The sequence below is a fragment of the Schistocerca americana genome, chromosome 8, assembly GCF_021461395.2.
Source record: "Schistocerca americana isolate TAMUIC-IGC-003095 chromosome 8, iqSchAmer2.1, whole genome shotgun sequence".
Taxonomy (NCBI): domain Eukaryota; kingdom Metazoa; phylum Arthropoda; class Insecta; order Orthoptera; family Acrididae; genus Schistocerca; species Schistocerca americana.
Window position 1 is genome coordinate 100,551,212 of NC_060126.1, and position 129,012 is coordinate 100,680,223.

A 129,012-nucleotide genomic window follows, 5' to 3' on the forward strand; every position below is an offset into this window, starting at 1 on the left:
AAACCTCCTTCATGAGTAGGGCTTGATACATATCCTCAGCAATACCCTTCATGAGATGTGCAACCTTATCTTCCTACTTCATTCTAGGATCCACTATTTTACACAGCTCCAAGACGTCTTGAATGTAGGATGCTGTAGTTTCTCCTGGACGCTGTGCCCTATCCTTTAATGTATCTTCAGCCTTGCACTTCTGTCGTCGTGTGTCACTGAAATACTTGCGCAGTTCCGCCTGGAATACTTCCCAGCTTGTGAACTTCTCCTCGTTGTTCTCATACCATTGCTTGGCAGTGCCCTCCAAGTAGAGAAATATGTTAGCTAAACACACGGTGTCATCCCATTTGTTAAATTTGGCCATACGCTCATATACCTTCAGCCACCTGTTTGAATCTTGGCCATCATCACTAGAGGAGGTCTCATGTGGTGACACACTGTTGCTGTCATCATAATGTCCTCTTCCTCTTCTGTCTCCAACAGATTGTGATCTGTTGAATATGGCTCGAACTCTGGCTTCTCGCCACGTGGTCTAATGGGAGCCACAGTGTCGTCAATAACGTGCGCTATCACAAGTTCCAATACCCAGCGTCTCCACCAGAATAATGTCACGTACAAGGTGTAACTAGATGAATGACGAACACTAACTTCACTTAACGAAAGTTTATTCAGCACTTGCACATACAGGAACATGGAGCGAACTGCCTCCAGCCAGAACACATACAGTATATATACAGCTACAGAACATTCCAGTACAGTGATTCTTGACATTTGTGGATACTTCTAGAATGTACTCGAACTGAATATAGAAACTAAAACTGTACAGCAACAGTTTAATATCATAACCACTATACCATGATGTTATTCAACTTCTTCTGCAACATTATCAGTGGTAAGATATGTATATTTTACACAGAAAACGAAAACTTACAGTGCAGTGATTGTCCAGGTGATTCACACTATTACAGCCGACCACAGTTTTCTTAAAGATATTGTGGAGTCAAGTGACTTCTTTGACACAGTGCCTGAGGCCTGTGGAGTATCAGATAGGCACCATATGAAGGTGGACATTCTAGCTCTCAGGGAACAGCACATTTTCTGCACTGTCAAACCGAATGGTGTTTAGCTGCACGGTGCATAGTGGTGATGGACTCCTGGTTAACATTTGCTGGTGTTGTTGTGATATTCAAGTGATTCCCAAATAGGAACAATTCTTTCCAGATATGTACTACAGCATACGGCTGAATGTGCTCGTGCTTGTGTCTATGAGGAAGTAACAGCCACATTCAGCAAGCAGTGCTGCACTACGGCAGCGGTGAGAGGGCACATTCGTGTGATGCTTGTTGGGTCACCTTGGAATTCGATGGTGATGTGATGATGGGACCCAGGTTTGGAGACTGTTTTATGGTGTGTTGTTGTCACGTATTACTGACATTTACTCTATATGCTTGTGCATTTTAATCTCAAGATTATTGCTGTCCTGATAACTAACATGAATAGTAATTATTTCTGCTTGCTTCAGGCTGACCAAGGATTACAGTGGTTTGTCTGAGCTGATTTTAAAAATAGTGTGGCACTTGTCCTTTTCAGTATTATTGATTTTTTAATTTATCTGAGGCACCATGTAAAGTTGTGGTCTATGATCTGTACTGCTATGGAAAATGTAAAGCTCATCATGTAAACGTAAGGTTCGTGTTAAGGCTGAGGTTTCACTATGTTTTTCTAGGAGATATTTGAAGTGCCTTGTATGTCTCACTGGACCTTAGAATGATTTATTGGAACTACTGCACCTCACCTTAAAACACTGATGTTGTGGTTTCTTTTTTTTGGATGAGATTTAAAAAGTTCCTGTCATGAATCAACCACTACCGTCGGTCTCTTGCGCATAATTTCCCATTAGCCTGTGTCTAAAGTATGCATGTTTCGGGAAATGGACTGCGTTATGCCCAACAATACACTACGAAGTTCGTTTGTGTTGTAGCAAAAGCAGATGTCAGGATCCCCACTGGTTATTAAGCGATGTTCAGCATTCGTGGTATGTATGACACAAAGGGTGCTGTCATTTCGACAGATAAAGTTGCCTTTCAGCCAGCCTATAACTTTTTGTAAACTTCGTTATTGCTCTACTGAAAGGTTTTGTATTTATTAATGGAATTGAACAGGCTCACCTAAAGTTTTTGCAGCTTCATATAAAGTTTTATACTTCTTGTTTTAAAACTTGTGTTGGCATTCTACTGTAATTAACATTTGATGAAATTGTTGGGTCACTGTGGGGGTTCTCTGAGTTTTGGTAATACACGGTGTACATAAAGTCCGGGAACACTTTCAATTATTTACTACACAAGAACCAAACATTGTACAGATATCATACATATGTCAGTTTTAAGAAAAACCCTGAAAGTTTTTTTTTTCCATGTATACCGCCACAGCGTAGTTTGGTAATTTGCCGATTGTCAGCGCTAGTTGCAAACATTGCGAGTTCAGGTGTGGAGCAAGTTTTCTGTGTGTTGGAGTGTGCTACAGCTTTTCAATGGATGTTTAGAACCAAGTATGGTATGAAGCCACCAACAAGAAAGGCCATTTACCATTGACACAACAAATTCGTTATGACTGGTTACTTGTGCCCAGCAAAGAGAAGCAGATGTCCCAGTGTGACTGGGTTGCTTGAGTCCAGCAAAGAGAAGCAGATGTCCCAGTGTGAGTGAAGTGAATGTTGAGCACGTACAAGAGACATTTGTGGCCTCCCCTATCACCACATCTCACTCTGTGTGACTTTTTTCTATGAGGACACATTAAAGATTTGGTGTATGTACCGCCTCTACCAAGTGATGTAGCAGAGCTCTGGGAGAGAATACGGGAAGTGACTGCCACAGTCAATGACTTCATGCTGGGACGGGTATGGCATGAATTCAGTTACCATATTGACATCTGGTGGGTCACTCATGGTTCATATATCGAATGTTTGTAAAAAAAACTTTCAGAGTTTCTCTTCCAAATGCAATATGTATGACATCTGTACAATGTTTAGTTCTTGTGCAATAAATAATTGAAAGTGTTCCTGGACTTAACGTACACCCTGTATGTACATTGTCACAGATATTGGCCAGTATCTGCGAGCTGTACTGTTACAATGATGTTATAAACTTCTTGGCTTAATATTTTGAGAGTACCATTTTCAATTCTGAAGAATATACAAATAAGTGTTAATTTCAGAATGACTAAACTACTTTATATGAACACAAATACCTTTGGTCGTACTCTGGTCCTAACACCCGAATCGTCCACGATAATTTGGGTAGGGAGCTTAGAAATTAACTAACGGGACACCATAAATGGAAAACTATGAGCACAGACTACCACTTATCTAAAGGACAAAATAGTATGTGGTGATATGTACACATAAATTATGAGGCAGAATTGATGACCATCACTTATATTCAGGTGGCAAGATACTGCACACTGCCAACACATACATATAAAAATACAAGTAATGACACAAAACTATAGTTTTGAAAGCTAGGTGTGTTTAACTTCCCCTTTTATTTGTCTCTAGCAACACTACTCATTCATCTCCTGAAATTTAAGTACTGGTCAACAATATAAGAAAATTTTGGATTGCTACTCACTGTAAAGGTGACACATACCAGTCCGAGCTGTCAGGGATGGTGGTCACGTATGCATGAGGGGGGCTTACTTGTATGAGAGTGAGTGAGTGAGTGAGTGTGTTTCCTTTTCTGCAAAACGCGTTGACCAAAAGCTAAATACGTAACAATCTTTTCATTGTGCGCTTCTGCAAATGAATGTGTCATCTTTAGGCTGACTATCAATCTACATACTTCCCTATATTGTTGACATTCCAACTAGGAGTTTCCATTATTTAAGTACTGGGTATTACTTGTGTATCATTTTTTTTATTTTTTTTTTTATTCCGATTTTGGCCGTCTAGGGACCGCGTTAAACAACTATTTTTCAATGTACATTTCTCCTATTGCGTTCCTCCTCTTTTCTCTTCTGCCAATATGTCTTCATCCTCTCTCTGTGCTGCTCCCTTCGGTCTTCTGTCCACACTGTTCCTCCAGTTCTTCTCTTCTTCACTTCAAATCCTTCAAAATGTTGAATTTTGTCTCTCATTAAGTCTCTGTTGGTTATATCATCTTCTCCTATACCCATCTCCTCTAAGTCTGCTTCGACTTCTTTGAACCAGGTAATTTGGGTTCTGGGGTTCTTGTCAAAAAACATGAATATTTTCTTTGTCAGCCTTTCATCATTCATTCTTTTCAAATGAGCGTAAAAGCTTACTCTTCTCTTCCTCATAGTATCTCCCACTTTCTCAATTTTGTCATACACTTCTCTATTACTTCTAAGCTTCCAAGTCCCATTCTCAAACCTCGGCCCAAGTACTCTTCTAATGATTTTTCGCTCCTTTTTTGCTATAGCTTCCATTTCCTTGTTAGTGTTCATTTCTAAACATTCAGATGCATACAGACACTCTGGCTTAATCACAGTGTTGTAGTGCCTTATTTTTGCGTTAATTGATACTGACTTCTTGTTGTACACATTCTTTGTTAGCTGGAATGCCATTTCCATTTTTCTTGTTCTTGTTTTATTTCCTTCTTTATCCGAAGCATTGGGCTGGATGATTTCCCCTAAATATTTGAAATTAGAAACCTTCTTTATCTGGCCATACTTTGTAATCATATTGTTCGGTGCCTCTTTTACATTGGTTAGGTACTCTGTCTTTTCAAAGGAGATTTTCATTCCTGCTTTTTCTGCTGTTTCATTCAGAATATTGATCTGTTTGACTGCTTCTTCCAAACTTCCTGCCAGAATCGCTAAGTCATCAGCAAAAGCGAGGCAATTTACTTCTAATCCATCCTTTATTCTTCCTAATCTGATTTTTTGTATTCCTTCTTCAGTCGTTTTCTTCCTCCACTCTCTAATAACTTTTTCTAACACACAGTTGAATAGGGTAGGTGAGAACCCATCTCCTTGTCTTAATCCTGTTCTGATTTTGAATGGTCTGGATACCTCACCACGGAACTTTACTTTTGCATAGGTATCCGTAAGTGTTTCTTTGACGATTGCGACTGTTTTCTTGTCTGCTCCAAACTCACTAAGGATGTTAACCAAGGTTGTTCTGTCAACGGAGTCGTACGCCTTCTAGAAGTCAACAAACGTGATAAAGATGTCTTTTCCTCTTAATCGTCTATATTTAATAATTAACTTCAAGTTTAAAATTTGCTCCACACAAGATCTTCCCTTCCTAAAGCCTGCTTGGTATTCACCAATTTCTTGATCAAGTTGTTTCTCCAATCTGTTTTGTAGGGCCTTAGATAGAATTTTATACGTTACTGGAAGTAAAGATATCCCTCTGTAGTTATTTGCATCGGTTTTATCCCCTTTCTTGAAGATGGGGTGGATTAATGCAGTTTTCCACTCTTCCGGTATACGTTCCGTTCTCCAAATCTCATTGATTATTCCCAGTAGTTTTTCTTGAGTTGTATTATCCACACTTTTCCACATTTCTGCAGTTATCATGTCTTCCCGTGGTGCTTTATTGTTCTTAAGGTTTTTAATGATTTCTCTGATTTCTATGAGGGATGGGGGTTCAGAATTATTGTTTACTGTGTTTGGGGTGTTGGCTGGTAATTTTTCAATAGGTTCCTGACAGTTGAGGAGTTGTTCAAAATATTTTGCTAATATTTCACAATTTTCTTCATTATTCATTGCCAGTTTTCCACTGGTATCTTTAAAACACAGATTTGGTGCTACATATTTTTGTAGTTTGTCTGAATGTGCTGTAAAAGGATCTGTTATTGTTTCTCTTAAAATCTTTATCCATTTGTGTAAGTTGGTTCTTTTCAAATAGTCTTTTTACTGATCTAATGAGTTTTGCTGTAGAAGATCTTTGCTGTTTGAACTCCAGGTAGTCCTTATCACTTTTGGTTGAGTGCCATTTCTTCCATGCCAAAGTCACAGGATATAAGAAATGAGCAGTCAACATATAAGAGATAGCATTAGAAGGCAGAAAGTCTTATGAATAATGCATTTCACAAGTATCTTGTGTATCATTATTTAAATATTCAATCATAATGTTAAAAAGACAGGCATAACATTCAATGAAATTACACAAATTTTAACAAGCAAGGAGCTTTCTCAAAATTTATTTGATGCCACTGTCAATACAGGCAGAAAAACAATATCTGTTTTATGTAACTTACATGATAATGAAAATAAAGTAAAAAAAGTTACAAAGGTGCATTTCAATACAGAACAGTGGAGGTTTCTCATTATAAAACATACAATATTCAGTAAGTTCAATCACAAAAAGAACTCATTTCATTGTACAGTATAGAAGCCTTATTTTACCATGGCACAATAACGACTAGTTTTATCACAGTCATGAGCTACTCTACACTAGCTCTATTTCAACAGAAGCTCAAGATGAGTTGCATGAAAGTTCAGTCCATAAACTTCAAGAAAATTTAAGCATAAATTGATGTATGGATTAACAATTAGGTCTCTCAGGTTAAAATTCCACATCACCAACAATAAAAGAAAGATTCAAAGGAAATAATAAAGCCTGTGAAAACATTTTGTAATTCCTATAAAGACACATACTTTAAATATCAATACCAACTGTGAAACAAGGTATTATATTTAACAAAATAACAATAGCTAAGATTTGTCTCTTAGCACATAGCAAAAGTAACAGTAGTCATGAGAAACATTTTCCTCCGTTTAAAGGGGATAAATGAGTCTCACAATGTATAATATCCACTCACGTCAGATCAAGGGTCAACATGCAGTAACAAACAAGGATTGACAGCACAACAGGAGTAATTGATTGAGTATTAAGGTTTCAGCATTTGTTCTTTCTTTACCTAATAAATGCTCAACTACCACTTTTTATAGGAAAAATAAACTTTCCCTGGTTTGTTAACACTTCATTTTCTTTTACTACTATTTTTTTGCAATAACCGAATGCACTAAAATAGGATATTATTTCCCCATACACCCATCTGAATAGCAAACAGCCAAAGTCACAGGATATAAGAAATGAGCAGTCAACATATAAGAGATAGCATTAGAAGGCAGAAAGTCTTATGAATAATGCATTTCACAAGTTATTACAACAGCAAAAGTTCATAAAAATGTGAGAACCTAAACTTTATTCAACACCAGTGCACCACATACACCAAGATAAATTAGATAATTATTTGATTTTAGGGCAAATCAGTTAATAAGAATAACTTAGTTTTAGATTGCACAACCAGGAGCTGTTAAGTAAGACTTACAACTTAATCTACACATGCTAGAAATAAGTGTGCTTCATTCGCTGAAAGCTGTTATCATCTCTTCTATTGTTTGCACTAAGTTACATAATTAAATTTCAGTGTTTCATCATATTTAACCAAATAAACTTAAAAGCAATATTACTCTGCAATAAGATCAAATTGCCAATCAAATACTTGTTACATCTGCAAGACTTCACTCGGGATACTGAATAATTACTACTCACAAAATAGGCTAAGCAGCTTTACGTGACTTATCTATCTGTAGAACACATTCTGAACTTCTAAATTTATAGCAACCTACTGCTTTGTGGGGATTCCTTCTCATTACCTACTCTTTTCTAAGAATCTCTACGATTCACATCTTAAATGGCACCTGGTTTACTTACTGACCTTTCAACTCAGTCAAAAATCACCCAAATCTTTTCCACACAGTTAATTGGATAAATTTCAATTTTCAAATGTTATCATGCATATATCTGTGATTTATATATGTTGACTTTTGAGAGTTTGATGTTTGAAGAGGAATGTAGTACACACAATGTCACTTATGGTTTGACAATTTGAATTACATTCTGTCTGCCCATTACTGGATACTTTTCTGCATGTATTAAAAAATGTGGTGTGGAATTTCGAGACTTAAATTTACTGTTGGCTCAAGCAACTGGGATGTCAACAATCAAAACTGTTTCTAATGCATTAAAAAAATCTTTGACGAGCACCAAATAAGACCAGGTGTATGTCAAAGTAAAATATTGGTCCTAAAACACTGACACGGATATATCAGTCTTAATTATTCACAAATATACAAGAATGTCTATAAAATTAAACAAATTATTACAGAAAATGTGGTAAGATATTTCTATAGCAGCAGCAGAAGCCTACATCACAGAAGGGGAGCAAAATCTTGCTTCTAAATTCTTTTTAAGATCAAGTTTCAAAGAGAGATAACATACATAATTAAGAGACAAGGAATGTGCATTACAACAAAACATTCATTATTGGAGAAATAAAACTGTCCAGCATAAAGCATAAAGAATAATTTTCTTAGGTACATTTCAATACAAACACTTCATTTTTATCTTTAACAATTTATACATTGCAATAAATTAACCATCAAAGAGCCCACAAAAACATGAAATTTTGATTAATAAACGAAAGTTTATGGTAAACTTATTGCATAGCCCTTCTCAAGGAAAGTTTGTCATTCTCTGTCAGACTGAGAGATCATTCTGAGACCAGACAAAAGCTTTTATTATTTTTGTGGCTTAAGTATTGTAAAATATGGTTTTTAGACTTTATGTGACTATGTTGCAGATAACAGTTTATTGCTATTAACAGTCTTTATACCCATGTATTCCTTGAGATTTGTGCAAGATTATCTGATTTTTTAGCAATTAAATGCTCCAATAAAAGCTTCATATTCTGACGAATGGCTTCAAAGCAGCATGAATGTGGTCCACAGCAGGATTGTTCAACTTTTTATTACTCCATAGGAGTACATTAGAAATGCAGCAAGTGTACTGTACTCTATACTCTGAACAAGTCTTCCGTTCACGACACTTAAGGTGGTGGACTGTAAATTGAGCTTCCGCTGCCAGAATCAGAACTGTGTCTGGATCTAACTATAAGCCACACCACATATGCAGTTAATGCCACACCCTGGATACCAGCCAACAGGAAGAAGTAATAATCGAGGTGGCCTTGGAAATGTTGTGCATCCTGGCGGATCCAGACTGGAGAGAGAGCTGAGATGAGAGCTGTTCCCAGGAGAGAATTCACTCCCTCCGTTGCAGAGAACAAGCCCATGGCAACACCTTGCAGTGGCCGTGGAGCTGCTGAATAGGCGAACTCGAGACCTAATGAATCATTATAATATCAGTTACTTTTATTTTATGATAAAACGGAGAAACTTGGAAAGCATTAACTACATATTATGGGGCTATGAGGCAGGTGAAATGAACATATTTTATTTGAAACAAAGGGCAATTCAAAATGAGTATAGTGATTACAAACAGCTATAACTATTTAATGCATAGTGGTACATCAACGAGTTGCAGAGAATTTAAAAGAAAATTCACACTTTTGACCACTGTGCAAGTGCTGTGATTCTGAAGTTGAAGCAGAAGCATGTACAGCGTAAGTGAAAAAGTGTGAATTCCTTCATATTAAGGCTTTTTTTTTTTGGGGGGGGGGGGGGGAGAGGAGGGGTCATCAGCCTTCTGACTGGTTTGATGCGGCCCCCGAACTCCTCTCCTGTGCCAACCTCTTCATCTCAGAGTACCACTTGCAACCTACATCTTCAATCGAAAGATAGGAGATGAGGTACTGGCAGAACTGAAGCTGTGAGGACAGGTCCTGAGTCATGGTTGGGTAGCTCAGATGGTAGAGCACTTGCCTGTGTAAGACAAAGGTCCTGAGTTCGAGTCTCGGTCCTGTCCACAGTTTTAATCTGCCAAGAAGTTTCATATCAGCGCACACTCTGCTGAAGAGTGAAAATCTCATTCTACGTCCTCAATAATTTGCTGGATGTAGTCCAATCCCTGTCATCCTCTATAGTGTCTGCTCTCCACAGCTCCCTCTAGTATCATGGAAGTCATTCCCTTCTCCTTTTCACCGTTTTCCACATACTCCTTTCCTCCATGATTCTGCACAGAACCTCCTCATTCCTTACCTGATCAGCCCACCTAATTTTCAAATTTCATCTGTAGCACCATATCTCAAATGCTTTGATTCTCCTCTGTTTCAGTTTTCCTACAGTCAACTACCATACAATGCTGTGCTCCAAACGTATATTCTCAGATATTTATTCCGCAAAGTAAGGCCTATGTTTGATACCAGAAGACTCCTCTTGCCCTTTTTGCCTGTGCTAGTCTGCTTTTGATGTCCGCCTTGCTTCACCCATCATTGGTTATTTTGCTGCCTAGGCAGTAGAATTTCTCAACTTCGTCTACTTCATAACCACCAATCCTGATGTTAAGTTTCTTGCGGTTACCATTTCTGCTGCTTCTCATTACTTTCATTTTTCTTCAATTTACTCTCAATCCATATTCTGCACTCATTAGATTGTTCATTCCATTCAGCAGATCATGTAATTCTTCTTCACTTTCTCTCAGGGCAGCAATGTCATCAGCAAATCACATCACTGATATACTTTTTAATCTCAGCTCTTAGTTCTTGGTCGTCCACTCTTATTATCCATCTTGGCTCTTGTAGATATTGTATATTAACCGCCTCTCCCTGTAGCTTAGACCTATTTTTCTCAAAATTTCGAACATCTTGCACCATTTTACCTTGCCAAACGCTTTTTTCAGGTCGACAAATCCTATGAACATGTCTTGAGTTTTCTTTAGTCTTGCTTCCGTTATCAACTGCAATGTCAGAATTGCTTCTCTGTTGCCTTTACCTTTCCTAAACCCAAACTGATTGTTATCTAACACATCCTCAATTTTGTTTTCCATTCTACTGTATATTATTCTTGTCAGCAACTTGGATGCACGAGCTGTTAAGATGATTGTGCAATAATTATCACACTTCTCAGCTCCTGCAGACTTCGGAACTGTGTGGATGATATTTTTCCAAAAGTCAGATGGTATGCCACCAGGCTCATATGCTCTACACACCAATGTGGATAGTCATTTTGTTGGCACTTCCCTCAATGATATTAGAAATTATAATGGAATGTTGTCTATCCCTTCTGCCTTATTTGATCTTAAGTCCTCCAAAGCTCTCTTAAATTCTGATTCTAATACTGGATCCCCTATCTCTTTTAAATTGACTTCTGTTTCTTCTTCTATCACAGGAGACACATTTTTCCCTTCATAGGGACCTTCAATGTACTCTTTCCACCTATCCACTCTCTCCTCTGCATTTAATAGAGGAATTCCCATTGCACCTTAGCTTTTAATTTCACCAAAAGTTGTTTTGACCTATCTATATGCTGAGTCAGTCCTTCTGACAATAATTTCTTTTTTGATTTCTTCACATTTTTCATGCAGTCATTTTGACTTGGTTTCCCTGCACTTCCAATATATTTCATTCCTTAGCAACTTGCACGTCTGTATTCATGAATTTCCCTGAACATTTTTGTGCTTCCTCCCTTCATCTATCAACTGAAGTATTACTTCTGTTACCTTTCTTGTACCTACGTTTTTCTTTCCAACTTCTGTGATTGCCCTATTTAGAGATGTCCATTTCTCTTCAACTGTATTGCCTACTGAGCTATTCCCTATTGCTGTTTCTATAGCCTAAGAAAACTTCATGCGTATCTCATCATTCCTTAGTACTTCTGTATGCCACTTCTTTGCATATTGATTCTTCCTGACTAATCTCTTAAACTTCAGCCTTCTCTTCATCACTACTACATTGTGAGTTGAGCCAATATCTGCTCCTGGGTATGCCTTACAATCCAGTACCTGATTTCAAAATCTGTCTGATCTTGATGCAATCTAACTGAAATCTTCCCATGTATCACCTCCTCTTGTGATTCTTGAACAGAGTCTTTGCTATTACTAGCTGAAATTTATTACAGAACTCTCTCATTCTCTGTCCCAAGTCCATATTTTCCTGTAACCATTTCTTCCACTCCTCCTCCTACAACTGCATTCCAGTTCCCAATTGCTCTTAGAATTTCATATCCTTTTATGTACCGTTTACCCTTTCAATATCCTCGTATGCTTTCTCTATCTCTTCATCTTCAGCTTGCGACGTCAGCACGTATTTATGAACTATCGTTGTTGGTGTTGGTTTGCGGTCAATTCCGATACAATATCACTGAATTATTCACAATAACACACTCTCTGCCCTACCTTCCTACTCATAATGAATCCTACTCCCATTATACAATTTTCTGCTGTTGTTGATATTATCCTACGTTCCTCTAACTAGAAATCCTTGTCTTCTTTCCATTTCACTTCACTGATCGCTTCTATATCTAGATTGAGCCTTTGAATTTCCCTTTTCAGATCTTCTAGCTTCCCTACCATGTTCAAGCTTCAGCCATTCCACGTCCCGAGTCATAAAACATTATCATTGGTTATTCAATCTTTTTCTCATGGTCACCTCCCCTTGGCAGTCACCTCCCGGAGATCAGAATGGGGGACTATTCCAGAATCTTTTGCCAATGGAAAGATCATCATGACACTTTCTCAATTACAAGCCACATGTCCTGTGGATGCACTGTGACATTCGCCTGCTTTATTTCTTTGTTGATTGTCCTCGGTCTTGACGTACTACGTTGCTACACTGGCTGAAAAATGGGGTTTGTAGTTTCAACACTGACTACAGGTGCACAGTTGCGTTTCACAGTTCTTTACTTTCACTGTTCACAACCCTCCAATAATACACAGTTATATGTCCAGTGCACAATTGTTTACCTTTCGATAAGCCTCATTAATAGTTTGCTGGCAAATGTCCACATACTGCTACAACAGTTTACTGCTGAACATCTACAAGCAGTAACAACCTAACCACACAGTTCACAGTCTTTCAAATAAATTGTTTTAACACACGACCTATTCTTGTTACACTTATTTCATGGTTAAGTTGATGCACTGTTGTCGTTCTAACCAACACAGGTTTCTTGTCTGAAACTCGGCCGTGGACTGATTGTCTCGGGCCCAAAAACTGGACCTTTATGTATCCTCACAATAATAGGTACTGAAAATACACATTGTTCAATGTTTACAAAAATTACAATTAAAACTTAACTCATTGAATTAACTGAATACATCAAAAAATTGGTTATTTTAGCAGTTTCTTCTACTACAAGAATTAGGCCAAATTATTTGTTTAAATGATACACACACACACACACACACACACACACACACACACACACACACACACACACACACACACACAAAAGAAGATGTGACTTACCAAACGAAAGCGCTGGCAGGTTGATAGATACACAAACATGCACACAAAATTCAAGCTTTCACAACCAACGGTTACTTCATCAGGAAAGAGGGAAGGAGAGGGAAAGACGAAAGGATGTGGGTTTTAAGGGAGAGGGTAAGGAGTCATTCCAATCCCGGGAGCGGAAAGACTTACCTTAGGGGGGAAAAAGGACAGGTATACACTCGCATACACACACATATCCATCCGCACATAGACAGACACAAGCAGACATCAAAGGGGGGGAGGGGGGGAGGGGGGGAGGGGGGGAGGGGAGGGAAGCAGCAATGTATGGTTCAGAAATATGGAGCATGACTAAGCGAGAAAGGGAAAAACTATTAATATTTGAAAGAAGAGTAATGAGGAAAATATGGGATCCAGTTTCAGATAACGGAGAATGGAGGAGGAGGAAAAACGAGGAAATCTGCCTTCTGATGCGACAACCAACTATCCTACAGAAGATAAAGAGCAAAAGAATCCAATGGGTGGGCCATGTAGCCTGTATGCCAGATGGAAGACAGGCGAAGATGGCACTAGCGGGGGAACCAAACACCAAACTCCCCACTGGACGACCAAGGCAGTGCTGGATGGACGACATAGCGAAGGACCTAGCAGTCCTTGGAAATGAAGACACCTGGATGAACCTGGCCCAAAACAGGAAGGAATGGAGGCAGTTTGTGGAAGCAGCACCTGGTCTGCAGAACCTGTGATCGCTGAATATCTATCTGTCAACAATAGAATTTAAGTTACGAAACAATTACTGATTTCACTCTATAACAAAAGATACTAACTAGGAATAGTCGAAATAAATTAGAAAACCAATTGCATACATAAAACTAAGCACGAAATTAGATCTGGTGGTATATTCTTTAAAAATGTGGGCCACCCTCTCTCTTTTATGAAAATGCAGATTATACTCATGTATGTTAATGGTAATTAGTCACACATGAAAAAAAGAATCTTAAGGAGGCAGATGGCAGAACAAGAGGGGAAGTAAAAATATCCCAGCTAGCTTTGTCACAACACATTATGTGTCTTTAATCCAGAGGTTTCCATTGCCTTCTGCATCCACATGCCATTGACCATTAATGATTCTTCTGCCTTTAGGGCAGTTCCCCCCTCCCCCATTCCCCTCAACAAGAGATGACAGTGCCCTGAATCTCAGTCTCTCCTCCACTGTTGGCAAAATGAGGGTGACTTCTTATGCCAGAAGTTTTCGGCTGCCAATGCTGATTATTAATCAAAATTTGAGTGTTAATGAGTTTGAAACCTGTGACTGAGAACGTTTTTATTACTAATCAAGACGTTACCCTTAGACTAAGGATGCAATACATACTGCTTGTTTAAATCTAACAGCTATTGTTCTGTATCACAGAGCAAAGATGATTTCATCAGCGATACAGTCACTGTCTTCCAAATGCCAACATTATTCCCAAATGTGTCTTGCCATACAACATTGAAAGGATTTGCCTTTTGTTTGGACACAGTCCAGGGAAACCTTTGCATGAATGCAGTACCTCTATCTATCAATAAAACGTGATATGCCCACACTGGGTAAGGAATTTTTTAAATTGACATTTTCCCAACCATTGTGTCAGTCATACTGGATATGGTGAAGCTGTGTTCAGATTTTGGTCCTCTAGATCTCCAGATCTGACATCCACGGATTTCTTTTTAAGGGGTTGTGTTAAAGAACCTTTGTATGAGCTTCCTTTACCAAAAACAATTCTAGAAGTCGAAGAACGCATCTGTAATTCGTTTGCATTCCTAACTTGACATACACTTCTGAATCTATGGTGTAAAATGGATTATCACTTAGTTGTCCATGATTGACAGGAGTCTTATAAAATATCTATAAAGCACATAAAAAGTATATACACTCCTGGAAATTGAAATAAGAACACCGTGAATTCATTGTCCCAGGAAGGGGAAACTTTATTGACACATTCCTGGCGTCAGATACATCACATGATCACACTGACAGAACTACAGGCACATAGACACAGGCAACAGAGCATGCACAATGTCGGCACTAGTACAGTGTATATCCACCTTTCGCAGCAATGCAGGCTGCTATTCTCCCATGGAGACGATCGTAGAGATGCTGGATGTAGTCCTGTGGAACGGCTTGCCATGCCATTTCCACCTGGCACCTCAGTTGGACCAGCGTTCGTGCTGGACATGCAGACCGCGTGAGACGACGATTCATCCAGTCCCAAACATGCTCAATGGGGGACAGATCCGGAGATCTTGCTGGCCAGGGTAGTTGACTTACACCTTCCAGAGCACGTTGGGTGGCACGGGATACATGCGGACGTGCATTGTCCTGTTGGAACAGCAAGTTCCCTTGCCGGTCTAGGAATGGTAGAACGATGGGTTCGATGACGGTTTGGATGTACCGTGCACTATTCAGTGTCCCCTCGACGATCACCAGTGGTGTACGGCCAGTGTAGGAGATCGCTCCCCACACCATGATGCCGGGTGTTGGCCCTGTGTGCCTCGGTCGTATGCAGTCCTGATTGTGGCGCTCACCTGCACGGCGCCAAACACGCATACGACCATCATTGGCACCAAGGCAGAAGCGACTCTCATCGCTGAAGACGACACGTCTCCATTCGTCCCTCCATTCACGCCTGTCGCAACACCACTGGAGGCGGGCTGCACGATGTTGGGGCGTGAGCGGAAGACGGCCTAACGGTGTGCGGGACCGTAGCCCAGCTTCATGGAGACGGTTGCGAATGGTCCTCGCCGATACCCCAGGAGCAACAGTGTCCCTAATTTGCTGGGAAGTGGCGGTGCGGTCCCCTACGGCACTGCGTAGGATCCTACGGTCTTGGCGTGCATCCGTGCGTCGCTGCGGTCCGGTCCCAGGTCGACGGGCACGTGCACGACCACTGGCGACAACATCGATGTACTGTGGAGACTTCACGCCCCACGTGTTGAGCAATTCGGCGGTACATCGACCCGGCCTCCCGCATGCCCACTATACGCCCTCACTCAAAGTCCGTCAACTGCACATACGGTTCACGTCCAGGCTGTCGCGGCATGCTACCAGTGTTAAAGACTGCGATGGAGCTCCGTATGCCACGGCAAACTGGCTGACACTGACGGCGGCGGTGCACAAATGCTGCGCAGCTAGCCCCATTCGACGGCCAACACCGCGGTTCCTGGTGTGTCCGCTGTGCCGTGCGTGTAATCATTGGTTGTACAGCCCTCTCGCAGTGTCCGGAGCAAGTATGGTGGGTCTGACACACCGGTGTCAATGTGTTCTTTTTTCCATTTCCAGGAGTGTATTTCTTTTACATTACTGGTAATTCTTACTGATACATTTGTAATGGCTATATTCATTTTGAACTGCCCCATGCATTGCAATGCAATACACTATTTGAATGTAAGTGGAGAACCTTTTATCTATAAATGTAATTGCACCAAAGGTAGAGTAACTTGCGAAATCCTGCATGTTGTTTACCAGCTGACATGTCCTCATTGCACAGCAACCTACACAGGAATGACCACCACTAAACTGGCTCACTGCATAAATGGACACAGCAGGAGTAGCTTCAATGGGGCTCTCAGTACTCAGTTGCTGAGAATAATCTACAGCACCTATTCTGAAACTAACTGAACATAATACTTCTGTAACAATTTGACACAGTTATGATAGTGTTTGCTGTCTCAGACAGGAAATGGAGAAAGAATAACAAGAGCTTGGTATCTATGTGGTAACAAAGTCCATAAATTATGCCATTCCACTGAAGAGATCCAATATATCCCAATTTCTGCCACTGACAACTACTACTGTCAGAGACATCTACTCTCCAAAAGGTCCATGTTCTCAAACATTTGTCTCACTGAAGGTGCATTTAAATAAACATGTTGTTGTTGTTGTTGTTGTTGTGGTCTTCAGTACTGAGACTGGTTTGATGCAGCTCTCCATGCTGCTCTATCCTGTGCAAACTTTTTCATCTCCCAGTACCTACTGCAACCTACATCCTTCTGAATCTGCTTAGTGTATTCATCTCTTGGTCTCCCCCTACGATTTTTACCCTCCACACTGCCCTCCAATACTAAATTGGTGATCCCTTGATGCCTCAGAACATGTCCTACCAACCGATCCCTTCTTCTGGTCAAGTTGTGCCACAAACTTCTCTTCTCCCCAATCCTATTCAATACTTCCTCATTAGTTATGTGATCTACCCATCTAATCTTCAGCATTCTTCTGTAGCACCACATTTCGAAAGCTTCTATTCTCTTCTTGTCCAAACTATTTATCGTCCATGTTTCACTTCCATTCATGGCTACACTCCATACTTTCAGAAATGACTTCCTGACACTTAAATCTATACTCGATGTTAACAAATTTCTCTTCTTCAGAAACGCTTTCCTTGCCATTGCCAGTCTACATTTTATATCCTTTCTACTTCGACCATCATCAGTTATTTTGCTCCCCAAATAGCAAAACTCCTTTACTACTTTAAGTGTCTCATTTCCTAATCTAATTCCCTCAGCATCACCCGACTTAATTAAACTACATTCCATTATCCTTGTTTTGCTTTTGTTGATGTTCATTTTATATCCTCTTTTCAAGACACTGTCCATTCCATTCAACTGCTCTTCCAAGTCCTTTGCTGTCTCTGACAGAATTACAATGTCATTGGCGAACCTCAAAGTTTTTATTTCTTCTCCATGAATTTTAATACCTACTCCGAATTTTTCTTTTGTTTCCTTCACTGCTTGCTCAATATACAGATTGAACAACATCGGGGAGAGGCTACAACCCTGTCTTACTCCCTTCCCAACCACTGCTTCCCTTTCATGTCCCTCGACTCTTATAACTGCCATCTGGTTTCTGTACAAATTGCAAATAGCCTTTTGCTCCCTGTATTTTACCCCTGCCACCTTTAGAATTTGAAAGAGAGTATTCCAGTCAACATTGTCAAAAGCTTTGTCTAAGTCTACAAATGCTAGAAACGTAGGTTTGCCTTTCCTTAATCTTTCTTCAAAGATAAGTCATAACGTCAGTATTGCCTCACGTGTTCCAGTGTTTCTACGGAATCCAAACTGATCTTCCCCGAGGTTGGCTTCTACTAGTTTTTCCATTCGTCTGTAAAGAATTCCTGTTAGTATTTTGCAGCTGTGACTTATTAAACTGATAGTTCGGTAATTTTCACATCTGTCAACACCTGCTTTCTTTGGGATTGGAATTATTATATTCTTCTTGAAGTCTGAGGGTATTTCGCCTGTTTCATACATCTTGCTCACCAGATGGTAGAGTTTTGTCAGGACTGGCTCTCCCAAGGCCGTCAGTAGTTCCAATGGAATGTTGGCTACTCCGGGGGCCTTGTTTAGACTCAGGTCTTTCAGTGCTCTGTCAAACTTTTCACGCAGTATCATATCTCCCATTTCATCTTCATCTACATATATATAGAGGGTCTATACAAGGGCGATGTACTTGAGGACAATATTATGGAAATGGAAGAGGATGTAAATAAACATAACATTCTTGAAAATCCCACAGTTGAATGCTGGTGTTTGTTCTGCCATGCACTCACCTGCAAGTTGAGAACAGGGATCTCTTTCAGGGTAACTCTCATGGCAGCCTACATGTTCCTAACTCTCATTATAAACATCATTTGAAGCTGGATTTTACATCTTGTGTGGTAGAGGGTATGTAAGGCCGACATTCTACAACCCTTAATTAATCAAATAGTGTTCACTGACCACCACCAACACATCAAACTTCACGCACAATGGATTTCACAATATATTCTCTTGATCCATTTATAATTTATAATGAACTTGCACTTTAGACCCCCCCCCCCCCCCCCCCTCCCCCAGCCCTTCTCTCTTTCTCTCTCTCTCGACAGTTACACATTGTAACAGTACAGTTTTGATAGACAGACTGTGCTAGCACCTTGAAACAGCATAAATCCTGCGTGAGGATGGCTTAACCTTCGCAATAAAGTAGGGGTACTATGCTAATGACATATCAGACTTCTACGCTAAAATGGGAATATGAACTGTCCCATATGAGAACAATCTGCCCATGTTCATCTTCAATTAATTGAAAAAACAATGACCAGCAACATGTCTAGACTGCTGGAAAACTCACTTTTTCTGGAAAAAGGAATGTGGCTCTGTAATATTTCAAAACTTCATACACACTAAACTCACACTTTGGCTGAACCATAGACAAATTTATCTAAAATGTAACTGCTGATTTATGTCTTTGTCTCATCTGTGAAAAAACATAGCTCACATTTGGTCATAATTTGTCTTCATTACCATAAAAAAAGCAATTTGCCGATCTATGTGATTTCAAGCAATGGACCAAGCGAAGATGAACATTCTGTGTTTCATGGAGGCATTAGTCAGTCAATAAGCCCATAAACAAGAACCTCAGACTGTAAATCTGCTTTCAAGCTTGAATTCTTTCACAAATGTGGAGGCATGCCCCCAACACACACACACACACACACACACACACACACTTTTTCATACGGCACTATATCAGTTATAACCTCAATAATATAACACCAGAGACAGTTGATTTCCTCTTTACTGGTTCAAGGTATTCCAGTTAACTGTTTTCAGTATTACCAACTACCTTAAACTTAAAAAGCAAAGCATTTATCATCTTGTACATTGATTTTACTGTATTACAAGATGTGTAAATTGACTAAATAATATGGTCTTTTCTTGCAGATTCCCTCTAATCAATTTTCTGCTGTTAGTGCAGATCAAGCTATTTGTTATGTCAACAGATGATGTTATTCCATTTTTGAAAAGCACTGTATTTTTAATACATCAGTTAAAAATACAAGGTTATTGTGACTCCTGGAGTCCTCAGATTGTAACATCCACAATATTACAACAGACTATACAAGTGTGAGCATACACTTTTCTGGCTACTGTCATCCTCAGTAGAACTTTTCAGGGTATGTGACACTGTTGTCATGTTTCAGCCACTGTTGCAAGTAACCTTCATAGAGGTAGTACATCTACTACTGGGCCAATGCCATATTAAGATGTCCCTACACGAACCTCTGATAGTCTGGTTCCAGCTGCGGTGCACTGTTCAACTGAACAATGGCGAACAATCAAATTTTGATTGACGAGTGGAAGTCCAAGCGAATGCTTATCTGTGATGAACTTCTGGAATTGTGTAGAAATTATGTTACTTTCTTGGACAATGTTGTAACTGGGGACAAGTCATGGGTTTTGAAATGTAACACTGAGAAGAAGAGACAGAGCTCTGAGTGCCACACCTCCCACTCTTCACTTCCAAAGGTGGCATGCATGAGCAGATCCACATTAAATACAATGCTCACTATCTTTTCATGGTAATGATATCATTCACTACGAGTTTATACCTACCAACAGACTGTCGATGCTGTCTTATGTCCACATCAGATCACACTCTGCCAGTTCCTGGAAACTCTATCAATGCTTTCACACCCAGCCACACAGCCTTCTAGATACAGGATTATCGGTGCAAAAACTATATGGCAATGCTGCCCCACATTGTCCACACTCCTGACCTCACTCTGGCAGACTTTTTTTCTTTCATTTCCTCAAATCGCAACATCCTTGACGGGACATCAGTTTGAGACTATCAACAATGTAAAAGCTGCTGTTATGTGTGTCCTAAATGCCATTTTAACCCAAGCCTTCCAGGATGCCTATAATGCTTGGAAATCTCACCGGAAAAATTTATTGATGCATTGTATCCCTCTGACCAGTAAATTACTTTTTATGGACTTAGTGACATTACTTTCCAGACAAACCTTTACTTGAAGAAAATGGTAGTTTTGAACTTTTATCCCTATTATTCTTGTTATAACAAGTTTTTTGTTATAATTTTGAATAATTATGAAAACTCTTGTGCATGCATATTTTTCACTAGAAGTATCCTAATAATGTTTGGAGGACATAGCTTATACTGTTTGTGTCTCATGTGTACATATTTTCTATGTAATTCTGAGAAAAACTGGAGTAAGCTAGAAGGAAAGATGTATAATATATATGAACTAAGAGGGAACAACAAGAATACAAGACCAAGAACATAGTGCTCCAATTAAAAAGGGTGTATGACAGATAAAAAGTCTTTCACCCCTATAGTTCAATTTATACATCAAAGAAATAAAAGCAAGATTTGAGATTAGCATTAAAATTCGGGGTGAAAGGATATAATGATAATAATATTCACTGACATTGCTATTGTCAGTGAAAGCAAAGAAGTAATAAAGGACACATTGTATGGAATAAACTGTCTAATGAGTAAAGAATATGGATTGAAACTAAACCAGAAAAAGACAAATGTAATGAGAAGTAGCAGAAATGACAATACCGAGAAACATAACATCAGACTTGGTGATCACGAAGTAGGTGAAGACTTTTGCTGTCTTGTAAGCAAAATAACCCATGATGGAGCAAGCAAGGATGACATACAATGCAGACTAACACAGGCAAAGAAGGCACTCCTGGCAAAGAGAAGTCTACTAGTATCAAATATTGGCCTTAATCTGAAGAAGAAATTTCTGAGTATGTATGTGTGGAGCATCATAGGCTATGGAAAAACTTGCAAAGAAGGGAATCTAAGCATCTGGGATGTGGTGCTATAGAAGGATGTTGAATATTAGGTGGACTGATAAGATTAGGAAGGTGTAGAATATGGAGAAGAAAGTGACAAACGGAAAACACTGACAAGAATATGGGACAAAGACATCAGGAAATAATTTCCCTGGTACTAGAGGAGCTTCAGAGGGTAAAAACTGCAGGGGAAGACAGAGATTGAAATACAACTAACAAATAATTGAGGATGAAGGGTGAAAGTGTTACTCTGAGATGAAGAAGTTGACATTCCCGGCACTCTCCCTGTATTACTTATATAAATCACAGAAAACCCAAATCAGTATTATGGGAAGGAAAGTTGCTACTCACCATATAGTGTAGATGCTGAGTCACAGATAGGCACAACAAAGAGACTCAAAGTTATAGCTTTAGGCCGTTAAGATCTTCGTCAACAATAGACAATCTGTCTACTGTTGACAAAGGCCTAACGGCCAAAAGCTACAATTGTGAGAGTCTTTTGTTGTGTCTATCTATGACTCAGCATCTCCATTACATGGTGAGTGGCAATTCTCCTATTCATAATATTGTTACATTCCATCCTGGATTTTCCATTGTTTGAAAACTCAAATCAGCATGGCCGAATGTAGATTTGAGCAGTTATCTTGAATATACAAGTCCAGCGTCTTATCCCTGTGCCATCTTGCTCATTAATTAGACAAACAGAAGCACATTTTAGTAGAAACAACACAAGAAAATAAAACATGAATACCCCAATTAGTATTTTTAAAACAAGTTACAAATAATGTAAGAGTAAAAAGTATACTCAAATGAAAGAGTTCATTTGTAACATACACAGAAAACTGCCAACCAATCTAAAGATTAATGATGAAAAATACAAACACAGACCCAAAACGATTTTAAATATCCCCGAAAATTTATCTGCTAACTATTTTAACTGCAATTTTCTCCATACCAGTATTTCTGTCTTCTAAATGCCTCTTATACTAAAAAGCAAATATAAATATGTAAGTGAAAGGTACTCATACCTGCAACACCTGCAAAGACTTCAGCACTGCCAACTAGGCAGTACTGTGGGATCTGCCACAACAAAGATATGTCACTTGCGTTGTACGTAGTGTTGTGTATAACTTGTTGAATGGCATGCCTGCAAATAAGGAAATTTGTGTATTTGTCCAGACATTTTGCATGAATGACATATCAAATATAGCGACATATTTTTTGAATGTATTTACCCCTGCTGCCAGCGTTTCAGCGAAAAATATTCCAGGACACCTGCTGCTACGGCTGCAGAAAAACTGAACCCCATTCCTAGACCTGGTTAAATAACACAGAGAGAGATTTCATTTCTTAATTATATGCTATGTAAAAATTTTAATGTCGTTCAAACTCAAAGATGAACATTACATTAGTATTTCTTTAAGCAATGACAGCCGAGTAACTGTTAAAACAGAACACAGTAGTAAAAGCAACAGAAAAATCATATAGAAATAAAGTATTTCAGGTTTCCAGGGACAATAGCTTGTTTTTAATAATAAAAGATGGTAATGAAAAGTCCTGGTGGAATGTAAATAATTTAAGATATGAAGGTAACAAATGACCAGAGTTGAGGTGCTGAGTCATTGAAAGGCACATAAGAATGATGACTTACATCACCATATAGGTTGTGTGTGTGTTGGGGGGGGGGGGGGGGGGGGGGATGAGGAGGGTGAGGGGGAAGGGGACGGGAAGTCTTCACTCTTTAAATTATTTAATGATAAAACACTTATTTGTCACGCAATATATCATATTATATAAACACCTATCCGTGAGAGGTAGTCAGAAAGTACTGCCTCTTATTTCACATCATGTAAAATATTGTAGTAATATAACAAATTTGACTTTCATGTCTCTATTCCAACGTCATCAAAAGCATTTGACTGTGTAGTTTATGGTATTCTCCTAGAAAAGCTAATATTACAATGTCAAGGCTCTTGCTGGTAAATGTTTTTCATCCTGCTTAACTAAAAGATGCAGAGTGCCACATTAAGAAATCAGACAATATAAATAATAAAAAAGAATCCTTAAAGTGGGGAATAATCACAAGTTGTACAGCAGGGATTGATACTGGGGTAGCTATTGTTGCTGTCATCAACTATCACTGAATGTAAATAAAACACAATATGTGCCATTGATTATAACAAAGGATGTGATGACACTGCAAAAAATACTTCACGAGGGAAAGCGTCATTAGATCCAACAGAAATTCCAAGTTCTTGAGTGTTGATAAGACCCCAAAGCAGAAAACGTGTTACAATCATCTTATGATTCTAAGCTCTGCTATTTTCCTTTATGGACAATAGTAGACCTCAGCTGATTTACTTTTTCCTTGTATAGGGACTAATGTCTTGTGGCATCACGTTTTGGGCTACTCTTAATTGGAAAAAAAAAAAAAAAAAAAAAAAAAAAAAAAAAAAAAAAAAAAAAAAAAAAAAAAAAAAATGTTCATTACACAGAAGTATGTAATCAGAACAATATGTGGTGTCCAATCAAGAACCTCTTGCATACAGCTCTTTAAACTGTTGGACACATGTCACAACTGTGTTAAGTACATTTACCCAATTATGCAATTTTGTGTATACCTCAGTTCAAAAACAACAATAACATTGAAGAATATAATACTAAAAGGAGAAGTATCTTACACTGTCCAGCACTCAGCTTTATTGTGCACAGAAATGAGTGATGAAGATACAAGATTTGCATGGAACATGCAAATAACCTATTTTCCTTGGAAAGATGAATGTATTCAATCAACAGCTGGCAGCACTGTAATGTTTGTGAAAATGGCTTACATTGACATGAATACCAAACAACAGACAGTGACAATGTCTGAATGGTGAAGGTAAAACCTCAATGCCTGTTAACAAAAGTTTGAAGAGTTTTATAGGATGCTACACGATGTATCAGCTTAGTAAGAAGGTGAGTTTATCATTGTATGGAAAACACAGGATGAATGTCACAGCCAACAAAAGTTGAGTATACAATGGGGCACCAAACATCCGATCATATGCCATTGTCAACTGTGTGATACATAAAGACATTGATATTTTGTAACACCAGACATAAACTGAGTAAGCTTTATGTCTGTGTGTAATGCAACACTCTAATGCTTTTGTATGGCAATATAAGAGCGCTGCTGAAGTAATACAACTTTGGGACAGTATGGTCCATTCAGTCTTCTTCTGTTTAGCCTACTAAAAGAAACTAGTTCTGGCACACATATATATGATGCAGCATTAATACCTTGTTTTTAAGCAGGATAAAAACAGATGAAAAGGGTGGAGATTATACTGAAAGGTGAACAGTCTGTCTGAAGATCATAATTTTGCTCTGCGTACTTTTTTTCCTATATTAAAATAGAAATACAAAGCCATTAGTTTCTAAGCAATCCTCAGCCTCTTATTACTAACCTTTCAGGTAAGTTAGTTATAATTTCTATGGTATTCTTATCACTTCCACCATAACTCTCATCTGCTCGGGACAATATGTCTAAAAGACAATATCCATACTTTACTCCTGAAGGCTCTTATTGCCACACAAAAATACTCTCTCTCGGTGAGTCTCTGAATGTACTCCTAATTTCATATAAGATCAAAAGTAAACGAAATGAGAAAGATACAGTGGCCTTCAGAAACGGAGTTACGTGAATCCAGTAAAAGGGGGAAATATGTCAACAGAACCAGGATAGTGAGAGATTGAGTAGAAAGTTACCTAAAACCTCTGGTCAAGGGAAACACACATTTCTTCACTGAAAACAGCAAGAGCCATATAATCTCTTTTTCCCTGCTCCAGAGTGCACACAGGGCTGTAGGCGATACCTGAATTTGCTTGTGTTGTGCATAAAAATTCATAGCTGCCATTGTGCTTAATGCGCTCTATCCAGAAATATCTAGACTGAAGAAGGAAAGACGTCAACATTTTGCTATCATCTTGTTATTGGATTCTGACTATCTTTAGTTCACAACCATATGTTGAATCTGCTGTCTTCTGTTGGATCTCATGTTACTTTCAGTGGCTACCTTAGTTCTTTTGGTCCACAGCTCATGCGCTGCTACAATTCTGAGATGATGAAATTCGATGTTTACAGTATCCTGGAGTAAGTAATCAATGATTCTACTCCAGAAGGAGAAATGGACTATTCCAACACTGAACCAGATTTGCATACAGTTGAATTCTTTGATAAACGATAAAGAAAAGGAGTAATGTAGTGAAATGTTTGCAATAAAGTATCAACTGAAGGAACATTTGTAAAATTATTTGGGTACTGAAACATGTCATAATGCAGTGCAGTCTTTTGAGTCACAGTGACTGCCTAAGACACCAAGACAACAGATGTAAATCTGGAGGATGTGTGGCTGATTACTTTCCTCCCCAGCACCCATTCCACAGAATTTCTAGTATACACCCATTCCACAGAATTTCTAGTATAAAAGCACCACATGATCCAACTTCCAACTGCAAAAGATTGTGCATGCAAGAATTCAACAATGGAAAATCCAGGATGGAATGTAAAATATAATGAAAAGAAAAGTTGCTACTCACCATACAGCAGAGATGCCGAGTCGCAGATAGGCTCAACAAAAAGAATCTCACGATTATAGCTTTAGGCCATTAAGGTCTTTGTCAACAACAGATGACAGACACACATACGCACACACACACACACACACACGACTGCAATCTCAGGCAACTGAAACCACACTGCGAGCAACAGCACCAGGGCATGATGGGAGTCGCGACTGGGTGGGGATAAGGAGGAGGCTGGGGTGAGGAGAGGTGGTGGTGGTGGTTGTTGGGGTGGTTAAGGGGGACTAAACAGCTAAGGTCATCAGTCCCCCATTCTAAAAAAAAGTCGAGACAGAAATGCACGAAACAGGTAAAACCCCAAGGGGAACGAGACTCCCCCCCAGGCCCTAAAAGAACACAAACGCGGTAACGAACACTACAGACATGAAGACACCAGACAAAAGGAAACAGAACAAAAGAAGATGACCGGAGACTGGTTGACTGACCACGACAACAAAAAAAGGGAAAGAGTCAACCAACCGACTACACACTAAAATCTGCAACCAAATACGAGAGACGCGAGGACAAGAGACACACAAAGGGAAAGGAGCAGGACCTCCCTAAATGGAACAATAAAAAGGACTACCACGGATAAAATTTAAAACGTCATCAGCCACAGAGACATTGTCGCTTAAAACCAAAGGCAAAGTGCCCGGGAGATTAAAAGACTGCCGGAGGGTGCGCAGTCGGGGACACTCCAATAAAATGTGGGCGACCGTCAGCCGGGACCCACACTGACACAGGGGAGGATCCTCCTGACGCAAAACATGGCCGTGCGTCAGGTATGTATGGCCGATGCGCAGCCGACACAGGATAACAGAGTCCCTGCGAGAAGACCGCAGGGAGGAGCGCCACACATCGGTCGTCTCCTTGACAGCCCGCAGTTTATTAGGCGCCGTCATGCCTCGCCACTCAGCAGACCACACCCCAAGCACCTTACGGCGCAACACCAGTTGCTGATCGCGAGCTGTGAGGCCGATCTCCAAAGCTGGGGCGTCGATCGCCCCTTTGGCCAGCCTGTCAACACGTTCGTTCCCCGGGATGCCAACATGACCTGGCGTCCAAACCAAGACCACCGAACGACCAGAACGGGCAATGGCGGAAACAGACTCCTGAATAGAGGACACCAGAGGAGAAGAGGGATAGCAGCGGTCGATGGCCTGAAGGCTGCTCAGGGAGTCACTGCAGATGACGATGGACCTACCTGAGCAGAAACGCATATGCTCAAGAGCGCGTAAGATGGCCACCAGCTCTGCAGTAAAAAGACTGCAGCCAGCCGGCAAGGAGCGTTGCTCAACATGGGCAGCATGAGCAAAAGCGTAGGCAGTGCGACCATCAACCAGGGAACCATCAGTGTAGACAGGCTCACAGCCCGGAAATGAGGCAAGGAGCGCAAGAAAACGGCGATAGAGGGCCACAGGCGGAACCGAGTCCTTGGGTCCCTGCGCCAAGTCCAGACGGACGGACGGCCGGGGCAAACACCAGGGAGGTGTAGGTGCACGGACCTGGAAGGGAGGCAGAAGAGGGAATGACCCCAGTTCCGACAGTAGGGACCGGACGCGGACAGCTACGGAAAGCCCAGACCCAGGTCGCCGTTCGGGCAGATGGAGGACCATGGCAGGGAAAAGCAGGCGACGATTGGGATGGCCTGGCGAGCAATGCACGTGGACAGCATAGTCGGCGAGCAGACGATGGCGGCGAATCCGCAGTGGGGGAACCCCGGCCTCCACCAATAGACTATCCACGGGGCTAGTGCGAAAAGCGCCAGTGGCAAGCCGAACCCCACAGTGGTGTATGGGGTCTAACAACTTCAACACTGAGGGTGACGCAGACCCATAGGCCAGGCTCCCATAATCAAGCCGGGACTGCACAAGGGCTCTGTACAATCGCAGCAGCGTGCAGCGATCTGCACCCCAAGATGTGTGGCTAAGGCAGCGGAGGGCGTTGAGGTGCCGCCAGCATTTTTGCTTCAGCTGAGTAACATGAGGAACCCATGTGAGCCGGGCATCAAACACGAGTCCCAAGAAGCGGCAAGTGTCCACCACTTCAAGCAGGTGGCCGTCGAGGTAAAGTTCAGGATGAGGGTGGACCGTCCGACACCTGCAGAAGTGCATAACTCGAGTCTTGGGTGCAGAGAACTGAAAACCATGAGTCAGAGCCCATGATGCTGCCTTGTGAACGGCGACTTGCAGCCTGCGGTCGGCGACTCCCGTAGTCGTGGAGCTAAATGAGATGCAGAAGTCGTCGGCATACAAAGAAGGAGACACCGACAACCTCACTGCTGCAGCCAGACCATTAATGGCCACTAGAAATAAGGAGACGCTCAACACTGAGCCCTGCGGGACCCCATTTTCCTGTATATAAGATGAACTAGAGGTGGCACCAACTTGCACCCGGAAAGAGCGGCGCAATAAAAAGCTTTGAAGGAAAGCCGGGAGCCGACCACGAAGACCCCACTCATGCAACGTGGCGAGGATGTGATGCATCCATGTGGTGTCATACACCTTCCGCAGATCGAAAAATACAGCAACGAGATGCTGACGTCGGGCAAAGGCCGTACGGACAGCAGATTCCAGCCGCACCAAATTGTCCACTGCAGACCGGCCCCGACGGAAGCCACCCTGGGATGGAGCGAGGAGACCGCGCGACTCAAGGACCCAACACAAACGCCGCCCCAACATACGTTCGAGCAATTTGCACAAAACGTTGGTGAGGGTAATGGGACGATAGCTGTCCACCGCCAGTGGGTCCGCACCGGGCTTCAAGATGGGGACAATAACACCCTCTCGCCATTGCGACGGGAACACGCCTTCACTCCAAATGCGATTAAATATCATGAGAATGTGTCTCTGGCAGTCCCTGGAGAGATGCTTCAGCATCTGCGCGTGGATGCAGTCTGGGCCTGGTGCTGTATCAGGACAATCGGGGAGGGCAGCGAGGAATTCCCTCTCGCTGAAAGGAGCATTGTATGTTTCAGAACAACGCATGTGGAATGAGAACGGCGTCCGCTCGGCTCACTCCTTTAGAGAGCGAAAGGCGGGGGGATAAGATGCAGTCGCAGAGCTCTGAGCAAAGTGCGCGGCAAGCCGTTCAGCAATGGCGGCAGCGTCCGTGCAGACAGCGCCGTCCAAGGAGAGCCCAGGGACACCCATATGGGTCTGGTATCCATAAATCCGCCGGATCCGGGGCCACACGAGTGAGGGGGAGACATGGGAGCCCAAGGATGAGACATACCTCTCCCAGCACTCCTGCTTACGCCATGCAATAAGACGACGGGCCAAGGCACGGAGCCTCTTAAAGGCGATGAGGGTCTCGAGAGACGGGTGCCGCCTATGACGCTGGAGAGCCCGCCGACGGTCGCGAATAGCCTCAGCAATCTCCGGCGACCACCAGGGTACAGCCTTCCTCCGAGGGAGGCCAGAAGATCGGGGGATGGCAGCCTCGGCCGCTGAAATGATGGACGTGGTTAAAACACGGACCACCTCGTCAATGTCACCCTGTGGGGGAGACTCAATGGCTGCAGCAGAAGTAAAAGCCGGCCAGTCTGCCCTGTGGAGAGCCCAGGGGGGCAGGCGCCCAGAAGAACGACACTGGGGTAGTGACAAATAGATGGGAAAATGGTCACTACCGCACAGGTCAGGGTGCACCCTCCAGTGGAGGGATGGGACAAGTCCGGGGCTGCAAAGAGAGAGATCGATGGCCGAGAACGAGCCATGGGCAACACTGAAATGCGTGGGAGCACTGGTGTTCAAGAGGCTAAGGTCGAGCTGAGCCAACAAATGCTCCACGGCCCGACCGCGGTCATCAGAGACAGCCCCACCCCATAAAGGGTTGTGGGCATTGAAATCGCCCAGAAGCAGCAATGGTGGCGGGAGTTGAGCCAGCAGTGCAGCCAAGACATGTCGGGGGAGCTCCCCATCCGGAGGAATGTAAACAGAGCAAACAGTAATAGCCGGCGAGAGCTCAACCCTGGCAGCAACTGCCTCTAAAGGTGTCTGAAGGGGTACTGGCGAGCTACAGACAGAGTGGTGAACAAAGAGGCAAACCCCCGATAACCGCGAAGGGCGGGGGTCCGCAGTGCAGGAAACCAAATTTCCTGCAGAGCAATGCAGAGAACAGGGGAATCACTCAGAAGCATCCGGAGCTCAGGCAGGTGGCGGAAATAACCGCCGCAAATTTCAGGTGCGGCTTAGATTCGGGAAAAATTTTTTTGCTTGATTTCGAGTCTCATTTTTCAGGTGCGGCTTAGATTCGAGTAAATACGGTACTCTCCTAAAGAAGCTCAAATATTATGGCACCAGAGGTCTTGCTGGTTAATGTTTTTCATTCTATCCCACTACAAGGTTGCACTACAGCTATACCACAGGCATTGGTTTTGTGTCTGCTCTTGTTTTTGTCATATATAAATGATCTATCATCATCATCATCATGTATGTAAAGAAGCAGAAATTGTTATCTTTGGTAAAGATGCAAGTAGTATATTCAAGGCTATTCTCAATGTTATTTTAATGTTCTGCCGCTAATCGTCATTTGCCTTCTTGCTTCCCTACACAGTGTTGTTAAGTCCAAATTACAAGCATTTAATTTTGTACACTCTTTTAAATGCTCTTTGTTCAATATCGAACTAATCTTGTGACATAGAAGACATTCAGGAGATGGCAGGATGGAGATCTTATGCAGATGGGCAGTAGGACAGGGGAAGAGGTGTGGGAGAGGGAGTGGGAGTGGTACAGGGATAGAGGGAGAAGGAGATACTGAACAGAGTTATGTATGGAACACTGTATGCATCAAAAAATTAAGAAATTATGTAAATGGTACGCATGCTGATATATTTCTCATGAACAGATATGCTATACTTGTAAAAGTGACTTTTTTTATATCATGGGGTTACTATTATGATTCACAGTCCATACAAATAACTGACTCTTACTGTTTATGCAAATGTACATAATAAGATCAACACTAACCAAGATAAATGATATGCTGGATCACTAATAATCACACAAAAGTGTCAAAATACGTTAAGAGCCCACAGTGATTGGAGGAAGTGGCTTATGGAAAAAAACTGAAGATATTTACTCATTTTTTGGTAGTAATAATTAATACGGGCCTTGCAAGGAAACCAAAATTCAGTGAGTATTGGCCAAAAGAAGTTGCATAAATATTCAGTCAGATCTTGATAATATTTCAAAGGAGTGCAAAGATTGGCAACTTGCTTTAAATGTTCAGGAATGTACAACTGTGCACTTCACAAAAAGAAAAATGGTTCAACTACGACTATAGTAGCAATGAGTCACATTCAGAATCAGCAAACTCATACAAATATCTGGGTGTAAGGCTCTGTAGGGATATGAAATGGAGTGATCATGTAGACTGTGCTGTGGGTAAAGCAGATGGTAGACTTCAGTTTAGGAAACTGCTTACAAATAACTCATGTGACCCATTCTCGAATATTGCTCAACTGTGGGAACCCATACCAAATAGGACTAACAAAGAATATTGAAGATATACAGAGGAGAGCAGCACGAATGGCCACAGGTTTGTTTGACCCATGGCAGAGTGCCACAGAGATGCTGAAGAAACTGAACTGAGGCTCTTGAAAATAGATGTAAACTATCCTGAGAGAGTTTGCTGACAAAGTTTCAAAAACCACCTTTCAATGATGACTCTAGGAATATACCACAACTCCCTACATATCACTCACATAGGGATCAAGAGGACAAGATTACAATAATTACACCACACATATAGGCAATCAAACAATCATTCTTCCAGCAATCCATCCATGAATGTGGCGGGAAGAAATCCTAATAAATGGTACAGTGGGACATACCCATTGCCATGCATTTCACAGTGGCTTGCAGAGTATAGATGTAGATGAATCAATATTTCTTAATTCCTTTCCTGTAACCACTGCAAGCCATGATAGGTCCAAAGCAGTTTCACCGAACTTGCACCTCAATAACAATGAGATGTGTCTTCCTTGTAGCCAACCTAATCATGATTCATTTCTGACATTCGCCATTTTTAGTTCATTTTAATTCTGTGCTGAAAAGAAACACTTTGACTCTGTTCAAATCATGATGCTGCTCTTTGAATACCAATGTGTATCAAAACACAATACTCCACAGCAAATTGTGTATAAAAATTGTTTGTACAAGACTCAGTAAACTATGTTGTTAATAATCTCTCATGAACAAGTAGACCACAGTTTTTGAACTACGGTTATACGAAAGCTGAATTTTTTTTCTTTCATGGGCATATTGAGCTGTGTCATGGGCACAGTGTAAGTTTGCCTCTACTCTTGTTCAGTATCCGATTTCATACAGATCTGGCAACAAGATTTATGTATGTAAAATGTGTGTATTATATATTGTGTATGTTTGTTGTAACAATGTTTTAAAGACTTGGTTTGTTGGAGCCCAAAAGGAGATTAATGCATGAAGTAGCAGTGAGGCAGCCTCTGGTCTTCACAGAAAGCAGAGATGTAACAACACTGCAGAGTAGCTGGCCACCACGCAAGCTCCCCGAAGGCTGAGAATGACAATGAAATCTTTCTCAAAAGTCAAGGTTGTTCACAATGATGGTTCCAAATGACTTTTACTTGAGAAGAATAAGCAGTCCACATACAAGCTTCATAGGAGTCAGTTTAGCAAAAGACAACAGGTCATTGCCCATGGTGGGGTCAGACTTTCTGATAAGCAGACTTACAGGTTCGGTAAGTCTAATTTTTTGAATACTACCATGAACTGGTGTGGCTCCAAGATTTTTTTCTCCTAAGACAGATATATGACCAACTTTGAGTAGATTCAGCTGATAATGTTTGCTCCTATGAATTGTTTAGTTCTGCCAAGGAAGATTTTTATTGATTAATAGTATTTTCTGTGCAGAAATAATAATGAATGGTTTATGTGGAAGGAACTGTAGTAGCCAAGTCTTCATTCTGTGGTAGTCAATGATGTAATTGATTGTACCACAAATTATCCTAATTTCATCCAAGTTGCTCTGATAGCTATCTGAAAGCGCTCACAGAGGTAATTAGATTGATGCTCTTATTTTGTGGAGCGTTGGGTGCTTTTGTGGTGCCTTGAGTGAGGAATTGACTCGTGTGCGTATTATTGGATGTCTGGGCACTAGCAGATTATGACTGGAATTACTTGGCTTAGCATGTGTAACAGACAGCCAACCAGTTGCAATAAATCGTGGTTTTCAATTAACCTTTAGCACGGGTTCAACAGATTTAAATTTGTCTTTCTCAGGACAAGAAACCTGCATACACTGCAATAACACAACTTGCAATCAAAACACCATGGACCAATATTACATGTATAACAGAAACTACTATCTACAGCAAGTGCAGGCATGTCACAAACAACATGATATATACCAACATAGGACAAGTAGTACTCATAAACTTCACATTAGGAATCAGTCAGTAAAGTTATTTCAACATGAATTGTGTCAGAAATGGTCTGTACATCCATATGTAAAAATTAAGGCCCCTAAAATCTAGAGCCTGTCACATCAGTAAAACCAACCTAATAAAATACTAGAGCATTTTAAGAGCTACATGCTGACTCAGGGGGAGTGGAGAGTGACACCAGGAAAACAAATCTTGTGGCGCACGCACTGATAAACATGTATACTTTGTGGCATAAACAACCAATAAGCATAAGCACATAGAAATTACTAACAGAAATACATCATGCAAATCAATGAGTATAGAATAAGATGTTTAAAAAGACAAATATATAAAATATGCTAGCATATGTTAAGACCCTTATAGGACTATCTGTAATTATCATACAAAAATAGTGATGTCTGTGCATAAGTACGTCATTACAAGCATAATGACAGCAACGACATAAATATAAATTCCAGTATATCATCATATGAAAAGTAATAGTGCCAGCGCATAAGCATGCTATTAAAATTAAAGACAGTAAAGAGCAAAAATTCATAGTCTCTGGATAGTGGTAAACATAACAAAAGTGGGTGGCATCAATATGTTAGTACAACATAAACTGACAAACTAAACTGTATGCACAAAAATTATATAATAGAAATTTGAGGAACTGAAGCACTCACAAAGGCTACCGGCAGTTGTATGAAGATTTTTTTGCGAACAGTATGGTTTTGAAACCACTGAAAAATTGGCTACAGTGAGCTGCAGCAGGTCTTTAGTAAATCTCATCTTTGCCTTCAAAATGTTTATAGATCTCTAATTCTTCTCAAAGGTCCATCCTACACCCTTTGATTTTGCTGTAAAGAATAACCATGTCTTCCAAATTTTTCACAGTATGGTTGGCAATCAGTAGATGTTCAGCAAACGGAGTTGTGCATGTTAGCTCCTTTCTTTCCTAACAGATGCTCTTTGTATCTTCTCCTCACAGCTCTGCCTGTTTGACAAATGTAATAGCATAGGCAATTGTTGCACATTAATTTATAGACACCTGAAATGGAAAATGAGTCGCCAGTACTTTCCACTGTATGCAAAAGTTGTCTCTGCAAACTATTGTATGAAGAGAAAATTACATTACAATTATATTTATTAACTAGAAGTCATTTAATTCTATACAAAATATTTCCCAAGACGGGACTGCATACAAATTTGTTACTGTGGGAGGAAAGGTCAGTCCACAACATCGAACATTCTTGAGGTTTTCTTTCTGAAGATCTACCATGCCCTGGTCCACGATGTTTTCGTTGTAAGTTATGTTATAGCATTGTATGCAGGTTTCTTGTTCTTATATGGAAGATGGGTTTAAATCTGTTGAAACCATGATAAAGGTTAACTGAAAACCGCCATTTATTGCAACTGGTTGGCTGTCCAGTACATCTACTGTTCTGTAGCCATTGCTGTAGTGCAGCTCTGTTCAAAATATTACTTGGCTTGTCATATTGACTTTGTCCACAAGCATCTAAATTGATCATCCCCTTGACCACTGTTTAAAGTGAAACCCAGTATGGAAGAACCATCAAACAAACAGCACATAGCAAAACTGTGAATATGTTGACTATTTAAGACAAGTGGGCAAATTTCATTTAAGGAACTATAGTGAGTCGGGATTTGCCAACACATGAAGAGGCAGAGGTTTGCTGAATTGTCTAATTTTCAGGAACCAAAGGGACTGTGGCACGAAGGACTTTTTCCTTTGTTTTTTGTGTTTCATTGCTGTTCATGAGGGGAATTAATAGTTTCGTTGCTGTCACTTACACACAAGCTACATTCATCTGTACTGGAATACCTAACATTCTTAACAAAGAAAGCTAAATGCATTGCTGAAGAGTACACTAAAATAAAGAACTTGTGTTGACTGTTCATTGCAGTAGAAAGTAATACTTCTCTGGCTGAAATATTTTGATACTACATCCTAGGCAATGTAATTCTACTGAGAGAAAAATATGCTTACAAATTTCACATTCGCCTAGGAAAGCAAAAGTCACCATTATCGATGAGTTAATTTGACCAAAGGTGGAGAAAACCTACAAGGAAAGTAACTAATAGGAATTAGATAATGAAAAGTAAAGAATATTTATATGTTAGGCTGATCAAAAGTACAGTGGTCATATAATTGGCTATCAACATAGTTACAGCAAGGAAGAAAAGATAATTACACAATTACTAACTGAATAAAAAAAAACTAGTTAACAGAAAGGAATTGAAATCACCCTCAATTGGGAATTGAGTTTAGTATAGAAAGGTAACTTTTGTTTATGCAATTCCTTTCCATAGTTACTGAGTATATTCGCGGATAATCAGAGGTTGCATTATCACAGCGTTACATTATGACCAGCTAAGAAATTCACAAATATTTTGAATTAAGGAGAGAGAGTTTCATAATAAACAAATAAATTTTAATTACATCATATTGTAAAGGAAGAGAAATTAATTTTTCTCATACCATAGTTAAGGGAAAAATAATCCGCATCACATTAAATCGCCAATATTATGTAGCAGATGAGGATTACCTCAGATAAATGCTTGATGATATAATTTATGAGTCACAACTGAGTTTATCGCCACTGACAAAAAGCAATTTTCACATATTTTGTTAGGAAGAGTTTTTTCAAAGTTTTTTCTCAGAAGTAAATTTTTGCCTATGAAGGCGTTGCCTCTTAATATTAGTCTGAGTTGAGCCTATTTGCTAACTGTTCATTAGTCTCATTAGTTTCGGGCAAGATGTGGTAACTAAGTTTCTGACATAAGTCTTAAGTCTGCATTGCGTATAGTAAAGTACAGTATGTTTTCTTATTTTTTATTTATTTATTTATTTATTTCTGAAAGTATTTGTATGGAGTGTGGCCATGTACGGAAGTGAAAATGGACGATAAATAGTTTGGACAAGAAGAGAATAGAAGCTTTCAAAATGTGGTGCTACAGAAGAATGCTGAAGATTAGATGGGTAGGTATTGAACAGAACTGGGAAGAAGAGAAATTTGTGGCACAACTTGACTAGAAGAAGGGATCGGTTGGTAGGGCATATTCTGAGGTATCAAGAGATCGCCAATTTAGTGGTGGAGGGCAGCGTGGAGGGTAAAAATCGTAGAGGGAGACCAAGAAATGAATACACTAAGCAGATTCAGAAGGATGTAGGCTGCAGTAGGTACTAGGAGATGAAGAACCTTGCACAGGATAGAGAAGCATGGAGAGCTGCATCAAACCGGTCTCAGGACTGAAGACTACAACAACAACATTTATTTTTGAGGGCCTTAGTTTCCCTTCCTTACAAGAAACAATATATATAGTCATTAAAAGAGTAGGATTGTGTATTCAACTTTCGTTAAGAAACTGTAAGGACTTTCAGCAATCCTGGAATCTAATGTGGAAAGTCAGGTATGGCAATTTATGAAATCTCCTATTATAATCACTGCATAAATTTCTGGTGTGCTGGATGGCAGATGTACCTGAGTAGTAGCGCAACAGGAAGCTAGTTAAACACAGTGTGGTGGCTTGTGCAGTGGCTCACTCTTTTGTAACATTTAAATGTAATTAGAACTCTAGTCTACATGCCAGCACAGTACAATATACACCGATGAGCCTAGGCCTAAACATTATGATGAGTGCCACCTGTTGGCACTATGGGCATGACACAGTATGCAAGGCATGCAGGTGGAGAAGCAACAAATGGGGAATCATTCAAGCAACAATACAGGCCAAAAACAGAGGAGCTCACCGACACAAGTGTCTTCAACAAAGGGAAGACTGTTATGACCTGGCAACAGGGACTGAGCATCTCAGAAAGCGCGAAGCTTACCGGCTGAATGCTACTCTCGTAAGCATCCATGGAAAGTTAATGATGGACAGTGAAACTGCGGATAGGTAACAAGGTGTTGGCTATCCACACCTCATCACAGATTGTGTAGGTCAAAGGCTTGTCCCCTCTGTAAAGCCCAATCTCATAACTTGTCCAAAACATCATACAATAGGAACAATGACATTATAAAGCAAACTTATAATTTACAGAACTAAAACGAACTTAGTTAACAAAACTGAATCAAGACATTAAAACATATTAAATAATGTTGTAATATATTGTGTGGTAATGAAAATGGTGTCCATGAAGGGTTTAATATGTTCAAATTCCAAAACAAGTCCAGGAAATAGCAGCCTGAATACCTTTGTTATTTTCTGCAAGCAAATTGTCTAAGGTACACAGTTCATCCAACTTTATGTAGATTAGCAAGTGGAGTGGATCCTGAAATTCACCATGTCCACAGCTTCATCAGTACTTATGTAGTGCCATTTCTCCGAATTTTCTTTTCACTGGAATGAGCCAGTTCTTAGATGATTCAGGATTTTCAGTCATACAAAGGAGTTCAAAACCCCCAGAAAATTCCTCCTTCAGGATGTTCCATGGCCCTATTGCGGACAAGTTCTGCGAGAGTTATACTTAATTTTTATTAGGTGATAAAGAAACTGCTTTGGTCAATTTTAAGAAGCTCTTTCTTTATTTCAGTCTCATTGGCTGAGGAATATGTCCAGATATTGTGTGTCTGGGGTTTGTTTCTTGCATTTGTTTTCCAAGAGTACCATGATGGTGTAGGCACAAGTGTTTTGGAGCACATAGCTCAGCACACACTGTTGAACGTGGAGCTCTGCAGCAGACAATTCCTGTGTGTTTCCACGTTAACCAAACGACATCGTCAGTTACATTTGCAGTGGGACTGGGATCACTGAGATTGGACCATGGGTCCATGGAAATGTGTTGCCAATTAGATTATTCCCATTTCTTCTTACACCAGGTCAATGGACTTGTCCGGATATGCTGTGAACCAGGCAAATAGCTGCTCGAAATCTGCACAGCGAGACGGATGTGGGCCAGTGGAGGACAATATTATGGTATGGCCAACATTCACCTGAGCTTATATGGGACCTGTGATACTAACCAAAAAGACCACAAAAGATATGGGCTAATGAAGATTACAACAGGCCAACTGTATCCCTTCACAGTTGATGTATTTGCTGATAGTGATGGCAGGATAACCGTTACTGTTACAAGGCCAGAATTGTGCTACAGTGGTCTGAGAAGCATGATAATGAATTCAAATTGATGTCTTCGCAAACAGAGCTCTCCTGATCTTAACCTGATGGAACACATCTGTGGCACTGTTGGGTGCCAGCTCTACATGCACAAATCACTGGTCTGTAATTTACAGGAATTGTGTGACCTGTGTGTTGATATCTCGTGCCACATACTTCTAGAAACCTACGAAGGACTTGTCGAATCTGCACCGCACAGAATCACTGCTGTATTGTGATCCAAAGGTGAACCAACACTATTGAGTAATTATATATTTTGACTTTTAAGTAAGAGCTTGACGTGCAACTGGGGTTGGCAGGAGGTGAGTTGGTGGGGCTGGGATTTTCAGGCTTATTATTATAAGTAAATTAGCTGATACTACCTGTATACACATACTAATATTCATGATAGTGCTTGATACAGGTTACTGTAATTTGTGACAGACCTGATCACATCTACATGAGTCATGTTTATATTAAAATGTGATGTTCACATCTAGTGAACTGGTCAAAACATTTATTTGCCTTCAATAAGGATTTATTTGTGTCTTTTGTGAGACATTTGCAGGCAGTGAGTTTTGTAACTATTAAAAGTATTTTTACTGGGTGACTGTCGTGTCCATCAAGAATGATTTGTAAATCTTAGAGAAGGTTTGTCATGACATTACCAACCTGAAAATTACATATGTAGTTAAGGCAAGGTGGAATACCTCCACATGCTATACCTTCATTTCTTGCATAAGAACTATTTTCTATGTTACTTGCATAATACACATATGCTTATATAAATTATCAAACTTCTTATTCCAGCTGTATTTTTCTAAACTTTGTCATAAGGTACATAGTTAACAACCTGCTGATAACACTGCAATTAGTTGATATTGAAACATTTAAAAATACTAAAAAATTCCAATTCATTGTAATGATTTGCACCTCAAAGTATGACCCACTATACAGGGTGATTCAAAAAGAATACCACAACTTTAGGAATTTAAAACTCTGCAACGACAAAAGGCAGAGCTAAGCACTATCTGTCGGCGAATTAAGGGAGCTATAAAGTTTCATTTAGTTGTACATTTGCTCGCCATTTCAGCCAATAAAGTTTTTGGTCCCTTTTTCTTCGAAGGTGCTACTGTAACTGGACTACAGTATCTGGAGATGTTAGAGAATTGGCTGTTCCCTCAGCTCAAACAAGAAGCACAACAATTCATATTTCAGCAAGATGGAGCGCCACCACATTGGCACTTATCTGTCCGTAACTACCTGAACGTCAACTACCCGAGGCGATGGATCGGCCGCCAGGCAGCCCCTGACAGAGCACTTCATCACTGGCCTCCAAGAAGCCCTGATCTTACCCCCTGCGATTTTTTCTTATGGGGGTATGTTAAGGATATGGTGTTTCCGCCACCTCTCCCAGAAACGAGAAATAACAGCAGCTATCCAAACTGTTACGCCTGATATGCTACAGAGAGTGTGGAACGAGTTGGAGTATCGGGTTGATATTGCTCGTGTGTCTGGAGGGGGCCATATTGAACATCTCTGAACTTGTTTTTGAGTGAAAAAAAACCTTTTTAAATACTCTTTGTAATGATGTATAACAGAAGGTTATATTATGTTTCTTTCATTAAATACACATTTTTAAAGTTGTGGTATTCTTTTTGAATCACCCTGTAGTTGGAGTGACAAATGATGGTGGTCTAATTTAGGCTTGTACTGTATACCCATGTCACACATTCTCCGACAGCCAGTGAGTGATCAGTAAAACTCCAAGTGGTCTTCTGTGAATGTTGTACCCAATAGAAGCATTAAACTGAATCACATAAATATGTTAGGAAAAAAAAACAGCTACTCTAAATAAAGCCAATGGATCCAACTCTGCCTAAATTATTAAGCTGCTGCTATTATACAAATCTTCAGACAAAGTATTTACGTAAATTTTCACATACCCCTCTCAGCTGTCTATATAGTGTCCAAGTAAGGATCAATCTGATAGAAATACAGGGATTGGACAAAAATATGGAAACAACATCAGAAATGGATGCTTGAACATAAATGCAGATGCCAGCCAAGCCTGAAAGTTGTGCTGCTGTATTTGACCATGGGCACCTGAGCAACCACCTCAGTATGTTGCAAATGTCAGTCATGGTCAGAACAGTGTCCTGTGTAGTTGTGACTGCATTATGTCGGAGCTAAGTGAATTCGAACATAGGTAAATTGATGGTGCTCGTATGATGGGTGCTTCTGTAACAAGGTAGCTGAAGTATTTGGTGCTTCACAAAACACTGTATTGAAGATTTATACGACATAAAGGGAAAGTGGAAAATCAACATCCACTCAGTCACAAAACGGATGAAAGTGTGTGTTAAGTGATCATGACAGACAGTTGCTGAAGAGGATTGTGATGAAAAATAAAAGGCTGACAGCTTCAAAAGTCACTGCAGAACTGAATGCAGCAGTCATAGGTGGTGCGAAAGACATAAAACCTGAACTATGGCACAAGGGAAGGCAGTCATTTTGTCAGATGAGTCTTGTTGCATGCTGTTTCCAACTGCTGACCAAGTTTACATCCCAAGAGTGAATCACGGTCAGAGGGGAGGGGGGATACAGGGTGTGGGAGGTGGAGAGGGGGTGATGATTTGAGGAGCCATACTGTGGTATTCCTGCCAAGGGTTTTGCGACCATTTTGGCTGATCAGGTCCATCCCATGCTACAATGTTTGTTCCCCAATGGTGATATCAAGTTTTAAGACAACAGGCTCCTGTTCACACTGTCTGCATTGTCCAAGATAAGGTTTCGTGAGCACGAGGATGAATTTTCGCATCTCCCCTAGCCACCACATTCACCATATCTCAATACATTTTACCCTCTGTGGTCTACTTTGGAGAGAAGGGTGCATGATCGCTACCCACCTCCATAATCATTACCTGAACTTGCCACTTTTGATGGAATAAAGGTATACGAGTCCTTTGAAAATCATACAGGACCTGTATTTATCCTTTCTGAGGAGAAAAAAATGTTCAAATGTGTGTGAAATCTTATGGGACTCAACTGCTAAGGTCATCAGTCCCTAGGCTTACACACTACTTAACCTAAATTATCCTAAGGACAAACACACACACCCATGCCCGAGGGAGGACTCGAACCTCCGCCAGGACCAACCGCACAGGCCATGACTGCAGCGTCTTAGACCACTCGGCTTCTGAGGAGAGTGGAAGCTATTATGAATGCCAACAAGCATAATGATGTGTTGTGTTTTTGGTGTTTCCATATTTTTATCCACTTCCTGTATTAGACATCTGCAGAATTCTGATAAATTGTAGACGAAGAGGCTAATGAGATATGGAGTATTCGTATTGGCATGTAGGTTATCTACTTTATACAGTAGTTTTAATGTACATTTCTGTAGAATGAACACTTTTATCACCTATGCTGCAATGTCCCAGAAGATAATACCATACGATGGAACTGAATGAATATGGAAAGTATAAGAGCAACCCTGTCTGCACGTCAACCGAGTGAAAACATACATTGCGGACAGTTATTTCCTGCACTGTCCTTATTCTGACAGCCACAGCCTCAAGAGGAGTTTGAAGGAGCACAGGTTCACTACACACCGAATTCAGGACATAGGTGCATACTCCACCTGACACACTATTATATTTGCTATAGTTTTTGTAATATCCCCTATAGCTGCAAACGGCAGGGATCCGCACTGTCAGGAATCAGGTTTCCTGGAGCATAAAGAAGAAAGCAAGTGTAAAGCTTAACAGTTGTCACATTTCAGCCAGGTGGTGAAAACAAGTGTCGCAGATCCACTGGAGGATGACATTGGCTGGAGGCTGGAAAGGCATGGAGGGATCAAGGAGCCAGTTTACACCTCAAAGTCCCCTGCTGCCACTGAGTACCTGTGTGATATTCATAGGGTCTGAGGGTCTGGCGAGATCTCAGTCGTCAGGAGACACCAGAATTCCACCTCGTCCTCAGATGCAGAGCTTATCAGTAACAGTGGTGTGGGGGCCACTGCAATTTGGATGTCTCTCACTGCTCCTGGAACTTCTCTGGCTGGTAGGACTTCACTGATTCAGTCTCAGCGACTGAGGAGGATCTTGAAGCACTATGACTAGCTGCCTGTGAATTCTTCAGCCACTGGCTGGTGTCCTCTTTCCCACTGGTAGGAACCTGGGAAGGGAGTGATCCAAGGGACCCCTTCCTAATGAGAGGAGCCGAAGAAGAATGATGTTTCTCCTGCTGAGAAGTGGGGACTTATGTCCCCAATGATTATGGGGTGGGGGTGGGGCAGGGCATTGCTCACGAAGTAGGTGTTGCGAGAGCAACAGGCATAGGAGTGCCCCCTCACCGACCAGGGGGCAGATGTAGTCTTGAGACCCTATGGACCAACTATAAATGGCGGAACCGATGAGGCTGGAACTGTTGTTGTAGCTGCAGCGTAAGATGATGTCATGCTCACAGGGTTTAGCCTTTCAAATTTCCTCTTAGACTTTGTGTAGGTCAGTTGGTCCAGGGTCTTGTATTCCATGATTTTTCTGAGAATCCTGCAGTCCAGCAAGCAAGGGGAATGGTGCTCACTGCAGTTGACACAGACGTGAGATGGGGCACATGGAGCATTGGGATGTGATGGACATCCACAATCTTGACATGTGATTCTGGAAGTACAGCGAGAAGACATATGCCCAAACTTCCAGCACTTAAAGCACCACATCGGGTGAGGGATATATGGCTTTAGATCACAGTGGTATACCATCACATTGACCTTATGGCGTAATGTGTCACCCTCAAAGGTCTCGATGAAGGCACTGGTGGCAACCTGATTATCCTTCAGACCCCTATGGAAGTGCTTGACGAAATGGAAACCTCATTGCTCTAAGTAGACACACAACTCATTATCAGACTGCAAAAGAGGTCCCTGTGGAATGTAATACCCTGGACCATATTTAAGCTCTTATGGGGTATGATGGAAACAGAAACAGCCCCCCCTCCCCCCGGCTTGTCACAGGCAAGTAATGCCCATGCCTAGGCAGAGGACTCTGTTTCTATCAGGACTGACCCAGATCACATTTTGGACAATCCCTCTATGTCCCCAAACTTGTCCTCTAAATACTCCACAAAAAACTGAGGCTTCATCAACAGGAAAGATTCCCCACCAGCTCTTGTACATTCTAGGTACTGGGCAAATAAGGTTCTCTTCTATCTTTAGCCTGCCATTCCTCCCATGGTGTCGCCAGGGAGGGAAATGATTTGAGGTCATACTGCCTTGCATGGAACTGAGACCTTGAAAGCTTAGAGATTGCTGGTGTTTGACCACCTGCAAGAGATGACATAGTCTGCTTCATGGTGGGTCATCTGCCCTCATGCCATCCACTTCAACCAGGTGCCCTCCCCATGGGTGTCATCCAGCCTCAGCAAAGGCCACCTGGCAAGATGACCATTGCCGGGGTCCTGGTACCCCGGGTAGATGGGCATCTACTCCTTGGCATACATGGGGAGTTAATGGCGCAGAGCAATTGCTGTACAGTCAGGAGGCTACAACCAAGAGGGTACATGGTGACCCCATCACAACAGACTGGCCACCATGCTGGATATCAGGTGCAAACAAGTCCATTATCATCGTCAGTGTAGAAAAAGACACTGCACAGTGGTTGGAGGAAACACGACTGGGAAGCTGTCCTTTCCCAATGGATGGAGAATGAGTGGAATTGCAGATCCATGATGATGAAGGTGGCCGCCTCTTCGCAATAATTTTGAGGTTAAATCCTATAGGAGACCATTATAGACAGGCCAAAACATTTGAGACTCTGTTTAGTCACCTCTTACGAAAGGCAGGAATACTTCGGGCCTATTCTAACCCCGGAACCCGCAGGAGGAGAGGAAGTCTGTCCTGGTGACACTGAATGACAGACGGACGTAAACAGTACAAAGGGAAGAGGTGAAGTGAGGGAGGAAAATTCAGATTGCAGCTGCTTGGAGCTGGGTGCTCAGGGAGATGGTTTGACTGTGAATCACATCCTAGAAGATGGAATGCCATCCTCAGAAAGGGGGGGGGGGGGGGGGGAGAGCCTGTCGGTTGTGTAGCAGGTGACATCACCATGTTGTGGCTAGAGGGATGGAGCAAGCTTTTGCAGGAGTACTCCTTCTGATCTTTCCAGCCTGCCGGTTGTGTAGCAGGTGATTTTGTTACATGATGTGAAAATTTGGTGGCCTGTAACACCGCTGGAGTAGGAGGAGACGGGGATGCTACCATAACACTGGGAGATTTTACAACTGCGGTGCTAAATTTGAGATCACATGTCTCCTTGGCCATGTCCTTCATGGAGAGAGATGTAGAAAGAGCAGTACTGTAACTGCCAGATGGTAAAATGCAGGTTTTCAGCAAGCCAACATCTAGTGAGTGACAGGGTAAGGCACTTTTTCCTTCACCCTGATCTCATTGAGACACATGGGACAGTCTCAGGAGGAGGCTGCATAATCGCCATCGCAATTCATACAGTGGGAAGAAGGAGGTGCACGAACACACTCGTGAGCATCCCTGTCACAGGTTACACATTTGCTGGGTGTCGACAGCACATTCGAGTGTGGTTGTAACGATGACAATGGTAGCAGCGCATTGAGTTCGCAATGTACAGTCGGACTATAACAACTTCATATCCTGCTTGATAGAAAAACAGGAAAAAAAAGAGTGCATGTGGGCACTGGGATGTATCTGCCTTTTTCATCGTCCGATGCACTGCAATGATCCCCTTATCAGAGGTAGGTTTGGATTTCTGTCTCGTTCAAACCATCGAACAGCCTACAGTAAATAAATTCAGCATTCGATGGGCCTCGACACAAACAGGACACCATGAAGGAGCGAAGTTGTAAGCAGTTGTTGTGCTTGGGAATCACTAGTAGTCTCCAAAAGCCATTGCGTAAACGAGAGCACGATTTCACAGGACTGGGAATTGCATCAACACCTTTCTGAATAATAAATGGATTATCTGTAGAAAACGACCACCTGTCTTCAGTACATGATACCACAAAGAACAGAGGTGCAGCTGGCAGGATCTTTGAATTGTTAGCCTCATCCATTTATGTTTAGCAGATGTAGACAGAGATGATGATGTTGGGTTCATTGAGAGAAAATTCTCCACGACAGCTAGCACCTCCGATAGCATGCTCCTTCAGGTCACACCCCATAAACACCTGACAATGGGACCAACTGACAATTTGGGAATGTTATAGACCATGCAATCACTCCTTCCTGGACCTGGCCTGTACTAGGGCATATGTGCAAACCCTATCTGTCGACCCACGGCTGGAAGTTGTGTTACTCAGTCACCTGTTACACGTAAGATACATGGTCCCACCTTCAGGAGCCCACAGGGAGGAAGAATTAAAAGAGGAACCTTGAATGCCAAAGGGGAGGAACAAAGACAGAAAAAAGAACAAAAAAGCAGTGGAGAGACTGTTCTGATGTCAGGGTACTGAAAATGCACAACACATTCCCAAATATACCGACATGTTCTCCAAGGGAGGGGAAAAAGAATAGCAAGAGGAGAGACATGCAGCATGGAAGGGAAAAGATGCTGCAAAGGCTAGGGCCCCATGGTTGCCAAGCAAGAACTTGCCAAAGTGTGGTGAGGCCCCTGGGGAGATTCGGTCTTGCGGTCAATATGGATGGTTTACCTGGGTCTACCGATGATTTTTTGCACTTGGGATTCTCAAAATAAATCCACTTTTCATCCCCTGTAACTACATGATGTAAGAATGACTTTTGTACCGAGTGAGCAAAATGTCACATGTGTTTTTGCTCTTTTCCATTTGCCTGTCATTCAATTCATGTGATACCCACCTATGGGTCTTCTGAATCTTTCCCACTTGTTGAGTAATGCCCAATTGCTCAGAAAGTTGTTTTGTGTTTACAAATCATTTTAGTTCAACAATGCTTCCAGTTCCATATCTTCCTTTTTTTGGCGATTTTCCACATTCCTTGTCTGCAACATCAAACCCACCATTTTTGAAATGCCGAAACCATCATTCACATATATCTTGCAATGAAACATGTCCGCCATAAGCTTCCTCAAGTAATCGATATGATTCTGCAGCAGTTTTATTCAAATGAAAACAAAAAATTAATGCTTCCACAAACGCCCTTTGTTCGGCATGAATTTTGACATATTGAACACAACACTATACACACACTTCTCTAATTTATCACTCATGCACTTGCTGATGACACAACAAAATGATGCAATGTCAAATCTTTATAGCACAAACTACAGTGGTACGACATCTGTTGTCTGAAATCTGCATTTCATACTTGTACACCTGGTAATGAGATGGTTGCATACCTGAAAATTTGTCATCTTATTCCAGTCAAGAATCTGAAATTGGGACAGTGTTATCTAGGGTGCCCTTCCTCTGTGGAAAAGCATCAGTTTTGTGTAGTAAACATAAGGACACATTTAGGTAACCAACAAGAGATGAAAAAGCAGGTGATATATTTTGAGTACCCTTGATATCCAAAACCACACCTTATAAATTTGCCAGGTGCTGCTCCTAAGCATCTCTGGTGTTTCAACAGATATTTGCAACTTTGTTTTTGGAATGTGTAAAGGTAGTCATTGTGTGCAAGGTCCAATGTAATGTGTAATGAAATGCATCAGTTTGTTTCTCATCACAAACTAAATGAATTTACAACTGAAATTTTACGTTCCCATTCTACAATATAGTTCCAAATTGTTTTAGTGCAATATTTGTTCTAATGATGTGTTTTAACAGGCGTAGCTAAACACTTAGAATAATGGGAGACAGGCAAAAGTTGGTATGAAAAAACAATAATAACTGGTATACATCCGACTACTTCATCTTTTTTACCTGAATTTCACCTTCTCGTCTCATGCACTGTCCTGCACCACTGTCTATGTGCTAGGTGTCACATGAATAAGTGATGAGTGGTATGTTTCAGTTGACTCCATCTACATATTGCTAAAATGAAATTGCAAATACCTTCCAAAACACCATGGAATATCCACATGATGAATCTCAGGGTACAGACTCAGTATATATGTTACTAATCATTTGGAACAATGGTTGTGGTGACAAACTGATCTGTAGTGTAGCCCAAAGTCTAGGTTGGATTAGAAGGTCATAATCTAGTTGCAAGTTGGTAAAGTCAACAAATGTGATGTGAGAAGAATTTCAGCTACAGTTACTAAACAATAGTGATTGAGAAGGATGTTGAGTGATCAGGTGTTACACAACAAGCAATAAAATTTTTATTCTTGTGGTGAATACCACCTAAACTGTACGCGTGACAACTGTTTGTTTTTGTTAATACATTGTGCATTTTGTGAAACTATTCACTTCACCATTTGACACAATTACTTTACGCTGAAGCTGCTATGAAACACCTTGTCTGCTGCTTTCTCATTGAGCTCTTATTAGTGATAAGAAATGGACAGAGTATGTGTCTAATGTTGAGGGTTGCATACCTTAGAAATCAAGTGCTGCATGTCAGAAGGGGACTGTTCAAGCTGGTGGAGGCTCTGTAATTGTGTGGCGCATGTGTAGTTGGAGTGATATGGGACACCTCATACATCTAGATACAACTCTGACAGGTGACACCTACATCAGCACCTGTCTGATCACCTGCATCCATTCATGTCCATTATGCATTCCGACGGACTTGGGCAATTCCAGCAGGATAATGTGACACCCCACACATCCAGAATTGCTACAGAGTGGCTCCAGGAACACTCTTCTGAATCTAAACACTTCTGTTGGCCACCAAACTTCACAGACGTGAACATTATTAGGCATATCTGGGATGCCTTGAAATGTGCTGTTCAGAAGAGATCTCCACCGCCTCATACTCACAGATTTATGGACAGCCCTGCAGAATTCATGGTGTCAGTTCCCTCCAGGACTACTTCAGACATTAGTTGAGTCCATGCCATGTCGTGTTGCAGTAGTTCTGCATGTTCTCGGGAGGCCTACATGATATTGAGCAGGTGTGCCAGTTTCTTTGACTCTTCAATGTACAATATTCACTGTTAACAAGTCATTGTCTTGGTATATAATAATTGTCATGACCAACAGTTGGTAATATAAAGACAAAGCAGTGAGTCCTTTGTTCTACTTGCAAACTCATGTTATCATTCTCCTTTCCATGTTGGTACAGTTCACCATTACTTGACATGACTGAAGCAGCAAGTTTATGGGTATAACTGGGCAGTGGCAGAGACTCGCGAATCGAGATGGCAAGCTCAGAGATGCCATCATTGCACCTGCTGGCAAGTTTGAAGTGGGTACGGAGCTCATTTCTGATCTCCAATACTCATGAGCCTACTTGCTTTCCCGTCACACATTCCAGCAAGCACAGCCAACATTGTTGTGTGAAATGCTTTAGTTACGGAATTGCACATGTTCTACATCTGAACTGTTAAACCATCTAAAGAAATTGCAAAAATAAAAAGTGCACTAATGCTACTAACCAATTCGCTTCAGAAGAGTTACTCTGAGGCCCATACGATCTAAAGCAGGGTATATGACGCTATTCATCATTGGAATAAGAGCCAGGATGAACACCTGATCGAAGAGGCTCAACCACGCTGTTGGCATCTAAATAGAGAAGACATCAAATTACACCAGTGAACAAAATTTACACAAGAATACACAGTATAATTAATTTTTAAATTTACTTACAAATAAAACTTAATTTTTGAAGTCTAGTAACAAAATATGTTACCACACTAGTAGGTAAGTTACTTTTAATCAAACAACAATATGTTTCAGCAAAAAGTGTTGAAAGATTTTATAAACATCAATCAGATGTCAGATTAAATAATTCATGCAAAAGTAAAATCTTAAAGCTTGTAAATCAGCAACAACTGCAAAGTTCCCATGGTTCCTGTGACTGAATCCACATACATTATTGAACCTGGAAGTACACCCACTACAATGCTTCAGAGGCTCATACTAAGAATGCTTCAGTCAAGAGACCAGAAACAATAGTTTAAATCAAATCAAACTGTAATTTAATAAGTTCTGCTATCATCAATATGGGCAAAACTTCCAGGTACAAATAACATAGAGCTGTTACCTAGTCTATATCATGTTTTGATTTTATGGTCTGTTGTTCTACACTAGCTCATGGATAATATGGGTCAAATTTAAAGTCCAATCAACATCTATGTCATCAGAGATGGAACAGTAACTTTATACAACATGGAAGGGGGATGAAATCAGTCATGGGCAAGCAGAAATAGAAGAAGAAGAAGAAGAATTTATAGTAGTAGTCGGGGGGGGGGGGGGGAACTGGAAACTTACATTAGGATTGCTAAAGTTCCTAAGGCCTACTCCTTTCATAACATCAGTCCTGCATCTGCAAAGTGTATCACCTTGCTCAGCCAAATAGTTAGAAATAATTTTTAATGCACTGAATCAGGATCTGATGCATTATCTTAATTATAACATTTCCTAATACAGAACTGCAGACTGTGAAGCATTTAATTTGAATGTGACACTGAAGAAAGATAATAGCCTGTATTCAGCATCTGGGTTCTCTGCAGACCCAGTTCTGCTTGTTCTACAGTTAACACATGCATCACAGTTTGAAAATGAAATGGTGCAGCAACTGAAAACATACTCCAAAGTTGAAGTATTCAGGACACTACCATTCTTGTGGGGAAAAATGTCTAAACTGCACACAGTTTCACCATGAAATTCTAGCAATATGTGGACCATACATAATGTCACATCCTGCCACAGCAAAATGGGTTTCATAAATTTGACCAAAGCAACATGGACGTGGGAGATGCTGAACAGGGAGGGAGGCCATCAACATCAGCCACAGATGACTATGTTCAAAAAATCAGGGAACTAATTAACAGCAATCAAAGATTGAGAATTACAGGGAAAGATAGGAAACCAAACAAATAAAACAGGGAAGAAACTAGAGTGGAAGATGTAAATAAAACTGCAATGAACAGAAATTTGAGATGGGCAGGAAACGTAGCAAGGGAAATTGATGGAAGATGGACAAAGGAAGTTCTTTGCTGGATTTTGAGATATAAGAAAGGGACAAGAGCTAATGGTGGATAGATGAAATCAAAGAACATGCAGGGGCCAAGGGGTTGTGTATGGCTGAAAGCCATAAAGCGTGGAAAATTCTGAAAAATATCCTTCATCCAGAAGTGAATGTCACTGGGCTCATTATGTATTGATAAACAGAAACTAAATATAAAACATTTTTAAACTCATCAACAGAGTCCTGAAATTACATGCTATTATGGATTTCTCCTTCTTGCTAGTCCTGCAGGATACAGAAAGTTAATAAGAGCACTAACTAGAAAGACATTACATTTTCCTCACAACATTTAGAGATGTTATCCTGATATGAGAGTCTTGTTTGCTCCAGCTACACTGTTACCAACTATGATTATAATTTGATATTTCTACCATTTTAGCGTCCCAGCCATATGTATAGTAATCAGATAATCGCACAAGAAAACAAATATTAATGAATATAGTGTCTGCCACCCCTACCTGCAAAATTAATTATTTATGTTAATTAGAGGTTCTTTTGTGTTTATTGCTGTATCACTGTCGCCTGAAAGTGAGATTAGTACCCTGCAATGTCCGGTATCAACACTTCCGGCAGCCATTAAGAGGTGCCAGGGGGCTGTTACATGTGCCTGGCTGCAGACATCGAGCTGGACATAACACCCAGCTGCCCGGTGGCTGCAAGACACTTTGAATTGTGGTCTCCCACTTCACTGCCATACCCCAAGCTGACTCTACAAATTGGCAGACCCACATCCCCAGGTTCAGCAAAGTCAGAGGGGCCCCCATGGAACAGAATCCTTCCATCTCCAGCACCACTGGCTTCCAGCAAAGATCTGGAGACCAGAACAGGCTCCAGCTGGTTCCAGCAGCAGTATGCCACCTTCCCCACTGCAAGTGGTGGACACAGCAACACCAGGCAGTGAAGTGGACAGCAAACACTTAACTGGCCACACACACCTTCACCCTACCATGCAGAAAGGGACACTTCTGGTTGCACAAACAGATTAAAGAGGGGAAGGATGCTGTATCCCCGTCCTCTGACAGTGAGATCAATACCCCATGGCAACTGTGTGGCACATGGACCCTAACACTGATGTGGTACCACAGATAAATCATAGCTGCCAGGCAGCTACAGGACACTTCAACCCTTGCTGGGCTTAAATCTGTACCTCACTTACAAGGCACTGTAGTAGGCTGGCTGTTTACTGGATTTCAACTGGACTGTATTTTGGATTACCGTTCTACAATTTACTTGTGGTTTTACTTGATGCTGGACTATTCTGTCACGACTTCACATTTTTCAATGACCCAAGGCAGTCTGGAATTGCAAACTATCAAGAGATTACGCCATATCCATATTTTCTGTAGTAAAGAGTGTGTTTCACATTAGCAGGTATAATACTTATCATTTTCACTTCATTTGCAATACAAAATAAATACTTACATTGAAAACATGCGAATTCTCACCAAATCCAATCTTTAAGTGTACCCCCTGTTCCTGGAAGCCCGTTTCAATCTGTGAAAGAATTGAAAACATACCAAAATTATTGATAGCATAACAGCAAATGACCACAGTAGCTTATTGATTACATTCAAGACGATGTGACCTTTTGAGTAAATAATGCCCCAGATGTATCAGAAAGATTTTTTGTAGTATGTAGAAGAACATATGAAGGGCTTGTTTCAATAGTGGTACAAGTCCATTACCTCCACTTTTCTTCCTATAATGCTTCTAAATTAATGATCCAAACAGAAAGAAAGGTTCATCTCTAGCAAGAAGCCATATGCTTGAATATTTCTGGTATCTCAACTGCAGATTTTTCAGCACTCATTTAACTTTAGGACTCTGTATCTCACAATGAACAAAAATGGACTTGTACCACTATTGAAATAAGCCCTTCATATATCACTTCTACAGAAGACGATACATCACTTATTCTGCAAATTGCGCCCCCAAGGAGGAATGGATACAAGTTGTGAAAATCATGTGATAGAATTTCAAAGTGACTGCACTTGTACACGATTAGGCACGCCCCTTGAAAGTGTCATTATGTAATGTAAATCTGTAGCTATAGACCATTCTGCTGTAGTGTTTGTCCTACCACACCACATTCTATAATGGCAACCACTATTACTTTATTCACCAGTCTATTTTATTTTATGCTAATACACCACAAACTGTTGCAACTGTCAGTTGCTTTCAGGGTGTGACCATGTGTACTATTTATTTTTCTGCATTGTGAGCATTTTTGTACTGCAATTATCTATAGTTTTTCCAAGGCAGAGCTAGGTAACAAACCGAGAAACAAGTAAGTAAAATTCCCCAAAAAATTAGACTCAGTGGCCACTTTACCTTCCGGTTCTCAGATCAATTTGTATCTGGACTTCTATCTTGCAAGCCAGCAGGCAGGGCATTATGTTATCTGTATAAGATCACACAAGATGGCCTCACTAATATCAAAAAGTGAAACAGTGAACTGATTGTTACAAATGTGCTTTATCAAACCATCAAATTGAAGCCAGTATGCAGGGTAATGCAACTGCAGCAGAAAGTTTATAGAACATTGGCCTGCATTGAATCAAACACGTTGAGCATGGAACATCTACATTTACATAATTACTCTACAATTCACCACTAAGTGCCTGGCAAAGGGTTCATCGAACCACCTTTAAGCTACTTCTCTACTGTTCCACTATCAAACAGCACACAGGAAAAATGAACTCAAATTTTTCCATGTAAGTTCTCATTTCTCTTATTTTATTTTGATGATAATATTATTGATGATAATAATATTTTCACACTCTGAGGAAACAATAGATGATTGAAATTTCATGAGCAGGTGCTGATGCAGTGAAAAATGCCTATGTCTTGATGAGTGCCACCCCAATTTGTTTATCATATCCATGGTACTTTCTCCTCTATTTTGTGATAATACAAAATGAGATGCCTTCTTTGAACTTTCTCAATGTACTCCCTCAACCCTTTCTGACATGGGTCCCACACAGCACAGCAATAGTCCAGAAGAGGATGGACAGGCATAGTGTAATCAGTTCTTTCGTAGACCTGTTACATTTTCTAAGTGTTCTGCCAATATATCACAGTCTTTGGTTTGCTCTGCCCACAACATTATCTATGTGATCATTCCAATTCAAGTTATTCTTAATTGTTATCCCTAAGTATTCAGTTGAGTTAACAGCCTTTAGATTTGTGCGATTTATCATCTAACTGAAATTTAGTGGATTCTTTCTAGCGTTGATGTGGATTATTTCACACTTTTCATGGTTTAGAGCCAATTGTAATTTTTTGTACCATGCACACAACTTGTCTAAATAATTCTGGAACTCGTTTGTGTCATCTGATGACTTTACATGTTGGTAAATGATAGCATCATCTGCAAACAATTAAGAAGACTGCTCAGAATGTCTCCTAAATCGTTTATGTAGATCAGGAACAGCAGAGGGCCTATGACATTTCCTTGGGGAACACCAGATATTACTTCTGTTTCAATTGATTTTCTGTCACTTATTATGAACTGTGACCTTTCTGGTAGGAAATCACTAATCCAGTCATACAACTGAGATGATGCTCCATATGCACGCAATTTAATTAGATGTCGATGTGAGGAACAGTGTCAAAAGCCTTCTGTAAATTTAAAAATATGGAATCAATTTGACAACCCCTGTCAATACAACTCGTTACTTCATGAGAATAAAGAGTTAATTGTTTCACAAGAATGAAAATTTCTGAATCCACATTGGCTATTTGTCAGTAAATTGTTTTCTTCGAGGTGATTGATAATATTCAAGTACAGTATAAGTTCCAAAACACTACTGCAAATTGATGTTAGTGATATGGGTCTGTAATTCAGTGGATTACTGCTATTTCCTTTCTTGGGTATTGGTGTGACTTGTGCAACTTTCCAGTCTTTGGGTACAGATCTTTCTACGAGCGGGCAATTGTATACAATTGCTAAGTACAGAGCTAGTCTATCAGCATACCCTGAAAGGAACCCGACTGGTGTACAATCTAGACCAGAAGCCTTGTCTTCCTTACATGTTTTAAGCTGCTGTACTACACCAAGAATATGTATTTCTAAGTTATTCATGTTAGCAGTTATTCTTGATTCAAATTCTGAAGTATTTACTTTGTCTTCTTTTGTGAAGGGATCTCAGAGAGCCACACTTTTAGTAACTCAGTTTTACTGATGCTGCCGTCAATAACATTGCCATTGTTAACACACAGTGAAGGTTTTGATTGCTTCTTTCCACTGGTGTACTTTATATACACCAAGTTTGCCATCCACACACAATGGCAAACATCTCACTACAGGTTAACCACATGCGCTGCATATTTCCCGTTTGAGTATTGCCTCAATAATGAAACCCTTGTCTGTCAATGCCTTCAATACCATATTACGAGGCACGTTTAATAAATAAGTGTACTTGATCATAATATGATTTTTTTTTTTTTTTGTGGGTTGGCAACACCGTAGAAGGGTACCCATGTCAAAACTGTGGAACACAAAGACAAAGAGAGGAGTTAAACATGACCACATATCAATCCCAATTGATGGAAGAGAAGACAGCTAAAAACAGGGACAGGGAGAACAGTCTATAAAATATGTCATAGAGAAACAGAGATCCAGAAATAAAAATTAAATGTCCTTCACCCATAGTGCTACGACGGATAAAAAGTTAAACATAGTCAACAGCCCGCATGTCATTTGCTAAAATGGCCAATAACTCAGATGGCAAACACAAACGAGAACAAAAGCAGTTTTTAAAAAAAAAGGGGGGGGGGGGGGCATTCCATCATGAAATGGCGGCCCATCGAAAGTTGAGTGCAATGTGCACAAAGTGGTGGGGGAGCACCACTTAACAAATGGCAACGGCTAAAAAGACAGTGCCCAATATGCAACCTAATTAAAATGATCTCTTCACGGCAAGAGGACCAAGAGGAGGTCATCCAAGTCACTGGAAGATGCTTCACAACCCAGCGCTTGTTGCCATGAAGGGAGGACCAGCGGTGATGCTAAAGTAACACCACCTGCTGACAGACAGCAACACAGAGATCATTGGAGGGCACATAAGAACTAGTGGACTGAGGTAAAAGGACTGCAGCCTAGGCAGCAGCATCAGCAGCCTCGTTTCCTGCCAGGCTAATGTGACCAGGAACCCACAAAACACAACAGAGGCTCCATCAAGAGTGAGCAAGTGACAGCTTTCCTCGACCCGTTGCACTAAGGGATGGACAGTGTACAGCACAGCGAAACTTTTAAGGGCACTAAGAGAGTGAGCAGATGATGCAACTGAAAAGTCTGTGTTGCCAGATTTACCACATGTCCTGATACAGGGCGAAGTGATCTGCTGTAAATACTGAGCAGTGTTGCGGAAGCTGATACCGAAAAATGTCAGTGCCAATGACGAAGGCACACCCAACACCACAGTCAGTCCGATAGCCATCAGTGTACTCAAAGGAACTATCATAAAGTTCCATGTGAAGGTCATGAAACTGAAGGCGATAGTGGAAGATCAAAGCAAGTTAGTGAAACGTAACACAAAGGATTATAAACATAACTGATTTGAAGAGGTAAAGGAGAAGATGACAAAGACTCTAGACAGCATGGTTTGTGAGACAGTCACTAAATGCACTACACTATGATGAGTGACATGTCTAAATGGGCAGTGACGATTTTGCCCCTTGCAGAAGTTTGGCAATGGCAGCTGTTTTGTGATCTTGTGCACAAAGAAACATTTTCCAGTGGTTGAAGCAATGTTGATATATATGATATATCTATTGACATAGATGGACATGCCTTCAGACAACAGAATGTGCCACTCCTAGCAGTGGGATTGGTTATGTTGACGATGTGTGTGGAATAGGTCTTGTGTCCAATGGTTGGGAAGATAAGTGGCATAATGGTAAAATAGGATTATTTTTTCCACCCTGGTATTGTTTAACTCTGTACTTGTTATTCAATATGCACCTGTTGAAACAGACTGGCCACAACAGTGAAATAAAGCTTTTTAAAAGTATTTCCGACAGGTTGCTGTCTCGCTCAACAACCTTTAAATAAATTAGGATACTCAAATGGGCTCACAAGGAGGTGGAACTGCTTCTTGGGAGGGATAGGGATGACTACTTCAAATCTGAACATGCCTAATAATAGACAAAGTTACACTGTAGGACATAAAATTTTGATGAGCACTGCAGTAGCCACCAGGAAGATCGCAGGAGGCGCACATCAGCACAGCGTGTCATGGACAGTAGTTGCCACAAGTAAAGTCCTGTCCACCAGAGGGCACGCGGGAATTCGGCAGCGCCCTCTGCCGGCGGAACAACAACAACTCAGGCAGCACAGGCCGTGCCCAGTCAGTTTTACATCGAGCATGCCTAGCAGATAGTTCCTGGTCTACACTATGTGAAGTGTGACGGACAAGATGAATCGTGTTAATACACAATTGGCGATGAGTAGGGTCGTTCTTTCGCGTGTTGTGTCGTCGTTCCGGTTTCGCAGCTTATCCACGGCACGGAGGATTTAGTGCGGGTTTTGGTTGAGCAGCGGAGTTCATGGCAACTGCGGAACAAGCACTTCAGGCATTGCTCTCCACGCAGTCTGCTCCAGCGCCATTCCCTCCTCCCTTTCCGCTGTATGACGAGACGGTGGAGGATTGGGACGCATATGAACATCGCCTTCGGCAGCATTTCCAGGCATTTCATGTTGCCGATGCGGAGGTACGTCGTGCTCTTTTCTTGTCTTGGATATCTCCCTTGCTGTATCAAGTTTTGTGGCAGCTATCGCCATTGCAGGAACCCTCGTCCTTGTCTTTCGATGCATTGTGTTCATTGCTGTCTTCATATTATCGCCGCCGCACGCATGTTGTGGCGGCTAGGGTAAGTTCTATCAATGCAAGAAACAGCCCCATCTGTTTTACTGGGCGTGGGCCACTACCCTGCACGGTCTTAGTCGCAAGTGTTATTTTGTCACAGAGCAGTCGCGAGAGTCGTACGCCCACATTATGGTGCGAGACGTCATTGTTCGTTCAGCCCCTGATAGGGAGGTCCGGCAATGGGCCCTGGAGTTGGAAGACCCTTCCCTTGAGGAAGTCCTGTCCATCGCTCAATCGTATGAAGTCTCTCATGCCGCAGGTCAACAGTTGGAAGTGTGGTGCGACGTCGCAGCGGTTCAGGATGGCGCGGCCGTGCCCACTGCGTCCGGGGTGGATGACGTGCGAGCGGTACAATCCGGCCGTTACGGCCGCTCCCGCATGGTGCATAAGCAGAGTTCCAGCCGCCGGCCCCCGTTACCGTCCTGTGCGTCGTGCTATATACATCATGATTGGTCAGAGTGCCCCCAGCGTTGGGCCATTTGTCGCAAATTTAATAAAAAAGAACACATTGCTAAAGTTTGCCGCTCAGCCTCAAAAGAATCGAAGGAAGCAGGTACAGAGGACACGGATGTTGACATTCAGGAAGTTTCATCGGGCCAGGCTCCCGACGCATCGGAACACACTCTCTTTATTGAGGTGTCGGTTCGGCCGCGCCGATTACAACTGCAAGTAGATACGGGCGCGAGAGTTTTCTTGTTGAATGCACAAACTTACTCCAACCTTGGGTCGCCCCCGTTGGCGCCAGTTTACCGGTACCTCCGCGGTTATGGTGAACAGTTCATTCCCCTACTGGGTCAATTCACTACCGACGTTACTTATAAATCAGTCACTCGGCCTCTTACTTTCATTGTTGTCAGTGATGCGAGCTCCGCTAATCTTTTTGAATTGGATGCATTTCAAGCTTTCGGTTTTTCTATCGCAGACACCATACAGTTGGTCCCCGAAGACGTTCCCTATCAGTCATTGGAATCTTTGACCTCTGACTTTAAGGATATATTTGAGGAGGGCCTGGGCCGTGTTTCAGACTTTGAAGCTCACTTAACGTTGAAGGCATCAGCTCGCCCGCGTTTTCTATGCACGAGGCAGATCCCCTTGGCTCTCCACCCTCAGGTAAAAGCAGAGCTAGACCGGCTGACAGCCCTCGAAGTCGTTCTTCCCATTTCTTCTAGTGAGTGGGCTTCGCCCCTCGTTATTGTCAGGAAACCCTCGGGGAAATTACGTCTTTGTGGCGATTTCAAGGCTACCATTAATTCCCAATTGGTGGTGGACACCTACCCCTTGCCTCGTTCTGATGAATTGTTCTCCGACACGGCGGGAGGCCAATATTTTTCGAAAATCGATCTTTCAGAGGCTTATCATCAGATACCACTTGATGAGGACTCCAAACGGCTGGCAGTCGTCAACACCCCGTTTGGCCTTTACCAATATCAGCGGTTGGCCTTCGGAATATCCAGTGCCCCGGCGATATTTCAGCATTATCTTGAGCACGTCACGTCAACAATCCCTCATTGTATTAATTACCTGGACGACATAATTGTCACAGGCCACAGCATGAAGGAACACTTGCACAACCTTCGAACCCTCTTTCTCAAATTCAGGTCCGTGGGCCTGCGTTGCAACCTACATAAGTTGAACTTCTTCCAACCGTCCATTGAGTATGTGGGCTACACCATCTCTCGCCACGGTGTCCAGCCACCTAGTGGTCCAAGGTATCGTCGACCTTCCGCAGCCCGCTTCGCTGAAGGAGTTACAAGCTTTTTTAGGCAAGATTGCCTATTACCACCGGTTCATTCCCAGGGCTTCCACCATAGCCCGCCCCCTGTACTGCCTTCTGCGCAAGGGTGTTCCTTTTGATTGGTCGCCTACATTCGAGTGAGCGTTCACCTCGTTGAAGGGCCTTCTCACATCAGCACCTTGTTTGGCTACTTTTGACTCCAATAAGCTGTTGGTCCTGGCTACAGATGCTTCGCAGTATGGGGTGGGGGTGGTCCTGGCCCATCGCAACTGGGATGGCTCCGAGCACCCACTGGCGTTTGCACCTAAAACTCTTAGTCCTGCGCAGGCCCATTACCGCTAGGTGGAAAAAAGAGGCTTTGGCCATTGTCTACACTGTTACCAAGTTTCACCCTTTCTTGTATGGCATGAAGTTTCAGTTAATCACTGACCATAAGTCATTAATATCGTTATTTGGCCCTGCCTCTCAGATTCTGGATAGGGCGGCCCACAGACTGCAGCGCTGGGCCTTGTTCCTCTCTAAGTACCATTATGACATTCATTTTCGCCCTACCGGACAGCATGCCAACGCTCTTTCACGTCTTCCGCTGGGCCCAGATCCTAAGTTCGATCGGGAAAAGATTATGTGTTTTCATTTGGATGTGGCGTCCCGCCTAGTTCTAGAGTCGCCACGGAAATGGCAGCTGATCCAGCTCTCTGGCAAGTAGTTCGCCTCGTTCAGCAGGGGGGGTCGTCCCGACCTCCAGGCTGGGCCTCGGACCCTCTTTGTAATTATTTTGTTCTACGAGACCAACTCCCAGTCTTGGAAGGAGTTCCTCGCATGGTTGTTCCTGCAAGTTTGCGAATGGAGGTCCTCACGTTATTACATGAGGGGCACTGGGGTGTTTCCCGTACTAAAACCTTGGCTCGCAGACATGTGTACTGGCCGGGTATTGACAGAGAAATTGAGCACTTGGTGGCCGCCTGTTCCCAGTGTGCGAGCCAACAGGCATCTCCCAGGTCAGCGTTCTCTTCATGGCCGCCTGCAACCCAGGCATGGGAACGTGTTCACATAGATTTTGCGGGCCCGTTTCTCAATGGCTTTTGGCTCATTGTCATTGATGCTTATTCCCGATTCCCATATATGGTTCGTTGGTCCTCAACCACTTCAGAAGTTGCAATCCAAGCACTCGCAAAAATCTTTTCTGTGGAAGATCTGCCAGTCACCCTGGTATCGGACAATTGACCTCAGTTTATTTCGCAGACCTTCCACGATTTTTGTAGGCGCTTCGGTATTCGGCACCTTTGCTCTCCCCCCTTTCATCCACAATCGAATGGGGAAGTCGAGCGCATGGTGTGCTCATTTAAGACGCAGATGAGGCGTTGACGTTTTTCTTGACGGCATACTGGACCACACCGATGGGAGAACGTAGCCCCGCAGAGCTCCTCCACGGGCGCCAACCAAGGACTCTGCTGCACCTCCTCTGGCCTGGTCCTCGCCAGTCTTCGCAAAACGGGGTACCCAGCTTTCCACCGAGTATGTCGGTGTGGGCACATGGGTTTGGTCGCAATCCACGTTGGATACCGGCGGTGGTCCTGTGCCGCAATGGCCACCGGCTCTATACCTCACAGGCGGGGAACTGGAAGGTACGTCATCACCAAAATCAGCTACGTCCACATTTGGGCAGCCACCCTCCCACCCCTCAGGCGCCGGCTTCCCCACTGCTGGCACCCGTGTTGTTTTCTCAGGGGACGCTACCGCCCCTCCCACCTGTGACTCTGCCACAGCGATGGTTCTCAGCCTTGGCGGCCTCCAGGAGCTCCAGCACCGGCATCGCCGTCGTTAGAGATGCCCCGGCAAAAGCTGCCCCCCCTCGCAGGCCCGGTTTCTCAGGAGGCTGGTTCACCTGTGGTCAGCCTTCCCCATCGTCCCTGTCACTGGGTCTTGCCCCTCCCAAGGTGGAACGGGATCAGGAGTTCGACAGCTTGTCGCCCATTATGTCCCGGACTCCGTTGGTGGGACGTCAGGGGCCTCTTCGTGTGGGTCAGTTCCAACTGTATTCGAAGGTTCCGGCTCGAGGGTTGGCAGATCCCCCCCGACTCCAGCATTCCAATAGACGTGGAGGTCATCGCTACTGCATGACGCTCCACCTTCCGACGCAGTGGATCACAGTGGCTTCGCCCCCCGAAGGAGGAGGAGTGCAGTAGCCACCAGAAAGATCGCGGGAGGTGCACATCAGCACCGCATGTCACGGACGGTAGTTGCCGCAATTAAAGTCCTGTCCACCAGAGGGCACGCGAGAATTCGGCCGCGCCCTCTGCCAGCGGAACAACAACTCAGGCAGCACGGGCCGTGCCCAGTCAGTTTTACATCGGGCATGTCTAGCAGACAGTTCCCGGTCTACACTATGTGAAGTGCGACAGGCAACGTGAATCGTGTTAATACAAGCACACCTTCTCCCAGGCCAACATCATTTCTCTGAGCTGTACAACTGATCTTTGTCACTCCAAAAGTATATTTGAGTTCCATCACCATCCCAGTTTCAATTCCTACCAGTCCTAGTATTTAATTTCTCTCTGTCCACTTTCTAGTCATATGTCTCTGATTTCAGTCCCATTTCTTGCTCCCTTCCTCCCCCTCTATCGCCATCATCAAGATCCATATTTTCCTCTGTTCCTCAAACTGCTTATATCCGCACTTATGAGCAACTGAATTAGTGATCACCATTATGTTGGAGAAATAGTATTCATGTTGCCATACAGAATAATTTGGCCCATCACATGACTGGGTTACCACCAGACCCTGTAATGGACCATTCAGTGTTTTTTGGATGTGGTTGCTTTGTAGGTCCCCCTCCCATGAACCATGGATCTTGCTGTTGGTGGGGGGGCTTGCGTGCCTCAGCGATACAGATGGCCATTCCGTAGGTGCAACCACAACGGAGGGGTATCTGTTGAGAGGCCAGACAAACATGTGCTTCCTGAAGAGGGGCAGCAGCCTTTTCAGTAGTTGCAGGGGCAACAGTCTGGATGATTGACTGATCTGGCCTTGTAACATTAACCAAAACGGCCTTCCTGTGCTGATACTGCGAACGGCTGAAAGCAAGGGGAAACTACAGCCGTAATTTTTCCTGAGGGCATGCAGCTCTACTGTATGGTTAAATGATGATGGCGTCCTCTTGGGTAAAGTATTCCAGAGGTAAAATAGCCCCCCATTCAGATCTCCGGGTGGGGACTACTCAAGAGGACGTCGTTATCAGGAGAAAGAAAGCTGGCGTTCTACGGATCAGAGTGTGGAATGTCAGATCCCTTAATCGGGCAGGTAGGTTAGAAAATTTAAAAAGGGAAATGGATAGGTTAAAGTTAGATAAGGGGGAATTAGTGAAGTTCAGTGGCAGGAGGAACAAGACTTTTGGTCAAGTGAATACAGGGTTATAAATACAAAATCATATGGGGGTAATGCAGGAGTAGGTTTAATAATGAATAAATAAATAGGAGTGTGGGTAAGCTACTACAAACAGCTGAGTGAACACATTATTGTGGCCAAGATAGACACGAAGCCCATACCTACCTACTACAGTAGCACAAGTTTAGATGCCAACTAGCTCTGCAGATGATGAAGAAATTGATGAAATGGATGATGAGATAAAAGAAATTATTCAGGTAGTGAAGGGAGACGAAAATTTAATAGTCATGGTTGACTGGAATTCGAGAGTAGGAAAAGGGAGAGAAGGAAACATAGTAGGTGAATATGGATTGGGGGTAAGAAATGAAAGAGGAAGCCGTCTGGTAGAATATTGCACAGAGCATAACTTAATCATAGCTAACACTTGGTTCAAGAATCATAAAAGAAGGTCGTATACATGGAAGAATCCTGGAGATACTAAAAGGTTTCAGATAGATTATATAATGGTGAGACAGAGATTTAGGAACCAGATTTTAAATTGTAAGACATTTCCAGGGGCAGATGTGGACTCTGACCACAATCTATTGGTTATGAACTGTAGATTAAAAGTGAAGAAACTGCAAAAAGGTGGGAATTTAACGAGATGGGACCTGGATAAACTGACTAAACCAGAGGTTGTAGAGAGTCTCAGAGAGAGCATAAGGGAACAATTCACAGGAATGGGGGAAAGAAATACAGTAGAAGAAGAATGGGTAGCTCTGAGGGATGAAGTAGTGAAGGCAGCAGAAGATCAAGTAGGTAAAAAGACGAGGGCTAGTAGAAATCCTTGGGTAACAGAAGAAATATTGAATTTAATTGATGAAAGGAGAAAATATAAAAATGCAGTAAATGAAACAGGCAAAAAGGAATACAAACGTCTCAAAAATGAGATCGACAGGAAGTGCAAAATGGCTAAGCAGGGATGGCTAGAGGACAAATGTAAGGATGTAAAGGCTTATTTCACTAGGGGTAAGATAGATACTGCCTACAGGGCAGAGCCCTTTGGAGAAAAAAGAGCCACTTGTATGAATATCAAGAGTTCAGATGGAAACCCAGTTCTAAGCAAAGAAGGGAAAGTAGAAAGGTGGAAGGAGTATACAGAGAGTCTATACAAGGGCGATGTACTTGAGGACAATTTCATGGAAATGGAAGAGGATGTAGATGAAGATGAAATTGGAGATACGATACTGCGTGAAGAGTTTGACAGAGCACTGAAAGACCTGAGTCGAAACAAGGCCACGGGAGTAGACAATATTCCATTGGAAATACTGACGGTCTTGGGAGAGCCAGTCCTGACAAAACTCTACCATCTGGTGAGCACGATGTATGAGACAGGCGAAATACCCCCAGACTTCAAGAAGAAAATAATAATTCCAATCCCAAAGAAAGCAGGTGTTGACAGATGTGAAAATTACCGAACTATCAGTTTAATAAGTCACAGCCGCAAAATACTAGTGTGAATTCTTTACAGACGAATGGAAAAACTGATAGAAGCCTACCTCGGCGAAAATCAGTTTGGATTCCATAGAAATGTTGGAACACGTGAGGCAATACTGTCCCTACAACTTATCTTAGAAAATAGATTAAGGAAAGGCAAACCTACGTTTGTAGCATTTGTAGACTTAGAGAAAGCTTCTGACAATGTTGACTGGAATACTCTCTTTTAAATTCTAATGGTGGCAGGGGTAAAATACAGGGAGCGAAAGGCTATTTATAATTTGTGCAGAAACCAGATGGCAGTTATAAGAGTCCAGGGGCATGAAAGGGAAGCAGCGGTTGGGAAGGGAGTGAGACAGGGTTGTAGCCTCTCCCCGATGTTATTCAATCTGTATATTGAGCAAGCAGTAAAGGAAACAAAAGAAAAATTCGGAGTAGGTATTAAAACCCATGGAGAAGAAATAAAAACTTTGAGGTTCGCCAATGACATTGTAATTCTGTCAGAGACAGCAAAGGACTTGGAAGAGCAGTTGAACGGAATGGACAGTGTCTTGAAAGGAGGATATAAGATGAACATCAATGAAAGCAAAACGTGGATAATGGAATGTAGTCGAATTAAGTCGGGTGATGCTGAGGGTATTAGATTAGGAAATGAGACACTTAAAGTAGTAAAGGAGTTCTGCTATTTGGGGAGCAAAATAACTGATGATGGTCGAAGTAGAGAGGATATAAAATGTTGACTGGCAATGGCAAGGAAAGTGTTTCTGAAGAAGAGAAATTTGTTAACATCGAGTATAGATTTAAGTGTCAGGAAGTCATTTCTGAAAGTATTTGTATGGAGTGTAGCCATGTATGGAAGTGAAACATGAACGATAAATAGTTTGGACAAGAAGAGAATAGAAGCTTTCGAAATGTGGTGCTACAGAAGAATGCTGAAGATTAGATGGGTAGATCACATAACTAATGAGGAAGTATTGAATAGGATTGGGGAGAAGAGTAGTTTGTGGCACAACTTGACCAGAAGAAGGGATCGGTTGGTAGGACATGTTCTGAGGCATCAAGGGATCACCAATTTAGTATTGGAGGGCAGTGTGGAGGGTAAAAATCGTAGAGGGAGACCAAGAGATGAATACACTAAGCAGATTCAGAAGGATGTAGTTTGCAGTAAGTACTGGGAGATGAAGAAGCTTGCACAGGATAGAGTAGCATGGAGAGCTGCATCAAACCAGTCTCAGGACTGAAGACCACAACAACACAACAATAACAAATGTTGTAGGTGTGAGATGCATGGAACATTCCATTTCCAAAATCATCCAGGTACTGGTCTTTTCATGTGCCACCATGTCAAGGGTGTATCTGTAACCAGGGGGAATCACCACCACCAGACTAATATCTCGCGGGTAACACTTGTGCAAATGGCAGTGGTCACTGTCAACTATTGTGGATCGCAACAACATATATACCAGGCAAAGTGCAGTAAATCACTCACCACTTCAACGCTGGCCAACAACAATCAGTGAGCAGGCATGCCATACAGACAACCCCTCTCCCCTGCCAGCACAGCACTTTGTGATACAGAAGCAACTGCTCGATGCACGCACCTCTCTTCACAATGTCACAATGCACAGAGTTCCCCTACAAGAATGGGAAAATTGCCACAAGACACCATATAAAAATGAAAAGGTTGCCTGGACCCATGAGGTGCAAGACATGTTGGTACATGCCAATGGTAGAATATCGCTGAAAGATCTCTCACAGAAACACAAGAAATTTTTGTCAAACCAAAGGCTGGTAATGGCACCAAAGTTCGTGTCCAGAAACTCATGGATGACACCAGAATATAAATTGAGGGTAACAAACCAAAAGGACAAATGCTGAACTCCCTTTTCAAATGTCCCTTTACAAAGGGAAATCAAGGAATATTACAGGAGGTTGATTCTAACATTGCTGCAAATGTAAGAGAAGCAAACATACATTTACTCCACAGTCTTGGGTCAAGTGATTTTAATTGTGTCACCAACTCACCTTGAATATGGCTGTCTAACTATCAGCTGAAAAGTTGAAACATCAGAAGAGGGCCTTTCCACGTCAATTTTTTTTTATTTCGGAAAAAGTTCTCACCTGCCTTTCACCGATTCTGCTGAAATTTTGTGTGAACATCCACACATGTTCCCAATAAACATTAGTAAACTTTCAATATCACTAATTCAATACTACTGGAGATAAGTCATTTGTTTGGCCATACAGCACAGTTACCACCATTACAGCCATAATCTTTCGGTAACTTCGAGACATAATATCTCCAGAAATATTTTCTTGGAAGAAACAAAACAATGCCATCATGCACGGCTTTTTGCACTCTCGTGAGCAAAACATTAAAAAAAGATTTTCTGAGCAATTTTCATATTGATAAATTGAAGCAAAGTTGACAGAAAGAATAGGTACTTGAAAAAATGTGAAGTTTAGCTTTCTGTATCTCCAGAAGTAATTTCAGAATAAACCTGAAACTTTGCACATAACAACTTACTAATACAAGATCTTAGAATTTAAAATTTCATTCCCTTACTGCTTTACAGTGGTTTGCAAACTGAGGACAAGCCAGACGATGTTTATAAAAATGCCCACTTTTATGAAAAAAGAGTCTTCTGCAAACTCTTTTAAACATGTCCCTTTACAAAGGGAAATCAAGGAGTATTACAGGAGGTTGATTCTAACATTGCTGCAAATGTAAGAGAAGCAAACATACATTTACTCCACAGTCTTGGGTCAAGTGATTTTAATTGTGTCACCAACTCACCTTGAATATGGCTGTCTAACTATCAGCTGAAAAGTTGAAACATCAGAAGAGGGCCTTTCCACGTCAATTTTTTTTTATTTCGGAAAAAGTTCTCACCTGCCTTTCACCGATTCTGCTGAAATTTTGTGTGAACATCCACACATGTTCCCAATAAACATTAGTAAACTTTCAATATCACTAATTCAATACTACTGGAGATAAGTCATTTGTTTGGCCATACAGCACAGTTACCACCATTACAGCCATAATCTTTCGGTAACTTCGAGACATAATATCTCCAGAAATATTTTCTTGGAAGAAACAAAACAATGCCATCATGCACGGCTTTTTGCACTCTCGTGAGCAAAACATTAAAAAAAGATTTTCTGAGCAATTTTCATATTGATAAATTGAAGCAAAGTTGACAGAAAGAATAGGTACTTGAAAAAATGTGAAGTTTAGCTTTCTGTATCTCCAGAAGTAATTTCAGAATAAACCTGAAACTTTGCACATAACAACTTACTAATACAAGATCTTAGAATTTAAAATTTCATTCCCTTACTGCTTTACAGTGGTTTGCAAACTGAGGACAAGCCAGACGATGTTTATAAAAATGCCCACTTTTATGAAAAAAGAGTCTTCTGCAAACTCTTTTAAACATTTTCATTAGAAAGCCCAAGTTCTAAAGTATCTAAAATCAGGATTTGGTTTTGCAGTGCGAGTGCATCGTAATATAGGTGGAGGTGCATTGAAACTGGGGCCATATACTCAAATTAAATCTGACTCTTTTTACATGTACTACAATTGTTTAATACTGTTTGTGGAAGATAGTATCAAAAGTTCTGATGACTAGAAAATGAGCTTGAGTCAGAAAAACTGCAAATAAGTTGGCAATTTTGTTTTTTAGACATCTCTACACCACTCAGCTGTACAAAATTCCTTTTATAGAAAATGAAAAGGAATAAGGAATCCAATAGAAAAAATAGTTTTCTCTTCTTTTGTGGCTCTAATAACCTGAGATAATCATATTTCAAAAATGTAGTTTTTTTAGTTCTGCTTTTCAAAATTTATCTGCAAATAATCCCATCAGTGACATCATCTGGCCAGCAATATATTTGTCCTCATGATATTCTACAGCAAATTAATGAAACCTGTAAAACAATTAAGAGGACTGATGTAAAAGATAAGCTTAGGAACCTTAAAAAGACCTCTTCTAGCTTTGGTCTCTGATACTTATAGATCCTGTGTAAAGAAACTCTTATCAGGCTTGGCAATGTGTGGAAAGAAACCCACCCACAGCTGCTGTTGCACAGCTATCGAATGTGGCCGCTAATGTGATGGGAATTCTAGTTTTCTCACTTTAAAATGAACCAGCAGCAGTTAAGCCACCAAGGACTATAGCAACACATTAATACAATTTTTCATCAGTACACTAACGTTGCACACAAACCTCAAACAATGCTAACACTCAATACACCAGACCTTCAACAGCAATTTAACCAGCACATCAATTGCATTATACAGTGAAAATATGTTCTAATAATTCTCTATAACACAAAAGCATTCCAAAAACTGTCATGAAGACTGGTACGAAATTCATCAAAATTTCCACAATGTGACAATGGTGTAAAACCTGAAGGCTATTTATATGATGTGTTGCAGCTGTTCTGCAACAGTTTTACTACCACGATCTCCACTACCTTGGTAATTCACAGTTAAACTGGGAAGTTTGTAACTAATTTGGTTCTGTAGTTGTAGCAGAAAAATAGCCTGAAATTTGTTATGATGAACTGTGGAAAAGACATGCCTTTTATGAAGAGTTTCAAGTTATTCGGACTTTATCTCACTTCCTAGTCATCAAAGCTTTTGATATTCCCTTTGCCATAAAGTACTAAAAAATTATGGAAATTACTAAACGATGTCAAATTTAATTTGAGTGCCAGCAGAATATGGGCCCATTTTCAATACACCTCCACCTTGTCACTGTTTTTTAGGGCATTATATGCTTACATTGCAAAACCAAATCTAGGCTTTAAGTGGTTTGGAACGTAGTCTTGCTAATGAAAATGGTTTAGAAGAGCGTCCAGGAGACTTTCTTGCAAAAGTGGGCCAAAACCAGCAAAAAATGCTTTTCTTTGCCCTCAATTTGTAAACTACTGGAAAGCAGTAGGAGAATGAAGTTTTGTATTCTAAGACCCTGTACTGGTAAATTTACATGTCCAATATATCAGGTTTCTCCCGCATTTACTTCCAAATATAGATAGAAAGCTAAACTACATATTTTTTTCTTTAACATCTATTATTCCCTACTGATTTTGTTTCAAATAATCCACACTGAAATTCCTGAGAGTTTTTTTTATTATTATTTCACTTATGAAAGTGCAAAACATTGCACAAGATGGCCCAGTTTTGTTTCTTTCAAGAGAATATTGCTGGAGATATATACATATCAAACTTGCCGAAAACTTATGGGCGCACTGTTGGCAGCTGTGCTACAGGGTCAAACAAATAACTATATCTCCAGAAGTACTGAATTAGTGACTGTGAAACTTTACCAATGTTTGCTGGAAACATACGCAACTGTTCACACAAAATTCCAGCAAAATCTGTGATGATCACGCAGGAACCTCTAGACCACCTAGCATGAACCAAAGAAGAAATAATAGCATGTCAGATGCACACCCAAAAGATGATAGAATATTCTATCCATTGAGAAAAATTTCAAGAAATATGTGCCCTCCAATAGCCTTGAAATCCATTTGTCAACAAATTTTAGAACATATTCTCAAATCAAATCTAATGATGTATCTAAAATAGATTGACTTCTTCCATGCAAAACAGTGTGGATTCCAAAAATATCAACCATGTGAAGTTCCACTTACACTTTTCTCAAATAACGTTATGAAAGACTTGATGAAGATTGTCACACAGCTGCAGTATTTCCTGACTTCTGGAAATCATTGAACTCATTACCACACCTACATTTATTATCAAATGTGTGATTGTACGGGGTTGTTGCTGTGGTCTTCAGTCCAGAGACTGGTTTGATCTAGTTCACCATGCTATTCTATGCTGTGCAAGTTTCTTCATCTCCAAGTAACTACTGCAACCTCCATCCTTCTGAATCTGCTTAGCGTATTCATCTCTTGGTCTGCCTCTATGATTTTTACTCTCCACACTGCCATCCAATACTAAACTGGTGATCCTTTGATGCCTCAGAACATGCCCTACCAACCAATCCCTTCTTCTAGTCAAGTTGTGCCACAAATTCCTCTTCTCCCCAATTCTGTTCAGTACCTCCTCATTAGTTATGTGATCTACCCATCTAATCTTCAGCATTCTTATGTAGCACCACATTTCGAAAGCTTTTATTCTCTTCTTGTCTAAACTGTTTATCGTCCATGTTTCACTTCCATACATGGCTACACGCCATACAAATACTTTAAGAAAAGACTTCCTGACACTTAAATCTATACTCGACGTTAACAAATTTCTCTTCTTCAGAAACGCTTTCCTATCATTGCCAGTCTACATTTTATATCCTCTCTACTTCGACCATCATCAGTCATTTTGCTTTCCAAATAGAAAAACTCCTTTACTATTTTAACTGTCTCATTTCCTAATCTAATTCACTCAGCGTCACCCAATTTAATTCGACTACATTCCATTATCCTCGTTTTGCTTTCATTGATGTTCATATTATATCCTCCTTTCAAGACACTGTCCACTCCGTTCAACTGCTCTTTCAAGTCCTTTGCTGTCTCTGACAGAATTACAATGTCATTGGCGAACCTCAAAGTTTTTATTTCTTCTCCATGGATTTTAATTCCTACACCAAATTTTTCTTTTGTTTCCTTTACCACTTGCTCAATATACAGATTGAATAACATCAGGGATAGGCTACAACCCTGTCGCACTCCCTTCCCAACCACTGCTTCCCCTACATGCCCCTGGACTCTTATAGCTGGTTTCTGTACAAATTGTAAATAGCTTTCACTCCCTGTATTTTACCCCTGCAAACCTTTAGAATTTGAAAAAGAGTATTCCAGTCAACACTGTCAGAAGCTTTCTCTAAGTCTAGAAATGCTAGAAATGTAGGTTTGTTTCCTTAATCTTTCTTCTAAGATAATTCGTATGGTCAGTATTGCCTCACGTGTCCCAACATTTCTTCAGAATACTAACTGATCTTCCCCGAGGTTGGCTTCTACCAGTTTTTCCATTCGTCTGTAAAGAATTAATGTTAGTATTTTGAATCCGTGACCTATTAAACTGATAGTTTGGTAATTTTCACACCTATTTTCTTTGAGATTGGAATTATTATATTTTTCTTGAAGTCTGAGGGTATCAAATGAAATTTGTGACTAGACTGAAGTTTCATTGGCAGTGACAAGCTGTGTGTTATTTTGGATGGAGAGTCATCAATAGATGTGGAATTAACTTCATGTGTGCCCGAGGGAAATGTGTTGGGATCCTTGCTGTTCATGTCATACATTAATGATCTTGCCGACGATATTAATAGTAACTTCAGATTTTTTATTTTCAAATAGTGAAGTTATCTATAAGGAGCAGGCAAATGAAAATGCGACTGCTGGAAAGAAGTAAATTGTATATTATTTCAAGAGTAATTGTCATAGCCATTAATGCATTTATCCCACAATGGACAAGATGGTCAATAACTTCATGGAAAAATGTTTGTGGAACTGTGCTTATATCCTTAATCCAAAGTATATTGACGGACACGAATTTCTTTCTTGAAGACTCCAATAACATGGAAATCACATGGGGAGTGTTGTATTCTACCTAGTTGTCAAAAATGGGGTATCTAGGAAACCAGCTTCTCGGACCACTACACAAAAATTCAAGCAAATCATATTAAAGAGTTTCATTACAAAAGGAAATGATTACAACACTTAACTTTATGTTAAACAGATGTGTCCATAGCGAAGGGCAACGGACAAAATAATAAATCCCTTCAGTACAGGCAATGCTACATAGTAGAAGTGAAATGACTAGTCTCAATGTTATTCTTGAACTTGCTGCAGTAGAACTGGGCGGCCAGTCAGGTGCAGCGCTTATGTTCTCTTCACATAGAGGGCACTGGCATCACATTATCATCCTAGAGAGAGCTCAGTGCGCATGCAATTGGCTGGATCTTTCATGACCCTCTCTGCTCTAATGTTCCCGACTGGTGTGCCAGCATTTGACTTTACGCTGGAACATTAAGAGATTGGGGCTATATGAAGGATGTATAAGCGCTTCCCAGTGAAACTTCTGCAGAGTAGTCTAATCAACCTTGGCAGCGTGTGGGTGAGCATTTTGTTGGCAGGTTGTTAAGACTACGCTGCACGAGTTTTGCTGAGGAGCCCTTACGCAATCTCCACACAGTTCCAATCTGCCTCTTGTAGATTTACTTTGCACAAAGAGGTGCACACCTGGGAGCAATGGTGGCTCTGCAGGCACAAGCAAACATTTTTCCATGACAGCACTGACTAACTTGTCTGTCAGTAGACTAAATGTATTAACAGCAACGGTGATCACTTTCAAAATAATGAACAGTTTACATACTTTTTATGTCATCTGCCTCATTTTCATTTGATTGCCCGTTATACAATGAACTGCTGACTGAAAACAACTGAAGAAATATTCAGTCAGATCTTGATAAAACTTCAAAGTGGTACAAAGACTGCCTTAAACATACATATATGTAAAATTGTGTATACTTCACAAAACAAAACAACAACAAAATTGTAGCACCCTATGACTACAATATCAATGAGCCACAAATGGAATCAGTCAACTCTTAAAAGTACCTGGGTGCAATGGTCTGTAGGGATATTAAATTGAACAATCACATGGACTTAGCTGTAGGTAATGAAGGTGGTAAGACTTGGGTTCATTGGCACAATATTGGGGAAACACTGTCAATCTACAAAGGAAACTGCTTACATATCACTAAACAGGGCTAACAGGGATACTGAACACATACAAAGAAGGGCAGCAGAAGAGGTCAATGGTTTGCTTGACCCACGTGAGGGAGAGATATGCTGAAAAACCCGAACTTAATTACAGCTGTTCAATTCACTATCAGCCAGCAGCACAACATGCTGATACCCTATCCAACCACCTATGGGCCAGATCCCACACTTGACTCTAACAACGAACGATTTCTGTGGTTTGTCAGCATCAGCAGAGCAGTAACAGTTTTGCTGTGTTTCAAGCTTATGCTACAATGCATCACTGATATCAGGGCAAAAAGTCACTGATTGTACATAGAACTCCAATATATTCCCCTTCTACACTTCTATACACTTTCCATAGTGCCCCCCCCCCCCCTCCCCTTCACAAATCTTGCGTTCTTGTGTGCGACATAGAAAACTAACATTAATTTCATTCTGGTAACAATAAATGAACCTATGAGAGAGTTTTCTGTGCTACCCCTCCCCTCTATGAAAACTGTGCACCCCATCACACTGCAGCATTGGCAGTTGGAGAAAAGGGGGAAGACAGACAAGGATATCTGAGAAGGAGCAGGGAGAATGGGGCGGGGGTATACACAGGGTATGAATCAAAATTGTAACCACATTATGTGACAGGCTGTTATTTAGCTTATGGCAAAATCAATTAAATGCTCTGTTATTTACATCACTGTACATAAATTACACGTGTGTTCCTTAATGATTACCACTATACCTGGATCAGAATAATGAATGATGGACAGCTGAGCATGGGAGGTGGGATGTTGTCAGTTTACTGTTATCCAGTAGCAAAATGTGGCTCCAGTAGTGGCAGCTGTGCAGTTCCATACTGAGCGTGTTTATATGTTATATGTTAAGGTGCTGCAAAGCAATTTGCCAGTTAGCTCCACACATTCTATTAAAGATACATACCAGACAGAGAAACAATAACAAATCATAATTATGTTGCAGACCACGACTGTCATCCACAGCTGACTGCTAAACAGCAAATGAGGGAGGAGAGCAACATAACAACCGTGCAGAGGACAGAAGATGTGACCAAACTCATGATGCAATTGGCTGTTGATATGGTTGCTGTCCCATAAAAAAACTAGCTGTCAATCATTTTGTTATTCTGATCCAGGTATAAAAGCACTATCAGACTACATAAAGAATAAGTGGATTTGCTTACTCATACAACTGAAATAAACAGTGCAGTGAATGCTCACCTGAAAAAATACTAGCCAGTATGGAGAAAGGCAAACAAAAAGTAACAAGATAGCTCCTAGTCTCTTGACATCTTCTACAGCAGAATCATGATGAGTTCCACCATATCGGATTTTGGCATAGTCCAGCCATGAAGGCGAGGGAAGATTACGCTGTGATCGCCTCCCAACAACAGGAGAACTATAAAAATGAAACAGCTTAATCAAAAGAAGGTAATGATACTACAAGTAAGCCTACCTGAGGTCGTAACTTATTGCATTGTAACATTTTTACTATAAAATATATGGCTGAATACTAAGCCTCCACAAACGATTAGTACTACTGTAAATAAAATACTACTACTTGTCACATTATAATGAATGATGTGCTATGAAATCACTGCAAATAGGGACGATAGCTCCAGCATCTAATAAAGGAAATAATTGGGACTCTATATGCCCACCACATCAAATAACAGTTCATAAAGGCTACTGCAGGAACATGAATCTTCGAAAAAAAATCACACTTATATCTTTAATATCATTCATAACAGCAAGAGCCTACTGTCTACAATCTCTTGATTCTTTTACATATTTCAGACTTCTCTACTTAGTTTACCATATTCACTACGTTAATCTGTGATAAGACTTAAGGGATGCAGACATACGGTTGCTCACCTTTGAATACTCGTAGTGCGTAAGTGACAACGTCCAACAATTGCCTCACGCAGTATGCAGAGAATATTCTTGAGCACTGACCCAGCAGGACGATGCACTAAATAATACGGTCTACCGCAAGCAAAGAGCACCAATGCTAGAGCAAGACAGGCAGATGTCCCGATGAAGGCACGAAGAAATCCATGGGTCATATCTAGTGCCACATAAGACAGTGCACCAACTCCCAAAAGGCTACCAATATTGACACACCAGTAATACCAGTTAAAGAACTTCCTCAAAGAATCTGTTCCCCCATACTTGACCTACAACAATACACAAAATTACAGTGAATAAGAAACTTCAAGACACATCCAAGGGTAGTTTGTAATATAGTTCTTTCTGTAGTTCCTCTCCAAAGCAACATCTGATTATCACTTACCTGCTCAGCTCCAAAGGAGGGAAAATTTGCTCGAACTGTCCCGGCTGCAATGCCTATTGCAATCAATATTGCATACATCTCGTACAGGCAGTGTGGTTTAGTTGGATCCCTTACGCACAGCAAACCCGCTGCGGCGGTTGCCAACAAACAAAAACCTAAGGTATACAACGCTAACCCGGTTACTAAGGCCCAGTACCTCCCAATGAGAGCATCCGCCAACCATCCGCCACCAACAGCTGAAAAATGCGCAACACCAACAAGCATCAGCACAGCTGTCATCGCTGCACGCGGTGACCACCCGCCAAGACTTAGGAAAACAAATAAATTTGCTACAAGCGCATAGAATGCCAGCCGTTCAAGAGTCAAAGTTATCAAAACGACAACGCCTGCAATTCGGCTTCTTCTGGGGTCCCATGGTAAAGGTCCACCCTGCTGCGGCCTAAAAAGTAAAGGAGTAGACTCTGTTTCCATATCCGTCATCTTTCAACTGCGGTCATATGACTTGAGCGAGTTAATGTAGGAAACAATCTCCGGACGCATAAAAATACACGAAAACTGACACGACTTTTCTGAAAATTGCATTCTTGCAACATGTCATACTACATAACAACATTACGGCTTTTCCCTAGTTTTATTTACGTAACGATCCGGTTTACGTGCAACCCTACACTCAAAACAGCAACAACACGGCTTGTACGTCAATCGTTGTCGCCAGAGCTAACGCTTAACATCATTGCAGAACAAAGAGGTATATTTTTGTTTACATAGTTCCTGTGGGCCGTCATAGTATGATACGCACGCCTGATGGATTCAACATGGAGGTAAAAATAAGGGATACAAACAAAGAGCTATTTGTTGGTTTCTCTACTGAATCCACATTATATTGCTGAAGCCATACTAGTGGAGTAGAGCAAGGCATTTGTTCCTGTAAACCACAGAATATTATTGGAGAAACTGTGGTGTCACGGCATTAGAGACCTGGAATTCTGGCTCATTAAATCTTATCTCAGCATCAGGAAACAAACTCTAAGCTACAATGGTCGAAGTCCACAGTTACTGAATGTTACTAGAGGTGTTCCCCGAGGATCAGCGCGTGCGCCACTACCGTTTATAATATTTATAAATAAATATGCCATGAATGTTTCTGGTTTATGCTGATGATTAAGCTTTCATAAATTCTGGGAAGGACATAAATAAACTGAAGGAGCAAAGCAAAGTTTTCCTCGGATCATCCAATATGTGGTTTGAAGCATTGAGTGAGCCATTAGCTACGAAAAGGCAATAAATATCTCTTTCAGTTTATCCAGTGTTCGTGCTGCGTCCACTTCTACCGAACACCTTGGCATATACCTAAGTACAAAATTAAGTTGAAAGAGTCACATACACTATATATTTCGAACGCTTTCATGAATTATCTGTCTACTGAAATAATTATGCACATCTGTTTCTAAGAAACTACTGATTAATTCCTGTGATTTGTTATTTCATTGTCATCTAAGCTATGGCATTCTTCTATGGAATAACTCTTCAAGGACCAGGAATATTTTGATTTGATAGAAGAAAGCCATGAGGAGCATTTCTGGGAATACCAGAACTAACAAGACCTTATTCAGAAGGATTACAGATAATGACAGTTCCATTTCTTTTCATAGCCAGCTATCTTTTGTACATAAAATAAAACCTTAACAATTACAACCTTAAAAAAGCAGTTATGAATGTGCAGGAAACAGCTTTTCAACACATTACTTGTGCAGGCACAATTTGTCTCTATTAATGTCTTTAAAAAAAATTCTCAAAAATTGCTGAAAGAAAAACCTTTTCACACTCTTAAAGAATTTGAAAATTCTTCAAAACTAGACCTGATTTGCTAAATAACTCACAATATAGTTTTTTTGTATTTTCTTTCTAGGTTTTTTTGTTCTCTCTGGAATCTTGTTTTATGTATACAATGCATATGCAAGTAACTAAATAATGTTCAGTTCATATTTAACTATCAGCCACATTGGGAAGTTTTCGTGTCTGCCCTCTACTCTTTTTTTATGTGAGACTCAGTAATTTGTCAGTATTTAGTTCCATATTTCACAATCATCTGTGTGGATAAATCTTTATGTATCATCTATGTTGTTTTATCGTATGTGTTCTTTCATTAAGTGTACTTTAATTATGTGTAGAACGATAGTGTATGTAAGTATGCCTCTTAAAACCCCAATCATACTTTATAAAACCTCTTCTACATTACTCATGACATCATCAATTGCTTCAAATGCTTAAAGGTAAATGAATAAATAAATCTATAAACAAAATAAATACTTGGATTCAAAACTTCAGCACTAATTCGCCAGAGTTATTGTTAGCACCTATGTGTATGCAGACTGGAGTTTTAGGCTATTTTCTGGTGTATATGTTTAACACTTGTAGCTGTTGCATCATGGTGGCAAGTGATGATTCAATGGTTATGGTGCAAGTACCATAGTCATACGGCAGCCTTACATCATGGAACTATTCATCTTAACTTCATTTCCTGTTTGTCCATTTACTAAAAGGTGTTCTTTAATATTTTGTGGACAGTGCTGATAAACCATTGTCAGTGAGGACGAAGTAAATGCAGCGAATGTCCCACGCTAATGTTCTGCCAGTGAAATGGCAGAGGCAGGCAACATACGATATGAACTCAGAACCATCAGTAATGCAACTTCACGTGAATTTGATGTTCGAAGTATCTACAATTGTGTCCTGAATGTTCGAACGAAAGTTCCGCCTTGCTGTGGCGAGAATGTGCTGTCGTGACATGCTCTATTCCATTGTGTTTGCAAAACTGTGCAAATTCCTTGGAAGAAAAAGGAGGTCCATTGTCAGAAACAATTGTTGCGGCAAGCCTTCGAGAAAAAATACAGAAGTGAGCGCCTCGATAGTGCTGGAGGCCTTGGTCGAATGCAATTGAATAACAAAAGGGTATTTGCTGTAGGCATCGACAATAATCAATCAACCTGTTTGCTTAAAAGGTGCCAGCAACATCTATATTGAGGCGTTGCCATGGAGTATCAGAATGTGACCAGTAGAAAAATACCTGGCGCAGAACGCACACATTCTATTCGCTTATCTAAACCAAGTCAGGCACAATGTTGGCGCGCCAACTACTTAGTAAAAACTGCTCCTCAATTACATCTACCTAGAAGACTTAACACCAGCTACTGAAGGGAGGCGGGGATTAACATCTTGTCTGTTCGGTGGCGTGTGAAGTAGAATCACATCATTCAGAAGAGATAAACTGTTGCAGTGCACAAACTATCTTCACATTATGGGATTGGGGATACATTTATGAGAGCATGGCCAACTTCTGTGAATGAAACATTTTAGCAATCACAGTGATCGGTCATGCTCCATGGCTTGTGCAATCCACTGTGAATCACTCTGAAAACAATTCAGTGGTTGCGAATCTGAAGAATCAGTACGTAAGGAAGAAGCTTTCGATGCGTCAAATGCTGCGTCTGTGCCGACAGGTAGACGAGACAGTGTTTCGGCGTTTGCATCTTGCGCCCTTGGGCGATGCAGAATTTCATACTGGTAATTTTACAATAAGAGCGACCGAGTTGAAGCTTTTCTGCCATGCGTTTGGGAACTTGTTTCGACGGATGAAACAGTGGAGTCAAAGGCTTATGGTTTGTGACCAAGAAAAATTTTCTACCATACAAGTAAAATTGAAGTTTGGTGACACCATATGTTATACCAGGGCTTCCTTCTCCAGCTGACTATAATTAATCTGAGCACTGTTCAAAGTTTTGGAAGAAAATGGGATGTGATGTTCTGTTTAGCCAATTTTGTGCGATAAAACCACTCGTATGCTTTGTGGTGAGGTACCAACTGCAAGCATATGTGGTTTGAGTGGATCATAGCGCATAAGGCAATGTTAACGAAGCAATGCGTCTTTCAGCCTTTGAGTATCTTGGTCACAGTCTTTTGTCCAATGGAATGGAACATTCTTACCTCTGAGGCGGTTCAGAGGCATGGCAAAGTGCGTCCCATTAGAAATGAATTTTATATAGTAAGTCAATTTTCCACGAACAGCCTGCAGTTCACGTAAATTTTTAGGGTATGGCAGTTGCTGAATTGCTTGCAAATGTTTCGTTGACGGACGAGCACCTTTGGCATCAGTGATATGCCCTAGGTATTCAATCGTTGTGTTGAAAAAAGAACATTTCTGCTCGTTACACCTGAGGTCAGTCTCAGTTAAAACTTGAAAAGACAGTCCACATTTTGAAGTTGGTGGGCTAGTGTTTGTCCAGAGATAATTATGTGATCAAGATAATTAAAACAAGAAAGCACCTTGATGTACTCGTTCAAGAAATTTTTGAAACAACACAGGTGTAGAAGCACTTCTGAAAGGTAAGTGTTGATATTCAAACAAACTGACATGCATATTTATAACCAATATTTTCTTTGTCTCTGCGTCCAATGGTAATTGATAACGTCAATTGACTTGCTGCAATAATTTTTAAGACATCAGTGGATTCCTGTCTGTGAATTTCTGTAGGCACATTGTCACGTAATGCACACTCCACAGGGTGTGCATGGCAAAATTTTGGTTGCACATTAGCTTTCAGCGTATGTGAATGTCGAAATCTTTTGCACATCCTAGGGTACCACCAAACAGACGTTGATACCTGTTACAGAGTTGTTGAACTGCGGCACGGGAAACTTTTATGTCAATGGCATGAGCGTCGTACTGTATGTCTAGTCATAAGGAATCAAACGCATTCAGGCCGAAGATATTTGGACTCTTGCGTGAGCGAACTACAGTGAAAGTTACTTCCTTAGTTGTGTTTTTGTATTTGGCAGTTAAATGGCACATTCCAAGCACTGAAATGCTGTCGCTGCTGTAGGTGGTTGCAAAAAAATGGTTCAAATGATTCTGAGCACTATGCGACTTAACTTCGGAGGTTATCAGTCGCCTAGAACTTAGAACTAATTAAACCTAACTAACCTAAGGACATCACATACATCCATGCCCGAGGCAAGATTCGAACCTGCGACCGTAGCGGTTGCTCGGTTCCAGACTGTAGCAGCTAGAAGCGCACGGCCACTCCGACCAGCAAGGTGGTTGCAGACTTGATATTTGCAAAGGCGGTTCGTCAATTTTTCATGTGTATCTTAGATGAGCAATGTGACAGAAACTCCACTATCTTGTTCCAAAGGCACTGACTAATTATAAATTTGCACTGTAACCCAGAGTTCTCTGAATACAATAGTATATTCTATGTTGTAAAAAACTGTTCTGTTTCCACCTCCGCACTAGGGCGCTTTTATAATTTTCGAGATAGGGAGAGCCTCTTTGATGTGTGTGATGTCTCCATTAAGCGCGTGTGTGTGGGTTTTCTGTAACTTCATATTGTGTCTGCCCACTCGTCTAATATAGGGCGCCTAGGAAGCTGTCTTCTCGGATCGCTAGACAACAATTCAAGCAAATCGTTTTAATGGAGTTTATTACAGTAAGTTAAATCGGCAATACTTAACTTTGTGTAGTCACAAAGGTGTGTCGCAAGCAAATGGCAACACGCAGATAACCAATGTCCTCCGGTATATACAATTTTATTGCAAGCAAAACAATACAGTTCACAAGTCACTGATATAGCGTTTGTATGGCGACTCATCTTCCACTCCCGTCTTGGTGTCGTCCTACAAAAGGGGTTCGTCAGCGACGTCACCTCACAGCCCCCTCTGCTCTTCAGTTCTTGATCGTCATGCCGGCGCTTGTCGTTACGCCGGAGCATTCCTGCCCCCCACTCCAAAGCGACGGACCGTCATCGTGTACGAAGCGCGACAACGGCGGGGGAGGCAGGAGTATGGACGCTTCACTGGACCGGGAAGCTGTGGCTTCAGGGACAGTCAAGCTTCTGGATGTACCTGCCATCTGGCCTTCACTCTGGCGGAAAACGACCAGAAGGGTACGCGTCAACCTCCTGAGACCAATAACCAGATGTAGAAAGCGTCGGCTGCTGAGGTGTGGGTGGGTCCAGCTCCATCAGTAGGACGAGAGGAGGTGGAGTAGGCGAAGGCTCTGTCTTCATGGGATCGTTCCACTGTGTCATGACGACACCTCCTGGCGGCTGCTGTGACTGTGCTCTCCTCGGGGCCCGTGAACCTGGAGGAAGAGACACAAAAGGATCACCGAGCACATCACAGTGGCGAAGTTGATTGTGATGTCGCAGCTGCATTCCGTCTGGACCTCAAATTAGATACATGCAAGTGGCAAGTCGACGGACGTTCTCTCATCACGCCCACCGCCTGCTGCTGCTAAAAACCCTGTAAAACACAAGATCATGCAGCGCGAAGCGATGCTTGCGGCCTTCCTTCGGCACTGGATGCTGAGATGGATGGAGCAGGTGGAGTAGTGTCCGATGATGGTGGCCATTTTAGTACCTTCCGCCGCGGAAGTCGAACATGCGGCAGAACAAATGGACGTGGTCAGCCCATAGAGGGCTCCGCCGCCGCGGCGGATATTCCGCGCAGCGGCTCTCGCGCAGCGAGGGTGCCACCTCTAAGCCACGTGCAGACAGTGGCCAATAGCCGCTCCCTCCGGTTTGGTATATACGGACCCGCTCTGCCCTAGTCGAGCAGCCGACCCGAGCGGAACGCTGCTCCCTGCACCTGGCATAGCTGCCCGCTGATAGCTCCTCGGAGTGGTCTCTAATAAGCTGCAACTGGCGTAGCTGCCAGTGACGCTCTACTGAGCGGCACGAACCCGCGCAAGCCGCTTAACGCTTTCGGGCGCTAAGTGGCAAGAGCTTCGGCTCAACTTCCTGCAACTTCGGTTGCAAATCTCCTCAGCGGGACTCTCCCGTTCTTTGGTAGGGTAATCTCAGTGTCAGGGGCCCGTTCACGTCGGATAACCCCGCCCACTGTAGGCCGCTCTCTTCAACCCGCGCTCTCTTGCGCCGCGCATTGCACTCCGTGCAGATAGGTCATAGGGACACCCCTCTTCCGTAGGAACACGATACACAGCGCTTTCGCTAAAAAGCAAATATTGTCGCTTCGTGAAAAGAGCAAAATTGTCGTGCATCCATCCTTCCCTATCCAAATAAATACTCCCGAAACAGCAAAGATGTCCGATCTTTCCTGTGCTTCCCCACCACTCACCCGCAGCAAAGCTGCAGCACAAGAGGCGGTAATGCCGGCTACTCCTGTCGTCCCACTGTCCACCTTCCAAGAGCAGGTTTCCTTGAAGGACAAACAGATCGCGGATCAGCTGGAGATGATCGCAGAGCTGATGGGCAGTGAAAACACACAGACAGAAACACCCACACCATACACACAGGCACCTGCTGAACAACAGAAGGACATGCCCTCTATTTCACCTCTGGCGGCCCAGGCACCGACGGAACCGGATCCAGAGCCGACAGAGGACACAATAAACACAGATGAAGACGGGCCGTGGCAGCAGGTCAGCCCAAGGCACAAACAGCAGCCAAATACGCAAACAAGTGAGTCCACAAACTCACGAGGCAACGGCCGAGCACTGCTGCCAACACCATCTACATCGCGAACAAACAACAAAAACAACACAGGGACCAACACAAACAACCCTGCGACCGCAGCAACCACAAATATACAAGCAGCTACGCAGAACACAAACAACACCGCGACTGGCTTCCCACCAGTCATCATTCACAACTACGGAGACCTAAGTCTCCTAAACAAGGAATTTAACAATCAGCACAGCCCCACAACATACTACTCTAAGCTCACTGGGGAACAAGCTGCACTGTACATGGCGAACAAGGCAGACTACACAAATCTACTGGACTTTCTCAAAGAAAGGAAGGTAGAACACTTCACGTACAGAACAGTCCTGGAAAAAACACAGCAGTACGTGATAAAGGGGATAGACTCACAAACCCCGACCGACACAGTACACAATGAACTCTCTGCTCTCGGGTGGGAGTGCATTCGGGTAAACCAAATGTCAGAGTTTGGCACAGCAAGACCATCTCATAACTACATGGCGGAATTAGCCGACACGGCCAAGTCCCGCGACCTGCTGAAGTTAAAGCTATTTCTTCACATGGTCGTCAATGTAGAGGTTTACAACATGCCACGCACCCCCCAACAATGCCACAACTGCCAGCGCTTTGCGCACGCGGGTATCAGATGCGACTCGCACCCCGCTGCCGCATTTGCGCTGGCGGTCACACGACCCAACGCTGCAAACTCCCCCATACAGCACCTCGCAAGTGCGCCAACTGTGGTGCTGCCCATCCGGCAAACTACAGAGGGTGCATTGCTTACAAAGCAGCTCTGAGGCGCAAAATCGCGAAATATGCGAAACCTACCGCCATCACAGTTCCAAATCCGCCCCCGCGCCCAGTAAGAAGTGGAATATCCTTCGCTGGAGTGGTCGCTGGCAGCCCCAGCAGCGCGGGACGGTCAGAGGAGCCACAGAGCTCAGAACACGCTCAGCAAACACCCCCAGCAACAGACACACAACAGACAAACACAACACCTGACACCAAACCCGCACCGGGCACACCACACGAAACCAGCAACAACACCACCCTACCCCCTGAGATCGCGAACTGCAGCCCACCACAGGCTACAGAAAACACACCTACACAGGGACGACCGCAGCGCCAGAGGAGGAGGAGAAGGAGAAACAGCCGCAGCACGAGGAACACGACCACACCACAACAAGTACACAGACAACAGGACACCAACACTCACGAATACAACCTGGACACCAACTCAACAACCCACATAACACACCCACTCACCACAGAGAACACACAGGCGCCCACAACTGCCACACGAACAGCTGACTCTCAGGCCAGCCCTCACCAAACGCCAACACTGGAACAAGCGGCCGCTAACACGACCAATAACTCGCAGGCCGACATGACTAACATTACGACAACATTCCAGAGAATAATGGAAACATTATTCCACGGACGCACGACCACCGAAATAGTCACGAAGATTATGGGGTGTGTCTCACAACTCTTCATGCAGTTCATGTCGGGTACGCTCAACTGGACTAGCTTCCAAGCCACTATCACACCGCTTTTTACACTACTACATGGATAACACACCACACCATCCCCGAAACGCAGACTTAAACACAATACCACAGATCCTGTTTTGGAATGCCAACGGGATCGCAAGCAAAAAAGCCGAGATGGCCGCGTTCATGGAGCGAAAGGGTATCCGAATCGCTCTTGTGAACGAAACACTGCTTACGCCTCGCAAACAACTAAACTTCCCAGGGTATTTCGTCTATCGTACCGACCGAGCGGATGGCAGGAGGGGGGCGGCACGGCAATCATCATACACAGAGACATAGAACACACGAACATAGAGCTCCCAGCACTTGAAAGACTAGAGGCTATGGCCGTCAGGGTCAAGTTCAACGGGGCCAACACCACACTGGTATCACTATACAACCCTCCTAAAAACATAGTAACACGTGATATCAGCACAGTACTCAACATAGCACCGCGGGTAATAGCCGCTGGAGACCTCAATGCTAAACACCCTGATTGGAACTCACGAATACGAACCTCCAACGGCAAGAAACTGTACGAACACGCACTAGGCCGAAACTACATTATACTTGGGCTGGACGTTCCCACGTTCGTGCCTACACAGGCTCGACATAGGCCAGACGTGTTAGACATAGCCCTCATAAAGGGCATCACATGCACACTCAACCTAACGGTTGAAAACGATCTGGACTCGGACCACATGCCTGTAATACTGCACATGGAAGAGACACTGCAGGACATCGAACCACGCAGGATGCTTAACTACAAGCGTGCGAATTGGACACTGTTCAAGGAAACACTTGATAGTCGCATTCCTGACACTCACGAAATTAACAACACACAGCAAATCGATGAGGCTGTGGAGGCTCTCACAACTGCTGTCCAAGACGCAATGAATGACGCCATTCCATTTACAACACCAAGACAACACTCGACGGCCCTGCCCCAGGAAATCCTGGACCTTATCTCAATGAGGAACCGCCTCAGGAGATATTGGCAGCGTACCAGGCGCCCGTTCTATAAACTGCACGTCAACAGATTCCAGAGCATAATACGGAATAAAATACAAACATTCAGAAACGAGCAATGGGGACAGAAACTCGCTGGGCTGGATACCACACGTCCTGGCATGTGGCAGCTGGCCAGACACTTCACCAGGGAGAAACATTACATTCCCACGTTACAAGGACCAGACGGCCCGGCCTACTCCGCGACGGAAAAGGCAGAGCTTATGCCCACAACACTTGCGGCGTCCTTCACGCCGAATCTGGTTCCTTCAGACCCAGCATTCACGCTTGAAACGGACCAGGAGGTTACACGACTTGTAGCCCAGCCCTCACGCAACGAAATAAGACGTTCTAGCACAAATGAAATCACATGGGCTATCAAGCACACCAACGCTAGAAAAGCCCCTGGGCCTGATGGCATTCAAAACCGTGTCCTCCAGGAGTTCACGGATAAAGCCGTAGAATACCTCACACACTTAACGAATGCCATCCTGACACACCAACACTTCCCTGACTTTTGGAAGGCGGCCAAGGTCCTGATGTTCAGGAATCCAGGGAAAGACCACTCCCTCCCACAAAATTACCGACCCATCAGTCTGCTGTGTTCGCTCAGCAAGATTGTTGAGAAGGTAATACTGAAACGTATCACTAGGCATTGCATCGCCAACGACACCCTAAGACCGGAGCAATTCGGCTTTAGGAATCACCACTCGACAACACAACAACTCCTCCGCGTAGTCCAACATATAACACGTGGCTACAACATGAACAAAGCCACAGGGGCCGTGTTCCTAGACATCGAAAAGGCTTTCGATCGTCTCTGGCACAACGGACTCATACGCAAACTAAGCGAAGCTGGTTTCCCAGACGGACTCGTACGTCTCATACACTCAGATCTCACGAACAGATGTTTCAACACTAACGTGCAGGATAAACAATCAACACAACACGGTATCCAAGCTGGAGTACCCCAAGGGAGCATCCTAGGGCCCATCTTGTTTAACCTGTACATTAATGACTTCCCAGCGACACAAAACATGACGTTAGCCGTCTACGCGGATGACACAGCCATCCTCGCGCAAGACTGGAAACCGTCGAGCATCAATTCACGAATACAGACAGCACTCAGAACAGCTGAGCCTTGGTTGGAGCGATGGCGTATTAAAGTAAACGTCGACAAGTGCGAAGCAATTCTGTTCACACGCAGACCGAAACTACTGCGCAAACACCAACACTGTAGACCAATAACACTACATACACGCCCAATATGTTTCCGAGTGAAAGTCAGGTACCTTGGTGTCTGGCTGGACCGGAAACTTACATGGGGGACCACATCGAATACGTTGCCAACCGAGCGCACGCGAGGCTCAAACAGCTCTACCCAATGCTCAACAGGAAAAGCACAATGAGTAGGAGGGTGTCGAGGTCCTTATACATGACACTGATTAGACCTCTGATGACGTACGCAGCTCCCGTCTGGGGATATGCAGCTCCCACACGACTGCGCCGCCTGCAGATCATACAGAACAAGGTGCTACGAATCACCATGAATACCGCTTTGATACCCTCAAGGAAGTATTCAAAAAACACGCCACACGACTATACAGGAACTCGAGACACTCGAACAATCCTTTCATCCTCACTCTGGGAAACTACGATCACAACCACAGGTGGAAACACAAGCGGCCAAAGATACTGCTAGCTAGGGCATAGCCACCTATGGTTAACTAACATACGCAAACAGCGACAAACGTCGGCAAGCCACTGCATATCAGCAACACTGACTGGCAACTACCAGCTGCTATTGGTGCCGACCAACAGGCCACAGCAGGGACACCGACGAGCTCGCCCACAGACGCACAAACAATCTGCCAACATTCCCTCACACTGTGCCTCCGGTATATAACCTATCGGACACAAGATCGAAAACAAACCTAACTGTTGCAGGTTGCTGACGCTGAACGAGGACTCTGCACCAGCACCCAGCGCCAGCCGCCGAGCAGCACAAACGCACAACGTCAAGGTATCGACATGCATGATACCCACTACTAACAAAGCCTATCCTTACACAACCTATCGCAGGCAGCAAGACAACCGCTACTGCTCTTGCCGCCCGACCTAACTTTCGCAGAGGTTTTTTTCCCTTGGCTCTTGTCTTGGCACTTTTTTTTCCTCTGCCCTTCAAACCGCTACCCTTCGTCAGATACCGACCAATCTATCTCCAGATGAGCGCGTATTAATGGTTAACCTAACCAGACGTACGCAAACATCGCAGTACCCACATCCTGCGACACCTCACTTTAGTGAATACTAACCCTTATGCAGAGATGGCAGTAGACCTTTTGTGTTGGCCATCATGCCGGTGTGGACGTGGAGGGACTCCACCTCTTAGAAAAAAAAAATAGTCCAGCCAGTCTGGTACTCGCTCTGGATTTCGTTTCTATCTCGGCGGTACTGCGTGTTGGTCGTTGTTGACATTTGCCTGGCTCTGGTTCCGAGTGGATTTACGTTTGGTGTTGTGGTTTCCACAAGCCTCCGTTGTTTATCTCTTCCTTGTTGTGTCGCTCATAGTCGGTCGTCGTCGGTTGTTGTCAGTTGTCGTTGGTCTGTCGTCCGACTCGTCCTGTGTTTACCCGGTGGTGCGTGCTCCACCGCCGGCGGCTTCCCCACCTGGCGGCTCCGATCCGCAACCCAAGGCGTTCCCGCTGTTGGTTGTGGTTACTACAGCCATGAAGCATTTCCGCCGGCGATGGTCCATCTCGTGAATGCGAACGATAGGAGGCAGTTGCAATGCTTGATGCATGGCGCGTGCAGAGTGAAGTTTAGCCATCTGCTGCTTGAAGGTTCTGACAAAACGTTCCTCTTAGCTGTTTGACTGTGGGTGGAACGGCGCACTAGTTAGATGCTGTATGCCATTGCATCCACAGAATGTTTCAAATTAATTTGACGTGAACACTATGACTTCAGGTAAATCTTTGAGGTAAAAAATAGAGAACAACACCTGAATTGTGCTACGTGACGTCGAGTTCATTGGCACAGCAAATGAAAACTTGCTATACGAGTCAACCGCAATCAACAAACGAGTGTTCTGGAAAGGTCCTGCAGAGTCTATGTGCACACATTGATATAGTGATTGCGATTTAGGCCACGCAGAGAATTTCTGTGGAGGGGCGGACTGAATTTCCGCACATGCATGACACTGTGACTTCATCTGTTCTATTTGGGTGTCCATACCCTGCCAAATACAGTGTCGACGCGCTAACTGTTTCGTACGAACAATCCCTCAGTGTCCTTGGAGAAGTAACGGCAACGTAACGGCAACACTTCTTTTTGCAAAGCTTTAGGGATCAGCACACGTGACTGCGTACTGTTATTTTGAACAAAAATCACATCTTTCTGTATAGCGAGGTTACGCCGATGTGCAAAATATCGATGCACTACAAAGTTCTTTATGCTATGCAAGGAACAAAGCAAATATGTGCGAATGTATTTTAGCAAAATGTTCATCTGAATAATTTTCCGTGACCTGTGCAATTTTCCTATAGTGCAGCGAAAAAGATTAAAGCAATTCTGAATCCTGAGGATCGATGTGACAACAAGATGCAACAGAAGCGTCAGAGTCTGTATCAGGGCCAATGCGAAGACATGAAAGTGTGTGCACATTACCATGTTGAGCTGTCAGATGATACACAATCTCATACTGGTATTGAGACAACAAGAAAGCCCATCTTTGCAATTTTTAGGCACTTCGTACAGGAATCGGCTTCACCAGATGAAACAAGCACTGCAAAGGCTTGTGATCTTTTACTAAGCAGAATTTTCTGCCACACAGATATTGGTGGAATTTGGTGACACCACACACAACAGCCAAAGCTTCTGTCTCAATTTGTGAATAGTTACTGTTGTGTCTAGACAAGACAGCCTAGACACAATGAGAGGAAGCCGAAAGGCATGCGCTAAGTTAAAGCAGGATGACGTGAGGTCTGAAACAGGATACGTAATGAATGCTATAAAGAAAAGTACATAGCTTCTGGAATACTTAACTTTAATCCATCCTTTTGGTACATCTGGAGATTGTGGCGATACAAGTGAGACTCTTTAGATACATGCAATGTTACTAATGGCGCCTTGCTAGGTCGTAGCCATTGACTTAGCTGAAGGCTATTCTAACTATTGGCTCGGCTAATGAGCAATGCTTCGTCCATGTGCATCGCTAGCTACGTCGTCCGTACAACTGGGGCGAGTGCTAGTCCGTATCTCGAGACCTGCCTTGTGGTGGCGCTCGGTCTGCGATCACACAGTGGCGACACGCGGGTCCGACATGTACTAATGGACAGCGGCCGATTTAAAGCTACCACCTAGCAAGTGTGGTGTCTGGCGGTGACACCACATTCCTCCCCCGCAAATCAGCGAACGGTCGTGTTATAAGGCTTCCGCCCGCCGTGGGGAGGACCCCATGTTGACGTATGCGATGAGGTGGGGAGCCTAACAACAGGCGAGGCTGTGCCACCCGCACCCGGCCATTCGGTCCGAGGGGATCTAGGAAACACCTGAAAACCTAGTCCAGGGTGCACGTCAACATGCGGTGTATGCGCCCGTAAAGAGACAGGAGGGGCCGAAGGGTCGACCTCCATTGCGTCGGGGTACCCGACGCGCGAAGACGCCATGTGGTCCGGAGCGGGCAAGAGTTCCAAGGCGGAGGACGGCTGGTCACGGGAAGCGATCGGCGGCGCGTGACCCAGGGAGGCGCTTGGCGGCTGCAGCGAAGCGTCCACTGCGGGCGGCGCCGGCTGGAGGACAGGCGGCGGCGGCGGAGGCGGTGGCGGCGCGTCGCCATGGGGCAAAATTGAAGGCATCGTCGGTAACACCTGGGGATGAGGCGAGCCAGTAGATGGGTCCCCAGGGCGCTGACCGGACGGCACCGTCGCTGAAAGCAGACGGGGAGCGGCAGAACCCGTGCGACGACAGAGGCGTAGCTGATTGAGATGCCGACGCACCTCACCAGAGGCCCCCAAAACCAAATACATCGCGCGGCCGAGACAGCGAAGAATGCGCTCTGCGAGCCAACGCCGTGAACCTCGATAGTTGCGATAGAATACAACGTCGCCTGGAGCAAAAGCAGAAGTCTGCCGCTGCACAGGAACCTGATGCGGCGAAGGCAAGTCTTGTATGGCACGGAGGTGCTCTGGACTCGGATGTATGCCTTGGGCATTGATTACATGTCCCAGGTATGGTAAGTCACGAGCAAAAAACACACATTTGTCCTTCCGCTAGCGGAGACCATTTTGTCGCAATACCTGAAATAATGTTCGTAGGTGTGCTAAATGCTCGTCTGCTGTCTTTTCGGAGATCACAATATCGTCCAGATAGTTCGCAGCAGTAGGGACCGACGCACAAACAGTTTATAAATATTGCTGAAACAATGCAGGGGCGGATGCACACCCGAATGGCAGTCTTTTGAATCGGTACAAACCAAGATGCGTGTTAACCACCAAGACGCGCTGGGATTCGGTGTCCACTGGGATTTGCAAGTACGCATCTGCTAGGTCCAACTTCGAAAAGTATTTACCCGGGCACAGTTTATCAAAAAGATCTTCTGGGCGGGGTAAGGGAAAAGTTCCAATCACTAGTTGTGGATTCGCTGTTGCCTTGAAGTCCACACAAAGTCTCAGTTTTCCGGAAGGTTTCGGCAAAATTACTAAGGGTGAGGCCCAGAGAGAAGCTTGCACACGTTCAATTACACCTTGTGATTCTAAATGGTGTAATGTTCTTGCGACCTCATCACGCAATGCGTGGGGAACATTGCGCACTCGGAAAAATTTCAGTTGCGTGTTTACTTTCAGTTCCAAATGTGCTTCATAGTTCTTAGCGCAACCAAGGCCCGGTGCATAAATGTCTGCAAATTCTTCACACAGACGAGAAACACTGTCTGAAGGCACAGTTGGATTCACAGATAGGACCTGATTTACAATAGACAAGTTAAACAATTGAAATAAATCTAAACCAAACAAGTTCACTGCAGTAGATGAATGAAGAACGTAAAATGACACAAGTTTTGTTTGTCCCTTGTATGTTGCAAGATGAGTGCACTGTGCACTGTGCGACCTCATCACGCAATGCGTGGGGAACATTGCGCGCTCGGAAAAATTTCAGTTGCGTGTTTACTTTCAGTTCCAAATGTGCTTCATAGTTCTTAGCGCAACCAAGGCCCGGTGCATAAATGTCTGCAAATTCTTCACACAGACGAGAAACACTGTCTGAAAGCACAGTTGGATTCACAGATAGGACCTGATTTACAATAGACAAGTTAAACAATTGAAATAAATCTAAACCAAACAAGTTCACTGCAGTAGATGAATGAAGAACGTAAAATGACACAAGTTTTGTTTGTCCCTTGTATGTTGCAAGAAGAGTGCACTGTCCGAACACAGGGATATTCTGACCTGAATAACTATTTAACTTAACATTTGCGGCACGCAACGGAGGTTTGCCCAGTTGTTTGTACGTGTCGTGATTGAGCAATGAAACTGCAGCTCCGGTATCGAGCTGGAATGGTATGGCCTTGCCATTAAAGTCCAAATCTACAAAAAGTTTATTGTCCTGCTGACGACAAGAGCGACTGTCTCGTGCAATTTGAACTGATACAGGTACAGCATCACTTGCTAATTGACGCGATCGCCGGCGACGTCGACGCACACGTTGTGTGGGACGAACACAGTCACTGGTAGAGACAGTGGCACTGGACGAAGTGGAATTAACTACATGAATGTCCATGGGCGAAGGTTCACGAGCCTGAGTATTCTTGGTTCGATTCCGGCGCGAAGCAAAGGGCCTGGAATGATTAAGAGTGTCTGATCTGAGCTTTTTCTGGCAAACACTTTGAACATATCCTTTCTTATTACAGAAAAAGCAAATAGCTTGGCGTGACGGGCAATTTTCACGCGAATGTCTAGTAGCACACCGCGGGCATGATTTCACTGCGTTTGTATGCTGGCACGGCACACCTGGTTTAGAGCATGGCGACAGCTGCGTGGACGTGCGCGAGGGCAGTTTACTGGCCCGTGCAGTGCGCCCGGCGGGCCGGTTAATGTTACACACGGCCGACGAAGTTTCAAATGATTCCTGAGCAAAGTCAAGTGTGTCTTGTCTATCTAATATGTCTATCAATAGCTGAAGGGAGGGATTAACTAGTTTCAAAGTCTGTTCCCGTATACGAACATCAGAAACGTTCTGTGCTATTGCAGCACGCACCATAGTATCTGAATAAGGGAGTCCACATTCACACTCAAAAGCACAATCCCTTGTAAGGCCTTGCAATGTTGCAACCCACTCCCTATTAGTTTGACCGGCCGTACGTTTTGTACGAAAGAAAGCATACCTTTTTGCAACGACATTGACTGTTTCTTTGAAATAGGCGTCCAATGCCGACAAAATTTCTTCGTAGGACACGGTCGCTACGTCGCGTCGGGGAAATAATTTCACTATCACACAGTATGTTTGCACCCCTACACACGCCAATAAATGAGGCTGCCGCTCGTTACCTTGAATTCTGTAGGCGGCGAGATGAAATCCAAACTGGCGTGATCACTCCGTCCATGTTTCCACGTCTGCTTGAAAATCACGGAATGGTGGTGCAACCGCATGTTGTGCCTGCGGTAGCGGTGAAGCGGCGGCGGCCGCATCGTTTTGCAGTGCACGATGACCCTGGACGAGCTGTCCAAGGGCATCCAATAACGCCTGCGCCTGCTGATTCTGCAAGCAATAAAATTCGGACAGTACATCTGGCGAAGCCATGACACAAGTAAATGTAAGCAATTAGAAAGAACAAGACCCTTTGTTGACTTCGTCGCCAAAAAATGTTGTGTCTAGACAAGACAGCCTAGACACAATGAGAGGAAGCCGAAAGGCACGCGCTAAGTTAAAGTAGGATGACGTGAGGTCTGAAACAGGATACGTAATGAATGCTACAAAGAAAAGTACGTAGCTTCTGGAATACTTAACTTTAATCCATCGTTTTGGTACATCTGGAGTTTGTGGCGATACAAGTGAGACTCTTTAGATACATGCAATGTTACTAATGGCGCCTTGCTAGGTCGTAGCCATTGACTTAGCTGAAGGCTATTCTAACTATTGGCTCGGCTAATGAGCAATGCTTCGTCCATGTGCATCGCTAGCTACGTCGTCCGTACAACTGGGGCGAGTGCTAGTCCGTATCTCGAGACCTGCCTTGTGGTGGCGCTCGGTCTGCGATCACACAGTGGCGACACGTGGGTCCGACATGTACTAATGGACCACGGCCGATTTAAAGCTACCACCTAACAAGTGTGGTGTCTGGCGGTGACACCACAGTTACACTGGGCTTTGGATAACACTTCTGATGCGAAAGCAATAGGCCTGTCTTTATCACCAATTCTGCCCGAAAGCACTGCACCAACTCAGTAAGAGGAAGTGTCAACTTACAATACAACTGGTTTGTCAGGATCAAAGTGAACTAAGCATCGACCACTGATCAATGCATCTTTAAGTTTTTGAAAGACTACTTGGCACTCATCTGTCCAAACAAAGGGGACATTTTTGCAATGCAAGCGATGCAATGGAACTACGATTTGTGCAGCATTTGGTATGAACTGAATATAATAGTTCATTTTCCCTAGGATGGACTGCAATTCTGTGACATTGCGAAGTACTGGCAGGTCTTGTATGACTAACAAATGCTACTGAAGACGCGGTACACCTTGACTGTTTATGACATGACCAACATACTGCACTCAGGTTTAAAAAGATCGCACAAGTCCAGTGTACACTTTAGTCCTACATCAGATAGCACACGAAACACAGCACACAAATTTGCAAAGTGTTCTTCAGCTGTACAACCTGCTATGACAATATCGTACAAATAGTTTGGACAGTTTGGTACTTGAGCAGTCAGCTGTTCCAAAAACCGTTGGAAAATGGCGGGTGTGGAGGCACTGCCAAAAGGCAGATGCAAATATTTAAACAAGCCCAAATGAGTGTTCACAGCACACACAGTTTGAGATCGTGTCATTGAGTGGTTTCTGAAGACAATCATCGCGCAAATCAATTTTTGAAAAGTAGCAACCATCTGTCCACGAGATCCTTTGGGTGTGGCAATGGATAAGTGTCAACGGGTTGACTGTAGACTTAAAAGTCAACACAGAGGTGAATGCGGCCTGAACGTTTGGGGAGCGGAACCAGTGGACTTGCCAATTAACTAGCTTGTATGCATGCAATAGCTCCGCTATCTTGCAATTCTTTAAGTTTTTGCAGCCATTTTGCCCCATAATGCAATGGGAACAGTTCTGGCCCGGCAAAATTTTGGCTGAGCGTTGTCTTCATAGTAATATGTGCAACAAAATTGTTAACCTTGCCTAAACCTTCAAAAAAGAGTTCACAGAATTCTTTCAGCAACTGAGCTGCCTACACTGTTGTTGGCATTGAATGCAGTCATTGACAACACATTGTCCTGAATTTGAAAGCCAAACAGATCACACGAATCAAGGTCAAATACGTTCTCACAATCATGTGATTGTAGCACAGTAAGAGTGACAGTTTGTGTATGCAATCGATACATGGCAGGCAAAGTGCGTTTTCCGAGAACGGTAATGTCTTGTCCATTATAAGCTGTCGGGTGCGTTCAAGTTTTAGACAGGCACGGGGAGCCTAACATTTTATATGTGTGACGATTCAGCAATGTAGCAGAGGCACCCGTGTCCAACTGAAATTTCACACGTTCTCACAAAACGGTAAATGAACAAAAATTTTGTTGGAATGGCGTAGCACTGAAGAAACTGCTTGCTTGCTTGCTAGTTTTGCTAATGCCTGTAGCAGATTTTGAATATACAGCATTAATGACATGGGCCTTGCGACTAGATGTTTATGACTGGGCCGAATTATTATGTTTGTTCCGTTGCAAACATACGGATTGTACATGTGCTTTCTTGCCACAAGCTTAACAGTGTGCTTGTTGGGAGGGGCAGTGTTGGTGTTTGCGCCGTGAATAACACCGAGGGCAAGACTTAATTCTGTTCGCCTGTTTAGTGAGCTGCTTATATGACATGGAGAGTTGTTTATACACTGTTGCGAACGCGAGCTGCCGCTGCCTAATGGACCAGTCGCAAACAAGGGACTCAACCCAACAAATTGCTGGCTGCTCAGATTTATCAGCCGACAGCCCACCTGAATTGTACTGAGCTAGTATTTGCACTACTTGCTGAAATAATGGATTGGACTGTTTCAGAATCTGTTCTCTGAGTTCGACATCTGTGACATTGTATAGGATTGCATCATGCAACATAACATCTGAATATAAAGCACCAAAAGCACATTTGAATTTGCATTTCCTCGTCATACCTTGCAAATCTGTTGCCCACTCGCGATAAGTTTGTTCTGGCCGTTTTTTATGGTGAAAGAATTGATACCTAGCAGCTACTACATTCACTTGTTGGTCATAATAGTTAGTTAGCGAATCTACAGCCTAGTCATAGGAAAGTTCACTCAGAGTGGCGTTAGGAAATAACTTCTGAGCGAGTCTGAACACCGCACTTCCTACTGTGGACAATAAAGAGGAGAGTTTCACAGTATCTGGCAGCCTACATTGCGGGCAATTACGTGGGCTTCAAACTGTTGTAACTACTCGAGCCATTCCTCATTTTATTCATGAAACTGGTGAAAATGCTGTGTAGCTCTTGGAGCTGCTGTAGGTGTTGCTTCCACTGCATTAGCAGTTTGATTCACAGGAACTACAGTACCGTGTTTAGCAGAGAGGATATTTGCTAAATCTGAAACTGAAACATCTGCATTAGCTGCACTGCATCTAACGCTGGCAGCTGTGGCGTCTGAGTAGAGGGTAGGATGGGTGGGGTGGGCATGTTGGAAGAGAAAAATACAAGAAACAGATGAGGCAAGCAAGAGAAATAAGTAGAAAAGCAAAGAAAATTTCTGAACACCCATCTGAAAATACTTATTAGCAAATACATAAGAGCTGTTAAAGCAAGTAAACGCCCCTGCAAAGAAAAGACAAGAGAGAATTAAGGCGCCAGCAAAACACAAAAGAAAATTCCGTGGCAGCGAAGTGCGGGGTTTCTTTTTTTGAATCGTCAATGTTGCGTCTGCCTGTCCACTCGTCTAATATAGGGTGCCTAGGAAGCTGTCTTCTCAGATCGCTAGACAATAATTCAAGCAAATCGTGTTAATAGAGTTTATTAGCGTAAGTTAAATTGACAATAAGTTGCGTATTCACAAAGGTATGTCACAAGCAAATGGCGACATGCAAGTAATCAATGTCCTTCAGTATATACAATTTCAATGCAAGCAAAACAATACAGTTCACAAGTCACTGATATAGCGTTTGTATGACGGCTCGCCTTCCACTACCATCTTGGTGTCGTTTTAGAGAGTGATCTGTCAGCATACTATTGGCTGACGTCTTCTCACAGCCTTCTCTGCTCTTCTGTTCTTGATCGTCATGCCGACACTTGTCGTTACGCCGGAACACTTCACTTATCTGACTTTTGAGCAGGAGGAGGCGAAGAATCTGAACATGAAATCACATTGATTTCCATTCGTTCTTGTTTTGTATTATTTCCGCATGAAACAGAGAAGGGCTTCCTAGTCTTCCACAGGCAGACCGTTTTGTATGTCCAGTGTGATGACAAAAAATTACATTAAGCTTGTCTGATGAAGCAGTTCTTCCGATAATGGGTAACAGCATATCACACTTGGCCTTGCTTTGCACAGAGCTGTAGCATTGGGCCGATGCGGCAAATGCTGTGTGTCCAGCCTTATTTACATGGTGTTGACTTCTGAGTGCCACAGCCAGGGCTGTGGTCGGGGCACGTGTTGCTCGCCTCAAGTGAAGCGTTTACTGGTAGACAGAAATCTGGCTGGAACTTCGCATGCACCGATTACTTTAAGCACTTGGGTGAGGCTAGGATTGCGATGCTTTAGAATTTCGCCCTCAGTCTCCGACCTGATAGATCCTGGATAATAGCATCATCAAGCATTCCATCCTGACACAGGGTGACGATTATTGAACTACATGAAAATGATGTAAATTACTTACAAACTATGGTGTTCGCACACTTTATTCAACATGTACATGTCACTACAGATACAATGTAGTGCAGACGAATAGCGAAATTCTGCACGATCTGCTGAAGTATCAGAACACTGATGCTGTCGGGGACCACCTGAGTGGATGTTTTTAGCTCAGAAGTGGTTTTGGGGTTATTGCTCTACACCTAGTCTTTAATGTAGCCCAACAAAAAGGAATAGCATATGTTCATATCCGGAGGATTTGGCGGCCAGTCGACGCCCATGCCGGTGGCCTCTGGTTACCCCAGAGCCAGAATGCGCTTCCCAAAGTGCTCCTCCAGGGCATCAAACACTCAAGAAAACCATCGATACCGCAGCGTTACGAGAAAAGGTAGATCACTTCCAAGACAGTGACCAGTAAGCACTGGAAGTTTTGTTACTACAGTTTGTGGATTTATTTAACATGAAGATTCCTTTACCAGCAAATCAGTTACCTAGCACCATATACATATAGGTATTGGAAGCCGTGCTGCTTAATGAGGGGTCTTCTACATATAATGGAGGAATTCATTGATAAGCAGTTAGCGGAAGGTGTTGTAGGGTACACTGATAACCCATGGGGCACACATTTTGTCATTTTGCCAAAAACGTCAACAGATAGTGCCAGGAGGCACAGATTCAGTTGTGATTAGAACTACCTAAGTGCAAAGGCAATGATGGATACATATCTGATCTCCAGTATTATGGAAACATTAGACAACTAAGGACAGTGCCAGTATTTTACAACAACGGATCTGAGAAGCCGGTACCACCTGCTGGAGGTTGTCCTGGGGAATAAACCAAAGACCGCTTTCATGGCCTCAGGGGTACATATTATTGGATGCCTTTTCGTCTGAAAAACACGCCAGCGACGTACAAAATGTTACTGGACGGAGTTCTGTGTGGATTAAAGCCGAAAACTTGACTGGTATATTTGGACGATATCACTGAACTTTTGAAGGATATGCCAGAGCTTGTGAAACGCTTCGAAGGCGTATTTAGCAGGCTGCAATCTGCACATCTGATGCTTAGCATAGACAAGTGCCACTTTACACAAGCACAGGTAAATTACCTTGGGCTTGTGATTGGAGGGAAATGTGTTTAAACTGATCCTCATTTAACAGAGACAATCTGGAACTTTGCAGCGCCACAAATAACAAAACAACTAAAGTCGTTCCTGGGTTTATGCAGTTATTATTGCATATTTGTAAAGCATTTTGTGTACATCGATTGTTGAGGGAGGTCATTAAATTTCACTGGCCATTAGAATGTCAAGCAGTGTTTGAGGCACTGAATGCAGCATTAGCGTCTGCTCTGGTATTAGTCTTTCCCGATTTTGAGAAGGAATTTATCCTCTTCTATGATGCCATGAATGGTTAGTTGGTTGTATCTTGAGCCAGAGAATCGATGACTAGGAACATCGAGTACATATGTGTCAATGCAACTGAACAAAGTGGAGTGTAACTACTCCACTACAGAAAAGGAGTTATTGGCAGTGATATACAGTACAGTGTACTTTCGTTGCTATCTATACAGGCGGAAGTTTCAGGTTGTCATAGGCCACACTTCATTAAAATTGTTGTTTGGTCAAAAGACCCATCACGTAGGTTAACAACATGAGCACTCAAATTCAGTGAGTTTGATTATGAGGTGGTCCACTAACTGGGGAAGAAGCACACAAATGTAGACACACTAAGAAGCAAAGTTTCAGTGCTACATGCACTAGGCAAAAGTTTAATGGGGTGGCAGAGTGTACAAGCAGCCAACAAAGACTGTCACACATTCAAGTCACAACCGCAGTTTGTGACACATGAGGGCTTACTTGTAGACTGACGAAATGCAGACCGAGCATAGCGATTCTGGTGACTTTCAAGACTGAGGTGCGACATATAGTGCATGATCATGTGTTGTCACGTCATGTAGGACGCTGTGCAATAGAGATGTAGTGGAGAGATCGTGGTGGCAAGATGGCAAAGAAGGAAATGTGGTGCTGAATAATACATAAAGGACTGCATGCCTTGTACACAAAGGGCTAATCTTAGCCATCAGAAAATCCCTTTGCAAAGACTACTAGAGGCTTTTAAAACCTTTTAAATGATAGGACTCGATATTTTAGGACCTTTACTGGGATGTCCATAGGGAATAAATGTATACTGACAATCATCACTTTTGAGGTTCTTAGCAATGGTGGCGATTCCTGATTAACAGTCTAGAACAGCAACACAGGCTATGGTTTACAACTGAATACCTTAGTTATGGATCATGGCACAAATTTTGAGTCAGACTTGATGAAACAATTATATCATATACTTCACACCCAGAAATTATGAACAAGCCCATTCCATCCACAGACTAATGGCAGAACTGAACAAGTGCATAAGACAAGCTATAAAGTAAGGGCAGAAGCTGAAGCAAAATTTGTGCCCCTCCCCTGCTGGGACTTGAATCCAGGTCTCCTGTTTAGTAGACATAAGTGCTAAGCACTACAACACAATAGCACTGTGGATACCATAGCTACATGGACTACCCTAATTCAACGCTCTCCCTAAGGAGGGGAAAATTGGCTTTCCAAATTTTATTATTAAACTGTGGAGGGTCTTTCCCATCCTTAATCCTCTTACTTGGCACATACTTGTTCAGAGCGCGGTTTACAATCTGTTTAAGCTTTGCCAATAAGTCCTCTATGTCTACTGTATTGAACTAAATGACGTCGATTCTTTGTCTATGGGTGGTGCTAACGACTGCTTGTTTGCTCTTCCTAGCAAAAACACTCTCCTAACCTTCTTGATTGGTTTATTAGCTTTAGTAACCATAGTCACTATGATGACATCATGATCACTAATCCCTTTCTCGGCACTCTCGCTGCCGATAAAGTCAGACCTGTCTGTGGGCTGTCAAACTAACTGCCTAAGATTACTTTCGGAAAACGTGAACAAAAGTGCTCCATAAGAGTTGGTTCTTTGGTGGAAAGTTCTTCTGGGACAAAACTGCTGATGTCATGGTCCCTAGGCTTACACACTACTTAATCTAACTTAAGCTAACTTACACTAAGGACAACACACACACCCATGTCCGAGGGAGGACTCGAGCCTCCAACGGGAAGAGCCACGCGAACCGTGGCAAGGCGCCCAAGGCCTCGCGGCTCCACAAGATTGCCTCTCCTTACCATCTGTAATGACACCATAGACGTCTTAGTCTATAAGTGGTAGATTAAAGTCATCTTCAACTAATATTACATGATCTGTGTGTTATTATGTGTGTTATCATTCTTTGAATGATTTTAAACTGTCAAGGCAGAATCAGGTGACTAGTAAAAACACCTGATAACCTAGATCTGTTACATGTGTCCAGATAACTTCACAGGCAGTCTGAATTTTGGCCTCGAGAGACACAATATTTTTTTCGTCTCCCCCTTCTATGCCATCTAATCTGTGCTTTCGATATACATTCCATGCCTCGCTAAATATTTCATAGCTTTTCTATTTAGGATTTCAGCCAGTTCTTGCTTTCTAGACCAATTTGAGCGCAGTAACTTTCCTGGAAGGCAATAAGCTCGGGTACTTGGATACGAACACTTTGACAATTTGACTGTTAAAATTTCGACAGTTGAAGTGTATTTACTTTGTACTCAGTCTGTTTTCACCCTCTGATATCAACCTGCAAGTATTCATCAGATGATCTCAAAACTACCACATAGCCTAAAAAAGTATTCTGCTGCCTGAGTAGTTGTCCCGACTGTCCAGTGGACCCCAGACATATCAAGGAGGGTGTTGGAAACCTATATGGCAAACACGCTTAATCAAACGGAGTGCAGTGCAAGGGCCTTCACAGCCAGCATAGACATGTCGCCTCGCAACCTGGCCAGATGGCAACAGCTCAGTCTGAACCTGGCACGCCAGCCGGAGTGGCCAGGCGGTTCTAGGCACTACAGTCTGAAACTGCGTGACCGCTACAGTCGCAGGTTCGAATCCTGCCTCGTGCATGGATGTGTGTAATGTCCTTAGGTTGGTTAGGTTTAAGTAGTTCTATGTTCTAGGGGACCGATGACCCAAGAAGTTAAGTCCCATAGTGCTCAGAGCCATTTGAACCATTTTTTTTTTAACCTGGTGTGCCAGGTCCTCAGCCTCACTTATCTTTTCTTGCTTATTTCCGCTCGCCTATGAGGTTGTTTTTGGATATGTTCTATAGTTATGAGACTTTGTACTGTTCTATACTTCATTCAGTGTCAGATGATCTCTTCATGTGGAAGCAGAATGAAACTCTGTGGTGTCACTTCTGATATTGTGTCTGTACAACATTACAACATCCTTGGTGATGAGTGCACTATTCTGCACCATGTGTTCCTTTTTCGGTTCGATATACAGCCAACACATCAGTGTTGAACAACAGTGAGCTCTCATCGACCAACAGCAGGCTCTCTCCATGGCACTAAGCAATTTGGCAGCACCAGGTTCCAATGCTGTTGAAGTAAGCTTGACCACTTCCTCTGTGTGATGATTCTATGGAAGATTGGAACACACATGAAAAACCCCTACAGCAACATTTTCAAGCTTTTGGAGTCGCAGATCCCAGTCTGCCTAGGCTTCATTTTTGTTAAAGATTTCTACTCGTGTTTATCAACTTTTGTGTCAGCTAGCTTCTCTTCAGTAACCAGCCAGTCTTTCCTTTGATGACATGTGTCATGTGCTCTCTAAATATCATCACAAATATACTCATGTTATGGCTGCTCATGCTGAGTTCTACCACTGTCAAAAGTGGCCGCCAGAGTAGCACAGAGCTCGGGCAGAGGAACTTCAGGGGCTTAGCTCTGATTGCCAGATTGTTACTGAGTCCCACCAGGGCTCATATTATGAGAAGTCGATGGTTCATAACATGCCTAGCCCCAAAAATAGAAGTTCATGAACGTGCTTTACAATGTGAAAATCCCTCTCTCACAGATGTTCTGAACATTTTTCAGACTTTTGAAGTATCTAGGGCAGCAGGAAATCAGAAGCATGGAGTGAAGCAGCTGCTGTTACTTCCTCTTCTCCTCAGCCACCATCAGTTAGCTCTCGGGCAGGAAATGACATCGTAGCCTTGCAACTGTGGCCTCCACACTGCATGGGGCAGTGCCACGCTAAGCAGCAGCACCATCATCCGTAGGGCAAAAAGAGAATCAGGACAATTTGTTAGTGCAGGTTGCCTACATTCAAGAGCAAGTATATATTCAGGTGCAAACCTATTGGTCTCGTTTGATTGACAGGTCTTTTGCCTATTGTTCTGCTAAGAGCATTATGACCCCTGGGAATAATTCATCCTTTCGATTGCCAGGTGATTAACCTATTGTTCCCCACCCATCCCCTTCCCCCTCCTCCTCCTCCTCCACCATCATTCTGGGAACTCCACTCATCGAAAGAAGTATACTTCTGACATCAATTTGATTGGCTAATTAAATTGAGCAATCAATTAAATCCCCCCTCTGGGAAACACCCAGCCCTCCCCCACCCTTCCCCACCCGAAAAGTGGCAAGAAAGAGTTGATCGGCTATTTGGAGGGAAATTGATTGCAGTGCATGGAATATTGTTTAAACAGACAATCTAGTTTTTTATGTATTTAAAGAGTTTGGTGGGAAGTCGATTGCAGTGTTTGAAATATTGTTTCAACAATTTAGACAACGTCGCTAATATTGTTTATTTAAACAATTTATGGAATATGAGACCATGTATGGAACATTGCGTATTTAAAGAATTTGCCAGGACATCGATTGCAGTGTGCGGGATATTTAAACAATTGCGGCGTTTTTTCACCCCGATCCCGTAAGGTAACTTATAATAACACTGTTGCAGATCGCTTAAACGTACCTAAGAAACTTCTCGCATTACGCTGCCCATGCAGGCGCCTCGGCCGCACACCCCAGGGCCCGAGTTGGCTGCCGGGCTGTGTCACAATGGCGAGAGCCTGAGAAAGAGTGGCGCGCTCAGGCTTATGCGCCAGAGCCTTGTAACCACCAGTGTCCATGCTGGCTGCTACAAGTAACAGCGAGCTAAGCCCTCCACGAACAAAAACACACTTCCTGTCGGCGTCCACCGCCATCTCAAGTTTGTCTGTATGCATGAACCAACCTGCTGAATACTGGCACATGTGAGAGACACTTTCCTTCCAAAGCAAATGCCTGACTGGGAATCAATTCAGAAATACTGCTGAAGTTTACAAACAATTAATTCTCAGTCACATAGTTGTGATGTAGGCGATATAAGGCAGACGCAGTAGTTATTTCACACACACAAAGTGACTATGTTACAAAGCTGGTAGCAGGCTGACTCGAAATACAATTTTAAAAAAAGATTATTGCATGCAAAGAGAGAAAGAGATGTAGTTTGCTTTGTAGATGTCATAGGAACTAGTATGGGATGTTTCATTCCGCTACGGGTCCTAAGCTGATGCAGCCTACCTATTGCACTTTCTTGTGCTGTATTTCACGAAATTCTTCAGGCATTATTAAATCTGGTGCAGAGTATCAAATCTTGAAGATGTCGGAAATGTTGCTCAGGAGACTTGTCACGAGAAATAGTAATTAAATCGTTAATGCAGCATTAAAACTATTTGCTTCACAACGTTTAAAACTACTTGAAATAAGAAAAGATCGACACTACGGAATATTTTGCATGCATAAACAATAGTGTTATGTTTTTGATGAGAAATTTCATTAAATAATCCAAACCTGTTTTATTGGACATCACGATTGGAAGTGGTGATGTATGAAATGATAGTTGGAATTTCAAATTTCGATGTGAATTCATACCATCACGGTTATAGGGTTCCTGACTACTACAGGTCTACTAAGTGTATTTTCTTCTTGAAAGAGCTATAGAATTCCTAAGCACTAAACATTCAGAAGCACAAAACATGAGACACACTTAAACCACAACCCTGTCTGAAGTGGTATTTGCCACAATTATGTGTCAGAGATCACCGAAACACTCCACATCCCGTGCACTTACCTACAAGATGTCCAAAAACAGCATGCCCATACCCCCATACATCACCAGCCCTGACGTTCAGAGGTCGGTGAAAACTACCACCATGGCCATAGCCGCAGTTTTGGACATGCGTGTATGCCAGAGTGCACCACACCTGGCCATGGAGGGCATCCGAGGATGATTGGAGTGGTAGGAATCCGGATGTTATCAACTTGTTCGGTGCAAACGTCCATCAATTTGAATCTTCTCTGATGCAGCCCTCACTGCCATTGGTAAGATCAGACAGGTCAGCTCATTCTTTGACTCAGCCCATGCTGAGCTAATTCTGCTATTTCCAGTTATTGACTCCTCGTGACCACAGCTACAACCAGCCGTGGTATACTGCAAAACAACCAGCTGCAGCTTGGATGCATACAGTAGTTCTAAACAATTCCACACCAACATAGACCCACCACTTTAAAAATCCAGCAATCAGACAATGCATGCACTTTCACATTGCTTAACTATCATTAATTGTTGTGCAAATCCTGTACAGGACTATGGCATAGGCTGTATTCCCTCTGAGTATTCTTTCATCAGGTAGAAAAATTCTTTGCTGATGTGTCAAGTCTTGCATCACAGGACTAGAATATTAAAACCATTTTTGGCTCATGATGGAGTGCTAAGACCTGCCGCTGTCACAGGATGCCTCCACACTTTTGGACTCTCTCTTAAGGTAACAGCAAAGAGAAGCTGTAAATATAAGGTTTATACTATGTATCACTTTATAGATTTGGTAATATACCTGGTTTTATTACGATGTTCGTCTCTCCCTGTGTAGATGAGAGATGCTAATATCGTTAAAAGACATCGCCGCAACGAAGAAAACGCCAAGTCACGTAAATATCCATGGTGCCCTAACCATCACCTCCACCCCTCTTACTGATATCAAATTGGTAGGCTAAGTAATTAAATTGATGATGAGAGTCACTTTGCATGGTGAGTAATTTCCCTTTTCCAGTAGTTAGATTTTACTCACCAGATCGTTCCAATTTGAATCCCTTGAGTGGAGAAGATGCTCTTTTCAAGGAACAGTATTGAGAACCGACATTTGGAGGTGACCACTGAAGGACTCTACCACTAGCAACATGCATTTGCATAAGGACTGCACTATTTAAACACAATCATAGTGACTCTGTTACCATCACCCTGCATAAAATAGGGTCTTGGTTCTACAGGCACACACAAGAGTCACTGATAGTGTTACGCTTTTTGGTAGAAATGGTGTCTGTGATTTGGAATCAAGTCTATCCATTGAACCACATACTCGCGTTGGATCCTATGGAGACGTCTTTGAACGATTACAGCCACTGATGAATCATATTCATACCACTCTCATATCTCGAATAGAATCACCCTTTTCGAACCTACCTGCTATAGCAAAGCTCCAACGTGGCTTTAGACAATCCCTCTGCATCTTATAACTATTTCTCACTCTGCCTCGCCTCCCTACAGCTTTGTTCATGTGATCATACCAATTTAAGTCGTAACTGAACAAAAGTCAGAGAGCGCTATATCTACCAGTTTCTGTACCCCATGGAGAAACAGGATGAGCTGAGTTAATGCGACAGGACCGTCCTTTTTGAATATTCAATGGAAATACGGACATTTTGTCATAGCTCCACCATTGGTGTATAATGTGTAAGGCCAGCACCAAAATGAAGCTTTCTCCGGCAACACAACGTAGTATAAAAGACAGTAAAGGCACTGAAAGAAGGACGAGGATTTCTACTGCATTGCTGTGCATCCCCAAACTATATATGGGTGCTACAGTCTGAAGGAGATATGGCTCCCCCAGGATGCATTCACGTCTGTCACCCAAACATTCTCTCTCTTATCGTTATTTTGTGCCATCCAACAGAAAAAAGCTACAAACTATAAAATCTCAGCTAAGTTCATCCAACAGAGAACTCGATAATATTTTACAGTATCTCTCTCTTCCAACATATCGAAAACAAATATCGTGTGAGTGTTGGCCTCGAGTAAATTTGGCGATCCTATTAAATACACAGGTATTGATCCACTGGAGCAGGTGACCACTGATCGCAGTTGCTTGCACAGACGAGTGTAAAGTTTCATCATCTGTACTGTAGGAGGGCCATATCCCATAGACTATCAGACGCAAGAGGAGGTCCCTGTTTTGTTGCCTGATAAATTGTGTTTTCTGCTGTAATGCATCCGAGCAGTGTAATATTGCAGCTTTGTACACTATCATACATTTTGTTTTTTCCACCACGACTTCGAGAACTGTGTCAGATTCTAATCTGACATTAACATGTTTCAGTCCATTGGCTCTCACAGAAAACTGGGCATCGCACAGTGTAAATCATGTTGCTGCTGCTCCCACAACAGACATACACTGGATGATTGAAATAAAAGACAGTCACAAGATAAGGAAACTGGAAGAGTTTTGCACCATTGTGGGGCATTTCCAAACAGGTGTTCGAATTTGATTGATGACCTTTACATTTAAACTCATTTTTCACAAAACGCGGGAGCAGATGGCTTGGTGTTCCATTTCGATTGATTCCTCATATTGCAATCTCGTACACAATCACTTTTTGGTATTGGCCATCCTTGGAAGGTGTTCTTACCACCAAGATTCTCTCTCCATCTCAAACAAGTGATGTCAATCAGTCAGTATGTGGTAACCAACAGCGTACCTGTGGACGGATGGGATGGAAAATACATCATCGATATACTGTAATAAGCACCACAATTGATAGTGCGATCAATTTTAGGAGTTTTACCAACTTTTTTCTATAATTTCAACGCCGACCAGTGACACAGGAACGTGCTACCCAGTTTCTGTATCATCGCTAAACTGCACCTTCACTACTTTGCACTGCTAATGTAGATAGATGACTGTGCATTATGTCCATTCATTGTTAATTCTCGAACATATACACCAATGTATACCAGACAGCGACCAACATATTTCTAGCACTTAAAACATAGGGCATAATTTACAATTACGATTGCCCATCTTTCCCTACATGGATGGCAGTCAAGGAGCATTCTCGCATTCTTAGAGTAGAGTTAGAGATTGAAAGATCTGCTCGCATTGTCTTTGGCCAACGCTCCCTGCAGCACTGTCGCCGATTTACTTTGCAGCTGACCAGAAGCAGACAGCTACATTCTCCATCTTGTGAAGGAACAGAGTGAACCAAGTACATAACTGCTGTTCAGTGAACACTGTTCCACACTAATCATACTCACAGCACCCATCCAACTGCACAAGTGCTCTTCAGACACGCGCATGTCGAGGAGGTTAGCACCCCCTATCGGTGTGTAGTAGCTGTCAGAGTGCTGTGGTGATATAACAGACGGTGGAGGCTTTCCCAGCGTACGTGTTGTTTCCAGCGCTCTTGGGTGTCCAGCCGGATGCGATCGTTGAAGTCCCACGATATTTCGGCGAATAATCTTTCCATCATCATCAGGTGGTTCTGATGGAACTCTGTAGCTATTCTGGACGTGGAAGGTATCGCGTTGTCCTGCTGGAATTCTCCAAGTCCGTCGGAACGCACAATGGACATGAATGGAAGCAGGTGATCAGACAGGATGCTTACCTATGTGTCACCTATCAGAGTCATATATAGTTGTATAAGGTTTGCCATATCACTCCAACTGCACACGGCCCACACCACCTTGAACAGTCCCCTGCTTACATGCAGGGTCCATGGATCCGTGAGGATGTCTCCATATCTGTACACGTTCCTCCGCTCGATAGATTCTGAAACGAGACTTGTCTGAGAAGGCAACATGTTTCCAGTCATCAACAGTACAATGTCAGTGTTGGCGGGCCCAGGCGACGCGTAAAGCTGTGTGTTGTGCAGTCATCAAGGGTACACGAGCGGGCCTTTGGCTCTGAAAGCCCATATCGATGATGATTCATTTAATGGTTTGCACGCTGACACTTGCTGATGGCCCAACATTGATATCTGCAGAAATTTGCAGGAGGGTTGCACTTCTGTCACGTTGGACGATTCTCTTCAGTCGTCGTTGGTCCTTTCTTGCAGGATCTTTTTCGGCCACAGCGATGTCGGAGATTTGATGTTTTACCGGATTCCTGATATTCTCGGTACACTAGTGAAATGGTCATGTGTGAAAATCCCCACTTTATTTCTACCTCGGAGATACTGTGTCCCATCGCTCTTGCGCCGACTATAACACCACATTCGAACTCACTTAAAAAACTTCATAACCTGCCATTGTCGCAGCAATAACCGATCTAACAACTGTAGCAGACACTTGTTGTCTTATATAGGCGTTGCCGATGCAGCGCCGTATTCTGCCTATTTACATATCTCTATATTTGAATACGAATATCTATACCAGTTCCTTTAGTGCCTCAGTGTATAAATTTGTTTCTCTACATTTGATGGTCATCCACGTTAAGCCTTCTATTCCAACCGCCTTATCGTTGTCGACGAAAAATGACTGTTTCCCTGGTTGTCAGTGCGTCGATGTCAATGTTTACTCGTATTGCTCTCCCTTTCGCATACTTGTTCCCATGTTCAAGAGTAGTCTTGCACCAATCAGAAAATACTCAAGTTCTCCCTCAATATCCCACATTTCGACATATTATCCCCCAATTTATACGTATTTTCCGTCATGTTTCGTCATTTTATCGATTTTATGTTAGTTTTAGCTATGCGACCATGACATCATTTCTTGTTCTGTATTCTAAAATTTCTTGTAAGTGTAGTATTGTTGCGCTACGGTCGCAGGTTCGAATCCTGCCTCGGGCATGAATGTGTGTGATGTCCTTAGGTTAGTTAGGCTTAAGTAGTTCTAAGTTCTAGGGGACTGATGACCTCAGAAGTTAAGTCCCATAGTGCTCAGAGCCATTTGAACCATTTTGTAGTATAATTGCCAACATCTTGCGCAAATGCACTACTTTTCTGGTCCGACTGCACTCTGTACTCGAATGCATCCAGTCACCTCCAACCACGTATTATACAGCTGCAGTGCGTTTGCTCTGTTTTCTGTATATCTGTGTCTGTACATGTGTCGTGGACGGCTCCCATGACCTGGTCTTCCCACCGGTGGATATGACTTCGAATATAGAACACATCTTCGGATGTAACGCGCGGTTGGTCCACCTTTGAGCCCTATCCCAGACGTGATGTGTTGTGGATTCGTCTCTGAACATTACTTTAGATATAACGCACGGCAGATCTATCTTCAAAGCCTATCCCAAATGTGGTATATCTCAACACTGTTCCAGATATTATGCATGGGGAATCCACCTTCAAATCCTATCCTGGACAATGGATATTGTGGATCTCCACCCCAACATTGCTCCAGGTATAACATGTGACGGATCCACACTCAAACACTAACTCAGGTCTACTCTGTGGTCTCTGACAATCACAATCTTGTCATGTCAGCTAAAAAGCAATTGCTGTATGACAACATTCTGCTGTATTTCTATTGAGGTAATAGTGACACACACATGATGACTGCTGTCTTTGATGCTTTCCTGGAAAAAAGAGCCATCTGCCTCTATGTTCACAGGCATCTGCATTAAAGGAGGATAGGAAGTCAGTGGAGTGATCAGATGAGAGAGAGAGAGGGATAGGTTGCTGCAGGTGATTTATCATGCGTCTAACGATTTTTTTTCGTTCTAACATCAAACCGTGACTTCCGTGTGCAAGAAGGAGGTTATCAGGACTGGTGGTAAACTGCCGTAAGACTGTTACATCTCCTCTGGCTGCTGATCGCAGTGTTTATTTCCTCGTAAGATGTCATTTTTTCTTGGTATGCATTTTCGGCTGTCGACGATCATTTTATAGGGTTGTTGTGAACATATCATAATTTCCGAACCGTAAACAGAAGGTGTCATACACCTTTGGAAACCTATTAGTGTTTATGTTACAAAAAAATTAATATTTTCTTCGGTGTGCAAGATAGTAGTTTTATCACTTTACAGTTTGTAACCATAGTTTACCGTAGAGAAACGTGCATGGAGAATGTATGCTATACACTGGGAATGTGTTTGCTTACATTGGAATATTAAGAGCGTTGCATTCTGAATGACTAATAGGTCGGATACCACATTGCTCTGGTGTTATATATTGTTTTAAGTGCAGAACCGTATAGCCTTAAGAAATGCATGTGTTTATGTTATACAATCATTTGTCTCTTACCATTGCCTTCTTGGTACTGACTTCAGAGACTAGAACAATACTTCTGAATTGATAGCACGGTTGATTTACGTAAGATGCTTGAAAGTACGTCTGTCTGGAGCTCCACTTTGAATAAACCATACGATTCTTCTTCATAACCGTCTGTTATATCACCACAACACTCTCATATCTGCTATACACCGATAAGGGGTGATAATCTCCTCGACATGGGCGCATCTGAAGAGTTCTTGTGCAGCTGGATGGGTGCCGTGAATAAGACTGGTGTGGAACACTGTTCGCTGAACAGCAGTTATGGACTCGACTCACTCTGTTCCTTCACGAGATGTGGAATATAGCAGTCTACTTCTGGTCAACCGCAAATTAAATCGGCGACAGTGTTGCAGGGAGCGTCGGCCAAATGCAATGCGAGCAGCTATTTCAATCTCTATTCTAAGAATGCGAGAATGCTCTGTGACTGCCATCCGTGTAGGGAAAGATGGGCAATCGTAAATTACGCCTTATGATCGAAGTGTTAGAAATATGTAGATCGCTGTCTGGTATACTTTGGTGTATAAGTTCGAGAGTTAACAATGAATGGACGTACTGCATAGTCATCTATCTACATTCACATTGGTACTCGAAAATTAGTGGAGGGGCGATTTAGCGATGATACAGGAAGTGGGAAGAATGTTGCCACGTCATTGGTCGGCAATGAAATTACAGGAAAGACTGGAAAAAGCCCTAAAATTGATCGCACTCTCAACTGTGGTGTATATTACAGCACAACGTCGGTGTCTTTTCCATCCCATCTGTCGACTGATATGCTATTGATTACCACATAATGACTGATTGACGTCACTTATTTGAGATGGAGAGGGAGTCTTAGTGGAAACAACACATTCTGGGCATGGCCAGCACCAAAACAGTGATCGCGTACATGACTGCAATATGAGGAATCAACGAAACAGAACACTGAGCCATCTATTACCCTGTCTCTGTGAAAGATGAGTTTAAATGTAAAGGTCATCAACCCCCTTCTCACAGCTGTTTGGAAACTCTCCACATTGCCGCAAAGCTCTTCCAAATTACAAAGAATTCACTGACCTGTCTGATCTGGTCCACAGCAGCAAAGGCTTCCAAAGTGACCAGTGTGCTGGGTGAGCTTGACAGAGGTGAATGTGTGTGTGTGTGTGTGTGTGTGTGTGTGTGTGTGTGTGTAGTGTCAGAGAAGATACAAAATGATGGCTGTTTGCACCAGACATATTAATAAAATCCGAATTCCTATCACTCCAAGCATCCCTGGATGCTCTTCATGGTCAGGGCTGGTGCAGTCTGGCATACACACATGTCCATGACTGTGACTGCAGCCACGTCGGTAGTTTTCACGGACCTTTGAACGGTGGCACTCGCAGTGGACGAGGGGATGTGCGCGCTGTTTGTGGACGTCTGGTAGATGAGTGCGCGGGATTTGGGAGTGTTTCAGCGATCTCTGACATCTACCCATGGCAACTACTGCTACGGACTGGACTGTGGTTTAAGTTTGTCGTGTTTAGTGCTTCTAAATACATCCAGTGGATTCTGTCTTGCAATGGTATTTGCTGTTGTCTCTATCCTATCACACAGAAGAGCTTTCCTTCTTCCGAATGAAGCAGAGAGAACAAATTTAGGAATTATACAGTGCTTTAAAACCTTGTTCCCAACGTCGTACTCAAGACTGATAGCAATTTCTGACATCTAGCCATGACAGCTTATTACTGCGGATTAGATTGCAGTTTGAGTGTGTCTCGTGTTTGGTGCTTCTGAATACGTCACAGTGAACTTGTCTTGGATAGGTATTTGTTGTTGTTGCTACTATCCCTCGCGTGGTAGACCCTTGCCTCCCTCCTTTTTGTCCTGGTGTAGCGGTGAGAACAAGTCAACTTAGGAATTCTATAGCTCTTTAAAAAAGAAAATACCCTTAGCAGATCTGTAGTGGTCGGGAACTCATAACCTAGACAGCATAAATTCATGTCGGTAACATAGTCAATTTGTGTGTGTGAAATAGCTACTGCGTCTGCCTTATATCACCTACATCACAATCATGTGACTGAGAATTAATTGTTTGTTAACTACAGCAGTATTTCTGAATTGATTCCCAGTCAGGCATTTGCTTTGGAAGGAAAGTGTCTCTCACATGTGCCAGTATTCGGCAGGTTGGTTCATGCATACAGACAAACTTGAGATGGCGGTGGACGCCGACAGGAAGTGTGTTTTTGCTCGTGGAGGGCTTAGCTCGCTGTTACTTGTAGCAGCCAGCATGGACACTGATGGTTCTGAGGCTCTGGCACATAAGCCTGAGCGCGCCGCTTTTTCTCAGGCTCTGGCCATTGTGGCACAGCTCGACAGCCAACTTGGGCCCTGGGGTGCACAGCCGAGGCGCCTGCATGAGCGGCGTAATGCGAGAAGTTTTTTAGGTATATTTAAGCGATCTGTAACAGTATAATTATATGTTTCCTTACGGGATTGGAATGAAAAAAAACGCCGCAATTGTTTAAATATCCCACAGACTGCAATCGATGTCCTGACAAATTCTTTAAATACATAATGTTCCATACATGGCCCCATATCCCATAACTTGTTTAAATAAGCAATATTACACACATTTTCTAAATTGTTTTCAACATTATTCCATTAAGTGCATTCCATTTCCTCCCAAATGGCCGATCGTCTAGTCCTTTTCCGCCAATTTTTGGGTGGGGGAAGGAAGGATGAGGGCTGCGGGTTTCCCAGATGGGGGATTTAATTAACTGATCGACTTAGTTCCCAGAAAAATAGGGGTGGAGGAGAGGGAGGAGGAGAGGGAGGATGGGAGTCAGGAGGAGGGGGAGGAGGATGGGTGGGGTAACAATAGGTTGAGGACCTGTCAATCAAAAGGATAGATTATCCTCTTAGTAGAGCAGTAGGTATAGCACCTGTCAATCAAAAGAGGGCAACAGATTTTCCCATGAATGTATACTTCCCCTGAATGTAGGCAACCTGCAGTAACGAATTGTCCTGATTCTCTCTTTGCCTTAGTACTAGCATTAGCCATCACAACAGCAGTCACATGCTCCTCACCCATAATGTCCTTATTGTTCAACATGAGCAGGTTGTAAGTCCAAAGCACTGTGCAACATGGCAACCATCATAAAAGAAAGGGACGTATTGCTTCTTTGTGGAACTCTCAATCTCCTGTACAAAACATGAACATGATGGATGTGAACAGCGCTTTGCAAGTGATGGTATCCACAAAAAAACTTTACACTGAAATACAGGTGATGGAGCAGATGCTAAAACTGCAACACTGATGCAGCAGTGACTTTGTTAAGTTCTGAAACCTATGTGGATTTTGGATGACTGGCGTTCTCCCCTGTATCTCGTTGGTTGGTAAGTTATGACAAACAACGAACACCCATATTGAGACAGTTTTCTTCTTCTGCAGTGTACAAAGCAGCTGTTTGACCTTTGACCTTTCTAGTAGTGGATGATGCCAATTCCGAAAACTTATTTGGTAGATGCCTTCAGAATTTTTCGCTTCTCTATTTCTGATGAAGTGCATCTGGCATCTGTAACGTTACACATATCCAGTTGAGCTAGTCAGTCGCCTAAATTTACTATGAGGTAAGGTGAATTTGAAGGTAGTGGGCCCAGGGCTTAGAGAGCGCTGTGGCCAGCCCAGGTAGTTGAAAGTTTCTGCCCAGTGAAGTGTAGAGACAATGAGCGCATTGGCAGAAATGGGTAAATCCCAGCACTGGGAATTTCGACAGCATTGTCTTTGTACAGAAAATGCTCCAGGAAATAGTGGAGTCTCAAACACTCTTAAAGATGACAAAGTTACAGCTCTTTGAGATTCGAAATAACTCACATCAAATATTAATGGAAATCTAAATACATTTGTGATTTCATGGAAATGAGATGCATCCAATGACACAAAAATAACTCAATATTTTTAGAGCTGCAGAAGTTAGTTCTCACAGCGAATAAACATTTCCAAAATAACCCTCTGAATTAACAGCTTTTATTGACCTCATGCAGTTTTCAAGGAACGTTATTTCAATTGGTAGCAGTGCATTATAGTTATCATTCCTCGAAGCTATGTATCTGCATCTATTTTATTTATGGATTTACGATGTCTTATAAATCTTTTTCATTATGCAAATGTTTGTCAGAACATCTTATTCTCCACATTTACACAACAGATGAATGCAGCATGAATACCTCATATTTTGTCATACTTGTGTCTTTATTTAATGACTAGTTTGATATTTTGCCATTAGCTTAATGTTGATTGCAAATGCTATTAAAAAACTGTACTCATTTAAAAGTGATCAGACACCATCTTTGTAAAAGAATGCCAAAAGACACTTCTGACAAGTAGTCCTAGAAAATTGTTTAAATTATATTTAAAGACAATTCGTTGTCATTCAACATGGATGCAATTGCAAAAAAATGTTGGCTTATTTATATGTGAAAAAACAATTATTTATATTTATTGTAAATGCTCTGAATGTAACCGAATTTTTATAACATTTCTTTTATTAAAATATTGTTATAACATATTAGTTTAGGGCAGGAAAGCGGCCAAGTGAGTCACGTCATGTATGTAGATCTTGAGAACAACATATGTATGGTGGGGATGACCTTTAGCCTATGAGAGTTGGACAGAGGTAGAACGGTGCTGGAGCAAGTGGAGACTCTGATTTTCTGAATGAAGTGCTCAAGCAAGCGATTCTAGACACTTTATGTTGAGTTCTTGAAGAAGGCAGACCTGCTTCATCAAATCATCAGGCTGATAGATTCTGGGTGGTGAATGTCTGCTACCACACTTTAGTTTCTCAAAGGGCTTTATATTTCTACAGGTCTGAAAAAGCTCCAGAGTAGGACTCTATTTCTGCTTGATTTAAAGAACTGAGAATAGACAGAGTGTGAGCTACTATTCTTTGTATCATGTGTGTGATATGGCGCGAGCCGCTATCCTGTGGTCTTGTTTAGAGCATGTGCTATAATCGATTATAGTTCACTGTTCTGGTGTGGGTGGCGCTCCGGTGGTGATTTGCTATTATGTCGCTGGCATGTGTTTTCAGCGGCCGGCGGAAAGCAAGATGGTAGTCGGTTTCCGGGTATTGCACGGACTCTGAAGTTCGCTCTGCCTGACCTGCTGGTGACTGGCGCTAAGGTTGTTGTGCCTCGCAATAAGAGCAGAGTGCTGTGGCGGAGGCGACTCGCCGCTGTGCAGGCCATGCAGTGGCGATTAATTGGAGTCGGCGTACTTGTTCTGCCTGCCTGTCTGATGTGGAGGTCCGGTGGGGTCCTGTGATACTCTGGCCCAGAGACAACTAGTTGCTGAATCTTGGAGTCGTCTGCCAGGTTAAGGTGTGGGCTCAGTTGGCTTGTCAGATTTTCCGCTGGAAGCTCCAGCAGCGGTTTCTGAACTTCATTCTAAGGTGGGATGGTGTTGTTGGTAGTTTTTGCTGTGTGTGTGTGTGTGTGTGTGTGTGTGTGTGTGTGTGTGTGTGTGTGGCACATTACGATATTTGTTGGTACTAATTTATTTGCTCAACTGGAGTATCTTTTGATAATCCCACTGAATGGGTCGTTGCCCACCCAGTCTGCTCAGCATTACCTTTGGTGGTGCTGTTTGTTTCTTTTTGAAGGAATTCACGTAGGTGGTTCCTGTTACCTGCCCCTGCCCAGAGCTGCGTTCATGTATGGTATATTTGGCATATTATGTGTTAGGTAAAGTCTGCCTAAGAAAGGTGGTTTTGGACAGTATATGCATAGTGAATTACTGCTGCCTGGTATATGTGGTCTTCTGGGACCTGAACAACACGATCTCGTCAATTTGGTTTGTGTAATAACATTTAGTGATATGTTCTGTATTTTTATCTCACTGTGTTATTGTTAACTTGATGGAATAGTAGCATTTGGAGTCTTTAAGGCACTTCTAGGAGTGTGGTTTGACTATTCATGTGCGCTTGACTTTTATTGTTTTGTTTTAAGAAGCGAGAATTGTTTATTAAGATTTGGGTGTGTTGGCTTCCGGCACTTGTTAAGAGCGCCCGAGTTAACGGCGCCGTGGTTATCATGTGCTGTCAGGATGTTATATTATTATTTGATTTTTGAATTTTATCTTGTGTTGATATTATTTGTTGTGTGTTACATAACATACCCAAGGTGCGTAAGTGATGGGCAGTTGAGGGAGGCATGTCAAGGAGCTCTCAGTGGTTTATTTTGGGGACCGTTTCTAGTGGGAAGGCTCCGAAGTGTCGAGAGCTCGCTCGTCTGTGATTGTGTGGGAGTTGCCCTTGCCCTTTGGTTGTATCAAATTATTATGTTGTTATCACATTTATTGGTTGTGTATTGCACTTCTTTGATTTTATGGTGCCAAGTGGCATTATCTTTCTCAAGGTTTTTTAGATAAATGATTTTAAATTGTGATGCCAAGTTAACTTATTATTGGATCTTGGTCTGTGGAGTAAAATCTTTTAAAGCACCATTGTAATTTGTTCTTGCAGAAGAAATTTCTCTTATTTTATGGTGCCAAGTTGCCATTATTATTATTTTTTAAGTTTATTACTGCTATTAATGTTTTCAGATTTTATGGTGCCGAGTGTCATTATCATTCTTAGAGGTTTTTGTAAATGATCTTAAGTTGTATTGCCAAGTTAACTTATTATTGGATTTTGTCTCTTGGGTAAACTCTAAAAGCACTATTGTAAAAGGTTCTTTGATTTTATGATGGCAAGCTGCTGTTATTGTTTTTAAACCTCATTCTTTTAACCATTTGTTAAGTTTTGTAAGTTATATGAATTTGTTGTTACTTAAAAGAGTTTGGTATTGGCAATTTAATGAATTGTGTTCAATTCCAGTGTGGTAATTTGTAAATCATCATGTTGAACTCTGAACTATTTTGAGCCAGTGAATCTCTTGTATATTGTGACCACAAAAAGGACTTAGTTCTCATGTATCTTTTATTACTACTTCATTTCAGAATTTTGCTGTCATTCTTGTAACACTCTCAATACAGCTTTACTGCATTTGATAAAGGTAGTTCCTTTCTGCACTTAACCCTGTATTTGGCAAATGATGAAAATAAAAACAAAAAAACTTTTCAGTGCTTATATTCATTTATTATGCTTAAAGAAATACAAGTCAGTCAGTTTTAGAAAATTTTGACAAAAATTATGAAAATTATGAAATGTTGCTTATAAGCAACATTGACAGCAGTAGACCACATTTATACATATTATAGAAAAAAAGTGTTTGGCAATAACCTCGAGCAAAAGGTTTCCTGTATGTGAATAATTTAATTTATAAACACATTTATGCATTCCTGCTGTGTAATAGAACTGTTTCATTTTCCCTTCTAGTTCTTCTTGCAATGGAATTTTTGGAAACTCCAGACACACCAGCACGAACAAAAATCTTAAAACCCAATTTGTGTGGCTTGTTTTGAATATTTTGGGGCAAATTACCTGCTCTTGTACCTTTATATGGAACCATCATCTCATCTATAGAAAATTCCGACTCTTGTTTCTGCCCATGGCAGTTCTTTACAACTGATTCAAGAACAGGTCTCATTTTGAAAAGTCTGTCAGAAGAGTTCACAGCATTCTCATTGTTCGTAAAATGCAGGTATTGGCGGAGTTTCTGATAGCGGCTCAAACTGAAAATGCTGGTGATTTTTTCACAATTCATTGACTGAGACCAATAGCCAGTGTACGAGGGCGTAGAAACAAGACCCATGTATATTAGAACACCGAAAAATTGTTCCATTTCATTTATATTGGTGTTTACTGACGTGGTAGTTCGTTGCACAGAGTATAAGTTCGTCTCCTGCACAATTTTGTCAATTAGTTGTGAATCAAAGAATCTTCTGAAATAACCCAGTGGTGTATTGCCTTCATCAGAAAACACAGGAGAGAGACTTTCTGACCTAGCAGTTATATCTTCCTTTACCCACATGTTAGTGACTGCTTTTGTAATTTTATTTTTCATTTGACTGACACTTGCACTAGAAGGATTCACTGCAGAAGGTCCTTGTACATGTTCAGCTTCTGAGATTTCACTTCCTGAATCATAATCAGTTTCTGGTATAACTAGGTTATGGAACTGAGATTGACGATCTGGAATGTAGTCTGTATCATCACTACAGTCTGCCAAAACTTCGAGTTCAGAGTCTTCAGATTCGCTTAGATCAGACAAAGCTGGGTTTTGTGGTGGAACTACTATTCCTCTCGCTTTTTTAATTCCATAAAATATTCTGGAATCCATAGCTAAAAAGCCCCTGAAAATAAAAATGTCTACTCTGTCACGCTGTAAGAATATGTACACTCCTGGAAATGGAAAAAGGAACACATTGACACCGGTGTGTCAGACCCACCATACTTGCTCCGGACACTGCGAGAGGGCTGTACAAGCAATGATCACACGCATGGCACAGCGGACACACCAGGAACCGCGGTGTTGGCCGTCGAATGGCGCTAGCTGCGCAGCATTTGTGCACCGCCGCCGTCAGTGTCAGCCAGTTTGCCGTGGCATACGGAGCTCCATCGCAGTCTTTAACACTGGTAGCATGCCGCGACAGCATGGACGTGAACCGTATGTGCAGTTGACGGACTTTGAGCGAGGGCATATAGTGGGCATGCGGGAGGCCGGGTGGACGTACTGCCAAATTGCTCAACACGTGGGGCGTAAGGTCTCCACAGTACATCGATGTTGTCGCCAGTGGTCGGCGGAAGGTGCACGTGCCCGTCGACCTGGGACCGAACCGCAGCGACGCACGGATGCACGCCAAGACCGTAAGATCCTACGCAGTGCCGTAGGGGACCGCACCGCCACTTCCCAGCAAATTAGGGACACTGTTGCTCCTGGGGTATCGGCGAGGACCATTCGCAACCGTCTCCATGAAGCTGGGCTACGGTCCCGCACACCGTTAGGCCGTCTTCCGCTCACGCCCCAACATCGTGCAGCCCGCCTCCAGTGGTGTCGCGACAGGCGTGAATGGAGGGACGAATGGAGACGTGTCGTCGTCAGCGATGAGAGTCGCTTCTGCCTTGGTGCCAATATTGGTCGTATGCGTGTTTGGCGCCGTGCAGGTGAGCGCCACAATCAGGACTGCATACGACCGAGGCACACAGGGCCAACACCCGGCATCATGCTGTGGGGAGCGATCTCCTACACTGGCCGTACACCACTGGTGATCGTCGAGGGGACACTGAATAGTGCACGGTACATCCAAACCGTCATCGAACCCATCGTTCTACCATTCCTAGACTGGCAAGGGAACTTGCTGTTCCAACAGGACAATGCACGTCCGCATGTATCCCGTGCCACCCAACGTGCTCTAGAAGGTGTAAGTCAACTGCCCTGGCCAGCAAGATCTGCGGATCTGTCCCCCATTGAGCATGCTTGGGACTGGATGAAGCGTCGTCTCACGCGGTCTGCACGTCCAGCACGAACGCTGGTCCAACTGAGGCGCCAGGTGGAAATGGCATGGCAAGCCGTTCCACAGGACTACATCCAGCATCTCTACGATCGTCTCCATGGGAGAATAGCAGCCTGCATTGCTGCGAAAGGTGGATATACACTGTACTAGTGCCGACATTGTGCATGCTCTGTTGCCTGTGTCTATGTGCCTGTGGTTCTGTCAGTGTGATCATGTGATGTATCTGACCCCAGGAATGTGTCAATAAAGTTTCCCCTTCCTGGGACAATGAATTCACGGTGTTCTTATTTCAATTTCCAGGAGTGTAATATACTAATGGCACATGTCCCAACTATGGGCAATGTTGCTAACAGGCAACATAAAAGTTGTATACTGTTTACATAATTCAAAACATTATTAGATTGAAATATTTCTGCTGTAAACTCACCTCTGGGTATTTCTTGAAGAAAATCTGCTAAGATTACTGCCAATTTATTGAAATCCACTCTTCCAGAAGCAAAATAAGACACCCCTGTTGCTCACACGAGGAGATCTCTGTAACACCACTGCACAAACTGCCATCTCGTGTAGAAAGCCTTGAACTATTACAACAACTGACATTCGCAATGTGTAAAGGAACGTTGCCTGGAGGCAACAATGCCAGTAAAAGGCACTGGGAAGTGTTTGTTGTCCCATGAGGCCAACGTAAATTTGATGTTGCTTGAGAGCAACACTGCCAAATAAAGGGTTAAAATGAATATCACAGGATCATTTACCATTAATTTGCGATGTTCTTTCTTGAATAAACATTATTCGTCAAAATTCTCCGTCGACAAAATCGATTACAGACATTAGAACATAACCCTTTTTATTAAATTAATAATTTATCTCTCATTTTACATTTCTGTGTAAGTTTTTAATTTGTAATTGTGGCCTGTGCATAGATTATTTGACTGCAGGGTCACAGTTACAGGTTATTATTTGCAGTAAACCAGGGCATGAAAGCAGATGTGCATGTCTCGATCTTGTGACTTTATTGAAGCGTTCTTTTTAAACAGAGCTGTGCATAGCCCAAGTGCCTAAAGTATGAGCAATATCAGACATGGTCACAACTGTTTTGCTCATATAAACTACTGTTTAGAGGAGCAACTACTTAGCAGTAACCAGTAGGTACTGTCGCATATCAGATCAAGTTTCACCTTAATAGTGGGAATCGCTCTGCTTGGAATGTCCCTCCCTGTTTCAAGATGGTTTAAGGTGTGCTACTGACATCAAGGCTGACATCAAAATAAAACCCCATTTTTTCGTGCAGGTCCATTCTGAGTAGGTTTACAGTAATGCTGAATACCCTATTGTGTATGCTTCCCAAACACTGAGTCACGTGCAATAGTACTACTTGGAGATAGAAAAAGAAGTCCTTACTATTCTGTATGTGTTCCAACAATTTCATGTTTTCCTATATGGTTCCAAGTTTCATCTGATTCTTAATTATACATCTCTGGTTTCTCTTTTCAGTCCTTCAGCATCTTTGCTAGAGAAGGCGGCCAGTCGCTTGCAATACTGGGCTCTGTCTTTGTCACACTACATTTATGAGATTTATTTCCGGCACACAATCCAGCAAAGTAATACAGATGCTCTTTCTCGATTTCTGATTGGTCCCAATTCAGCCAAGATGATCAAAATGAACTGTTGTGTTTCCATTTGGATGTTGAAGCCCAAAACACCATGAATGGTTTTACCAACACCAATTTCAGAGTCTGGTGGCTGTCACGATCGTCCTATCCTACGTCAAGTTGTTCAGTTTGTCCCCTACAGCTGGCCAGATAAACCAGCAGGCTGAGCACCGGATGCTTTATATGATTGTAATGCTCTTGTCCACTGCCTCTCAGCTCTTGATTGTGTGTCACTTTTGGCTACTGAAGAGTCGGTGCCCAAGGTTGTGATCTCATGTGCACTGCAGCAAAATATCACGCTCCTTTCCACCTGGCCCACTGGGATGTTTCCAGTACAAAATTTTTGGCTCGCTGACACATATTTTGGCTGGGTATTGACAATGAGATCACATGCGCTGTAACAGCCTGCTCACCGTGCACCACCTACCAAATGACACCCCACACCCCTCTTTCCCCATATGTTCTGCTGCCTGCATCGCCAGTGCCTGCCCAGATGTGGACATGGATACAGCACCATCATTGCTAGTGCTCCCTTATGCTCTCGTGGGAGACTGGCCACTGTGCTTGTCTGCGCTTTTGCCATTTCACACCATATTTTCCTGTGACAGAACAACACCTACTCCAGCAGTCGTTCCTACCAACACAGACATGGATATCTCCACAGGAACACTTTTCCCTGAGGGGAAGTGTGTAATCAAACAGTACATGATGCAAGTGCCTTCACACCTGGCCTACAGAGGTTGCCTCATAATATGAACAGACATTGCAGCAAGTGCTGTGTCATGCACACAGGAGCCCAACATAAACCCAGTGCACAGGGTCTTCAGCATCACTTATGTTTACTTGCTTATTGTGTGCTCACCTGCATGACTGTATATACATGTGCTCTACATGTAGTTATGAAACTTTTTACTGTTCTATATTTCAATCAGTGTTTTTGTGAATCTCTTCATGTGGAAGCAGCATAAAACTTGGTTGGTTTTACTTCTAATATTGTGTCTGTACATTACAGCTGGGAGTCCTACAATTCTCTACCCAATAACACAGGTCCAGAAATCTGCAGTCTAAGCCATCACAGAATCAATGGATCATTTGGTTTAGATTCTAAACTTGGTTCCAAACCCATCAATTCTGGGAACTATGCTGCAAATTGTGAAGTCTGCTGGCATCCCCATGTGAGGCCAGCAGTTTTCACCACTTCTGCCAGCTGCCCGTATGAACTAAGCATGGCATCAGAACCCAAGTGACAGACTTAATTGATGCCAATGTGATCTACAATTTATAGATGACTGCACCCTGTACTCACGATAGCCACAGACAGCACCTGCTCCACATCTCAGGGTGAGGCCCCATGGTAGACACACTTACTACATATGGGATTTTTCCTGACCATGGATGCTATTTTCTTAAAGGACTCCATAATGAGCCTAATATTAAAGTTCCAGAGATAACTAACAAACACCTCCTCCTGAGTGCTATTTCAGACCCTGCTGAAGAACATGCCACCAGCCAACTCACAGGGTTAATGGGCGAGGCCAGCCATTCAGCATTTGCATTGTCTCTCTGGCTCAAGTGATACAATGTTTTACCAGCCACCATGCAGTCTGCTGTGGGAGCAGGTACTTGCATCGGGTACTCTGAAAATTACATCAACAGTAGAGCCTATTGGCAAAACAAGCGACACCTGAGGTGTTCCATGGGATGCACCAGATTTTTTCCCCAAAGACCAAGACACCTGACTGAAAATGGCTGACAATGACCAAAAGCTAATTCAGTTGTTTGCATGTACACATCCTATCTACTCTGGTATTACCAACTTAAGAATTAACTATAAAAGCACAGAGAGAAGACTAAATATCTAATTGCTATTCTAGTTAAGTTTATGAATGGGAGGCTGACACCTTACTGAGCTGTGTAGATAACCATTCAAAAGATATGACAGTTGCCCTATAATCTGCATGAATCTCCTTTTACAGTTATAAATACATGAAGTTACACTCCTTAAATGCAAAAACACCCAAGGTATTCTTTCCTTGTTCTGACTCTGTCTTGCAATAGTCATTTCATTGTGTACTTTTATTTGTGCCACTATTTTTCTGCGTCCTCTTTTTCTTTTGCTTATGATATACTGAAGTTTCTTCAGCTCTTGTTCTGTAGAGCTTAGTGCTAACCTTATTTCATGGGCATCTATGTATTTGTTTCCTTTTCAAGGCTGAACTTTTATTTTTTTCATAACCTTGTATTACAGTGGTGTCTAGGTTGTGTAACTCTCATAACAATGGAAACAAAAATCACGTTTCCCTGATAGCAAATACTTTTGTCTCTTGAGTAGTTGTCAACATTTTCCATATCTTTGCTTGGTGCATTGTAACCACCACATTATCAAATTCTTGTATCACGGAGGTTTTGCATTCTTAAACATTTTGCAATATTCTTCAATATTGAAAAGTATGACTTTGAGTTTCCATAAGCCTCTTGCATGCTAAATTTGTTATTTAATCCCATTAATCGCGCATATCTAAGTGTATGATGTGAAACGCCAGTCGATTAAAGTTTGGATGGTAGTAACTGTGTCTTAAGTTGGAGTGATACATAAACCCCATCCAGACATCTCGCCAAGTGATTTGTCATGGGTGTGCATGCCATGCTTGGGCTTTCATGTAGGTATCTATCAAGCTCAACCATTCGACGATATGTCACAGTTTTACTGATTTATTGAAATTTAGTGTTTAGTCTTTTGGATTACGTATGTAGTTGAAGTCTGTTGCTAGAATTATTTGCTGATACTGCAATGCTATCTCATATTTTAAAAAATACTGCTCTTTTGTGCTCTTGACTGATCCTTGATTGTGTGTCATCACTGATCACTCTGCTGTTATGAACTACTTCCAGTCTGTTGCGTGCTTTGAAATTATCTTATGGAACAATTCACCCTCATGAAATAAAATTTGTTTCTGCAGAAAACTGAAGTATGTGCAGAGATACTCCTGCCACAATCTCTTCACTTATCACCAATTCCCTATATGTTTATTCGATTATGAATTTTATGATTCACAGTCCTGTGTATTATAAAACCAATGAAATGTGCCATGGGTACAATACAAGAGGGAACGCCAACCTCTCTTGTGACATCAGAAAAAGTGTAAAGTATTTCTATGTTAATGTACTTAATTCGCTGTCAAATAACATGAAAGATCTGTGCAGTAACGGTACGTCATTTGAAAATGAAATAAGGATGTACTCACTTGACACAACATTTTGTTCATTAGATGAATTACTTAATGTACATAATAAACTATTTTTGCATACCGTAAAATGGGATAATTTGAAACGATTTCTGAGCTCAGACTTTCGTAGTTCCTATATTGCTTTTATTAGATGGAAATTTCTTGCACTTCACTTTCATGTGACAATTGTATTGTATTGAACAGGGGACCTAGAAACGATGGAGAGGGTTCATCCCACCGTGGCCCTTAGTGGTTCACAACCCAACCACTGCCTCACACTGAACCCAGGGTTATTGTGCAGTTCGGCCCACAGTGGACCCTGGGAACGTCTCATACTAGATGAGTGTAGCCCCATATGTTTGCAGGTAGAGTAATTATGGTGTACACATATGTGGAGACTGTTTGCACAGCAATCGCTGACATAGTGTAACTGAGTCGAAATAAGAGGAACCAGCCCACATTCTCGAAGGCAGATGGAAAACCGTAGTAAAAAACATCCACAGGCTTGCTAGCACATCAGATCTTGACACTAACCCACCTGACAGATTTGTGCCAGGAACCGGCACACCTTCCCGCTCAGGGACCAGCGCAATAAACCTTGTGGCTAGACAGGTGGGCCGGGTGACATTTAGTTGATAAGGATGAAATTCCTCCAAAAAATTTTTGGAACCACTTTACACCAAAAAAGTTCATTTTTGTGCCTGTTTCAAGTATCATCATGATAGGGTGTCACTTGAAACAGAAAGTATTTTGCTAACAAATGTCATGTTAAAAGTATTCTGGGATACATACAACACAAGGGTTGTTTTTAAAATGTCAGTGAAATATTGTTGTAGGTTTTGCTATCACGTAATACTAAAATAATAATAAACAATACATAGCGGAAATATTTTATGTGAATTAAAATGAAATCACATTGAGTGCTTATACAATAAGTTTATTTCAAATGACAAAATAATAATACGTGTGACGTACCTGTAAAAGAATTAACAAACTAAGGTAGTTCCATTACATAAAATGTTAAAATTAACTGAGACAACAGAGATAAATGAAAATTGATGGTACAGCGAAATGAAATCATATTTTTCAGTACATAGGTATTGTCATCTTGAAAACTAAATTATTTAGTTACATTAGGAAGATCACTTTTTCCTAAAAGTTCACTGCAGTTCAACTGGGAAGCAGTGTCGTCCCCTTCTTACAAACAATACCGCCAACATTCGCACACTTATATCATATTCAGATCGAAATAAAAGTATGTTAGATGCATTTGTTGACTTCCTCATAAATTTAAGTGTTATGCGTTCCCATGAATGTTTAAAACTTATGTGATGAAGTTTTTAATTCCTTGTTTCTTTGTTCCTTCACTATTTCTCAAATTGCCCCACATTGGACATGTTCTTAAAAATATATTATATAAAATGAAGATGCATTGATAATAAAATATTATTGGAATTATCTATTCCACCATGAATGGAAGCATATTTTACCTTTGTTTCACTCACTTGCATATCAAACTATAGCCATATGAATTAGCCTTTTGAAAGAAGTTCCAATAGCGTTATTTTTCTTAGATGCACATTCATTGTACTTCATAATTTTTTAAACCAACTTACCTCTGACAAATTAACGATCTACCACGCACAGTCTCCATATAAACAAAATACCAGTCTTGCCGATCTCGAAAAAACTAAAATCCTGACCAATCGTTTCAACTTCCCCCACTGTTTTGAATTACCCCATTTTACAGCATATTTTAACTGCTTGTTACTGTAAATATTGTTGAATAACATCTGCTTATCCTTTTACTATGACTATTTCTACGTATTTATTGTATCTGTTTCGTTTTAGTTTCATGTTTTTACTTTCTCTGCAATTGTTTTTTTTTATGAATTAGCTGTACTTTCTCTGACAGTCCTTGTTACGAGTATGTAATGTATGTTTATGTATTTTTTGATTCACCCTATATCCTAACGTCTCATACGCATGTAATTATTAATGGAATATGAGTATAAAGGAAAATGCAAACGTCACCACTCGATGGTGACGGCGCTTTCAGGCCCCGTTGATAGCATCTGTGAATCGATGCTTTTCATTAGCCCATATATGACATCTAGGAGTAGCTCATTTTTGCATTCACCCTTTGGGGGCATCCGATTTCTCATCGTTACCCTTTCTGTATGCGCGTAAGCTAAAATCTGCACCATTACAGTAACGCCCTCACCATTTGCATTAGTTGGTGCTACCTTGCAAACTATGCGAGTAAAAATTCCGATGACGAGTGTGAATACACTATCTAGCGGTAATGCGGTAATGAATGTGCAGGTTTTCAATGCCTGTGAATCTTCTACTTTAATCATCAACATGTTTGTTTTGTGTAATGTCTGCTGTAGTTGTTTGCAATCGAAAGACTCTGTAGTTGAAGATTTGTAGACATCGAATGTGATACAATCGCAAGAATGAAGAATCGATATTCCTCGATTCGTTGAGTCAACATGTTTACTTGTTAGTTGTTTAGTAGAGGTGGGCCAAACAGTTATTCTGGAGTAACCGTTATCACAGTTCCAGTTATTCTTTGATAACCGTTATCGTTAACGGTTATTAATAACTGCCAAGTTATTTTTCGCTAGCGAATACCGATAACTCCGACAGTTAAATAACGACATAGTTGGAATCCATCAGTTTAGTTATCAGTATAACTGCGAGTAGTGTGAAATAGCAGGAATGTCGTATGAATCGTGTCATAACCTCAGCTTGTTAACTCCGGGTACATTTTAGTTGATATTAGAACGATTATTAGTGTTTCAGATTATATGTTTGTAGGTTATCGGTCGCTATTAGAAATATTATCTTCGCAGCTGCGACAGAAAGTACGCGGAACTTCGCCAAAGCACTGTTTAAGTAAAATGTTAACAATGTGCGTTTTTAAGTATGAAGTAATATGTAAACTGAGTACTGTAGGTTAAATTCGAAGCTTAATTTCTTGTGCTGCTCACATAATAGAATAAAGTGTACAGCCTTGTAATACAACAAAATATACGTAATGTGACAGATTCGTTTACTCCTGTGCTGTAAAAGCTAGTCCTATTGGGGAAAGTGTGAGTACGCTAATCCAAGTTTTATGTCAGATTTGCAAACTGCTCGATTTCTCCAGCGACAGCATGTTTATAACATATGAAGACATGCAGATCGAAAAGGTTTGACAGTGTTACATTTCTGGGACTACAACTCGATAATAAATTCAGTTGGGAAGGGCATACCACATTTTTTCATTCTATTATTTCATAAGGGAACATATTCTGTGGTAACTCATCAAACGTAGCAAAAGTTTTTCGCATGTAAAAGCGTGTAATAAAAATCGTTTGTGGTATCAATTCAAGAACATCATGTAGGAACCTGTTCAAGGAACTTTGTATTCTAACCACTGCTTCCTAGTATATTTATTCCTTAATGAAATTTGTTACAAGTATTTCCAACCAATAGCTTAATACATAATATCAGTACTAGAAATGGGAACAGCAATCTACATAAAGACCTAAAATTACTTACCTTGGTCCAAAAGGGGTCCAATATTCAGGAACATGCATTTTCAATAAGCTGCCAGCAAGTCAGCAACCATTAAAAACTTGGTTTCAGATAAGGCACGGTTTACAGTGTGTTTGAATGACTATTTGATACATAAGTGTCTGATTCCACTCATCATCAATATGCCGGAAATGTCTATTTTAAGTGTGTCTATGACGTCACTACATACACATGGCAACAAACACGAAGATACATATAAATAATACAATAACATTTCCCACCAAAAATACAATCAAACCAATGGGACAACTGCGGGAAGTTGGGGGTTTTAGGGTGAGGACAAGCTAGTAAAAAAAACACACTATGATCCCAAAACACAAAATGAAGAACAAAAAGA

General features: G+C 42.4%; 1 protein-coding gene across 1 annotated transcript; it reads right to left on the reverse strand.

The window, feature by feature from the left end:
- Positions 1 to 6,144: 6,144 nt before the first annotated feature.
- Positions 6,145 to 76,357, reverse strand: LOC124545054 (solute carrier family 15 member 4-like). Its single transcript, XM_047123842.1, has 8 exons — positions 75,485 to 76,357; positions 75,067 to 75,368; positions 74,413 to 74,590; positions 52,412 to 52,483; positions 49,395 to 49,521; positions 23,012 to 23,093; positions 22,805 to 22,923; positions 6,145 to 9,145 (listed from the first exon to the last, which is right to left on the reverse strand). The coding sequence occupies exons 1-8, from the start codon at positions 75,962 to 75,964 to the stop codon at positions 8,850 to 8,852; spliced, it is 1,656 nt and encodes a 551-aa protein (XP_046979798.1). The 5' UTR covers positions 75,965 to 76,357; the 3' UTR covers positions 6,145 to 8,849.
- Positions 76,358 to 129,012: the final 52,655 nt, after the last annotated feature.

Bases quoted from the DNA above. Each gene is read 5' to 3' on its own strand.
- LOC124545054 (XM_047123842.1), bottom strand. From the start codon at position 75,964: ATGACGGATATGGAAACAGAGTCTACTCCTTTACTTTTTAGGCCGCAG. The intron at 74,591-75,066 runs GTGAGCAACCGT...TCATTTTTATAG, and splicing joins CGCACTACGAGTATTCAAAG to TTCTCCTGTTGTTGGGAGGC. The intron at 22,924-23,011 runs GTAAATACATTC...CCTTATTTGCAG, and splicing joins CTGAAACGCTGGCAGCAGGG to GCATGCCATTCAACAAGTTA.